General features: G+C 38.9%; 2 protein-coding genes, 1 non-coding gene and 1 pseudogene across 12 annotated transcripts; 2 read left to right on the top strand and 2 right to left on the bottom strand.

Annotated features, from left to right (window-relative positions):
• The first annotated feature begins 23,743 nt into the window (after positions 1-23,743).
• LOC148864729 (zinc finger CCCH domain-containing protein 40-like) lies at positions 23,744-30,700 on the top strand. The gene is made up of 4 exons (XM_088979293.1): positions 23,744-24,737; positions 25,503-25,772; positions 27,124-27,347; positions 29,765-30,700. The coding sequence occupies exons 1-4, from the start codon at positions 24,633-24,635 to the stop codon at positions 30,582-30,584; spliced, it is 1,419 nt and encodes a 472-aa protein (XP_088835419.1). The 5' UTR covers positions 23,744-24,632; the 3' UTR covers positions 30,585-30,700.
• Positions 30,701-37,435: 6,735 nt separating this feature from the next.
• LOC148864730 (uncharacterized) lies at positions 37,436-60,614 on the bottom strand. 10 transcript variants are annotated; one of them, XM_088979889.1, is made up of 20 exons: positions 60,302-60,341; positions 59,080-59,156; positions 52,377-52,532; positions 46,128-46,256; positions 45,533-45,661; positions 44,930-45,064; positions 44,341-44,469; positions 43,758-43,886; positions 42,882-43,010; positions 41,897-42,127; positions 39,841-39,941; positions 39,668-39,752; positions 39,491-39,577; positions 39,311-39,406; positions 39,106-39,237; positions 38,920-39,020; positions 38,761-38,833; positions 38,573-38,635; positions 38,242-38,328; positions 37,436-38,138 (listed from the first exon to the last, which is right to left on the bottom strand). In XM_088979889.1, exons 2-19 carry the CDS (start codon positions 59,095-59,097, stop codon positions 38,311-38,313), a joined length of 1,941 nt encoding a protein of 646 aa, XP_088836015.1. In that variant the 5' UTR covers positions 59,098-59,156; positions 60,302-60,341; the 3' UTR covers positions 37,436-38,138; positions 38,242-38,310. The 10 variants fall into 10 exon arrangements, with proteins under 10 accessions (XP_088836015.1, XP_088836023.1, XP_088836016.1 ...); XM_088979897.1 differs by lacking the exon at positions 59,080-59,156 and having other exon boundaries at positions 52,324-52,532; positions 60,302-60,614; XM_088979890.1 differs by lacking the exon at positions 59,080-59,156 and having other exon boundaries at positions 60,302-60,436.
• Positions 60,615-61,502: 888 nt separating this feature from the next.
• On the bottom strand, positions 61,503-75,513 carry LOC148864731 (BTB/POZ domain-containing protein At1g55760-like; annotated as a pseudogene).
• A 7,881-nt stretch (positions 75,514-83,394) lies between these two features.
• Positions 83,395-83,466, top strand: TRNAD-GUC (transfer RNA aspartic acid (anticodon GUC)). The gene has a single exon. It is a non-coding gene; the product is annotated as a tRNA-Asp (tRNA).
• The last annotated feature ends 25,722 nt before the right edge of the window (positions 83,467-109,188 follow it).

Here is a 109,188-nt window from a genome sequence, read left to right on the forward strand (position 1 = left end):
ACATTGTCTGCCGCTTTGGACTACCCAAGGTGCTGATATCGGACAACGAGAAGTAGTTTGAGGATATCAAGTTCCAAAATTGGTGTGCCGATATGGGGATCTAGCAGAATTTCACTTCGGTGGCACACCCTCAGGTGAACGGAGAAGCCGAAGTGATGAACAAGGCCATCCTTCGCGGATTGAAAGCTTGCTTGGCATGAGCTAAAGGTTTGTGGGTGGACGAGCTGGCTAGTGTCCTTTAGGCCTCCAGAACGACTATTAAGACCGCAACAAGAGAGACGCCATTCAATTTGACGTATGGAACAGAGGCTATAATTCTAGTTGATATTGAAGTATCGACCATGTGGCTTGAGGCATACAACAAAGAAGCTAACAATGATTAACTGCAAACCAACCTTGACCTGATCGAGGAGGTACATGACTTGGCCTATATCTGGGTTGTGGCCTACCAACAATGTTTAGCTCGATACTACAATGCCCGGGTCAAGAAACTCTAGTTTCCAGTTAGTGACCTAGTACTCCGGAAGGTAATGGTGCCTGAGCCCAGCGTAGGCAAGCTCGATACAAACTGGAAAGGTCCGTATAGAGTGAGACGAGTTTTCGACGGAAGTACATACTAGCTCTAGACAATGGAAGGGAAGTGAGTACCCCGTGCTTGGAACATTGACAACTTGAGGAGGTACTACATATGAGCCTATGCCAAACAAAAGTTTTTTCAAGTCTGGAAGACCACTGAGCAGGTCAGGGCGTGCATAGGAGAGTGGAGTATGAGTCGCTCCCAGAGCCTAAGGGCTAAGGTGCTGAGCTGGTAAAATATCTCAACATTATATGAGACCGAGCCGCCTCCTCGACATGGACAACTTAAGGCATAGTCGCCTCTTTAGCATAGGAAAAAGGTCGGGCACACACCCTATAGTGTTTGGGCACATCAGCTTGTACCAACTTTGGATTATTCCTACCAATGCCTTGCTCACCAGCTCGACACCTTGCGATAATTTACACTTAGAAGAAAATTTGACACAAATGATTACAGAATGGAGAACAAAGATGATTCCAGTACATTCAAAAGAAAAAGAGAGAAAAGAGAGGGAATTTATTAAATCGAGCTCAAAGGCTCGGTACATGATGCGTATGCAAAGGGGATCCAAGAAAAGAGGGAGTGAATCAGTCATTTCGAGGCTCCTCACCCCCACCTTCGACATCTCTGGATGGATTGGTCTCCATGGCATCCTCAGCAATCACATCCTCATCGGCCTCCTTCGCCACTTCCTTACCAAGGTCATCATTGCCCTCCTCTTCGAAGTGCGAGACCTCTTCAGCCTCAACAATCATGTCATTGGTGACCCCAATCGTGGTGATGGCTCTAAGGTCAAGTTCGGGGAATTCACGTCAAGTCAACCACCTACAGAGCTTAAAGCCCTTCTGGTAGGCAGTCGGGCCTATCTTTATCCTCAGCTTACGAGATGCCTCCAAACTCTTATAAGTCTTGATAGCAACATTCCCAGCTTCCTTGATCGCATTGTCGAAGATGGCCTCGTGCTCCTTCATGAGGGCCTTCTATTCCTCAACCTCCTTCATCAAGTGCTCGATTTGATCCTGAGCTCATGCAACATTCTCCAGCTTGTGGATTTGACCGAGGGCCTTCTTTAGTTCACTTCGAGCGTTCACGAAGGATTCCTCAGCTGCTAGGGCCCTCTTCGGGTGCTGATTAGAATGGAGCAAGAGAGAATGAATAAGGGAATTCACCTGCCAAATAGGAGAAAAAACTCTAAGTATCGAATGGGACAAACAAAAGCAATGTTCCAAGGTCGGGCACATACCACCATACAATGACAAGTTGCCTTCTGCCTGAGTTGAGCAATTGGTAGCTCGGAAAAGTGAATGATTTCCTCGGGAAAGACCACTTCCTTACTCTCGAGGAGGCTAGACTTGGAGTTCATGATGCTTGGGACCACCTCAGAGCCCTCTCCTGAAGAGCTGGCTCCACGTGTGCTTGGAGCTCTAACATTGGAGTCTCCTTGGGTTGGTGAGGGGGGGAACCCTTACCTCAGTCTTCTTCAACCAAGTCGATGACTAGAGGGTTCTTAGTGGCGACGGTATTGGCACCGGGTTTGGCAGCGGTCTCCTGAGATTGGGCTCTTCAGGTGGCTTTCCTTTTCTTCCCCTTCTTCATACTCCCAAAGAGCTCGGTTGAAGAAATATCTTCCATGATTCTTATAGAAAGTGACATCAGAATAACCGAGGTAATGAAAGACGAATTCAAAAAGAAGGCAAGTGTGTGTGCACCGAGGTAGTGACCTACTAGAAGCACTCAGCCCAACTCTTACAAGTTTTTCTTCGGATAAGAAATCTTCTAGATGTAGATCGAGTTGCACCCAAGAGCGGAGTTCTGTCTTCGTCTCCCTATCTAACTTGATACCGGGACCGCTAATGGCCGTCCTCTAGTGCGTCAGCAACGACCACCCCCCGGCGATGGAAACTACGAAGTAACGCCACTTCTAGGCTGGGACCTTGTTGGGAAACCCTATAAAACTTTGTACCCAGGTCGGGGGGAGATGTAATAGCTACGTTTTTCTTTCATGGGGACACAGGCGGAATTCTTTTTTATGGAACATATTGAGCTAAAGATATCAAGGTTCAAGGGTCTACCGTAATCGTGGAAGAGGGAAATGATACCTACAATGGAGCGAATGGAGTTGGGGTGGAGTTGATATATGGCGACGTTGAAGAACTTGATGACCTCGATGATGAAATGATGAAGTGGAAAGTGCAGTCTGGCTACGAGCTACTCCTTGTGAACCATGATCCCATTGTGATTATGGTCCTAAGGATACCTTCCTAGGGGGATGTTGTACACATGGTCATCGGGGAATTTGTAGAGAGTAGCCAGTGCCCGAAGCCTTTCAGCAGTCATGACAGAGGGACCTAAGCGGTCTGGACCCTAAGAACGGCATGATCTTGCCTTGAAGCGTCCATCTTGGACGGGTTAGAATCAGAGCCATGTGCCGAAGCACTTTCCCTAGCAAGACCTAAGTCTTCGGCTTGGGCTAAGGTGCCCACCTCGGTTCCGACAGACTCCTCACTCATGTAAAAAAGACTACTAGTGCTAACTCTAGACATATCGAGCTAAAGGGAAAGAAAAGGTGAACAAAAAGCAAAGACTAAAACAAGGCAACTCACCTAAAGATCGAAGAAAGAAAGGAGCGACCTCAGATACAAGGGAAAATAGAACTGACTTGGAGATAGATGCGCGACCTTAGGAGTTCGAACACATGATATATGGCGAAGAAAATGGGCCTCAAGGCCCCTATTTATAGCTATTGTACCCGACCTTCGATGGTCCAGATCTACACGATCCAACGGTTCTTGTCAAAACCAACTACATGCCACCCGAGGTCGAAATCGATTGAACCTGGTGAGTTGTCATGGTATGACCATTGGGTCGGACTTCAAACTGGGGGGCAATGGGGCCAAATTCTACCTCAGCATGTTATGAACACCCCACATCGGGTCCAAACCCCTGGCATTGGGAGTGGGGGAAATTGATGAGGGGTAATTTGGCCAGACCTAGTAAACAGACGACACGTGGACATAACTTGGCGATCAGACGCATCGCTCAGCATCCCCGACCACCTCGAGCGGTCGGGTCAAATCCATGGCCACCTTGGGAGGATGGGTCAAATCCCCAACCACTTTAGTAGGTCGGGTCACCTCGGCACCTCAGGTACCTTGGATTGTACCAAATTCTGAGAATCTCAGGACGAATAAACCTACTGAAGTGACACGTAGCAGATCTCTAAGAGATTGCCAACCGTCTCCAAGCCTTTTGGGATCATGTTGCGTAACCGTAGTTATTATCCTCATACCGCCCGAATCGAAAGGAAATGGTAAGCCTTGTTAAATACTGCGACTAAAGCCTTCTAGTGCATAATGGACCTCTACTGATCGATCCAAAGATTCCAGGAGTGTTTCAATAGACCCGCGGGACTCCAACTATATAAAGGCATCAGCCCCTTATACCCAAGTACGCGCGATTTAGTGCATTCTAACTCTCCAACTCTCAAGCTTTTAGCTTGCTACTCACCTACGGTACTGACTTAAGCATCAGAGCGACCCCGCAGGGGTAGCCACCCCAGGTTCTCTGATCCACCCATTTTGTAGTTTGACCAACAAGATAAGTAAACAATGTTCATATTGTCCTCCAGCTAGGAGCATCTAGATCGCGCACAATCAGGTTTTAACCGAATAATGCTCAACCCTACCCGTATTTTAGATTGAAAGGCGTACTTGTCGTCATCTTAATGGTTGTCTAGTAGGCTCGTAACACACTAGGCAGCTCATCCATGTACCAACCTTTAGCTCAGGAAATCCAAGCTTTGAGGCCACCGAGGATTGCCCCGTAACTTACCTCGGCCTAATCGTTAGCCTGGGGATGGGCGACCGAGGTGAAGTTTTGTTTTATACCTATTTATGTGCACCAATTCTGAAACTTAATGCTTGGAATTGTTTGTCGTTGTCTGAGATTAGGACCTTAGGTAGCCTCAATCTATACACAATGCTCTTCCAAAAGAAATTTTGTATGTTCCGAGTTGTAATCGTCACTAGTGGCTCGACCTCTACCCATTTCGTCAAGTAGTCGACTACTACCACTAAAAATATCCATTGTTTGGTTGCCGATGGAAAGGGGTCCAATATGTCGATCCCCCATTATGCGAACGGCCACAGGATGGTAAGGTACTTTAGGTTGGCTGCTGTTTGTTGTAGGATGCTGGCATGTTGCTGACACTTTTCACATTTTTGTACCAGCTCAATCACGTCTGCTTTCATTGTAGGCCAGTAGTACCCTTGTCGTAAAGCTTTTGGGCAAGGGCCCTGCCCTACAAGTGTCCTTCATAGAGTCCTCCATGAATCTCATGCAGTACCTTGTTAGGTTCAGTCGGCGTAGACAATGCAGGTAGGATAGTGTGAAATACCTTCTGTATAGCTACTCGCCTACTTCCACGTAATGAGCCGCTTGTCGTTCAATCTTCCGAGATGCGTTACATTCCTTTGGCAATGTTCTTCAATGTAGGTAAACATTGAGTGGGTTTATCCAGCTCGACTCTATTGTCATTACTTGGATGACACCTTCTGCCACCATTTCTATGAATGGGTGAGGCAAATCTTCTATGTAGACCATTCTTTTTGTGGAGTCGATTGCACTGGCCAACTTAGAGAGGGCATCGGCCTCGTTGTTTTCCGATATCAGAATTTGCTGGAGGTGCCAAGAGTGGAACTCGGGCAGGAGTTACCTTACCTTGGCCAAGTAGACCGACATGCTGGGCTCCTAAGCCTCGTATTGTCCACTCACCTAGTTAACCATGAGTTGAGAGTCACTACAAACTACCAGATGCTTGGCCCTAACTTCCTTTTCTAGTGACAACGTAGCTATTAATGCCTTGTACTCGACTTCATTGTTAGAATCTTGGAATAGGAATCGGGACACGTATTCCAGTTTTACTCTGCTAGGTCCATAGAGGATTAACCCAGCTCCGCTTCCACTTTGGTTGGACAAGCCATCCACATGGAGTATCCAAGGTCCTTGTTCCAGGTCGGGATCTCCCGAGTTGGGGTAGGTGTCGCACTAGTTGAAGTCTCCGAAGTGGTTACTATTTTGGCAACTTCAGGGGTCGGTGAGCTGAAGGTACACTTGGTGGTAAAGTCATTTGGGCTTGTAAAGGATGTCGTATTTGCTGAGCTTGACTACCCACTTTGTGAGTCTCTCCGAGACCTCGGGCTTTTGAAGAATTTGCCTCAGAGGTTGATCAATCAAAACAACAATAGTGTGAGCTTGGAAGTAGGGACTTAGCTTGCGGGCTGCTACACTAAAGAAAATGTCAGTTTCTCTATGTCTAGGTACCTCATCTTGGCAATATGCAATACTTTGCATGTATAATACATGGGTCATTGTACTTTTCCTACTTCCCTGACTAGGACCAAGCTAACTACCTCATCACTCGCAGAGAGGTAGAGCTTAAGCTCGTCCCCGGTCTTAGGTTTGGTCAACAAAGGTAGAGAACTTAGGTATCTTTTCAGCTCGTCAAAGGTGAGCTGATACTCTTCGGTCCACTCAAAGTCTTGGTTCATGTTTATTGCTTTAGAAAACGTTAAACACTTCTTAACCGACTTAGGCATAAATTGGTTTAGGGCGGCTATTCAGTCAGTCAACTTTTTGACTCCTTTTACCGAGCTAGGAGGTCGAGTGTCTAATATTGCCTAGATTTTTCCTGTGTTTGCTTCGATGCCCCATCGGCTAACTATATATCCTAGGATCTTACCTAACGTCACATTGAAGATACACTTGTTCGGGTTGAGTTTCATGTTGTATTTTCTTAAAATATTAAAAACACAGACAATCAACTCATTTGAAAATTGAGTCTTAACAACCATGGCATTTACATAGCACTCAACTTTATTTATGATTAAATCCAAAAGGCATTGTTTACAAGTTGTTAGAAGGTTGTTCCAACATTTTTTAAATTGAAGGGCATGACTTTATAACAGTACAAGCCCATCTTGGTTATAAAGGTAGTTTTTCTTCATCAGTCGGGTCCTTTGAAATCTGCTTGTAGCTGCAGTAAGCATCCATGAAACTTAACAGATCAAACCTTGAAGTCGCATCTACCAGGAGATCAATCCGGGGGTGAGGAAAGATGTCTTTCAGGCAGGCTCGTTTCAAGTCGATATAGTCGATGGACATGTACCCCTTGCCATTGACCTTCTTTACGATGCGAGGTTCCTTCCGGGGCGAGCAACTTCTCTACTTCTTCATCCACTATTTTCCATCTTTCTAGGGCGAGGTTCCTTTTCCTCTACCGAACTGGTCTGACTGTGGGGTCAACATTTAATTTGTGAGGTATTACATTATGGTCTATGCCAATCATTTCTATAACCGACTAGGCAAAAAATTATAAGTTATTAAGTAAAAAACTTTCCAAGTTGGGGCACACCAGCTCTGTGAGGTGAGCTCCTATCTTGAACATTTTCTCTGCCTCAGCCTTTAAGACCGACACTAGGATGATTTCTTCTGTTGGCTGAGCTCGCTTGTCTATGTGTTCTCGTGGAGGCTCTAGGTCAATGTCGATGAAATCTTGCCTTTTGCCTTTAGGGCAGTTACGTAGAATTTGCGAACTGTTTCTTGCTCCCTGTTTGTTTGAGGTGCCTCCTTGTGTTGTTTGGTAGGTTGGCCTTTTTCTTTCATGAGTTTCTTTAGGTATCCCTGGTGGATTAGATCTTTAATATCCTTTTTTAAGTTCCAGCAGTTCTCAGTGTTGTGACTAACATCACGGTAGAAATGGCAGTACTTATTGGGGTTTCTGTTAGCTAGGTTGCCCTTCATCCTGGGCGGCCACTTTACATTTTCTGTTGATTTTATTTGCATTAATATCTCTCCCCTTTTTGCATTCAGGGGGTAAATGTCTTATTGTACAAGGGTGGGGTTTTAAATCTCTGGCCTGAACTTGACCCCCACTTGGGAGACTTACTCTTCATTCTGGGCGAGCTTCTTCGCTGACTTCTTGGTGACCGACTTCTTTTTGGAGACTTGCTTCTCCTCTTCAACTTGCTGTTGCCTTCTTCTTTTTCTTCAGCTCACTTTCTTTTTCCAAACAACTTGGACCATGATCCCAGTGCTTCTTCTGCTTTTATAAACTTATCTGCCACGTCAAGGAATTCCTCCATAGTGGCTGGAGGGTTTAGTTCTATCTCCCAGCATAGGTCAGGGTGATGTATGCCATTTTTGGCCACGGTGAGTTGTACGATTGGGTTCAAATATGGGATTTGCAGACGTTCCATGTTAAATCTTCTTATGTACTCCTAGAGTGTTTCATTAGGTTTTTGTATTACATTTAGTAGGCAGGTTGTTGATTTAGAGTGTCTCTTACTTGTCACAAAATGTGTGATAAACAGGTTGGTGAGCTGGTTCCAGATTTTTATGGAGCCACGGGCCAACCCTGAGTACCAAAGCCAAGCTTCATCTTGGAGAGTAGTGGGGAAGGCGATGCACATGCTTGCATCGTTGGCTCCATCGAGCAACAATAGGGCCTGAAAATTGTCGTTGTGATCCACTATGTCTGTCACACCCTTGTAGGTCTCAAAGTTCGGTGCTCTGACGTTCTTCAGCCTCGGGGCCTTGAGGACTTCTGGTGTGAGTGGTGACTCTTGAGTCATAAGAGGTTCAGATGAAGTGCCTACTTGGTTGGCCACTTTGCTTTCTTCTTTTTTGTCCATCACGCTCCCGGCCTGGTAGCGTATCTTCAAGAAAAGTTAGCGAGCTCACCCACAGGTCACCGTAAGTTCCTACAGCTTGGTCGGTCTCTGAGGTAGGTCGCTATAGGCCGGGCAGCCTATTAGCTCGGCCTGGTCGAGGTGGGGGTCGGGCAGGGCAAGATGTGTTATGCTAACTTTCCTAGTTGGCTCACTTACTCTGCACTGAGGTGTCACTTGTAGTCTACGTGTCATGATGTGATTTAGAGGACCAAATTACCCCTCATCAATTTTCTTGTAGGGGTAAAAGTATATAGTTTTTATGGAGTTATTCATGGAAAATCAGGGGTAAAAGTGGAAGTATAAGGACAATGATGAGGGCCAAAGGTCCTATTGTTAGTAGTTTTTCTTCTAATGAAAGTAGAACAAATAACAATTCAAAAGAGAAAAAAAACTCTAAGAATTATGACTAGAACGTCAACAACAAAAACAAAGAAGTTTTTCGCTTAATCATAAGAAGAAAAGGAAGCTTATGTCTTAGGATGCATTAGGCAATAGGCTGCTTGTACTTTGTAGAGGCTAGATGAGCTTTTATACTTCCGCTCTTCGACTATGAGCTACAATTTTCTACCGCTGGAACTTGTTTGTACTCCCTACTGCCACCGTGATCTGCAACACCACCTTCTCCATTTTCTCCCTCCTCCACCATTATCACTGGTTTCCCTAGTGGCAATCCCGCTTCCTAGAATTCTACATGTTTGGATTCCAAACTTCATGTGGATGAAAAATTGGTGGGTGCGGATTGGTCCACACCATGCTCCACTGCAGGGACCAATCTACACCACACTATTGCTTATAGTTGTTTTGAACTAGGGACAAAATTATGTAGATAGAAATTGCCTATACCCACAAGGGTGTTCTGTAGGTGTAATGTGGATTGGTCCATACCACACCTATTGATTCTATATATCTCATGTACACCGTATGGGATAATTTATACAATTGATCATGTCAGATCAGATAGGGGTGATTTGATCGAACCCAAAAATATGACGGATTGTTACTTGAATGTGACAAAAAATGGGATTAGATCGAACCATGACCCAACCCATTTGCACCCTTGAGATCATAAATGAAAAAGAACCATAATTTATGACAAAAATAATTTGAAATAATAATATAAAATAATAACGGATAAAATAAAACCACCAATACATAATTACTAACAAATATAAAATAATTATATTTGTCATTATAATATTATCTTCAATAATAAATAATTTAAAAAATAATTTCCATATAAATAAAAAATATATTAAAAGATTAAATAAAACGAGAATAGTTGGACCAATGTAACATAGGTGTGCTACACCAAGTCCTTTCCACAAACTGTACACACCATAGTGTGGCCCATCCAAGGTTCAAAGTTTCGAAAATGCATGGTGTATCTAAAAGACAATTTTAAGAGATGTATCGGGATTAGGGGTGTAAACGGAGTGATTTCGAGTCGAATCATGCTTGGTTCGAATTTGAAACCGAGTAAATAGATGAATATTCGAATTCGGTTTGATATCCGGCGGTTTCTTAAAGCAATACATTGAATTCGAATTCGTCTAAATAATCAAATATTCGAATTTGATTCAAATTCGAATATACATTTTTAACACCAACCTCTTCACTAGGGGAAGAAGAAGAAACCTGGTTTGAAGTTGCTTTTTTCATTCCCTATCAATCTATTATTCCAAAAGCAAAGAAAAGAAACAATTTTTTTTTTAATCATAGCCATCTATTTGATGTCACTGCAAAATCGCTGCCATTGGTGTGGTCTGCAGTGGAGAGATTGTCCACCATGTTCACGTGCTTTGCAACATCAAGAGGGAAAGAGAGCAAGAGACTGGGAGAGAGGAATAGAGAGAAAGCGACTAAGGAACAAAGAATAAAAAACACTTGTATGTAAAAAAAAAAAAAAAGGAATGAAGAACACTTGTATGTAAAAAAAAACAAAAAAAAAAAAGAATGAAGAAAGTGAGAATAATGTTAAAACTTACATGTTGTAGACCAAAACAAGAGAAGTCGCGAGCAAGAAATGTCGTAGATAAGAACCGAGGAAAAAGAAAGATGAATAATAAGTGAAAAGTACAAAATAATTAATGAAATACATGCCTTTTGATAAAAATGTTAAAATATTATTTTGTTTGTTCAAAAAATCATCATGACATTTATATCGGTTCAATTTTTTATTATTAAAATATAACAGATATTAAAATATTATTTTATTTAACCGAAAATAATCATAGTATCTCTTTCTTCATTCAATTCTTTATTATTAAAATAATATTATAAAAGAAATTTTCAAAAGTCATCATTCATTGTACTCCAACAAAATAATATATTAATATATTTATTTAATATAAATATCATTGCATCACTAATATCGATATATACGTATAATATATATTATCAAATCAAATATTTATCGAATCGGATCCACTCCCGTTGGAATTCGATTCGATTCGATTAATTAATCGGTAAAAACACTTCATTTGAATTCGACTGCCAATGAAATTTGAATAATTCGAATTTGATTCGATTATATCGAATCTCAAATGTGAATTTTTGAATACTGTTTACACCCCTAATCGGGATATGCTTTGGATACGTATAGATATGGACGAAAAATCAAGATATGCATAAATATGGTAAACAATTCAAATAGATCTTAAAAAATATATTACTAACTATATTTACAAATTTTATATGATTGTAAATAAGTCATTTAAAGGTAAAAAATCATAATTTAATGGTTTATATAAAGTGTGATATATTGGGACACAATTAGTAACTGTTGAAAAAATGATGGAATAACTAAAATGTAAAAAAAATTAAAATGTGAATGTCAATTTTCAAAAAATCAATATAATTAACCTGGATATTTATTAGTATATAAATTTTAATAATTAATTCTATCATTTATTAATAAAAACTTGTCACTCATTCAAAATTTTACTTAAAATTAAAAATACATATAATCATAGTAAACAAATAGGTGTGGCTCATTGGCAAACTTGTGGTTGTTAAAATTTACAATCAGGTGACCAAGGTTCAAGTCTTGCTTTACCTAAAACTTGAAGTTTTTACACTAGAGTAATTGACTAATTAATGAAAGAGAAATTAAACTTAAATAAACGACTTTAATGGGAGATTCGGTATTAAATATAAATTAGCGAAGATGCAAATCTGGACTGTATCGGGACCATATCAGCCCATACAAATCCGAAATAGCCCGATACCGGCTCGGATTGGCCAATATGTAGGGAAAGAAACTGAACGACTAATTTATATACATTTCGTGTATCAGATTCTTGTCAGAATGATACGTATCGGCTGATATGTTGCGATATTTTGAACCTTGAGCCCATCCACGAGAAAATATTATGGATGATAAATTGGGGTGTGCCTAGGGGTGTCCATGAAAAACTGAGAAACCGAACCGACCTGAGAAAACCGAACCTCAAATCGGTTTGGAATTTTTGAAAAACTGAAGGATCGATTCGGTTTTTGGTTAACCTATAAAAAAACCGATGGTTAACTGAACCGACCGGTATATATATTTATATGTATATTTTATATATAATTTTAATATACGTCACATATTTTCTATGTATTTTATATAAATACATATTCATTATATGCAAATATATACATATTATATTTATAATGATCTATTTACAAATATATTATATGTTTTTAAAATATTTATAATATATTATATATCATTTATTATTTATAATATAATATTATATATTTATATAATATATTATAAATATAAAAAACCGAAAAATCGACAAACTGAACCGGCAAAAACTGAACCGGCAGACCGGTTAACTAGTGGTATCGGTTTGATTTCGGTTTGGCAAAATGAAAAAAAACAGTACCACCGGTTCTATTTACAAGAAGGGGCCACCATGAACACCCCTAGGTGTGGCCCATCTCTGTTTACACTATTTTGTGGGTAAAGAGCCGAGGATCGTCCACACCAGAAAATCACATTCTATTGTGAACAGCCTAAAACGGTCTACCAAACGTCCTCTTCATTTTCATTTGTATTTCTCTCCTCCGCCATCTCCCCCTTTCCCCTCTCTCATCCAATCAAGCATGCTATCACTTTGATGTTCGGTTCCGCTATTAATTTAAAATAGAGTGGCATTTAAAAAACGAGATTCTTATAGAAGGAGCTTTGAACATGATCGTGGTAAAGTCTCTGCCAGATATAGTTTCGGGTATGACTTTGTTTAGTGGAGCTTTGAGCATGACGGTGCCAAAGAATCCAAAACACAGCACAACAATACTGGCTCTAGCACGTGGAGCTTTGAATGAAAACAACAAGGCAAATATCTAAATAAATATTAGCAAAAAAATCAATGAAAACAACAAGGCAAATAATACCCTCATCATTCATTACCCACACCGAAACCATTTTTTTTCTCATACTCTCACTCTCACTCACTCAGACCTTTGCTTTGTTCAGAGAAAAAAACAGAGCATCCTCTTTCTACTCTTATTATATTCCGAAATCCAAATAAGAGCCTAACCCAATTACCGATGCATCAATTATATTTTTTGTCTCATTCCGATCCATATCTACAAAATTCCAGCCCTGAATCACGCTCAAGGTCGGCCTGTCAACTGAGAATGTATGGGGATTAAGCCTTTATGAGGGCTTCTCTATGGTGCACTTGGAAATTACTTCATGCCAATTCTTGTCCAACACCACCATTCCATTGCAGATTAGTGTATATAGAATATCTGGCATCTCTAAGGTGAAGTTTGATCTGTGTACTTTAGATCCAAATTATCTGAGTTTGATTTACTGCATTCTTCTGGATTATTAGGAACATAAGAAAAAAATGAATCATCTAACGAGATCACCATTGGCATGTTCTTCTGGGTCCACCCTCTGAACATGTATACTATATTAAGGGAGAGACTAATTGACCCAAACAAACCAGATCACTAGAAGCGAAAGAAACCCAAATGTTGTTCGCGATTGCTACAATAGGGAAGAGAGAGGAGGGCCTCCGGTTACAGCAATAATGATCACCGATGAGATGAAAGAAATGGAGGAGGGGGCAGGTTGTAGAAAAGAGAAAGAGAAGAAGAAAGTGGAATGAGACAGGTGGGAGAGGGAGAAACGAAAGAGGTAAAGAGGGCTAGAGGGGAAGGGTGGGTTAGCAAAATTTAAATTTTTTTGGAGTCCAGATTGCCGTTAGGTCTCGACTCTGTCAACCTCAAATTTATTTGGGAGCGGGTGATGTGTTCGGTCCTAATTGGATGGGATAGAAAATTTTCTATTTTTCATAAAGAAGCCTGATGAGGGCAGATTTGGCCCTCCAGTGGAATTGTGACACATGGCACCTCATGCCAACTTAGTGTGGCCTCTTGACAGCTCGCCATAAGCAGCTCGCCACAGGCAGCTCGCCATAGGCAACTCACCATAGGCAACTTGCCACAGGCAGTTCGCCACAGGCAGCTCGCCATAGGCAGCTCGCCACAGGCAGCTCGCCATAGGCAATTCGCCATAAGCAGCTTGCCACAGGCAGCTCACCATAGGCAGCTTGCCACAGGCAGCTCGCCATAGGCGGCTCGCCATAAGAAGCTTGCCACAGGCAGCTCGCCACTTGTAGAGTAGCTCGGTGCAGGAGTAGTTTGACGTATCGCAGGATGATCTCCTACCTGACGACCTGGCCTAGACACCGACCCGCCGACTGACACGGGCACCGACCTGACGACCTGGCCCAAACACTGACCCGCCGACTAACACAGGCGCCAACCTGACAATCTGGCCCAGACACTGACCCGTCGACTGACGCAGGCGCCACCCTGATAACTTGGCCCAGGCACCGACCTCGCCGCCTGACACAAGCGCCAGCCTGACGACCTCGAGGAGTTCACCACTGTACTTCGGTTCTGACGGGATGTGACGAGTCTTACCGTTTGGAGGCTTTTCACCAACCTAACCCGCGAGGACTCCGGTATATAAAGACCTCACCTCCCAAAGGGGAAGGGGATGGAAAAAATGTGGAGGTAATCCCTGCTCTCTAGCTCTCTCGTTTCTCCAATATTATCTTCAAAGCTCTCTACAATCAGAGTGCTAACTTAAGCATCGGAGAGCCCCCGCTGGGAAAATACCCCCGGGTCCTCTGATTCAATTCTCGTAGGTCCCTCAGTTCTCGCCGCCTACAAAGAGGAGGAAAAGATGGACTTCCCGTAGGTCCCTCAGCTCCCACCGCCTACAAAGAGGAGGAAAAGATGGAGTTCTCGCAGGTCCCTCAGCTCCCACTGCCTACAAAGGAAAGAAGACCACCTCATGTAGAGGGCAGTCGGGTTGCACTGCACCAGGGAGCTCCGCCATTCTCTAAGTCACACGCCGCCGAGTAGGGAGTTCGCCACTTGGCAGTTTGCCACCAGGGAGTTCGCCACCAGGGAGTTCGCCACCAAGCAGTTCGCCACCAGACAGTTCGCCGCCAAGTAGCTCTCCACCAGGGAGCTCGGCATTGGACAGTTCTCCACTAGGGAGTTCGCCACCAAGCAGTTCGTCACCAAGTAGCTCTCCACCAAGGAGCTCGCCACCAGGCAGTTCTCCACCAGGGAGTTCGCCACCAAGTAGCTCATCACCAAGGCACGCCACCACCGGGTCAAATAACGAGGTACTTAGCCAAAAAAAATTTAAACATCACAAAAAATTGGTACGTGACCAAAAACGGTTACATCAAAGCCATCAAAGGCTTTCCACAAATTGAGATTTGGCCGTAGAAGAATCGAATTGTATCCGAGGAGCAGGGGGATACAAAAAAGTAATAAGAGAGGCACACAGACCAATCAATCGTATCTTTCTCGCTTTGCTCGCTGAGTCACTGCTTATCCCCACCGAAAAGAGCGAAATACCAACTTCTGGCGGTGTGTGTGGCCGTTGTATCTGCCAGCCCCCTTCTTCATTCATCCACGTAGGGGCGAATTACTTAGCTCCTTGGGGGCGATCCCGCACCAACTCTCTCGGAATCTGTGATTGAATATATAGGAATACCTGGATTCCCCGTCCCTCCCAGTCCCTCTTTTGTCTAGTCAAATGTCGAGGAAATACAGGATTCATTACTTAGGACCGCTCTCAATGCTAGTGTTGTGAGCAACTGTTTTGGTTCAATTTCAAGGTAGAAAACAATGAAGAGTGTCTTCTTCGAAGGATAGTTTTAACATTTTAAAAAGTTTTAAGTCGTACATGCCATTACGTGATATACATAACTCACAGATTGTTATCGATAGGGGACCTAGTAGACAATGTTTGGAAGTTCAGATTGCAAAGACACATTTTGAAGTTTAGGGACTGACTTGAGACAATCCCTAAAGTTGTACACTAAGGGCATTTTAGTAGCCATTTAAATTGTTATAAAATGACTTTAATATCCTTTTTTTCAAATAAAGAAAGAAAATAATTTTAGTCCAAAAAAATGTTCACTTTGCATAAGGACTTTTATATATAATATAGATATCACATGACATTAAGGGTCCGTTCGGAATGGCCCTTTCAATTTAACTATTTGTTTTATTGGAATGGGATTCCACTTCCCATTCTAGGGGAAATCCTATTCTCTCATATGGTGGAACTGGTGGGGACCCATACGATCCATGGGCTTTGTGAATAGAAATTGTAATTGAAAAAAATAATGATTTAAATCTTTTAATTAATTTTAATTTTAATAATTAATAAGGTCATTAGAAAATTGCATTATAAATATGAGAGGATTTTTTGTAGATTTCAAACTATAGGGGAGGTTTATGTAATTTAGAAGATCTTGACTAAGAAAATAATGATATAGTTTATACAATGAAAATAACATGCATTAAAATTAATATATATATATATATTAGTAATTTAAATTAATTTTGTTAATTTAAGGGAGGTGTTTGGATAGGTCAAATAAGTAGAGAGGTAGTTGGTTAAGCTACATCGGAGGTGCAAATGATAAACATATAATTTATTCAAGTGAATTAAGTTATATAGAAGTAATTAACTTAGTTTAGGAATGGCAACGGATTGGGTTCGGGGCGGGGGTCATACTCTCCATCATTGACTCTAATGTCTAAGTAACTCTCCATCCCTGACTTTAATCCTCGTTGAGTAGAAAAATGAACCCCCATCCCTAATTCTCAATATGAAACTTGATGGTGTGCGATCTAGATGCTCCTAGCTAGAGGGTAGATCGGACGTCGTTGCTTAGCTGGTTGGTTGAATTGCAAGGAAATAGAGCTTAGAGAGACTTGGGGTGGCTTACCCGGAGTGGTCACTTCGATAATTATGTTAGTGAATTGTTATTAGAGCTGAATGCTTGTAAGCTGGTAGGAAGAGGGCAAATAATCGCGCGTACCTTGCATCATTGGGGTAGGTGCCCTTATATAGGTAAGTTGTCGTAGGTCTAATGAAACACCTCTGAGATCCTTAGCTCGTGCTGTTAGGAGTCCGTTTCACACCAGGAGGTGGGCTTTGTGATAGCCGATAAGGCTTATCGAGTCTGTCTGATCTAGGCGGGATAAGGATAAGACCTACAGACGTGTGTCATGATCCCGAAGAGCTCGGAGATAGTTCGATAGATTCTACAAGTAGGCTACATGTCACCTTGGTAGGTCGGGCCATCACAAGCTTCACAGACCTCGGTCTTGGCTAAGGTACCCGAAATACCCGAAGTGGTTTGAGTTGATGAGGCGGTAGGAAGTGTTGAGTCAACGTCCAGTCAGCTGGTCACATCCACCTGTCTACTCTTTAGCAGGTCGGGCCAAATCACTTCTCATCAATTGCCCCCACTCCTCGTGCCAGGGGACCTATCACAGTGCGGGGAGGTCATGATGATATCAGGCAGATTTGACCCGGTCTTCTTCCTGGCCATGGTCCGACCTAGAGGACAAACCACGCTAATTCAACCAGTTCAACCATAAAACTAGTTCTCGTATTGGGAAAGCATGGACGTCATGTGGATCACAAACTCCGTAGATGTCAATATGTGTGCTCATCCGATTTTAGCCTTGGGAGCTATGCAATTGGATTTTACGAGAGTCGTCGAATCGCATAGATCTGAGCCATCCAAGATCGACTACAGTGGCTATAAATAGGGGCCTTGGGGTCTCATTCACCTCGTCTTTTCAAGTCTTCGCATTTTCGAGGTCACGAACTAGCTTCCAGGTCGGCTGTCTCTGTCTTGTTTCCGAGGTCACTCTCTATTCTCTTCGGTCTTAAGTAAGTCATCTTCTTTTGTGTTGGTTTCCTTGCTTCAAGTTGGCTTTCTTGCTTTAATTTGTCTAGTAGCGCAAGTAGCTTATTTGAAATGAGTATTGAGTCCGGTCAGGCCGAGGTGGGCACCTCGTTCCATGACTTAGAGTCTGGCCCGGTCGAGATGGTTACGTTAGCCCACAGCTTAGAGTGTAGCCCAACCGAGGTGGACACCTCAGTTCAGGAGTAGAAGGCTTTCGGTAAAAAGGTTTCAACCTCTCGCCACACCTGTCTTGCTTGGGGATTGGATTGCTTTGATCCTTCTACTTTGACGTTGAAGAGGATCAATGCGTTGACTACCCATTACAAGTTTCCCGACCACTATGGGTATAACCTTCCCTTAGAGAACTTTCCCTAGGAGCACGACAATGACGAGATCACTGTCTTTGGGGAGCAGTTGATTGTTGGGCTTCGGTTTCCTCTCCACCCTTTCATTGTTGAGGTCTTAAACTTCCTCGGTGTCACCATCGATCAGCTTCACCCGAACTTGGTTCACACCGTGGTCGGCACCATCTCCTCGTTCCACATTTACGACCTCCCCCTAGACACCGAGCCTCCAAGCTCGGTTCAGTAGAATCTCTCTCTCTCTCTTTTTGAATGTACAAAATATTGAGAAGTAATAAAATACTCTTTTTTTCACTCCACGTACAATGAATCAATAGCTTAAAAATTTTCTGAGTGTGGATTGCCCCGAGGTGCCAAGCTTATAACACCACTAGGCACAATAAGGAATAACCCAAGGTAAATGTGTGTTGAGGTGAATAGACATTGTAGGGTATATGACCTGAACTGCCTGCACATTGACATGGCATTAGTAAAGCTCACCTGAACTGCCCATATGCTTAGAAAGCATTTGGGTCTTGTTTGTTTTTAGCACTGAGGCCACTATTGGCTTGACACTATGGCCCTTAGTCTTTGGGAGCGACTCAAAGTCCACTCTCCATTTTGTGACTTAGCCGACGTTCGGCTCAACTAGGTTGCCTAAGCAGGTGGTCATCTAGACTTAGAAAACTTTGGTGGATGCTTGGTTCCCAGGCTCACAGGTAATACTTTTTCAAGTTATCAACATTCCAGGCATGGGGCACCTACTTCCCTTGCAATGTCTCGAGCTCATACGTGCCTTCACTGAATACCTGTCTCACTTTGTACAGTCCCTCCTAGTTCAGTATGAGATTACCCATGTCGGGCTTAGGTACCATCACTTTCTAGAGCACTAGGTCTTTAACTCGAAATTGGCGTTGCTTGACTAGAGCGTTGTAGTACTGAGCTACCCGTTGTTGGTAGGCCATGACCCGGATGTAGGCTAGGTCGCATACCTTTTTGATCAGGTTGAGGTTCATTCGCCGCTTGTCATCATTGGCCTCCTAGTTGTATGTCTCTAGCCGCAGGGTCGGTACTTTGATCTCGACTAGGATGACAACCTCCGTACCATATGTTAGGTTGAATGGTTCTCGCCTGTCGCATTCTTGCAGTGGTCTTGTAGGCCAATAAGACACTGGGCAACTCATCAACCCATAAACCCTTAACTTGCACCAGGTGAACTTTCAGTCCAGAGAGAATCACCATGTTTGTCACATCGGCTGCTCATTCACTTGGGGATGTGCCATCGACTTGAAGTTTTGCTAGATTTCAATCTCGGCACACAAGTTCTGGAACTTGATGTCCTTGAATTGCTTCCCATTGTTTGAGATCAGCACCTTAGGGAGTCCGAATTGACATATTATATTCCTCTAGAAGAAGTTCTGCACGTTCCAGGCTGTGATTGTTACCAAGGGTTCGGCCTCCACCCACTTCGTGAAGTAGTCAACTGCCATGACCAGGAATCTTTTTTGCCCGGTTGTAGGCGGGAATGGACCGAGGATGTCTATCCCCCACTGGGCAAAACGCCACGGGCTAGTCAAATACTTTAGATCGACGGCAGGCTGATGCAGGATGTTGGCATGCCTCTAGCAATTATCACACTTTTGGACGAGCTCGAGTGCATCTGCTTTCATTATAGGCCAGTAATATCCTTGCCTTATCAGTTTTTGGGCAAGTCCCCTGCCCCCAAGTGTCCTCCACAGAGACTTTCGTGGATCTCATATAGTACCCGAGCTAGGTAGCCAATCCTACGCTCATGAAGAAAGCTAATGGCAAGTGGCGCATGTGTGTCGACTGCACTGAGCCTACCCAAAGGATAGCTTCCCCCTTCCCAGCTCGTGAAGAAAGCTAATGACAAGGGGCGCATGTGCGGGCTCGGGTATTGGACTTCCTTAAAAAAGTCTATTGTGAGGAGCTTCCTGACCTCATTGTCTACTACCCTCCACCGCTTCGGGGCGAGGTTCCTTTTTCTTTGTCTAATTGGCCTGATTAAAGGGTCCACATTTGACTTGTGAGTTATAATACTAGGGTCTATTTTGGGCATTTTTGCTACTGACCAAGTGAAAACATCTAAATTGTTTAGTAAAAAGCTTACCAATTGCAACCAAAGTGGTTCGTCTAGGCAAACGCTGATCTGGAGAGTCTTTATGGGCTTTGCATTGAAGACCGAGACCTGGACTGTCTCCTCCATCGGTGCAGCTTGCTCCTCGGTGTGCTCGGGGGTGGTTTTAGCTCCACGTCATCCGCTAACTTGGCCTTGCCCTTTAGTGCGGCCATGTAGCACTTCTATGACTCTAGTTGGTCATCTTGTACTACCCCTACTACGTAGTTTATCGGGAACTTCATTAACATATATTAGGTCGACACCACCACACATAATGCATGTTGGATGGGCCAACCTAGAATGGCAGTGTAGGGGAATGGGGTGGCGACCACCAGGAATGAGTGCTAGAACCTGACTGTGTTGGGCCTGGTCCCTACTACAACTGGTACCATGATTCGATCGAGGGGCTTTACCACATCTCCACTAAACCCGACCAGGGGTGTATTTGCTGGTTGCAAATCCTTTTGCTCCAGCTTCAGCTTATCGAAGGCTTCGAGGAAGATAATGTTTGTAGAGCTGCTTGAGTCTACTAGAATCCGCTTCACCTCAAAGTCATTGATTATCATCTTGACCATGAGAGCGCCGTCGTGTGGATACTGGATCCCATAAGTGTCATCCTTGGTGAAGTAGATCACCTCCTCTACCTAAGAGCGCTTCAGTGGGTTTTCGTCTTCATGCTCGAGCTCCTAGATTGCCGTTTTACCTACTGAAGTGTTGCAACTTGCTACAATTGACCCGCTGGTGATCATGTTGATCGCCCAGTGGATCGGCCTGTCCTTCGGTGGTGGTGGTGGTTGCCGAGGTGGTTGTTGGTCACGGTCATTCTGTCTGCTTGATTCTAGCGTCTCTACGTTGGTCGGTAGGTCGATTCCTTGCTTCCTTGTCTTTGCACTTGATGAACTGCTTCAAATAACCTCGATAGCTTAACTCTTCAGTCTCGTCCTTTAGGTTGTGGTAGCTTTTAGTACTGTGTTTGATGTCACGGTGAAAATGACAGTACTGGTTGGGATCTCTGTTGGCTGGGTTTCCTCTCATCTTGGGTGGTCACTTGACATAGCCAGTGTCCTTGATTGCTGTAAGGATTGCGCCCCGCTTAGCATTTAGGGTGGTGTAGCTGGATCTCTGGATAGGAGGGGTTGTAGATCATCGACTTGACCTAGAACCCCATGGTGATGACTTCTTCGGCAACTTGCTCTTCCTTCACAAGTGCTTGCTTCTGTTGCTGCTCTCCTCTTTTTCTCTCTTCCTCTTCCTGGTCGGATGTAGCTCTAACCTTGACTTGAGAGCCTCCTCCGCCTTGATGAATTTGTTGGCCTCTTTGAGGAACATCTCCGTGGACTTAGGAGGGCTCAACTCAAGATGCCAATAGAAATTTGCGTGGTGAACTCCCTTTTGGGCTACAGGGATTTGTACGGCACGATCGAGGTTGGGTACCTGCAGTCTCTCTAAGTTGAACCTCTTGATGTAGCTTATGAAGGACTCATTCTCCCGCTGGACCACGTTCAGAAGGTTCGTGACAGACTTCAGACACTTCTTACTAGTGACAAAGTGGGTGGTGAACAGGTCCACAAACAATGCCTAGTTTTTTATCGATCCCAGAGGTAGGCTCCTGTACTATGACCTGGTTGTGTCTCTAGACCTCGTCGAGAAGGCCATACAGAGGCTAGCGTCACCTGCTCGGCAAGTAGCATTAAGAATTGAAAATTATCGATGTTGTCATTGGGGTCGAAGTTTCTGTCATAGGTCTCCAGGGTGGGTGTCTTGAAGTTCTTTGGCCTCGAGGCCGAGATGATCTTTGGTGTTAGGAGGGAAGGCCGACTCAACAGAATAGGAGTCAGCTATGCAGCTACAAAGCTCACTTCTTCCTTTCTACTGTTGCTGTTGGGGCATTGTTCTTTGCTGAGGTGCGGCATGCTTGGCGACGATGTCGCTTCTTTGCCGGTTCCTGGTTGGTGTTGTTTACCTCAATGCTGGCTGGTATCTCGACCCTAGTATTCTTCCAATATCGGACACTACCACGAGGAGGGAGCTAATCTCTGTTACTGGTGCTTTCGTGAACTCAAGCTAGATCCTAGCTGTGATGAGGAATAGAGGGGTCTTGAGCTGGGTCCTCGCCTCTTATTCTAGGTTGCTGACTGCTGATTTGTTGGTTGTCGTGGTGGCGATGTTGCTAGTCATTGTGCAGTCATTGTTGCGGCTGGTTTCTCTGGTCTACAACCTGTCGAGGTGGTGATGGATGCCGACCTAGTGAGGGGTCCCGAGGTGGAGTTGGGACCCGAGACAACACTAATCCCCAAGTAGGTGACTGATGTCTATGCTGTTGGTTTATATTCTAGTTCTGGTTCTGGTGGAGTGGCGGAAACTGCTACTAGTAATGATAGTAATGCTGGTACTACTGATATTGTTGGAACTGATGGATCTGTTGCATCCGGAGCTGCATGACCCAAACGTTCTGCATGAGCTCATGGGAACTACTGTGCTTCTATCCCAACAGGAACCACAGAGGGCTCTACGGTTGGGAGAGCGGCGCTAGCATGAGGCAGGGGTGCGCTGACTGACTGAGTTGCAAACGTTTGGTTTTGAATGACTGAAACCCCTGGTGAAGGTGATGGTGAAATGTCTGATGGTCATCAAGGGGATCTCTGGGTTAAGTGCAGGTAGGTCGTGCTCCCCAGTGACTGTCATTTCAATGCTCTTTCTGATGTTGCTTGATGATGCCCTTAATGAAATTTTGTAGAAAAGAAATATGTAACTAAGAGTGAGAACTTAGCTTTTTGTTGCGTTTCCCAGAGGTTGCGCCAATTGTTGGTGCACAGTCTAGATGCTCCTAGCTTGAGGGCAACTCGAGCGTCGGTTGCTTAGTTGGCTGGTTGAATTGCAAGGAAATAGATCTCAGAGAGACTCGGGGTGGTCGCTCCGATGCTTAAGTTAGTGAATTGTTGTGCGAGCTGAATGCTTGTAAGCTAGTAGGCTAGAGAGCAAATAATCAAGTGTACCTTGCGTCATTGGAGTAGGTGCCCTTATATAGGCTAGTTGCCATAGGTCTCATGAAACGCCTTTGAGATCCTCAGCCTGTACTGTTAGGAATCCGTTTCACACCAGGAGGTGGACTTCGCGATAACCAATAAGGCTTACGGAGTTCATCCGATTTGGGCGAGATACCCCTTGACCAAAATTGTCAAATACCCTTCATTTTGAATACCCTAAATTCCCAATTTCCAAAATGCCATGGGCCAAATTCCAAAAATACCCATGACCTAAATTATCGAACTACCCCTCTGACCTAGGTTCCAAAATACCCTCTAACTTAATATCCCTTCGACCAAAATTACCAAAATCCCCTTAGACTAAAATTACGAAAATACCCCTCCCAAATTCACCAAAATCCCCTTGACCATAGTTATCTGATTCCCAAAATACCCTTTGACTTAATACCCCCTCCTTCCAAATTACCAAAATACTCTTCCTACCAAAACTACTAAAATACCCCATTTTCTCAAAATCCCCAAAATACCCTTCTTATCAAAATTACCCAAATACCCCATTTCTTTAAAGCCCCAAAATAACCTTTAAACATAAAATTACCAAAATGCCCTTCACCCCAAATTACCATAAATTACCCTTTGGACCCTAAATATTGAACCCTCCTATCCTTTTAAACCCTGACTTAACTAAACCCCCCTTTCATTTTTTGGAAATTGACAGAACCATCCCCTGCCCTCCATTATAAATAAAGGCGCCGGAGTCTTTTTCGACAAGGGGACCGAAAGAGGGGAAGTATTTTCTGAGGTGAATAGGAGAGTCTCTCGGCTTTCCTCTTTAAGAGAGAGAAAGAGAACGAAGAGAAGAGAGGGGAAGTTTCGGGCAAGAAGAGAGAGCGCACAGGGTAGAAAGGGGTCAGGTGAGAACAGAGGAATTCGAGAGAGGGAGGAGAAGTTTTTTTCATTCTTTGAGAAGTCATCGAGAGTTTACTGTTCATCGTCCCCTTCCCTGAGACGAAGAACAGAACGGCGGCCTTCCTTTTCCGCCTTTGGTTCCTGGCCCATCATTCCCTCTGAAGAGGGCGGAAGAGCGGCTGTGGAGTGTGTTTCGTCCCTTTGATTCGGTGCATATTCAGATTCCCCACCTGAACCAGTTGCAGTAAACTCTACCGGAAATCATCTCAAAGTTCTATTCCAGTGAAATTATTCAAAACAGTTTGGGGTTTTGAATAGGAAGAATACATTTGAGAAGTTCTATTCCAGTGTGTTTCGTCCCTTTGAGAAGTCATTTATGAGGTGACATGATTCCACTTTCCACCATTAGCTGTTGAACCGTGGTCGAGCCGCTTTACGGATCAACGAACGGTCTGAGTCGTCAAATTGTCAAATTCTGGAAGGCGGCATATAAGAACTGATAGGAAGAATACAGACCCCTTTCGGGCCCGACGACGAAACGGGATGCTGTTCAATCCAACCCTCTTTCGGGATAAACCCCTTTAGGTCCCGATTCCAGACTCTCCACCACCTCCTGGCAGCCGCCTCGACACGCACGTCTCCGTCTTTCTTTTAAGTCCGGCCTTCATCTTTTGTATCAGAGATAAGGCGTTAGGAAGAGAATAAAAAAATGGCGCACAGATTGTTAAGAGATCCAGAGGCAGATGGTTGGGAGCGCTCTGATTTCCCCATTATTTGCGAGTCCTGCCTCGGAGACAATCCCTACGTTCGGATGGTAATCTTCCCCTTATTTTGTTCAACCCTAGTTTGCTTTCTAGGTTATTGATCTTTAGGGATGGTCGACAAAGAAGGAAAAGAAAAAGATTCGCAGTTCGTCTTACTTCATCTGTAAAATAAAGCACTTTACCCCGGCTGATTAGTTGTTGTTAACAAACTCTGCACCGATCGGGAAATGGGCCTCCTATTTACTAGGTTTGGGAAGACGAGTTAATGGAGAGCTCGATTTGCCCTTTTCACGTTGGCTCAATTGTTCTGTAGTTTAATCCAGATTTTGATCATTGCTGAGAACACAGTGGATCTGTTTTCTATGTTTTGTACTGGTAGACAGCTTTTGTACATATGATAGGGCGCTTTAATCAATTGTAGAAGCATATGTGCTTCAGTAATTTCATGGAACTGAAATGATAAAATTTAATCTTTCCATTCAGCAATATAATTCCATGTTATCTTCTTATTCTTCTACCTTTTTTTTTTTTTTCATTTGTCGTTTGTAATTATACAAATTAGAAGCCATTAGATTACCCAGTACCCACACTAATGAAAGAAAAACTACTAGAAGCCATTGCAGAAAGTCACGTTCATGTTGTAGTCTTTATCTGCAACATTATTGGTATTGGTATGTTCAGGTCAAATTAACTTTATTTTAGTGTTGGCCCATAAGAAGCCTATAACACTTTTTTTTTTTTTTTTTTTTTTTTTTTTTATGAATAACCTATAACACATTCACTTATGGCTATTGTATCTTTTTTCTCTTATGCAGACGAAAGCAGATTTTGATAAGGAATGCAAGATTTGTACACGGCCTTTCACGGTTTTCAGGTGGAGACCGGGTCGTGATGCAAGATTTAAGAAGACGGAGGTTTGCCAAACCTGCAGTAAGCTTAAGAATGTGTGTCAAGTGTGTCTCTTGGATCTTGAGTATGGGCTGCCAGTTCAGGTTCGTGATACTGCACTTGCTATCAACTCAAACGATGCCATTCCAAAGAGTGATGTGAACAGGGAGTACTTTGCAGAGGAGCATGACCGCAGGGTATGTTGATATTAGTGGCACAGTCCTTGTTTATCCATGTGACAACCCCCACCCATATTAGCATTGATACCGAGTAATCTAGAGGCACAATAAAAAATTAGTAGTCAAAGTGATTCATGCTGCTAGTAATATTCTCAAGAATGTTAAACTAATCATCATTTCATTTCTGCTAGTTTTCTAATGCATCTAAATGAGGGTATGCATGCTGTATCTTTTACAAAATTCCGAAACCTGTGAACCATACTATTCTTTTTTGATCAATAGGAAAGTTAACTTATTGATACTTTTTTGAGAAGTGCACAAGGAGGACATGGTATCCTCATTATACAAAGGTGAGATAAAACATATAAAAGCTGCATCAAGGCTTTACCCCCACATCGGTATCTACTGAAATTAATCCATCCTTCAAGATCTAGGACCAACTAAGTATTTTGGAGCATATCTGAGGAAAAAATCTGAAGGCCCATTGAATGGCGCTCCTATTTTCTTCTTTAGAAAGTCCTCAGCTGATCTCAAATGGGGCAATATTCATATCATTGAGTCCTGTTCTTCAAGGGGATAGAGGACTATTCTTGGATTTTTTAATTAGGCCTATTTGGTATTCTGAAATCCACCCTAAAGATGTAGAACAAAAGTTCCACATATCTAACTTGAATGCACAAAATCTAACAGGGCCACTAAAAGGAGAGAGAGAGGGAGGGAGGGAGGGATAATTTCTTCTCTCACTGAATTTCCTTCTTACTCTTCTGTAATGAGCAGCAGCTTCACCCTATAACATGGCTTCCAGATATATCAAACCTTTCCATTTGCTTTCTCAGATGATGAGCTTTCTGACAATCTTCCAAAGAATGGGTCTTTAGATTGGGGATGTTTTCAGGGACAAATCTTGTCTGGCTGTTTTTCTCAAACCTTTCTATCTACCTTCTCTATTTGCATCTTTATTTTGGGCCTGTTTTTCAGGGCCAGATTTCTTAAGACCCCGTTTCTGATAGAGTTTTAATGCCAATCAAGAAAATAAAAGATTAAATAAATGACAAGTTCATGCAGATCATGCTTGCGATTGCTTAAGGTTTACAGATACATTGGTTTGTTTCAGATATTCAAACCAAAATTGTGAGATGTGCTTTCTGTTCTGGAATGGTTTTATTGAATATGCAATAAAAAATAAAAGATTAAATAAACAAGTTCATGCGATTGCTTAGGGTTTATAAATGCATTCATTTTGTTTCAGATATTCAAACAGAAATACTGAGATGTGCTTTATGGAATGGTTTTATTTGAATATGTAATGTTATTTTCCCCCTGATGGTGGCATTATCTTATGCACATTGAGTGTGATTATACTTGACAGGCTAGAGCTGGCTTAGATTATGAATCTTCATATGGAAAGGTTCGTCCAAATGACACTATATTAAAGCTTCAAAGGACAACACCATATTACAAAAGAAACAGAGCGCATGTTTGCAGTTTCTATGTACGTGGTGAATGCACAAGAGGCGCTGAATGTCCATATCGGCATGAAATGCCCATTACTGGCGAGTTATCTCAACAAAATATAAAAGATCGTTACTATGGGTATGTGGAATAGTTTACTAACTTCCCATTTTCATGTATGATAAAGCATATCTTCCATTCCTTTGTGCTTATATATCTTTCTTGAATGCACTAAGTCATGGTACAACCACATTTTGTGATAAATGAAAAACTGCTTGGATGCATCTAATCCTTGAATTTACTGAAGTTGCATGCTAGACACATCATAGAAGGGATGATGTTTAAAATTTGATATGGCTTACCATTAACTATGGCATGAAGTTGGATTGCTCGATTTGAAGAATTCCAACTACATCGGGCTCAGGCCCATTGAAAACTTAACAAATCCCCAAATCAAATCAACCCAACCCAAACCAACCCGAGTTGCAACCCCACCATTGTCACTTTTCTATGACATTTGATATGAATTATAAATTCTTGGATTTCAAAGTTCTCTTTGCTTTGAAATTGTCTTCCTACTTGATGAAAAAAAATGCCCACCTACTTCAAAGTTGTGGTGCTAGACTGTGGATGACATGTATAAATACCAGCAAGTTACCATATGTAGAAGATTTTTGCTTGTGGATGAGTCCTGAAGCAAAAGTGTAAAACTAATAAATACCTTCTTCCCATTGTATAAAAAAAATACCAGTTTTCTTGGTATGTAGTTAAATACTTGAATACCATAATAGTTGTCAAGGCGACGCCTAGGTGACAATGCGCCCTTTGAGGCTTGTCTATCCTAATCGCCAAGCAGTTTTCTACTTCCTACCATAAAATATATTTTTATTCATTATTTTTTGAGATTATAATTATAAAATAGACATTATTAAACTAAAATAATCATTTTGTGTGTTTATATACTAATTTCTTTTTATTACTTTCTTATTTATTAGGGTTTAATCAACACAAACATTGCTAAATGCTGTATTGAACCCTCAAAGACTTAAAACCTGAACCAATAAGTAATGTGGATGAGTCCTGAAGCAAAAGTGTAAAACTAATAAATACCTTCTTCCCATTGTATAAAAAAAATACCAGTTTTCTTGGTATGTAGTTAAATACTTGAATACCATAATAGTTGTCAAGGCGACGCCTAGGTGACAATGCGCCCTTTGAGGCTTGTCTATCCTAATCGCCAAGCAGTTTTCTACTTCCTACCATAAAATATATTTTTATTCATTATTTTTTGAGATTATAATTATAAAATAGACATTATTAAACTAAAATAATCATTTTGTGTGTTTATATACTAATTTCTTTTTATTACTTTCTTATTTATTAAGGTTTAATCAACACAAACATTGCTAAATGCTGTATTGAACCCTCAAAGACTTAAAACCTGAACCAATAAGTAAGGAAGAACTAAAAATTTTATCTAATCAGCATATTTTCCTCTTCCATATATTCTTCTTCTAGTGCTACTACCAATACTTTTTATTTTCTTCTTTTCCTATAACAAAAATAAGGGTTCAGCCCCTATATTTATTGAGTTTTATTTTCCTTCTTCCTTTTCTTCTCATGAATATGTTGATGTTCTATACTTTAATATGGAATTTATACTTTTCTTATGAAAATCATGAATAATTATTAAAGAAATATGGTTATGTTTCCTAGGGAACTACCCTAGGATCTATGTTTTAACATAAAAAAAACCATTGCCTAGGCGACTAGGCGACAAGGCGCACCCCAGTCACCTAACCTTTGCCTTGGCGCCTTGAAAACTATGATACCCATATAAATGAGTTACTAATTTAGTTAGATTGTATTCTCTTATAGTTTTATTACCTTTTTGTAAATTGTATCTTTGGTAGATATCATGGAACTTGTAAAATTGATAATTAGCTCTTTTGAATCTAGGGGTTTTTTGCTCCAATCAATAATACATATGAACAGTTGTGTATGCATGGCTATTTTTACAGTTGTATACAATGTACATATGCATGTACATATATTTGATAATACGTGAACATAATTAGTGCTACTGAGGTTATGGTCAATCAATTATTTGCTAGTGAGTTTACTGCAACTTGACTCTTCAAGTTAACCTGTTTCAATCTCAAGATGTCAGATTGACCTTCATGTTCCCCTGGTAGAAAAGTTGAGCAAGATGGGGTTTACTTGTAATTTTAACTTCTTTTTGCATTATATATTCTCTTTTCCCAGTACAGTAGATCAAGAATTAGCTGCCCTAACCCTGCTTCGATGTGCTTAAGAACTTTGCCTATGGCATCAGGTCAAACTGCCATTGGGTGGTGAACCAAATCCTTAGTCCATCTTCAATATAATTCATTACCTTTATTCTCTTTCTGGCAAGGCATTGAGTGTGTGTAACAGTACCTATTGGTAGTAGCTTATGTGTCACTTTGCAAATCTTACCTGTTTGTGCCATGCTTATGATCTCCAACTTGGCATTAGCTCTTGAGTCAAATTTATGATTATTGTCTCCATTTCTTCAGAGTGAATGATCCAGTTGCACTGAAACTTCTGAACAAAGCGGGTGAAATGCCATCTTTGGTGCCCCCTGAAGATGAAAGTATTAAGACCCTTTATGTTGGTGGGCTCGATGGAAGGATCACTGAGCAGGATCTGACGGACCACTTCTATGCCCATGGTGAGATCGAGTCTATAAGAATGGTTCTTCAGCGTGCTTGTGCCTTTGTAACCTACACAACAAGAGAAGGTGCAGAGAAAGCTGCAGAAGAGCTCTCCAATAAGCTGGTCATAAAGGGTGTGAGACTAAAGCTAATGTGGGGAAGGCCCCAGGCCCCAAAACCAGAGTCGGAGAACCCAGATGATGAGGCCTCAAGACAGCAGGCAGTAGCACATGGTGGTATGCTACCAAGGGCTGTTATATCTCAACAGCAGAACCAGCAGCTACAACCACCAGGGACGCAGGACCAGCCACAACCGATACACTACTTTAATATTCCACCTCCACTCCCGCCAGAGCGGACCTATTATCCCTCAATGGATCCTCAAAGGATGGGTGCACTTATTCCATCTCAGGAAGGGTCCGGTAGTTCCCCAAGCGGATCAGGTGAGGCAAAAGCAGCAGGTTCAGAGAAGCAGCAACATGGAGGGCCACCATTTGGTTACCAAGGTATGCCTTCTCATCAAGGTCAGTATCCCTCTTATTATCCGCCATATGGATATATCCCGCCACCACCACCTTATCAGCAATATCCCCCACCATATCAGTCTGTGGTGCCGCCACCACCCCCAGCAACGCAGCAATATCAACAACCTCCTGTTCCACCAGGATCTTCTCAGTACTAGAACTTTCTGTTATTGTTTAATCCTTTCTTTTTTCCCGGATCTGGATTATCTATTAATCGATTTTGTATTTGGATGTTGATTTCCTTGTTTGTTCCATGTAGTTTTCCTTTATTCCATATATGATCCCAGGAAGTATTCCATTTTTGCCGATAAAAAAGAAAGAAAGAAAGAGGATGCTTGGGCTTCAATCCGTCTTGTATTTATTTGTTTGTGGTTACACTAGTTAGTGTCGGGTTAGCCAAAGCCAATACTTAAAAATAGAAAAATAATTCGTCATATATTTCTCATTTTTGTTCTTTTGAAGTCATCAAGTAAAATGGATTGATTGATTGTCAACGGGAGAGGACATGTCACGGGGATAGCTATTTGTTGATGAGTATGGATTGTGTGATGGGTACCCATACCCATTGGGGTGGTTTCATATGATATGAGGCTGGTCTTGTTTTATTAGTAAAGCATTAACCTGGTAAATGAAAAACAAAATAAAAAAAAAAAACACGATAAATTTGCCATATCAAAATATGACCCCTGCGTTCTTAATGCTTGTATTGTCAATACCGAGTTTTTTCCATTTTTCGTTCTTGTTCTTAGTTCTACTTTTTAGGAGTTACGATAGTGAAGCTCTCACGTTTACGGTCCGTTTGGTTGTTGAGAAGGGATGGGATGAGAAGAAAAAATTTATTTTCTCATTTCGGCATTCTAGCGGTTGATTGTTGAAAAAACTTTTTGCTTGATTTTTTATATTTTGATAAAACAACCCTGTAAGGATATCCAAAATTATAAAAATACCCTTATTTAGGAAAAATAAGTTTTTCATTTGATTTATTATATTGTTCATCGTCTTCCTTCGAACTCGAACCATCATCATCTTCCTCCCTTCGAACTCAAAACTAGTGGCATCGATGAGGTGAGTTCCAATCTCTCTTCGTCTCTCTCTCTCTCTCTCTTTCTTTTTTTCCCCTCTTCATTTTTTCTATAACGATAACCAGACCTCTGTCCCTCCCGTTTTCCTGATTTCAACCACCCCTGTTTACTTTTACCATACCCTGTTGCCGCCTCATCACTTGCGCCTCTACTGAACTATCATCACTTGCACCTCCACCGGACCTCTCTCCATCTTTGACAATGCCACTACTATGTCAGTGTGACCGTTTCAGTGCGCCTCCACCGGATCTCGATCAGATTGGCTTGTATTTTTTGCGTGTTCGCTGCCTCGTCACTTGTGCCTCTACCAGACTATCACTTGCGCCTCCACTTGCGCCTCCACTGGACCTCTCTCCATCTCTAACCATGGTTTTCAAAAAAAATGGTCAGCGCTAAAGTGGACAGTTAACCATTCAAACGGTTTTGATCATTTTTTTTCTTTTTTTGAATTTTTTTTTATTTTTCTGTCAGAATGGGCCGAGTGTTTGGTTCGAAAAGTCGGACCGTTCGACCCAGTAACTGAACCTCTGACTGGTTTGGTTTTAAAAACCATGTCTCTAACGATGCCACTACTATTTCAGTGTGCCTCCATCGGACCTCGACCAGCTTGACTTGTAATTTTCGCATGTGGTTTCGTTTCTCATTGGGGTCGCACTGTTTTAGTGCAATCCCTTGTTGCAAGTTTTGGAAAACCGCATCTTACTATTTCTCGGTCTGTCTCACAAAACAAACGAATGAAAATGGGAATATAAGGAGAATATTCCCATTTTCTCTTCAATCGTCGTACCAACCAAATAGACTGTTAAGAGACACTGAATATCAAAATCCAACAAATGTAAGGCTGTTATAAATAAAATAATTTAATACGTCAAATTTTAATGGGTAATTTAATACACCGTTTATATTGATAAATTGATAACAGAATTCATTACGATTAGCATAGGGGCCCTGCTTTGTAGGGGCCGGAATGGAACTATCGACTTGTTGACCTGTTGACCCGGTCTTTGGTTAAAAATCGTTGAATCGGTCAATGATTCATTGATCTGAGCAATCGAATTATTGACATGCTGACTTGTTTAATGGTTTTTGGTTGTTTTTTATTTTTTTAATTGGCTATTTAGGCAATCTGTTCCATTTTATCCTAATCTCGGCCCGTAGCCAAAAAGCATTGAATCGGTCAATGACCCATTGACTCGAGCGGTTGAACCATTGACCCATTCAATGTATTTTGATCATTTTTTTTAATTTTTATTATTAGAACGGGCCATCTGTTCGAACTGAACAATTGAACTATTGACCCAAAAACCAGTGGCTAGAACGGTTCCGTTTTCAGGTTGTATAAGTTACACGCTCAATTTTTTTGCATGTAATTTTTGTTTTCAGAATGTGGTCTATTTTTTTAATTGGAAATTGCCCAGGCAACTAGTTCTATTTTACCCCAATCCTAGTCTCTGGCAAAAAACCATTGAATCGGTCAACGACCCATTGACTTGAGTATCGTCAATCTATTGACCCGTTCAACGGTTTTTGGCTGTTTTTTTTTTTAATTTTTATTGTTAGAAAGGGTCGTCCGTTCAAACCAGATGTTCAAATTGTCGACCCAAAAATTGGTGGCCAGAATGGTTCCATTTTTAAGTCATATGAGTCACACGCTCGAATGACATAACATGTATGATATTACTCAATGGACCTCACACAATCAATTTTTTGTTGGTAATTTTTATTGTCAGAACAAATTGTTTGTTCAAACTAGACAATCGAACCGTTGATTTGAAAATTGGTGGCCAAAACGGTTCTGTAAATTTTTGCTTATAATTTTTTGTTGTTAGAACGAGCCATTCATTCAAACTGAACGACTGAACCGTCGATCCAAAAATCGGTGGCCAAAACGATTATGTTTTCAGGTCATATGAGTCACACACTCAAATGACATAACACGTACGGTACTACTTAATGGACCTCACAAATTCAAATTTTTGCCTATAATTTTGTTGTCAAAACGGATTGTCCGTTCAAACTGGATGATCGAAATGTCAACTTGAAAACCAGTGGCCAGAATGGTTCCGTAATTTATTGCTTGTAATTTTTGTTGTCAGAACGTGCCATCCGTTTGAGCTAAATGGTCGAAGAGTTGATTGTCAGAACGTTATTAACAACATTTATTAATAATGGTAAGTAATATACTATTTAATTAAATAATCATTAATGATAGTTTTAATTTTATATATATATATATTTATATATATGATGTTTATACTTAATAGTTTAACTAGTTGGCAATAATAATTTAATTATAATTATTATTTTTTAGTTAATATGAAATAAATTTATAGTAATTAAAATAACAACAATTATAATTTAAATAATTCGCTAAATATGGTAATTTACTATTAAATTACTTTTTCAAAAATTCAGTAATTAATTAACTATAATTACTTATCTATTATTAAGAGTATGTTTTTAACATTAATAATTAATCCTAATTAATTAGGTAATTAATTATCAACTCTACTTAATTAATTAACTATAATTAAGTATTTAATGAATAATAATTATTTGCGAGTAATGGAATCTAACTATATTGTTATTATTATTTTTTATTGTATTATCTATTTTCTCTTATTGTTAGTCTAGATTTTTTTACCATCTTATTTCAATATTTAAATTTTAACTGACACTGTTTTCAAAAGTGTTGTAGTTTAAACATTAACATTTTAATACATTAATTAAAAATTAAATGCATGTATTTGCAAGGATGGGGGAGACTTGATTGGATAAGGAGAGAAAGGGTAGGCCATCTCACGTAGCCATATATTAAAATAGTCAAATGTTGTTAAATCTCTTAAAGTACCTCTAAATTTTAGGAAATTGATCAACTCTGCCCCTATGTTTAGAAGTTGTCTTTAAAGTTTTCTGACAATTGACTAAATTCTCCATTGTTGTTGGCATTCCTTAGAATTCCATCCCAATCGGTTCACATGTGACACTACTTAATGTATAATCTTTTTTTTTTTTTTTTTTTAAACTCAACATTACCCTTGTGGTCAATTTTACAAAATTTCAAAATAGAACTCAACATCCGTCTTAATTTGTAGCGCAATGAGAGTAAAGTAGGAGAGAAAAACTCAACATCTCTCTCTAATGTGTTCATGTAAGTTTCGGTTGAGTAAAGTAGGAGAGAATCATCTGAACACAAGCAAACTGATTCAATCAAGTTTGAATCAAGAATGTCAATAGCTTTAAGGTCAATTACAAGTTATTGTTGTCTAAAGACGAATTCACATCTCCGCTCCACAACACATCCTTGCCGTGCATTAGGAACATCTCCCGATGATAGTATCAGTCCCGATGATATCGTCATTGAGAGATGTTTCTAATACACAGCAGGGATGTGCTGTGAGGTGTTGTGGGGCGGCTCCTTGTGTGGCGGAGATATGCTCTCTCTAAAGACAGTTCAGAGCTCCTCTCTCCTGTATTCTATCTACCTAATACCCACATAACAAAATCCATTATAACCTTAAACCCAAAATAACTATGACTCAGAATAAATTCCTTGTAGTGGACCGGATTTTGCCAAAATTGAACTTGACCGATGTTTCGACCAACGGAGAGATGCTCCTCTCGGGAAGAATACAACCCAAAACGAGCTCCCAAAACATGTTTCTAGTATAAATTGTTACGGTTTCCCCTCCTATCCATGCAAGGCATCGCCACCTATTGACTCGGCTCCCCCTCTTGTCTACGAAAGAAATCCTCTTATTCAAGATGTCTAATTTTGTGAATAGAGAATCTCTTAGAGCTCTGTTCGAATTGAAGGCTTTTGCATAGCTGTTGATAGGGCCCAAAGGAGGCAAAGCATCCTGATAATGGCTTGAGACAACTTTTTCCACCCACCTACTTCTATTCATCCATGTATGAGAGACAGAGCAGGTTTTTGGAAGTCCTAACTGTGCAGGTTTTATGATCATGTATAGAGTCCATGTTTAAGTTAAAGTGCCTTTTATTGCACCATGGAGTTGTTTGGGTCTCGGGTATCAAAAGTAATTAAATCACAGACATCACCAAAATTTCTCTCTCTCTCTTTCATCCCCATAGAGGTGCAACCACCAGCTCTCTCTCCCCCTCCTCTTTCCTCTTTCCTTCCTGTGTGTTGCATTGCAAACACCAACACCAAACACTCCTATTTTCTAAAGGTTTGCCCCTTGTAAAAAACTCATAAATCCCTATAAAATTTTTACCATTCTTAGGTGTGCCTCTAGTAAAGTTTAATCAAAATTGATTTCTCCTCTTAATTTTGATCTTATTTTGCTCGTTGAACAGGAACAAAACAGAGCATACTGATCTTTTTCGTTGTCTTAACAAAAACAAAAGAGAGCATACCTGGAAAACTCAATGATTTATGAAATAGTTGCCAATGGACAACACCCAACACTGAAAATTTTAGAGAGAGAGAGAGAGAGAGAGAGAGAGAGAGAGAGAGAGAGAGAGAGGTTTAATATTAATTGATATACATGATGTGGTATAATGAGAGGGCTGGGTAGGGAAAAGAATGAAGGAGAGAGGTTCATTCGGAGGGCTGGAAAGGGGGAAGGAAGGAAGGAGAGAGTTTAATGAAGAATCAAGAAAGAGGGAAGGGAGGATGGAGAGCAATGGTGATGTGGACAACCTTGCTTTATATATAGATGCCTAAATTGAAATTTTATGCCTAACTATGGTGAACTGTCTCGAACAGTTAACCAGCCACACGTTGCAAGGTTCCAAGGTTCCGGACGCAGCATTGGAATTTCAATGGATCTCTCAACTCTTAGGCCCCAACTAAATGGTTATTAATTTATTATTGCTAAAACACAGCATAAATAAATGATAATTTAACGATGAATTGCATTAAAAAAGGATGCTTATACTTTTTTTTCCCCTGAAACTTAGGACAAAATAAACAGAAAAAATTACCACAAACAAGAGACCGGATCTGCTTCTCACACTTGGCGCCTCACATGCACATCCTATCATGCATTGGGAAACATCTCCCATACTTATTAGTTATTATTCACGGGAGATATTTTCAATTCATGGTGGATGTGCATGTGTGGTGCTCATTTGTGAAGAGCAGATCCTATCACCATATACAAGCAATGATAAATTTAATTAAGAATAATTACATAATGCAATTACAAGGTGTCAACTAACTGGTTGACAAGGTCTCCTACTAGTTGTAGCGGAGACTTGAAATCAAATTCTGCCTGCACCTGGGTTGGAGATGGGCTATCCCTATTATGCAGCCCTTAGAGAGAGAGAGAGAGACTTAATAAACAGTAACTTGTTAATAAACAATTAACCAAGGGACCATTTGGTTTGATTCGTGGAGTAGTGGTCTGAAATCTGAAGGACAGAATCGGACTCCCACTCCCTAGGTGGAATGGCCATTCCCTCCCTCTCTATTGTGAATAAAATCCTATTTCAACTATTCTAAATAATTCAAGTTGAAAATGTCCTAATAAAGAGATCCATAGCAATTATAAAAGCAATAAAATGAAAAAATAGCCCTAAATGATCAATAATTAATAAATTCAATTAACTAACATTAACTTGAAATACAATATTGACTTCCATTATATAATTCCTAATTTCCTGATTAATTTTTTTTGCAGGGAAAATGATATTATATAACTTTTACATTTCCCTTTTTTTCAATTCCGCCATCATAATTTATGAAGAATTCTATCAAAAAAAAAGAACAGAACCAATAAGAAGAAAAACTATCAAAAAAGAAAAAGATTTTTATGAAGAGAATCATGAGAGGACTAAAGGCAACTAACGAGTCATGTGTAACGAGTCATGTGTAGGAAGCTAGAAAACAGCCTAAAGATGTTTTTTTTTTTCCAAGCAGCCAAAGTTTTTCCCTGTTATTTAAACACATGGTCCACATCTGACTCCCACAGTCAATTATGTATTATGATGAAGCCACGGCTCAATTTAGAAAGAGTAAAAATACAAATGTTTACAGTACAAATACGTACAAAATACAAGTTTTTGCACTCTACATACTTGTATTTGTACTACAGTTCAAATCCTTGTTTAGAAATACAAAATACATGACTGTACAGTACATATTTGTATTTACACTCTTTCCAAACTGAGCCTACAGAAAAATCAGCTCTGGAAACTAAAAACAACATTTTTTACAGTTCTTTGCCATTTGCTAAGTTAAAAAGAGAAACATCAGTAGGATGAAAATGTAATGAATAGACTATACACATCATTACGTATACATCCACACTCCCTCAACCTTAGCATTCGGCCACAGATCCTGCAATCTGCTATATATTTGCATAGCCAGTGGGATGGCAGAGCTATTCCCAGGAAGTAGGAACGGTCCAAGATATTGTGAACCACCTTCTAAACAAATGGCCGAGAGACTTAATTCCTTGGAAAATAGCAATTCATTGAAAAAAAAAGCCCAAAGCTTCAACCTCTCCTCGGGTTAGAACAACAGAAACTAATTGCTCTCCCCATGACAAAAATGAACGCCCTTCTGAATGAGAAGCTCCCATCGTCACCGAGGTTGATTTTTAAGATGACGTTGGCTGGTTTCCTCCAAATGGAATCATTGTGATGATCTGGAGTGACACTCTGGATGCCAATACCAAGCGAGTTAGTGATGCTGAAACAAAAGAGGAACGATAATAGATTCACGTGGCTTCTTTAGTCATGATTAGAGATAGCTCTTACTAACCTCTATGTCTATGACATTTGCCTTTGGAGTTTCCCAGATGAGACGTTTCAAAATTACATTGGAGAAGCATCATCTTATAAGTGTTACCTACAAAAAAATATTCTCTTATGAAATTGTAATACTATATACATACTAAGAGAGTACAATGGACAGCAGTATGATATGGGACAACCTAATCTGAAGTGACCTAACTTTTGGGCTTAAACTACAACAGTTTTTTGAGTTGGTTCCATTTAATATATCATGAATCAACCAATTTCATGATTGAGATGGTGTGATATATATGAAGAAAAAACTAGAGAAACCGATCCTTTTTAATTGCTTCAAATACCTTGTTTTCTGGGTGCAACAACAGATCAGCTATAATCTTCATCCGCAAGTATGGGATATCATCCTATATTTTGGAAATGTTAAACAACATATAAATCAAACAAAATGGTTTAAGAAACACAAAACGTTTCATGAAACAAGGCATAAAAAAAAAAGAAAGAAAGTTTTTGGAACTCAATTTTCAATTACCTGTGCAAAGGACTTCATTAGTCGTCCATCCCAATACTCCATATAACATATCATGAATATACCACAATCATAACTGTTACAATAACAACCATTTAAACATCTGCATCTGATCCGTTATAGTTACTAAAAATGTCAGTTAATACTAAAGGCATCAATTACTTGGCTTTTTGAATAGGAAGCTCGGGAATTAACACAGGCCATTCTGTAATCGCCATGGGTCTTTCACTCAAGCTACTCATTATTTCATTACAAGTTTCTTTCTGAAAATTAAGCACAATCTTTGATTAGCACATGACAACAGGTGATGATGAGAACAATTAAAACAATATTTACTGCAATACAAACCATTCTAGACAGATAACTAAGCTCTACAGTGAATCCAGACATTGGTAGGCTGTTAAGAACTTCCACCCTCTTGTCTCTTAGATTTATGACATATGTGAACCAGTGGGAATCAACACAAAGGGGGATGAATAACTGTTTGCAAAATATTATAGTTAGTTGTACTTCAAAATTAATTTATCTATTGCGTGTGTTATCCAAGACGTACCAATTCACATTGCAACAAGTCATATTTAAGTATACTTGGTTCATAAAAATCTTTCAACTCCTCAAGACTTGGAGGTTCATCTTTTAGAATCTTTTCCTGCATTTACAATTAGGAAATTGGCAGATAAGAAATGGTAGGTCATCTTAGTAAATTAAATGTAAAAATAAATTGAAATCTTACCGCAAAATATGTGGGAAAGTAATGGTGTTTTACCAAACCATTACCAAACTGTTCATGCACTAGTACGTCCACCACACAATTCATAACCTGCATGAGAAACAAATCTTTGTATTTTAACTCCTTGTTATAGAGGTTAATATGTAATGTGAAACACCATAGTCTGTCTTGAATACTTACAGCACTAGAAACACACTTGCCATCTCTCACACAAAGAAGCTCCGACCTTGTTAGGTGAGACTTCCATAGAATTACCAATTTTTCACTATATAAAAGGATATTGTTATATAGAGTAATTAATGTTATGTGGCAAATAATAATAATAATAATAATAGGTATATGCATCTGCTTACTCAAGCGGTCCAACAGGATTAAATAAAGCATATATAATTGCTTTTTTCTCCAACTCGGTGAAAGAAGGAAAATCTGAAGCATGTGGAAACACCACCTGTGTCTACAAACAAGAAAAGGCATGGTTACTATGAAGTTGAGAAAGCCTTTGAACACAAAGATTTATTTCAGTTTAAAAGAAAATAAAAAGCCCCAAAATATTATTGATATGAAATGCATAATAGTCCACCATAAGTGCAACACTAACATTGGTTTTGCAAATTTGCTAATAAAAAAACATTGGTCTTGCAAACACATGGGGTGCAACAGTTTAGAGATCAAGTTGCAAAATCTACATCTCAACGTGCATCTTGTGAAAATGGTACCAGAAAACATGTTTCTGTACCACAGTATTTTTTTTTTTTTTGATAAATTGTACCAAAGTATTTTTATTAATACATTATTAGGAACCCCATAAACAGATAAGGATGCTAATTTTAAAAAGAAAATAAATTGACTTATATGAAAAATTTGGTATTAGTCTTATCCATAAACTAGGATCCTGATATAGGGCTAGAAGACTTCAGGCACCCAAGCCTATCCAAAAACATGTTAACTGTACTTAAAGCCAAAATATCTTGAGGAAATAAAAAAGAAAATAAATAAATCCTGAAAACATGTCTACTATCTTGTAAAATATAGAATTAAGATTATTTTAAGATTTTAACCATTGATTGAAGATAATAAAATCAAGTAAACTTACCAAAGATAGAATAAATTACCCTATAATGCATTTTAACTTCCTGAGATGATCACATACTGAAAACTAATGAAAGAATTTTCTAATTATGAACTAGAGTACTACTATATACAGAAAACACCAAAATTCACAAGCACCATTAATATAAAAATACAACAAAATACAGTGGATGCCCTATCATACTTTGAATAGGGTGAACAGACTATTGCATGGACATTTTTAGAAAATGATTGGGTATCATCTCAAAGCTTCATTTTTGTTTTGATCAACTCAAAGCTTCATTACCTCTAAATCTTGAAATTCCCATATTTAGGAGTGTAAATCCACCATTGCTCAATGTAATGTTATTGATAGATTTTAAAGCATCAACTATAAAATTTATTACTAATTGAATTTATAGATTATTCAGTGGAATTTGATCATGCTAGATGGAATGATAAATTCTACTACTATTTTTTAGATTCTTATGTTGGGGTAGGGGTGCAACTTGAGTGGGCCCAGCCCGGAATTTTACACAGGCTGGCCTTGGGCCTAGCACTTAGGTAGCCAGAACCCGGCCCAACTATATACATTTATACATACATGTGTATATGTGAAAATGTTGCATACATATTTACATATGGATACATACATATTTGTATATATAACATTTGTATACATATTTACATATATACATAAATATATGTATATATTTGCATAAATACATTTATATATGTATAATTTTAAATTATACAAGTGCATCAAATTACAATCCAAGTGCATCAAATTACAATGCAGGCTGGGCTTCGGTTGGGAAAATCGGGTTTGAGCTCGGGCTAGGGCCTTAAGTCCAAGTTTTAGGGCCGGGCCTGGGTTGACCATAAACCCGGCCCAACCCGCCCAACTTGCACCCCTATTTTGTTAGGGATGAATTGAAGCTCAGGCTGTAAAAGATAAACCCAAACTGATCGGGTAAGATACCTTAACTCAAGCAACATAGATAGTTAGATACATGCCAATATGAATTGTGATAGCAGTTGGGTTATTGTCTTGCTATTGAGAGGTCTATAGTTGAAAACTCCTCAAGCTTAACAACTTGACATTTTGAGGCTTTCTAGCAGAAATTTGGAAAGCCAACTCATTAACCTAAACCTAACTCAACCTGGGCTGTGCTACCACCTACTAATGCATATATAGCTAATGTCAGTGGCTCAAATTCATTCCCAGGTTTCATATTCAATTCCTAGGGTTAGGCTTGGATTGGCCTTAAGCATGTCAATACCCATTCAAGTTGCACCGCTTTGTATGTGGGAGAATAACTGCCAAGATCAATTACATACCTGAAAATTGATTGCCTCTTTGGTGTGGTCCTGGTCCATGCTGGCTTCAGGCACTCCAAAAGACCTTTGAACTTGGAGTGACAGCAAAGCGAACCCCTGGAGCATTTCTGACTTCCATTCCATCAATTGTGTGCTTATTAATTGCTCCAGCTTCTGTATTTTAGGCTCAAGGGCTTGAAGATGTTGCAATTGTTGCAATTGAGCCTCAATATTTCTTACCCTTTCTAGAATCTAATGATACACTTTATTAGGACTTATATATGCTAACCATGTATATGAAAGTACTATTTAAAAAATGTAATATTGAATGTATAAAGTAGTCATAAAGTCATTATACACAGTTGTCCAACCTCCATATCAATGAGTACTATATTGCAGTAATACATTTGATTATAACGCCATTGATGGAGACACCAACAATAAAATAGCGATGTTTTTTTTTTTTTTTATTTCTTTTGAAGGACTATACAATGGAGGTAGCGCATCTCCCCCCCAACCCAAAACCCAGGTGCAGGTGGGATTTGATCCCAAGTCTCCGCTATGACCAGCAGGAGGCCTTACCAACCAGCTGGTTGGCACCTTGCACAATAAAATAGCGATATTTATCCAAGGCTATTGATTTTGTTTGATGAGTAGGTTATTAATTATTTTTTGGAAGATTTTGGATCCAATGTGGCTGAACTGAATGGCTTATTGCTTTATCTTTTACTGAATAAAATAGTATGTAATGAAATATTTAGGGGTATAGTAATCAACCTGAAATTCCATTGAGCCAGTAAGGAGCTTGCAACCTACTTAATGATTTATCAACTAAATTATAGAAATAAGCCATTCAGTTCTGCTGCTTCAGCTCTTATCAAACAGCTTTATTATGACATCATGTCATTGACATAATTCTGGTACTACTAAGGTAACCTAGATTGCACACTTTCTCAAAAAGAAAAACAAGAGTTGAAAATATAGAAATTCAGTGAAAAACTTGTACCACATGGACTGAGGCCCCTTCAAATTTAGATTCTACTTTATTCCCATGCACAGTAGGGGTAATTTGGCACTGAAGTAATTCTTTAATACTGTCTTGCATTTCAAATTCTTGCTCTTTCTTCTTATCATCCTGAAAGAAAATCATAATTAATTACAAGAATATTATAGTGTATAGGAAAAATTAAAGGACTTGATAAAACCAAGAACAATGGATAGGATGGACTTCAAAGTTGTTATCCATGGCTATTAATTATTTTTGGAAGAATTGTTTTGGGTTCAGCTGTGATTCCTGTATATTTTTTTCCTAGTTTACTTGTAAGCTTCTAGGAGGGGCTGCAGCCCGTGCACCTCTGTGGGATGTTGTATGAAATCACAACTCTAAACCAGTTTTTGAATTAATAAAATTTTACTATTACTCATCAAAAAGAATTATTTTTTGGAAGATTTTGGACCCAAAGTGGCTGAGCTGAATGGCTTATTGCTTTATCTTTTATTGAATAAAATAGCATGTAGTGAAATTTTACTATTACTCATCAAAAAGAATTATTTTTTGGAAGATTTTGGACCCAAAGTGGCTGAGCTGAATGGCTTATTGCTTTATCTTTTACTGAATAAAATAGCATGTAATGAAATATTTAGAGATATAGTAATCAAACTGAAATTAAATTGAGATACTAAAGAGATTACAACCCACTTAATGAATTACCCACTAAATTACAGAAATAATTCAGCTCTTATCAAACGGCCTTGTCATGACATCATGTCATCAACATAATTCTGGTACTACTAAATACTAATTTAACCTAGATTGCATACTTTCTTGAGAAGAAAATTAACAAGGAGTTAAAAATGTCAGAATTCAATGAAAAAGTTGTACCACATGTAATGAAGCCTCTTCAAATTTGGATTCATCTTTGTTCCCATGCACAGTACGGGTAGTTTGGCACAGAATTAATTCTTTAATACTGTCTTGCATTTCAAATTCTTGCTCTTTCTTCTTGCCATCCTGAAAAGAAATCCATAATTAATTACAAGAATATTATAATGCATTGGAAAAATCAAAGGACTTCATAAAACCAAGAGCAATGGATAGGATGAACTTCAAAGTAATTATCCATGTTATTAATTATTTTTTGGATGATTTTGGACCCAAAGTGGCTGAACTGAATGGCTTATTGCTTTATCTTTCCTTGAATAAAATAGTATGTAATGAAATATTTAGGGGTATAGTAATCAACCTGAAATTCCATTGAGCCAGTAAGGAGCTTAATGACTTATCCACTAAATTACAGAAATAAGCCATTCAGTTCAGTTGCTTCAGCTGTTGTCAAACGGCCTTATCAAGACATCATGTCATCGACATAATTCTGGTTCCACTAATGTAACCTAGATTGCATGCTTTCTCGATAAGAAAATTAACAAGGGGTTATAAATATAGGAATTCAATGAAAAGCTTGTACCACATGGAATGAGGCCCCTTCAAATTTAGATTCTTCATTGTTCCCATGCACAGTAGGGGTAGTTTGGCACTGAAGCAATTCTTCAATACTGTTTTGCATTTCAAATTCTTGCTCTATCTTCTTTCCGTCCTGAAAAGAAAATCATAATTAATTACAAGAATATTATAATGTATGGGAAAAATTAAAGAACTTGATAAAACCAAGAGCAATGGATAGGATGAACTTCAAAGTTATTATCCATGTTTATTAATTATTTTTTGGAAGATTTTGGACCAAAAGTGGCTGAGATGAATGGCTTATTGCTTTATCTTTTATTGAATAAAATAGTATGTAATGAAATATTTAGGGGTATGGTAATCAACCTGAAATTCCATTGAGCAATTAAGGAGCTTACAACCCACTTAATGACTTATCCACTAAATTACAGAAATAAGCCTTTCAGTTCAGCTGTTACCAAACGGCCTTATCATGACATCATGTCATCGACATAACTCTGGTACTACTAATGTAACTTAGATTGCATACTTTCTTGATAAGAAAATTAACAAGAAAGAGTTAAAAATATAGGAATTCAATGACAAACTTGTACCACATGGAATGAGGCCCCTCCAAATTTAGATTCTTCTTTGTTACCATGCACAGTAGTGGTAGTATGGCACTGAAGTAATTCTTTGATACTGATACTGTCTTGCATTTCAAATTCTTGCTCTTTCTTCTTACCATCCTGAAAAGAAAATCATAATTAATTGCAAGATATTATAATGTATGGGAAAAATTGAAGGACTTGATAAAACCAAGAGCAATGGATAGGATGAACTTCAAAGTTATTATCCATGTTTGTTATTATTTTTTGGAAGATTTTGAACCAAAAGTGGCTGAGATGAATGGCTTATTGCTTTATCTTTTTATTGAATAAAATAGTATGTAATGAAATATTTAGGGGTATAATAATCAACCTAAAATTCCATTGAGCCACTAAGGAGCTTACAACCTACTTAATGACTTATCCACTAAATTACAGAAATAAGCCATTCAGTTCAGCTGCTTCAGCTGTTGTCAAACGGCCTTATCATGACATCATGTCATTGAAATAATTCAGGTTCCACTAATGTAACCTAGATTGCATGCTTTCTCGATAAGAAAATTAACAAGAAAGAGTTGAAAATATAGGAATTCAATGAAAAACTTGTACCACATGGAATGATGGCCCTTCAAATTTAGATTCTTCATTGTTCCCATGCACAGTAGGGGTAGTTTGGCACTGAAGTAATTCTTTAATACTGTCTTGCATTTCAAATTCTTGTTCTTTCTTCTTACCATCCTGAAAAGAAAATCGTAATTAATTACAAGATATTATAATGGATGGGAAAATTTGATGGACTTGATAAAACCAAGAACAATGGATAGGATGAACTTCAAAGTTATTATCCATGTTATTAATTATTTTTTGGATGATTTTGGACCCAAAGTGGCTGAACTGAATGGCTTATTATGTTATCTTCTATTAAGTAAAACAGTATGTAATGAAATATTTAGGTGTATAGTAATCAACCTGAAATTCCACTGAGCCTCTAAGTAGTTTACAACCTACTTAATGACTTGTCCATAAATTACAAAAATAAGCCATTCAGGTCAGCCGCTTCAGCTGTTATCAAACACCCTTATCATGGCATCATGTCAGCAATATAATTCTGGTTCCACTAGTGTAACCTAGATTGCATACTTTCTCGATAAGAAAATTAACAAGAAAGAGTTAAAAATATAGGAATTCAATGAAAAACTTGTACCATATGGAATGGAGACCCTTCAAATTTAGAGTTTTCTTTGTTCCCCTGCACAGTAGGGGTAGTTTGGCACTGAAGTATTTCTTCAATACTGTCTTGCATTTCAAATTCTTGCTCTTTCTTCTTGCCATCCTGAAAAGAAAATCATAATTAATTACAAGAATATTATAATACATGGGAAAATTAAAGGACTTGATAAAACCAAGAGCGATGGACAGGATGAATTTCAAAGTTCATTTCTATTTTGTTCCTAGCTTGACACTAAAGCTGCTACAGTTTGCACATTGTCCAATTGCATATTGCAAATGCTTTGGACAAGCTATCAGTGATAACTCTGAACTAAACAGAAATTTCAGGCTTTATATGTACTTTTTTGCAAGTTATGGAAGAGTTATCACAACTACTTGTAATCTGTATATGTTCAGATGCAGTAGCTTTTTTTTTTTTTTCAGTTCAGAAGCAGTAGGTGGTTGTTATTGTTTCTTTAGAATATTTTCTCCAAGATCACACCTGATCAAGTTTTGAACATGAGGAGGAACATTTGGGCAGGCTTTTACATCCTTGCCAATATGTGTTAGATGTAACTTTATTCAAATACCCCACTAGTACGGTGGTATCTTGTTCCACTATAGTTACATTCGAGTAATACTCTTCCACTTTTTCTGCATTTGTGTACTTCTGATGCAGTAGGCCTGGAACAAACTATTACAAGAGAGAGAGAGAGAGATTAAGGAATCACTCCAAGGGTCCTAGAATCACTGTAGGGTTTGTACTAATCACTCCATACAGCAAAATTGCAAGAATACTCCAAAGAAATCATTAAGATTCAAAAGAAAGAGAATACATCTATTTATAGAGTGACTTGTGTGGCCTGGAATACTGTTCACCATAATTACAAAAAACCCACTCCATAACTTGTGCATCAAGAAATAACTTTCTACTTACTAATGCAAATCAACTAAAAATTGAAAGAGAATCACTACTAAGCTAGAGGAACAAAATGTTATAGCCCAAACCCACATGGGTCTGGTCAAAATGACGAAAATACCCCTGACCAGATTGGTCCAAGTCCCAAGAGCCTTCCCCATTCCAAATCAGAACCTTTTGTTTGCCCTTCTTCTTACGAGAATAGATCTTATAATGCCTGGGCCAATCCCCATCATCTCTCCCTGGCTTAAAATAACTCGACCCTAGCGAGTTAAAGGAAAAGGCATGATATTGCTCATAAAGTTCTGGATAAAGACAATACAAGTCTTCAGTTGTAATCCATGAACATTCTAAAAGAGGTAGATTCTTCCACTTTACAAGAAACGTTTGGTAACCCTCACTTGCTATAGAAATAAACTTCTCACCAAAGATATCTTCAGACACATCAGTAGATGGAACCAAAGGCAGCTTAGGCAATGGGACTATGGGACAATCACTATGGCCATGATATGCACTTAGGTCTTCAACATTGAACACTAGGCTAATTCCCATGTTACTTGGCAGCTCTAGGACATGGGCATTAGAACTGATTTTCTTAGTCATCTTATATGGGCTTGCAATCTTTGAGTGAAGCTTCTTACAAAAGCCCTTAGGAAAGCATTCAGGACGTACACGCACCATAACCATATCACCCTCCTGAAAATCAGTTAGGTGCCTATGTAAACCAACTTGGCCTTTGTATGAATCATTGCTAAGAGCAATCCTGCATCTAACTTCATCATGGGTTTCTCTCATGTGGAGATCAAAGCCTTCAGCCTCTACGCTAGTCCTGGCATCTTGTGGCAAAGACACCAAATCAATACTTCAATAGACCTCTTAGGCTGAATTCCAGTAACTATCTCTAAGGGACTTCTTTCAATTGAACTATTAACTAAACTGTTTTACGCAGATTCAGCCATAGGTAGGATGAGATCCCACTTGGAAGTATAATCACCAATTAAACAATGTAACAAATCACCAAGGCTCCTATTAACTACCACGATTTGGCCATTAGATGAGAACTTCAATTTTGTATTGAGAAGTTTCCAAAGTGTCTTGCAAAAGTAACTCGTAAACTTAGCATCACAATCAGAAACAATAGTAACAAGAACACCATGTAAACAAAAACTTCCCTAAAGAATAGGTTTGCCACATGTGAAGTATCTAATTTCTTACTACAAGGAATAAAGTGGACCATTTTTGAGAATCTGTCTACCACAACATAAATTGAATCATGACTCCTTACTATCTTGGGCAGACCTAAGACAAAATCCAGAGAGAGGTTTTGACAAGGCTCATGTGGGATTGGTAAAGGGGAGTACAACGCTGCATTTTTATTTCTCCCTTTTTCCAATTGACAAATTCTGAACTGTTTGATCACATGATCAGCATCAGCCTTAAGGCTAGGCCAATAAAAGCGACCTACCAAAGCAATGGTCTTATCTTGACCAAAATGCCCAGCAATTCCACCTGCATGTAACTCCCACATAACATAATCACATAGTGAAGCATTAGAAAGACATAAGCAAATTCCCTTGAATAAATGACCATCACGGATAGAAAAGCCAGGATATTCAGATTGTTGTCCAGCCTATAAAGAACCATAAATGATGTTGAAATCCTTGCAACCAGCATAATCTTGCTTCAGCCGATCAAACCCCACAAGTTGTATAGAATGAAGCATGTACACCACACGGCTCAATGCATCAGCTACTCGGTTCTCAGCACTAGCTATATGCTTAATCACAAAGTTACATTCTACTAAAAATTCAGCTCATTTCTGATGTCAACTACTAAGATGCTTTTGAGACTTGAGATACTTGAGTGTCTCATGATCTAAATACAAAACAAACTCTTGAAAAGTTAGATAATAACACCAATGTCAAAGACAATGCACAGTAGAATAGAATTCCTTGTCATATGTGGAGTACTTAAGTCTAGCTTCATTAAACTTTTCACTATGAAAAGCTATAAAGATGTCCTTCTTGCATAAGCACACCACCTATTCCAACTTGGGAAGCATCACAAAACACCTCATAGATTTTTGAAAAGTTGGCAGTTGTAACATTGGGGTCTCAATCATCCTTCGCTTGATAGCTTCAAAGGCTTTAGTTGCAGCCTTAAACCAAACAAATTCCCCCTTTTTCATAGCTTCTGTAATTGGTGCCATAATAGTACTGAAATTCCTTATGATTCCTATAAAAAATAGTTAATCCGTGAAAGTTTCTCGCTTAATGGATGTTAGTGGGGTTGGGTCAATCAAGTATAGCTATCACCTTGTCAGGATCAGCCTTGACACCTTCAAAAGCTATAACAAATCCTAAAAAGATAACAATAGGTGTCATAAAAGAACACTTCTTTAAGTTGATGATGTAGAGCTTTTCCTGGCGTAAGATTCTCATCACTTGCAAATGGTCGAGATGGTCATCAAGAGTATGGTTGTATCTAAGAATGCCATCAATATAAACAACCAAGAAATGATCAATAAAAGGACGAAGTACCTAAGTCATAACTTTCATGAGAGTGTTGGGAGCACTAGTTAAGCAAAAGGTATAACCAATCACTCATAGAGGCCTTCCTTTGTCTTAAAAGTGGTTTTCCATTCATCTCCAAGACAAATCGTAATTTGGTGACATCCGCTTCTAAGATCAATCTTAGAGAAAATCGTACCTTCGACCATCATATCCAACATGCCATTTAAGTAAGGACTGGAGAACCATTACTTAATTGTAATCTTGTTGATTGTTCTACTATCAACACACATCCTCCATGAGTCATCATTCTTGGGAGTGAGTAGAGCCAATAATAGCACATGGGCTGAAACTCTCTCTAATGAAGCCCTTGTTCAATAGATAATCCACTTGCCTCTAACTCAGCATGTTCTATGAGATTCATTTGGTATGTAGGCAAATTAGGTAGTTGGAACCTGAGAATCAAGTATATTGCATGTTGGACATCACGTAGAGGTGGTAATTCATCAGGCAACTTATCTAGGATCAAATCTGAAAAATCAGCCAGCAAGTCTTCAACCTCCTTAAGTACCTCTAAAATAGGGGTATGTGTTGCTTCTTGATCTCATTAGGTGACATAGGTTTCAAGTTTCATAACAATTCTCTTTCCATTAGTAATTATGTATTTTCTTTCCCACAATGGTATATATTCCTACGTAAAGCCATGGTCGGCCTAATGTGTAACATTCATAAGAACATCACACCAAATATCATCAGCATAAGACCCATAGAAAATAGAAACAAGAGCTCTTTGTCCTACCTGAAGAATCATCTTGTTTAATTAGGCAATCTGGTATGGTTGAGGGTAAGGTTGTGCAACTAGATTGAGCCTTTCAATAGTTGCTGTAGAAACCACATTCATGTTGCTACCATCACAAATTATTAGCTTGCAAAGTTGTCTCCACTCTTGACAAAGGTGAGGAAGATCGTTGTACAAAGCCAACCTTCTTTCTTTTCTTCTTTAGATGCTAAAATATGTCTAACTCCAACAAGATTGTTGTCGTCTTCTTTTTCATGTTTAGATCCAATGTACTCTTCTTCGCCAAGGCCTCCATCATCTTTCACTTGTCCTTCCTTCCCACACCCTATGTGTAGATTTTTATTGGGGTATCGAAATGCATAGTGGCCCTTTCCACTACACCTGAAACAAGTATTTTCTGTTGTTACCCTTTTATTAGCATCAATCATGATATTCTTTCCCTTACTAGAGCAGCATTATGAGATTTAGGTTTGGTGGCTCTACCCTCATCTAAACTCTTAAGGGTTGCTAGCTCCCTAGATTGAATGCCAAACCTCCTACTATTCTCTTGCTTCAAACTCTTCTCTATTTTAAGAGCCATTTGAAAAACATAACCTACATCATAAACTTGTACAGTCATCATTTCCCTTTGAATATCAACCCTTAAACCATTCCGAAATTGGACTAATTTTTTACTTCACTTTCTGTAGACTGACATCTAATAATAAGCACATCAAACTTTAGAATGTATTCGAACACAAATAAATTGCCTTGCCTCAATGTCATCATCTCATCATGAAGAGCATCTAGGAAGTCATTAGGCAAACATTTCTCCTCCAATTGATACTTTATATCTTCCAAATGAGTTTGGCTCAAGTGTTTACACATGAATTGACATGTGTCAACTAATTAATATTTATTTATATGTTAAAACTTAAAATTTGTATATATTATATAAAAACAATAAACATTTAGTATATAATAAAACTTTTTATAAATATAACATATTCATCAAGAAAAATATATTCCAAACGAGTGATAGGACGCTGACCCAAATTTTGTAATCTTTTCTCCACACTCCACTATACTTTTGCATGGTCTAGAGGTTTAAGTTTAGCAAATCTAACCCATCTCTCATTTGACATATCGAACCAATCAAAGTATTCCTCTAATTCTGCCATCCAATTGGAGAAAGCCTGTGGATTGATATCACCCTTAAAACTAGGAACTTCTATCACTTCACTTTACTAGTAATATCATCCTGATAGTCATCTATATTAGTCTTAGAATTCTCCAACTCGTCATATAAATCATTTAAAGTACCTAGAGTTTGTAGAGTTCAAGGCCTTAGGGGCTGGATGGCAGTACCTTGAGTTTTTAAAGTACCCTTAAAACTCGTCATATCCTCCATGTAGAACACCAATGCTGTTTTTTTTTTTTTTCTTTTTGGTCTTCCATCAATAGTTTGCCTTGAGCTTCTAGGGTGTCTACCGATTAATAAGTGCAAGCAGCACTTCTTTAGTTTGTTCACTTAATCTTCTTCTCATGTTTCTACCATTGTAATGAGCCATTTGAAACTTGATGCTCTGATACCAAAACTGATGCAATAGGGTTGGAACAAACTATTACAAGACAGAAAGAGAGAGGGGGATAGAAATCACAAGGAATCACTCCAAGGTTCCTAGAATCACTATAGGGGTTGTAGGAATCACTCCATACATCAAATTTGCAAGAGAACTCAAAATAAACCATTAGCTTCAAAAGGAAGAGAATACATCTATTTATAGAGTGACTTGTGTGACCCAGAATACTCTTACCGTAAGTACAAAAAAAGCCACTCCTTGTCTTGTGCATCAAGAAACATAAAAACTTTCTACCTACTAATGCAAATAAACTAAAAATTGAAAGAGAATCACTACTAAGCTACAGGAACAAGATGCTATAGCCCAAGCCCACATGTGACTGGTCAAAATGACGAAAATACCCCTGACCAGATCAGTCCAAGTCCCAAGAGTCTTCCCCATGCCAAATCAGAACCTGTTTGTTGGCCTTCTTCTTACGAGAATAGGTCTTATAATGCCTGGACCGATCCCCATCAACTTCGGTACAGTATTTCCAACTAATGTCTTCTCTCTCACGAGTCCTCTTTTTATACATAGACCTGGATGAAGCATGTGGACCAGTATTTTGCATCTATTGAGAAAAAATGAAAGTAACATCAGTGAGAATTTTAATATTAATGAATATGAAATTAATTAATAGATCAAATTAATTATTTTATCAAACTAGAAAGGTACAAAGATTAGATTGTATTTAATACAGGGAATACAAATGAGATCTTGCAATAATTGTGTCATAGACCCAGTAAACTGATAACATACTAAGATAACAAAATTTTGGGAGGTTTTACTAGGGGTGCAAGTCAAGCACCTGACTTGAATAATTTACATAGCATTGGGCCCAGGCCTTTGGGCTGGGCCTATTCAAATTTTAGCAAATGCTCAACCCAAGCCCACCCAAGTTGCAGCTCTAAGTTTTGTGTTGGGCAAAAAGTTTAAAAGATTGAGGATAAACAGAGTTGAAATGGAGGAGAGGTTCATTTGTGCTGAAGATAGAAGAAAAGAACTTTGTGCTCAAGAGTTACAGATCCAAAGGAAATACAGCTTTGAAGGTTAGGGAAACTAATATGGCGATGGTATTGTTCGTAGGTAAGGAGGTGATTGAATGATTTATGCTATTTATGGAAGGAGCTCTACAGTCTTGGCAGAAACTCTGTGTTTAAAGAATCAAAGGTAGTGGAGGAAATAAACTGCATTGCGGAAAGAAAGGAAAATGCAAGGAAATGAAAGAAGATAGTTTGAAATGAAGACTCCGATTTTGATGGTAGTGGTAGCGATTCAGATTCTTTTGAATACTCGAGCATGGGCAGTATTGATCAAAATTTGATGATAGATATGAATGAGGTAGAGAGCTTCAAAACAGGAGCTGTTTCTGGAAGAAAAAGAAGAGAATTTGATTCATGGAAATGAAGCAAAGGAAGATGAGCAGGCAGTGTACTTGGTCAAAATTGAGCAGGTTGCCTCCCCTCCTTTCATTGAAAATTTACCCCCAAACTCTCAACACAGGGTGCACAGGCAGTGAAACAAGAGGCTACTATGAAGGTTTGCAATGAGGTGTCAGAGAAGGGTGTACTAGAAAAGGATTTTGGTGCAAACAGAGCTATTACCTTTCCCACTCCCACTTTGCAGTAGCCCAGTTTAGAGGATAGGTCAGCTGTGATGACTTCCAACCAAGGGTCTCCCAGTCCCTTTGTACGCATTCCATTCTCATTGACTCCAGGTATGTTTGTCCCTTCAGTTATGGTTACTGATGTGAGTGTGATGCCTGATACAGGCACCAGCTACCCAGCTTGAAGGAGTGGGAAGGTGAAAGTGTGACAATAAGAATAGAAGAGAGGGAGGTAGAAGAAAGGAGGGGTGCAGAAGAAATTCTAGAAAGGGTATGGGCTTTAATTAGTGATTCTTTTAAAGATCCTCAAAATAAAGGAAGGAATAGTTGAAGAGGGTATTCAAGATCCTTGTATGGAAGGAAAGATGTAAGAAAGAGATGGAGGGAAATGGAGAAAGACAAGGTCAACCCAACTATACAGGATAACACACAAAGTCAAGGGGCTCACAAGGTGGAAGGGAATTAGAAGGGGAAAGTGTATTCTAGGAAGAGTGAAGAAAAAAAGGAAAAAGAGGAAGAAGAAAAAGACGGAAGTAGAGGTTAATTTCTGATGTGGAGGGTGATATTGAAATAATGGGAGGGAAGGTAGAAGGAAACACCCCAAGTAGGGAGAGTGATGAGAGGAAGAGGGTATTAGATAAAAGGATGAGTATTGAAAATAGTCAGTTGGAATGTAAGAGACATGGGGAATGCAAGGAAAAAGAGGGTAATAAAGACTTAAGGGGGGTGAGGTCCTACTCCCCTTAAGTCATTTTGGATTAGGCTTAGAATTTTTTTGTGTGGCCCTACTCCCTTTAGATTTGAAAATATGTGGTTGACACATCCAAAATGAAGACTTAAGGGGGGTGAGGTCAAAGGGAACCAAGTTCCATAAGAAATTGCAAAGATTGAGATCTAAGATAAAGGAGTGGAATAGATAACATTTTGGAAGAACAGAAGAAAGGAAGCTTACTCCAATATCCCATATTGAAGAATTGGATGAGGTGTGGAAAATCAGAGAAACCTTAATGTGGAAGAAAGGTAATTGAGATGGAAGTTGAAAAAGAAGTTGGAGGAAGTCCTTGATAGGGAGGAAATCTGTTGGAAACAAAAATCAAGGCATACATGGATCAAGGAGGGGATGGCAATACAAAATTCTTCCATGCTATGGCCAATGGTAAAAGGCATAAAAACTTTGTGACTAGGTGGGAGACAAATGGGGAAGTGATCTAAAGTATTGGGACCGGATGGCTTTACAATGGCAGCAAGATGACTAAAAAAGGGTTAGAGTGGCCACTACTAGAGGATGAGGCAGCAAGATGACTAAAAAGGGATTTTGAGGAAGAGGAAACAAAAAGGACAGCTTTTTCTATAGATTGATCTAAAGTATTGGGACTGGATGGCTTTACAATGGCTTTCTATTAGGATTTTTGGAAAGTGTTAAAAGATGAGTTAATGTGAAAGTCTTTAAGGAGTTTTAGAATACACATATCATTAGCCTTGGAGTCCATGCAACCTTTTTGGCTTTAATTCCAAAATAAACCATTGCTAGCCAACCTTAATTTAAGACTTCCAACTCATAAGTTTGGTGACTGGTATCTACAAAATAATTGATAAGGTCCTTTCTCTTTGTTTTTATCAGTAACACAGAAATTCATTCATTCATTAAAAAGAAGAGAAACATTACAACCAGAAGTTATGAGGAAATTGTCTAACCCAATACAAGACAAACCTACCCACTGTATCACAGACTTTATTACAACTGAGCATAGTACATATGCTGTGTATTTACTCCTTGTTTTGCTAAGCCATCTGCTAAACTATTGGCAGATCTCCTAACCCATTTGATTTGAATTGCTGTATCTATTGAAAGCCATTTAAAGCACATGTATTCAATTCTAAGCTTCCAAATCACCCCTTCACCTTTCTTTAACCACTCCACTATTAATTTCAAGTCGCCTTCAAGAACCAACCTTTCTGCTCCCATGTCTCTAGTCATTTTTACCCCAAATATTGCAGCATAAAGTTCTACAGTAACAACAAAAAATTGCTAAAGTCCTTTCCTTAAGGATTAAAGTAGTACTTCCCCCCATCATCAACCAATTTCAAGGGGCTTTCATTCAAGAGAGACAAACAATTGATTGAATTCTAATAGCCAATGAATGTATAAGAAATGAAGAGATCTAGAAAGGAAGGCTTTGTTTGCAAATTAGGGTTGGAAAAGGTATACGACTTGGTGGATTGGTCTTTTTGTTAGAGGTGATGCAATTGTGTGGGTTTGGGGAGAGATGGTGCAATTAGGTGTTTGGTTGTATACGATCTTGTCATTTTCCACCCTTGTTAATGGAGTGGTGAAAGATTTCTTTCCAACTTGTAAAGGGTTAAGGCAAGGTGATCCTCTCTCACCTTGATGTTTTTAGTAGACACCTCTCTAGGGATAATAGGGAAGATGAGTTTAGGGGTTGCAGAGTAAGCAGAAACAATGTTTCTTTTTCGATGATTGAAGCAGAAACAATGTTTCAATCACTCACCTCCAATTTGTAGATAATATCATAATTTTTTGAGATGGGGGAGATGCTAGGAGGGTGAGGAATCTAAAAGAGTTGCATAGCATGGATCAATATGGAGGAGATTGACTTAACTTTGGTAGTGGCTTGCTTAGTGTCCAACCACCCCCTTGGCCTCTGACCTATTTGGGTCTTCCTCTAGGTGCCGACCCCAAGGAAAGTAGACTCTGCAATCCAATTGTAGAAAGATGTGAGAGGAGATTGCCGGATTGGTCATGCGGAAAAGGAAATTATATCTCATTGAAAGGTAGGACTACCCTAATAAGATCAACCTTTGGCAAACCTACTAATTTACTTTCTCATTGTTTTTAGGATTCCACCAAGGGAAGCAAAGAAATTAGAAAAAGTAACGAGGGATTTCCTTTGGGAGCGGAGAGAGGATAGAAAAGATCACCTAATCAAATGGAAAATTGTTTGTAGAAGCAAGGACAAAGGTGGGTTGGGTATTGGGAATGTGAGCAAGAAGAATAAAGCTCTCTTAAGGAAGTGGTAATAGAGGTGGCCATTAGAAAGGAAAGGTTTATGGCATGAAGTGGCGGATAGCATTCATGGAAGGTCGGAGGGTGATTGGGATGCTGATGTATCACATCGGGCTACTATGGCAACACCTTGGAAAGCAATTCACGGTATCCTTCTTTCTTTCCTCAAGTATAGTAGGTAAGATGCATGTTCAGGGAATTTAATTTGTGTTCAGGAAGATGTTTGGATTGGTGACCTGCCTTTAAAGGATCTATTTCCTTCCTTGTACAAAAATGAGGCGCTCTCAAAATTTCTATTCCCTCCTATATTGCCTTTGGGTAATAATTAGGACTTTGGGTTTCGTAGAGGATTGAGGGATGAGGAACCCACTTCTATGACAGAGCTTTTGCTTCTTCTTGATAGAGTTTGTTTAGAGCCTTCTAAACCTGGTAGAAGAGTTTGGTGCCCAAGTTCTAAAGGTCGCTTTTGCTTCTTCTTGATAGAGTTTGTTTAGAGCCTTCTAAACCTGGTAGAAAAGTTTGGTGCCCAAGTTCTAAAGGTCTTTTTTCTTGTGCTCTTTTTTTAATACCCTTTGTCAGTTCCCTAACCCTCAACCTTTCCCCTTTAAGGAACTTTGATGTCAGCCTATTCCGCCTAAAATTAGTGCTCTATGTTGGGAAGTGTTCTATGTGAAAGTAAACACTTTGGATCACTTGCAAAAGAAGAGGCCTTTTTTGAGTATTTCCCCGAACTAGTGCACTCTTTATAAATTAGACTGAATCTTGTTACCACTTACCAATATCCTATTCCTTTTCTACAAATATTTGGAATTGGTTTTTCTCTTTGTTCGGGTGTAGCTGGAACTTGCCAATGGAGATTAAGATGTTGTTTGATTCATTTACAGATTTACTTTTGTATGGCCAAAGAGAAGGGGAAGAATAATGTGGAAGTGCACTAGAGCAGCGTCGATTTAGACTTGCCAACGGAAGTGCACTAGAGAAGCATCGATTTATACATTGGCATTCATTTATTAAAAAAAAAGGTCATGCGTTGGCTATTAGCTTTGGATTTATTTGACAATTCTCCTTTGATCATATTTGGCGGAACTGGTATTCAGTGGCCTCTAGTTCAGTGTAGAAGGATAAAATATACTTGAATTGGATACCTCCTCCTGAAGGTTTTTTAAAATAAAATTTTGATGGGAGTAGCCAAGGTAACCCAGGCCCTTTTGGAATTGGAGGGTGAAAGGAATGTAGTATCGCCCTATTCAGGACTAGTGGGAACTAGGAAGTGGGGACTCTCTAAGGGCTGAACTGTATGCAGTTTTACAAGGTGTTCAGATTGCAAAAGAGATGAGCTTGGAGAATTTTGTGGTTGAAGGGGATTCCGAGGTGGTAGTAGGCTGATTGAAAGATCTGGATTCAGTGATAAGGTGGTTGAAGGTTATACCTAGGATTGATTTGAAGATATGTTCATTCACCACAGGGAACAACTAGAAGATAAGAATTGCATGAAAGAGAAGAAGCCTCCAATTGCCTTGGCATTTCCAAAAGAGAAACCCTACTTATAAGTAGATTATTTTCGAGTAAGATGAGTGGAACATTTTGGCAGTGCTATTTAGATTTGGACTGGACTGGGCAATTGAATCAATGACACTATAAGCTTTTTAGGTCCCGGTTATTTTATGATTTTTGATGAGTTAAATGATCTAACCATTTAGTTAACTGATAAAATTGTGACACATTGAGCTTTCTGATTTTCTTTCTTCATATACATTTTACATAGACATGTACATAATCAAGATTTCATAATTTTAAGCAATAAAATATTCTTCTAATGATGCCTGACACAAGCATCCATTATCACATAAAAGCAACTTGAGACCTCAAATCAAGATGTTTAACACTTGACTTCCTTTTAAAGTGAAAAGGCTCAAATCTAATAGTAACCTATGTTTGACATTATTTATAATGTAGCAGTAATTTGTGCATAAAAAATGAGAAAATATAGTTGAACAATGACAAAAGAAACTAAGAATTACCAGTGACTTATGCGCAAGTGATTTATTGGTAGTTTACAACAACCTCAACAAAGAAAAGTAGCTATACATTTTTGCCTTTTGTTTAGTTATTATTATTATTATAATTTTTTTTTTTTTTTTGGGGGGGGGGGGGGGTTGGGTTGAGGATCCTCAACAAAGAAAAAAAAAACAAAATAGAAAGCTATGATTTAAAGTAGCCATAGGTTTTTGCCTTTTGTTTAGTTACATTTTTTGGGAGGTGGAAGATAAGGTAGGAGAGAAATTTGAAGATCAAATTGAACAAACAATCGATATCACAATAGTAGTGGTATTGGCATCAAAGGCATGTTTTAATATGAGTTTCTAAAATACAAATATTAATGTACACAAGCAGTCTTGAGAGGAGAAAAGAACAGATGCTATATGGTATATTTCAAAAATCAAAATTATTGTTTTCCTTTACACTGCATGATTATGAAGGCAATACCTGAAGTAGATGTCCCATAACTTACATCCTCTTCTAAAAATGTACTTTCTAGAGTTTTTCTTGCTTTTTTCGATTTACTGAAACAAGTATATCTTAAAAATTAATTTATGTGCTCTTAATCTTTGTCTTGAAGGCATACACTCTCTTTAATTTTAACGGATAGAACAAAAACTTAAAAATTTCTGCACTAAAAATTTGGAAGAAAGAAATTTCCATTCAAAACTACAAGACCAAAATGCACTTGATGAATCTAAAGCAAAGAAGAAAATCCACAGCTGAACAGCAAAAGACTAAAGCATATGATTTTCATGAAAATTAACACATAGCCCACAGCCCACACATGTGCAGGATAAGAAGAAGACTTTAAACCAATGTTTTAAAATGCAGGAGCATAATGGGAGGTATTCCACCACCCGGAGGTGTGACGCATAGTTCAGAGTGCAAAAGAGGTGTAAGCCTCCTGCGCCCAAGGAGGCATAAGCCTCAAGCATGTATTTTCTAATAATTATAATTGAACTTTTTAATAATAAAACATCATATTCAAATAAAACTATAAAAGCAGACATTGTAGGCATTAATCTTTCTTTTCAACCATTTGGTCTGAAGTAATGCTGTTTTCGTAAATAAAATAATCAGAGGTCTTTCATTAATTGTCCATGTTATTACATCTTGATTATGTGCCTACAAGAAAATTTAACCAAAGGTCCATTACTGCCTAGGGACACCAATAGTACCTTCATGAAGAAAAAAAAAAAAAACTCTGTTAAAAGTTTTTACGGTTCAGAAATACCCTATACCAATCTAATTCTGAAATTAGGAGTTGACTCTTCCACCCCTTTTTGTGGACCATCTTGTTTTGGGACTAACTGCCTTTTTATTAGCTGTTTTCATTTGTTAATTAAAAAAAAAAAAAACAGAGTTCAGCGAAATAAGCAATTAACATTTAGTAGCTAGATCACATACGTTTAGTCGCAGGTTTTGTGGTTGAATTTAAAATACATAACAGCAAGCTACGGTCTTCCAAACTGGAAGAGATTAATGAGAAGGAGAATTCAGTACGGAGTATCAGATGTGTCGTCTATCCAAGAACAATTCAGTACGGAGTCTACAAAGAAGACAAGATAGAAAAAAAAAAGAGGAAGAAGAAGAGAAGAAAAACCAGAACCGTAAATGAATAAGCTCGAGCCTTGAGTAATTGAAGAAGAAAGAAGAAGAAGAGCACCTTGGCAGCTTCTTGAAGTCGGTGGCTAGTAGTTGCAGCGTCGATAAACTTGAGCCCTAACTTCGTTTTGTGTTATTCTATTCGCAATTCGCAAATGAGTTCTTCACATCTATGCCCCACAGGGCACGAGACCGGATCTGCTCGTCACTCAGGGCGCCTCACAACGATTTCGTACATCCCACCATGCATTAGGAATATCTCCCGTATTTATACATTATTATTCACGGGAGATATTCACAATGTATGGTGGGATGTACAAAATGTGAGAGCAGATCCGGTCTCTCTCCCGTGGGTGAAAGGTGTGGTGGGACGCGCGTGGGGCGCAAAAGTTGATCTTATTTATCTCGCCACGGGGGGGAAGGTTTTGATTCGTGAAAGCCGGTATCATGCCTTTCCGGGTTCCGGAAAATCTAAGTTTTATAACATCCCTATATGGTTTAAAAGGAAAAATATATGATGTGGGAAAGACATGGTATCCAAGAATTTTTTACCAATCGCATAGAGAAAAAAAAAAGAGTTTTGATCAATCAAAACCCACACATAATTTTGATAAATAACCCCTTATTGGCTACCATGTTATGATACCTGTTGACTGGCCAAAAAATTTTCAGATATCGTGTCTTTCCTATATTATAGTTGAGTCCTGTTTAAATTTGTAACTTTGTAAGAGCACTAGCAGGGGACTGTGAGATGTATGAGTTTTGTTAAATGAAAGCTAAATAATAGAAACACAGATTATACAATTGTTTTATATTTTAACTTCTTTTCACTTTATGCCACACTTTTGTTTGATATTCAATTGTTGATATTAATAAATGGGAGCCTTACCTATATATAAAAGGTGGGACTTTTCTGACTTGCTATTATTGTTGCTAACACCACTACTTCTTGCTGTTGATTTTTTTTATGTTTACAAACATTTGTGTTTACTGCTTGTCTTGGATTCAACTACAGGATCTTCATCATATCAATATCTCCACATTGAGATTCACTAAAGTATAAACATATACTAAATGATTTTTTTCCCAAGAACAACTTCATTGGAATATATGCTTTTCTTCTTTTTATTCTCTAATGACCTAATCTTGATTTTCTTTGCTCTTTGTTAGCATGGCTTATGTTGGTTTTACTTCTGTATCTTATTTTGTTAATAGCCTAGACGGAAGGTCTATCAAACTTAATGTAGCATAGGAAAGTAGATTCACTTCAATGAGACCATATCTAGTAGGCCAAACCCTTGTGAGCACATTGAGCAACCAAATTTCAGAAGATGCCTCATGCAACTACCCTTTAACCTCAACAATTGATAAATATGTGCATTTTGTAATCTCTCAAGCACATTTTTAGTGTCAATGTCTTCTAGAAGGCTTTCATGGCATGCCTCTTTCAGGTCAAAGGTGCCATACTTGTCAGCTAGTTGGAGAAGTGCAAGCCTGTGAGTCAGAAACTCGCCCTGGTGGATGTTGCCATAAATGTAGTTAAGGAATGCCTGGCAAGCTTCAATTAACATGTCTGTGATGTTTATAGTTGATAGATCCTTCTCTTTGAGGCCACACGGTAACATACTCCAGAAGACAGGTGATTGTAATGCTTGTGTGGATACTTTCAGAAAACATTCTGCTAAGGCATGAAAGGGTTGTTGAGCTAGATTGTCTCCGAGTGTATCCTTCAGCCCATATCGAGCAAAGTTCACCACCTTGTATATTACATGACAAATTGCAACTGGATTTTAAAGAAAGCTGTGAAAGGAGTGCAGGGGCGAAGAGCATAGGCAACTGGATTAAAAATATCTCATGTTACACTACGATATAGTATTGAAATTGAATTCTCATGGCAATGTAAAAGATGCATAGAGTGCATGGTGCCATTAACTGGGTTGAGCCAAGACTTTATTAGGTTTCAGTTCATTAGTAATACTGCTATAATATTTTCAGGCTTTCTGGGAGACTATGATAGGATTGACTCTTGAATAGGGTTATGGAGCACTCTGAAACGAAAATCAATTGGAATAAATGGTACCATGGAAAATGATAGGATTGACAGAATCATACGTTTAGTGATGATATCTTCAAATCAAGGAACTCAACGTTGACAATGAACCTTCCGGTTAATGGAGTTTTAATCACCCAAACGAAACCATCTTTATTCTTTAAATCACATATCAACCATGTTCAGTCTTCAAAAATTGTTTTGCTTAGGCCAGACAGATAAAAATCATTGCCATTAGTAGTTAGCACCACCCAAATTTACTATGTGGTGAGCCACTATGCAGAATCAGATTGTGACAAAAATATCATCATAATTCATAAATACTCTTGTAGAGTATTATGTATCCTTTATACAGGTAGAAAAGTTGGATACTAAACTTACCTGGGTGAATCTATGCTTTTCGATCTCTAATAGCGCAGAGGACCTGAATGATGAGGGACACAATTAGGGGGTTTCTCTTGTTAGATTTGATATCTCTGGATATAGCTTAATGGACAACACCTGATTCTTCTCTATTGATAAATGCCTTCAAGTATAGAAAATTAAAATAAGTATTAGACTCTAATTCGATCTCATTCAACAAAAAGGATGTTTATCCTTCTTTACCTCAGGACATAAAATTCAATGAAATGATATCAAGAACAAAAGCAAAGGAGGAACAGAAAACTCAAAAATAATGCATGCAAGAGAATACTTCAAGTGGGGACCCAGTGTTTTACCATTTTCTTTAATTTCTACTTCAAGCAAGCCTATGATGGCGTTATCTCTGATGCAGGGAGTCTTCAATGTAGGAGTTGCCCCATACAATATAAGTCATGAATTTCAGAGAATACCATTCTAAGATAGCTTACCTACAAAATCAAACTAAATAAGTTTATATGTAGAGAAATAGAATGGTGCAAAGCCCTTATTTTGAAGTATAGAAGAAGAAGGGTGGAGCCCCTGTTTTAACATCCGGCAATGAAAATTATGTCTAAGAGTATAACCCACCTCAGTTAAACTTATTATAGAACCTGAACTGAATCTACAATTTTAATGGCAAAACTGAACTATTTTGACATCCAGAAAAAGAAGGGAAGAGACCCTGTTTTAACGTCCAAAAGACAATGAAAACATTGTCTATGACTCACATCAATCGACCTGTTACAAAACTAATCCCCTATGGAGCTTGATAGTTGAAAAACCCAAACAAAGATTTGAAAGAGAAAACGGAGGGGGGATTGATTGTTGGAATAGAATGATAGAATGGGATGATAGCTTGAGAGCAAACCGAACTTATTATGGAGCTTGATCATTGGAGCAGGACAATAGAAAATGGCAAACGATGATAGCTCAAGACCAAATCGAGTTTTCAATAGAACTTATCAATGAGGGATAAAGAAAAATTTTTAATAAAGGAAGAGAGATGTTTGGAATACCTTGCTGGGAGATGCTTTGAAAGTCCAAACGTCTCTTTCATCATTGTTATTAGGTAGATTTAAAATAAAAATCAAAATTCTAAAAAATTAGGAAAGCGGTGAGCGTGGAAGGAGAGGCATGCTGACATGTTGTGGGATGCTGAGATGTTGAGACTCTTAGTTAAATGAAAAGGCATGTTGTGGGAGATGTTTTTGAAAGTGTAATACAGATAGGAGGTTTTCAATGGTGGCCTTCCCTCTTTAATATTGCTGGAAGACACATTGTTAAAACAAAATAGCCGCCCTCTTTCATGCATTGTTTTGGAAGACAAAACATTAATTTGGATGACTCGTCAGACATGGGAAAATCAAATGACTCATAAAGGGTAATTGAAAAGTTAAAAAGAAAAAAGATAGAAAAATATAAAAGAAAAAGGAGAAAATAGATAAAATACCGGAGAGGCCTGCTGAGGCAGATTGTCCATGTTTAGAATCGTGGATGTTTATTGACTAAACTTTAAAAACCAGGAAAAGTAATGATCAACCTGTTTATTGACAGTTAGACGGGTAACTGTCAATGAATAAACACTTGCCCATTGGGGGAAATGTTAAAATGGAATTTCTCCATGGTAGGCACACATAAACTGAAATGACACCTATGTGGTAGTGTTTATTTATTAAGTGCCCATGGTTCCAAACACATGCTAAATCATCCCCTGCCATTAGCATTTGTTAACGTTCCATCACAATGTGCTCATTCTCATGTGACACCATGTGAAGTATCTATCTTATATTAAAATAAAATGTGCCAAATTGACATTTTTTTGCTTTTTCTTTTAATTTCAAAGGCACTTATATTTTGTATAGTTGTTATAAAAGGCATTTATTTCTAGTTTTTTTTTTTTGAATTTTTGAATTTTAAAATTAAACAAAATAATTCAAGTGATCAATCACCTTTAAAACTTTTTAACACTCTTCACCACTAACTTTCTCTCTCCCCCCACCCCCCTCTTTCTCGTTTCTTTTAGGGTATAATATAAAAATCTCCCCCAAATTTTTTAACAAACATAAAATCCTCCCCTATGTTTTCACTTTAACAAAATCCTCCTCCCCTATAGTTTTGAAAAATAATGCACTTACCTCCCTTTTCCCATCGTCCCCATACAGAGAAAGCTTTAATGTGTTTATTTTTTAAATACCTATTTTGCCCTTATGTCTATTAATTAAGATATTAAAATACTCCTAAAACACTATTCATCTTCTCCTCCAAGAACTAAGAACCAAAGGCAGCAAAGACAACCTAATCGTTCCATCCCTTCATCTTTTCAATTCTCTCTCTCTCTCTCTCTCTCTCTCTCTCTCTCTCTCTCTATATATATATATATATATATATATATATCTTTTTTCTTGTCTAACATCCTCCCTCCTATGTCAAATATCCCCACCTCTCTCTCTCTCTAAACTCTACCCTACTCTTTGTCATTTCCATCACAGACCCATGGCCTTTCTTAAACAGCCATGGGTATGGTATAATGATAATTTACTTGTTCCTTGTGATTAGCGTGATATAATGATACACACTTCTTCCCGTTTTTGGTATGCTATAAATTTTCGTCACTCCATGAAAATATATACATCGGTGCTATTTTTCTCTCTGAAACATTTCCCTCAAATCTTCTACAAAACCCCATTTTTCAACTTTTTCTCATCTTACAATGTTTGTGTCCTGGCTTAAATCCAAATTTTTTTGTTAGAAATCAGAACAGAGCACGTCATGAATTTTTCCAAATAAATAAATAAATAAATACTGAAATTTGCCTCCTTAAATCCTCTAGTTGTAGCTTGCTATTTATTTGTTGCAGAAATTGAAGTTCTTGCACATCTTTTTCTCTATTTGTTACAAGGTAACGACAATATGAGAGGTGAGAAAGAGATCACCTACTTGCTGTAATCTCTGCAATTCCAGATTTTATTGGATTTTTTTCCTTTTGCCTTTATCCTGCTCCTAAAGCAACACGTTTTCAAGGATAAGACCTCCAAAACTTAAAACTTAGAGGGTTTTCATGCTCTCCCTTTGGGGTAGAGTCCCAAGCTCCTCACTGCTTTTACATGAAGTTTCAGGTCTCGGGTTTTGGAAATGGTAACCGTAGAGAAGCCTCACTCCCATCTTGATTTAGAAGAAGAAGGTCATCGTTGTTTTGTTGTTGCAAGCAACGCAAGGAGTGGATTGTATGAAGAGCTTAGGTTCTCCAATGTGTTTGATCTCGAGATTGGGGGACTTTGGGTTACCACCAAAATTCTTCCGCGTTAGATTGTTTGGTAAAGGTAGATTTGTAAAGTGGTGTACCAGAAATTAGGTGCATTCGGTTAAAGTGGACAAGGATTGCAGGATTTGTCATTTGAGATCGAAGAATAGTAATGAGGAATCTGAAATTCCTATTTAATTGGGGTTGTTCTTGCAAGGATGATTTGGCCACTGCTCATAAGAAATGCATAGATGCTTGGTTCAAGAGAAGGGAAATAAGTAAAAACTTTAATTGGGGTTGTTCTTGCAAGGATGATTTGGCCACTGCTCATAAGAAATGCATAGATGCTTGGTTCAAGAGAAGGGAAATAAGTAAAAACTCAGGGGAGGGAGTTGAAATGGAGGGATGAACGGTTAGGTTGTCTTGGTACCTCTGCTTCTTAGTTTTTGGAGAAGAAGATGAATAGTAGTTTAATGAATCTATATCGGAATTAACAGATACAAGGGCATAATAGGTATTTAAAAAAACAAATGCATAAGGTCATCACTCTCCCTACTTGGCGCTCCAAGCTTGAGTTTCTGCTCACGGAGAACCGGTTCAGCGCCCTAGTAGTAGACCAACATTCCGGGCCCGTCGAGCTTGGCAAAACAGAGGCCAGCAGCACCAATACCAGGCCCGCTCAACGAAGGCGTCGACGAAGTTGTTGAACTGCCACCCGTGTCCTGCCTGAGCTCAGAGGAAAGGAAGAGACGAGCTCGGATGAGGTAAAAGCTGCCCCAATTCTCTCAGTTCCTTCCCCCCTCGCATCAGAACTCTTGGCAATCCCCATGCCCAGAGACTTCAAGCTCCCACCTTTGGACAAGTACGATAAGTCCTTTGACCCCAACGACCACGTCGATGCTTTCCAATCCCAAATGAACCTTGCTAGGGCCAATGAATCATGCATGTGCGTGGCCTTCACCACCACCTTCAGGGGGGTGGCCCGGACTTGGTACCGGAACCTAGCCCCCGGGTCAATAAGAAGTTGGGCCCAGTTTGTGCAAATCTTCACCGCACACTTCATTACTAGCAAGCGGTGCCCCAGAATGGAGGAAAGTATCTTCGAGGTAGTCCAGAGGGAAGGAGAATCCATCCGGGGCTATATCAAGCAGTTCAATGAAGCATGCTTGCAGATACCGCGATTAGACCCCACGGTACAGCTCGCGGCGGCCAAGAGAGGGGTAACGCACAAGGAGTTCAAATGGCACATGGTGGCTAGCCAGTCAGTGACTGTGGCCCATTTCCTCAAGCTCGCGGACAAGTTCATGAGAACAGAGGAAGAAATCAACCAAAGAACCGAAGGTGGGGTCGAGAAAAGAAAAAGGGAAGGTGAGCCCTCCAACCCAGGCGATAGAAGAAGCCAGGACTGAGAGGCGAAGCCAAGCCAGCCGTCTCGAGCTTCCTTAGCAGTTCGGACGGATTACACACCGTTAAACACAAGGCGGACCGAGATCTTGATGACGATCAAGGACGCCCCTACGTAAAGTGGCCACCTCGCCTAAAGAGTAATCCAAACGAGAGAAATAAAAACCTATATTGTAGTTTTCATAGAGATCACGGTCATAGTACCGAATAGTGTAATAATCTCCGGGACGAGATAAAGGGACACAACCATCGTGGATACTTGAGAAATTTTGTACAACATAATGATAATAATAATAATAAGGCAGGTTGACAAGGGGAGCACCGAAGGGATGCCCCCGAATCCATCAGCAGACCGGCCGAAGCCTTGAAGCGACCGGCTCCAGAAGAGAGGCCAGTTCGGGGAACCATCCATGTGATAGTGGGAGGTTCGGTAGTAGCAGGTTGCACTTCGGTAGCAGCACGGACGTCAGTTCGCGAGGCAGCCCGAGAAGAACAGAACCCTCCAAAGAGAACGAAGACAGAAGAACCAATCTTTTTCACGAAAGACGACGCGCGAGGTGTCCACTATCCCCACAATGACGCGCTCGTCATAAAACTAAGGATCAACGACTTTGAAGTCCGACGCGTACCTGTGGACTCAGGCAGTTCGACAGACATCCTTTTCAAGTCGGCGTTTGACCAACTACAGTTGCAGAGAAGCGAGTTGAAGCCCGCAAACACTCCTTTGGTGGGCTTTAGCGAAGAGGAAGTCAGGCCTCTGGGGAAGATAATAGTACCTGTGGAAGTCGGCACATGGCCTTGCATGGTCAGACTCAACCACGATAGCGACCCCCTCCCCATATAATGCCATAATAGGGCAGCCAATTACATATATTCTGCGGGCAGTGGTCTCCACCTACTATCTGGCAATGAAGTTCCCCACGGACTTCGGTGTGAGGGTAGCGCGAGGCGACCAGCTTGAGTCCAACAAGTGTTATGTTGCCGCCTTGAAGGGAAAAACCAAGGCAATCGATGACCTGAAACTAGAGTGGCCTACGGAGCAAGGCGAGGAACGAGCTTCGCCCATAGAAGAAATGGTCACGATCCCGATCTCGGCTACAGATCCGGCTCGAACGCTACAGATCGGTGCTTCCGTCAAAGAGCCTTTACGAATCAAACTGGTGAGTTTTTTACTTCAAAATTTAGATATTTTTGCATGGTCCATGGCCGATATGCTCGGTATTGACCGTGGCCTTATAACTCACAAACTTACTACTGACCCTATAGTCAGACCCATTAAACAGAAGAAACGCAACCTAGCCCCGGAGCGCTGGAGGGCGGTCGACGAGGAGGTCGAAAAGCTCATCGCATCAGACTTCATAAGGGAAGTTCATTACCCGAGCTGGATAGCCAACCTAGTGCTAGTGAAAAAGGCAAACGACAAGTGGTGCATGTGCGTCGACTACACTGACCTGAACCGAGCTTGCCCAAAAGACTGTTTCCCCCTCCCCGAAATTGACCACCTAGTGGACGCGACCTCGGGACATGAGTTGCTAAGCTTCTTGGACGGCTACTTAGGCTACAACCAAATCAGGATGGACCAGTCCGATGAGAAAAAAACCAGCGTCATAACAAAGTTCGGCCTGTACTGCTACAAGGTCATGCCCTTCGGACTAAAGAATGCTGGGGCGACCTTCCAAAGACTTGTAAATAAGATTTTTCGGCCCTTAATTGGCACGAAAATAGAATGTTAGTTATGTAGACGACATGGTTGTCAAAACGCAGTTCTCACAGGAATTAATACAAGACTTAGATTTTGTCTTCCAAATTCTACGACAATTTAGCATGAAACTGAACCCCAACAAATGTGTCTTCGGTGTCACCTCGGATAAGTTTCTAGGGTACATTGTCAACCGGCGCGGTATTGAGGCCAACCCGGACAAGATAAAGGTCATCCTAGATATAAAATCACCCTGAAAAGTAAAAGAGGTTTAGAGGCTAAACTGCCGCATAGCTGCTCTAAGCCACTTCATGTCCAAATCGGCAGACCGCTGTCTCCCTTTCTTTAAGGTGATCGAAGGCAAAGGGTTCGAATGGACCCGAGACTACTAGCTCACGTTCGATGAGCTAAAAAGATTCATCGCCACTGTGCCAACCTTAGCCAGGCCCGAGGAAGGCGACGTCTTAGAACTTTACCTCTCGGTGAGCGACGAGGTGGTCAGTTTGGTACTAATAAAAGAAGTAGATCGGGTCCAGTGACCCGTCTATTATGTTAGTAAAATTCTGCAGGGAGCGGAGGTGAGATACCCGCAGATAGAAAAGCTAGCATACGCACTGGTAATTGCAGCTCGGAAACTCCGCCCATATTTCCAGGCTCACACCGTCGTCGTCTTGACTGACAAACCTCTGAGGCAAGTTTTACTCAAGCCTGAGGTTTTCGGTTGGCTGACGAAGTGGGCCATCGAGCTCAGCGAGTACGACCTCCAGTACAAGCCACAGACTGCCATTAAGGACCAAGCCTTAGCAAATTTTATCGCCGTGTGCACATTTGGCCTCGAAGCCCCTGGGTCAGTTGAGTTCGAGATCCCCAGTTTGGGTGAACCTAGAGCTCCCAAGCCAATAGAGTCTGAACCCCATGAAGTAGCAGTCAGTGTGGCATCTCTCCTGGTTAGGCCAAGCGCGAACTGGGATGAGGAGCCCTGGATCCTTCACGTAGATGGCTCCTCGAACCAGCAGGGTAGCGGGGCTGGAATAGTCCTATACGGCCCGGGTGGCACGCTTTGAGTTCGCGACATCCAACAACGAGGTAGAGTATGATGCACCGATAGCCAGGCTGAACCTAGCGCAAAAGGTAAGAGCAAAGCACATAGTCATCTGCAGTGATTCTCGGCTCATGGTCAACCAAGTTACGGGCGAGTACGAAGCACGCGAGCTCTCTATGATCGCATACTTGGCGAAAGTAAAAGAGGCTCTGCTTAACTTCCAGTCACATTTCATCAGGAAAATCTTGAAGTTAGAGAACACTGAGGCCGACGCTCTGTCCCGGTTAGCCAGCACAAGTCATAACACCATGAGAACCGTGTACATAGAAGACTTACCTCGGCCTAGCATTCTTAGTGGGGCAGAGGAGGTCGCTCCCGTCCTTGAAGCAGAGCCGAACTGGATCGAGCCACTCGCGAGCTTCTTGCTAGATGGAACCCTCCCTGCGGACCGCGATGCAGCCAAGAGGGTGCAGCGCTATGCAGTCAAATACGTCATAATAGACGAATGGTTGTACCGACGGTCCTACACACTCCCCTACTTGCATTGCCTGCGACCTGCCGAAGCTGAGCTCATACTACTCGACACTCATGAAGGTCTGTGCAGCGGACACCTAGGGGCAGAGCCCTCGCCCAAAAGGCACTTCGACAAGGACACTACTGGCCAGCGATGAAGACAAAAGCTGTCGAGCTCGTCAGAAAATGCGACAAGTGTCAGAAGCATGCCAACATCCACCATCAGCCTGCTTCCGACCTCAAATACCTCACCAGCCCATGGCCCTTTGTGTGGGGCATCGACCTCCTGGGGCCATTCCCGCCAGCAACAGATGGGAGAAAGTTCCTAGTGGTGGCAGTAGATTACTTCACAAAATGGATAAAAGTTGAACCTCTAGCAACAGTTACAGCCCAAAACATACCGAACTTCTTTTGGAAGAGCATAGTATGTCGCTTCGGGCTACCTCGGGTACTGATCTCTGACAACGGCAAATAGTTCGAGGATATCATGTTCCAAGAATGGTGCCAAAATATGGGAATTCGTCAGAACTTCACATCGGTCGCACATCGGCAGACAAACGTCAGACAGAAGTAATGAACAGAGCCATCCTGCACGGACTGAAAGCATGACTAGACCGAGCTAAAGGTTTGTGAGCAGACGAACTACCAAGTGTTATATGAGCTTATCGGACTACAGAAAAAACTGCCACGGGAGAGACCCCCTTCAACCTCACCTACGGCACTGAAGCGGTAATCCCAACATAAATCAAAATACCTACACTGTGACTAGAAGCATATGACGACCAGACAAATGGAGACAAGTTACGTACCAACCTCGACCTACTGGATGAGGTAAGAGACCTCGCGCACATCCGAACAGCGGCCTACCAGCAGAAAGTAGATCGGTACTACAACGCCAGAGTAAAAAACAGAACTTCCGAGTTGGTGACCTGGTTCTCTGTAAGATTATGGTGCCCGAACCTGGTGTGGGCAAACTTGGACCAAATTGGAAAGGGCCCTATAGAGTAAAGAGAGCACTCGAGGGGGCATACGAGCTCGAAACCTTAGAGGGCAAACAAGTACCCCGAGCGTGGAACATCGTTAACTTAAGGCGATACTACCTATAGACCGCCAAGCGAAGTGGACGAAGTCGCTACAAGAGCCTAAGGGCCAGGATGCCGAGCTAACGGATGAACCTCATCATAGGCAAGCAAAGAAAAGTCAGCCAAAAGACTCAGGCGAAGCGAAGACTAAGTATTAAACACCGAAACAGGTCGCGCAAGTGCAATAACCTGGGCAAGAAATAGATCGGGCATATTATCAGTTTGACAAATATGTCAATTCGGGAGAAAGAACAACCAACACTTAACCAAATGAAAAGTCCATTCCATTGCAAGATAAGGAAGAGTACATTTGAAAAAAAAATTGCATTTTCACAAGCCCGGAGCTACTTCTTCGTTATTAAAAGGCACTTCAACGACACCCAAAGGTCCAGCCTCACCCTCGGAATCTGGCTCACCATCGACAGCGTTGGTCATCTCTTGAGTTATGCGCGAAGTGGATATGGCACTGATATCGAGCTGGGGGTATGTGTTCTTGATCATCCACCGACTCAGTTTAAATCCCTTTCTGTACGAGTCCACCATCAGGTTGTCAAAGCGTGGTTAGGCGATGTACTCATCAACGACCTTCTTCTTGGCATCTTTGATGCCTTGGGAAAAGATCTGTGTTTTCTCCCTTATGTCCTCCTGAAGGTATTAGACCTGGTGCTGCAAATCTAGCCTCAGGTTCGCCATATGCTTCTCAACCACCCCCATGGCCTCGGCATTCCTCTGAGACCTTGCCTGCCTGGCCATAGCAGCACGAGCAGCCTCCTCAGCAGCATGAGCAGTCGCCTCAGCAGCTCGGGTAGTCGCCTCAGTGGCACGGAAAGCCTTTTCGGCAGCTCGCGCCTGCCTCGAGCTCCTCTCCACCTGGGCCGCTAAGGTATGAATAGAAGAGTTCACCTACCAAAAGGAACAAGTGATTAAGAAAACGACAACAAGAGGGATAAAAACAAAGAGGCCTGACAAGAAATCCGACTCACCACCATAGCATGAGTAGCGGCACGACAGGCGATCTGGTTCAAGGGAAGATCGGTCCACGCTGTGATCTCCTCGAGGAAGGTGGCCTCCCTACTCTTTTGAAGAGCATAGTTCGGCGATAGCACGCTCCTAAATTCCCCTTGAGCTCCCGAGCCTGAGGGTCCAGCTTGCGTATGGGCAGACCCAGAGTAAGCGGGAGCACTAGAGTAGGCGGGGGCGCCCGTGTGAGTAGTCTCAATATAAGGGGCCCTTGCCGCTTCTTGCATTGAAGGAGCCACCTCGGGCTCCCTGGGCGGACCCTCTGACGTGTAGTCCGGTACATGAGGCTCCGCATCCTAGGGTAACTCGGCACGAGTTTGCTTGGTGACCCACTTCCTCCTCTTCATACCTTGGAACTTGTGCCCACCGCGAGTCCTCTTCGAGTCCATCACACCTGCAGAAAAGAGTTCAACATCATAATAAACGAAAGAACAAAGCAAAACAAAACCTCTGAGCAAGGAACCTACCCGAACTCAGTCCGACCGCAATGAGCTTGCCCTCTGCTAGGTACTGATGGCATTTTAGCCCTAGTTATGTCCATTGTCGGAGGCCCTTCACTGTCTCTTTATCAAGAGTGACACCGGAGTCAGGGGCGGTCATCCCCCACCTGGTCTGGAAAGGCCACCCTTGTGCACTTCGCACCCCGAAGTAGTCCCGCTTCCACGCCGTCACCTTGTTGGGAAGTTCTTGCAAGAGCTTAAAACCCAGGCGAAGAGATAGGTAATACACCCGCCTACTCACGGGAAGAGGACCTGCTTGTTTCTTGAGCATTAAAATAGAGGAGAATATCTCCAAGTCTAAAGGAAAGCCCTGTTCGCAAAAAAGGGAGATTGTCCCCACCAAGTTACGAAGAGAGTTCGGGTGAAGCTGGCCGACGGTAACGCCGAAGTGGTTTATGACCTCGACAAGAAGGGGTGGAAAGGCAGTTTCAGCCCCGCAGCGAGCTGCTCCCGAAATATCACGATCTCATCAGGATCGTGTTCCCAAGGAAAGCTACCCGAAGGAATGAAATAGGCGTACTCCCCAGGCAAATTGTAAGAGGTAATAAGGGATTGGAGCCCCTCGGGCATCATGGTCGAAGGACCAAACCTGTCTGGCATCCGACCTCAATGAGAGGTAGATGCCAAACTGCCCGAAGCGGCTCGGCCTATGGGTTCGAACTCGTCCTCAAGTTCTACCTTAGGTTCGCTAAGGCCATCGGGGGATGCAACTCGATTTGTAGAACCTGCATCAGACCCATTAGAAGAATCGTCTGAATTATCCAGGCTAGACATCAAGGAGAAAAGGTAGATTCTAGGAAATTACTCACAAAAAAAATTGTTTGAATAGACTCCGAAAACAGGAATAGGCAAAAAACTTTGAAGGCGAGCTAAAAAGCCTGGACGTGAGCTAAAAGACCTAGACGCGAGCTCAAGAAGCAAAGCGCAAAAGTGACAAAGCGACTGGGGTCCCCTACTATTTATACCCACAGTAACCAAGAACCAACAGTGCAGATCAGAGCCAATCTGACGGCCCGCATTCGCGCTGACCGCACGTCCCCTAAGACCGAGACGTGATTGGTGCACGTCTTTCTGAAACTGACAGAACAATAGCGCACGTCTCCTTGCCTTTCAAACGGTAGTGGTGCGTTTTTTCAAAATCGAAAAGACCCGTTGTCACGTCTCCCAGCGGCGCACTTTTTTGAAATTTGAAATATGCGCGCACCATTACGTCTGTCAACATTTGTAAGTAGGTAGGCGCGTCTCCACCCTTTTGGGTGCTCGAGAAAACCAAAGAACCCTGACAACACACCTCGCGCTATCAAGATTCGAAGTACGGGACAAATCCACCTACCACCTCACGAAACTCCCCGCGCCAGGGCAAGACCCTTAGCACGAGGAGTGGGGGGCAATTGATGATGGAAGATTTGGCCCAACCTCGTAATTATGCAACATGTGGCAAAGGCAACAGCTCGGCACAACAGCGCGACTAAGACGAGAGCACCAAAGGGAGGAACCAGCGGTCCGAACTCCCTATCAGCAGTCCGAACTCCCTACTAGGAGCCCAAACTCTCTCTTAGGCCCCGAGCCAAATTCAAAGGACAGTAACCCAAACTGGCCTGCCCTATGGCAGTTCGGGACATTCCTCTCCATACTGGCCTTCCTTATGGCAGTTTGGGGCACACCTCTCCGAACTGGCCTGCCTTATGGCTGTTGAGGACACCTCTGAACTCAAGACTTCACCTCGCTCACCACTCCAGCACTTTACCTCTAGGATGCCAAACTGAACAACCGTACCATTTTTGACACCGAGGAAATTCGTATCCAGGGGCGGCGCACCTGACTGACTTGGGATCTGACGCTTGACAGGCGCGTTCCAAATGGCCACCTGCCACTGCCATCTCCAGTTACAGAGATGGCTCCGACAAAGAGTAGTGGCGGTTCTGTCCCAGTAGAACGGATGACACCCGAACTGGCATAAATACAGAAGTAATCATACTCGACCTGACAGAAGCCTCGGAGTGAGTGCGCGAAGTGGTTATAAAAGGCCCCCTACCCCAACAACAAGGTATGCAAACTTTGCGCCATCTGATTTTTATCTTGCCTTTGAGAGAATAATAACTTGAGCTTCGGAGCAATCTCACCGGGTTTCCTCCAGAGTTCCCTCATCTTCTCCGTTTCATGCTCCCCGTTGCTCCAGTCAGAGGCAAGGTCGCTGACAACTAGGACCGGCTGGATTGCGCACCATCACCCACCTTTCAGGCTTGGCATCCTCGTGAATTGGCTTCACAATCGCATAGAATCCAACATTTGTGCTGTGGACGAGCACTGGTTTCTCCATAACAAGTTAACCCCCACTCACCAAAGCCTCTCCGGGAGTGGATGCAATTCTATGAGAGAATCGACATCAACCGAAATTAGCCATTCAGACACGGGTGAACATCTTTGTGAAGAAATTCTTTCTCCGGTTTCCTTCGTGACCTTTCTTGGTTGTTTCTGTGTGAACTGTGGAGACTGGAGAGAAAGAGACAGGGAGCAAAGGAACGGCTCGATTGTTCGAAGTTCGAAATCGAACCGATGCACTTCCTTGTAATTGTAGGCTTAGAAAAAGAGACAGGGAGCAAAGGAACGGTTCGATTGTTCGACGTTCGAAATCGACGCGGTCTAATGTAGAAAAGAAAAGCCCAAGCCCAAAGCCCATTGGCAAATAAAATAATTCATTCGATTCCCCTCTTATTTAAGGAAGTGGAACCCAATCAAGGCCTCCGTCGTCTCTTCCGACTTCTCACTGACCTTTCTAGCTGTTCCTCTCATTCCCTATGGCAGAACCTCTGGCTTGTTCTATAGGAAACACTTCACCACCTCTTCCGTCTATTTCTCTTTCCGGTGACGTTGAGATGCAGCCGCTGCCAGCTCCCGACGGCACACCCAGCAATTCCACCTCCGGCAATGCCACTGCTGCTGCTGCTGCTTCTTCCGACAACAACATGAACAGTCTGGACATGGCACAGAAGATTCTTGGGTTCTCGTTTGCTGCAGGAATATCCCTTTTGATTTTTCACAAGCAGACACAACCAAACGTTCCGACATCTCTCGACGTCATTTCCTTTGCATTGTGGCTCGCCTTCTCAGCTTCCTTTGCTGCTTTGTTTTTGTTCCATCCAAATTTTCCAACTGTATCCAAAGTAATGGAGCAAATGGGAGCTGTTTCTGCTGCAATTGCCTTCTTTGTGTCCATGGAGATCATATTTCCAACAAGGTTCAAATGGATTGCTTGGATCTTCTGCGTTCTCTCATTCTTCTGTGGCCTTTACAACAGCGTGAAAAATAGACTGTAATCTTCTTCTTCTAGGAATTTATTGGTTGATCATTGTGTGGAACATGAATATTTGTTGTGTTTTGTACTCCATTTTATGTGTGTATAAGATATTTGTGTTTAGTCAGTTCTCAGTGTTCTGTTAAAAGTTCTTGAACTGATAATGTTCCTGCTTGGTTAAGTGATATATTTGCATGTAATGTCACAAGGGACCCATTGTTCGGGGTTTCTTCTCTACTTTTATTAATGAATTTCATCTTTTTACCAAAAAGAAATGATTGAAAGTGATTTTTGAGAATTTGTTCTGTTTTTTACCACATGGAGCGCTGATAATCAGCAGATAGGGGACTCTACAATCTATACATTGTCATTTTTTTACTTCTCGATTACTCTTCTCGTTATTAGAGCTTTCGCCTGGTGACATTAACTCTTGGAAGTTGATTCAATGGACTCTGAATGAGTGAATTCGATCTAATCTGTTTTGACTTCATTTTGGCTACGACTCTATCGTAGCACAGGGCTAAACCAAAACTCATGGCCTTAGATGAATTGTAGTGGCCCTACCAAGAAGTGTCATCTAATTCAAGGTGGAGCCATGGAAATACATCAAGGATCAAATGTTTTGATTTAGTTGTTTCAGAGCATCTCTACGACCGTGTCGTAGTAAATGTGGTATGCTCTGTTTTTGGATTGGGAGTCTTGTTTGGGTGGAACATGGAAGAGACCAATTGACCCTATTCAGTCAGCGTGGTTTGGGAGCTTTGGGCGAAGAGCGGAAATGCGATTATCGTTTTGGTAATGGGTGGTGGAAACCATTTGATCCTTTGATTACGGTGGCCAACGCAAACCGTTTCATGATGGAGTTAAAGAGTTCTGTGTTTTGTTTTTCTTTTTTGTCAGATGGTCAGCAGCTCAAGGAAGTGGAAGGTGTTGATGAGGAAGCCTGTATGATACTGTGATGTAGCGGGAAGACTGTAGGAAGAAAAATACCGTCTTAAAAATAGTTAAAACTCTTAATCAGACTCAAATTGTCTAAAATATGGTATTATTTTATCAAAAGAAGACTTATTCATCTAATTCGGATTCAAACGAGTCCATTCTGATTCCAACGTTTGGAATGGCATTCCCTCCCCCTCCCTTGGGAATGAAATCTCATTCCAATTGATTCTAATTCCGGTTCTGATTTCAGTTTAAATCAAACAGGTTATGGGAACAAACATTATATGCTGGTGCCTGGCAAATGGATATTAGGATAGAAAACAGAGTAATCCATATAGCGTAGTTGGTTTTTCTTTTAAGATCGGGAGTGAGGTTGGGTGGGTGTATTGAGTCCTTGCTCCTCCTTGTATTGCTTTATTTAAACATGCAGTACGAGAAGCCAACATTAAAAAAAACAACAAAAAAAAAAGATTCCATCAATAAGAGGGGCGGCTATCAAAATCAAGTAGTTTCCGAATTGTAAGCCGTTTGGGTTCGCTATGACTTTTTTTTTCTTTTAAAATTTGGGCAAATTTTCTTATAAAATTCTCATTGTTTTATTAATATTTTGTAATGTTATTGATGTTATTTTATATACCAAAAATTTGGGCAAAATAAATAGTCTAAATCCTGAAAATTTGACAAAATCTTGAAATTCTAATTATAATAAATTTATACAATGATTTTTACAGTTTGTATTGGTAGCTCTTCAAGCTAAAATTTCAAGAAATTTCAAAGATATTTAAAATACTGTGATCGGAATCATGGTTTTGAAAACCGGATTAGACCGGATGGTTAGACCGGTTGACTTGGGAATCACTCATGGATCTGAGTCCGATTTTAGGCCCAAAACCATCTCACCTAGGTTTAGACCAATCGGTTGGATCATTTGATCTGAAAACTTGTGGCAAAAACAGTTGTTTTCAAAACCATGGTGAGAATGAGGCTTGCATCATCATTTCACGGATAAAGTGAAAAATTTCCCAACTCCCAGAAGTTGAAACCAATCAGTCAAGCATGGCGTTACAACTAAAGAGTTTATGTATTAAGAGACCGTTTGGTTCATGGGAATAGAGGGTCTATTTTGATTCCAACAGTTTCTTTGTACAGAATTATAATCCAATTTCCACCCTTGGTAACATGGTATTCCTTTATATGAGAGAATAGCCATTTCCACCCCTTCCTCTAAATGAGATCCCATTCTAGCTGATTCCAATTATAATTCCCATCTGAATCCAACAGATTAGAAAAATAGTTCATTCTGATTTTTAAAAAATTTGATTCCAATCTTAATTGCAAACCAAACTGATCTTTAATTTTATTATTTTTTGGAAAAATTCTCAATTTGTACCTCGTACGTTGGGCCTAGTGTCATTTTGGTCCCCAAATTTTAAAATGCAACAATTCAGTATTTGAACTTTGAAACTGTGAAAATCTAGTACCTACATTAACTAGTTGTTAACCAACCGTTAAGTGGTATTTGAAAAAGACACAAATGTCCTTTAAGTGTCATCTAATTTTCTTTATAAACCATCTAAATGTTGACAAAAAATTGATAGATCCAAATCCATGCCTCTTCTATTTGAGAAAGTTGGGGTCATGTCCCAATGGGCATTTTAGTCACCCCAACTTTTTTGAATAAATAGTTGGGATTTGGAACTGTTAATTTTTTTATAACATTTGAATAGTTTATAAAAAAAATTAGATGACACTCAAAGGGCATTTGTTTCTTTTTCAAATTGTTGCATTATAAAGTTTATGGACCAAAATGACACTAGGCCCAAAATACAAGATACTAAGTGAAAATTTTCCTTTATTTTCTTCCTTAGGTTGCATTTGTTTCTGGTGTAAATGCACTTTTACACCGATGGAGTTGAGACATGATGGTTCGGTGAGAGTGTAAAATATGGACCAGCCATTGTACCCATTTACACTCATCCTGTTTGGTTACATTAACATAAATGGAGGTTAGAGAGAGAGAGAGAGAGAGAGAGAGAGAGAGAGAAATGGTGTTTGTTTTCTAGTCTTGAACCAACTTTTAACTGGTTGCAACAATTTAGATCTGCGTCCTCTCTGGCTCTCCCTTCGGAGGACGAGGATGGGGTAGTGCTTGAGGATGACCTCTGTTCTGGGTCCTCTTTGGTTCTCCCTTCGGAGGTGGGTCAGATCTTCCATTGCAATTGGTTGCAACAATGGTGACTGGAAGAGAAAAAAAAGGGGGAAGAAGAAGAAGAGAGGAGGAGGAGGAGGAGGAGGAGGAGAGAGAGAGAGAGAGAGAGAGAGAGAGAGAGATGGTGTCTGTTTTTTAGTCTTGAACCAACTTTCAACTGGTTGCAGTGATTCAGATTTGGGTCCTCTCCAACTTTCCCTTCGGAGGATGAGGTTGGGGTATTGCTCGGGGACGATCTCTATTCTGGGTCCTCTTTGGCTCTCCCTTTGGAGGTGGGTTCAGATTTGCCGTTGCAACCAGTTACAACAATGATGAAAAAGAAGAGAGAAGGAGAAGAGAGCGAGCGAGAGAGATAAGGAGAAGAAGAAGAAGAGAGAGGAATAAAGAGCGATTACCTTTTACATCGATAATTTCAATGTATTCATTACATTGATTATTAATTTAAATAAAAATAGAAATAGAATTTTACACTAATTTTTTGTGTAAAATTACATGTTTATCAAATTCCACTAAAATTAAACCAAAATATAAAATTTACCCCGGTTAAATTTTCCACCCCAAACAAACTTAACCTAAAGTGTTGAACACTTGAAGCATGAATAATTAATTCTGATGGAGCGAGGGTGTCATACAATCCAGTTTTGCTACGACGCGTTTTAACTTTTAAACTTACCCTAAAACTGTGAAATTACGGCTTTCGCTGTATTGCCGTGGCCATCTTGAATGGGACGAATCGAGTTAGGGTGATGCCGCAACAAATCGAACTCGGTCAGATATAGCTAATCGGGTCATAGTTTTTTCATAAAAAAATATATTAAAAAAAAAGGTGAGATGGTAGAGGAGCTGGAGGCATACAGGTGGATCGGTTCAATTCGGTTCAATTCCATGCGCGCAGCGGTTCCATCACATAAAGTGTAGGTCTTATTGAGGCCAATCTATTCCAAGTTACTTACAATATTGTCCACGTCAAGTTATTCTCTCTCCTCGTATTTCTCCCAGAAAAGAAAGAACGTCGACGGTTCAATTCGGACGTATTCCATTGCAAACCGGTTTCTTCGCAACAAAAGTATGACAGCGGTTCAGAAATCACATTCCCTAAAAAGAACTGTTTTTAATAAATGATTTTTAACTGAATTCCCAAAATATAAGAATAATTAATCAACCACAAAAAATCACTGGTTATTCAAATTCTGATGTAAATTACATAACTTAGATTTCTAGGAAATCATAATGGATGCCAAAATCACCTTACATATCTTTTAGTTCCTAAATGTCGTCTTTTTTAAATGCACATCTCTCATTCTATTAAGCCCATGCTACCAATACATTCAAAGTAACACAAAATGTTTATGAACTTGGATCCAAAGGGTCCCACATTGACAAAAAAGAGTCAAGAAACGAAGAAAATGCTTGAATTTTTGTTTGGAAGGGAGAGAATTGAGATGAAGATACCGGTTTTATTATCTTCAGAATATCGGTTTCATTCTCATCAAACCGGGATGTGTAAAATAAATAAATGGGGAGCAAGCAATCCTAATATTGTAAAATCATATCAATACCATACAATACATGAAGAACAAAAAGCCATAGTGCACCCTAAAGTATATCATGTTGCAGTTATCAAGGAGGTTCGAATCTAAATACCTGCATCCATCGTAGTAGTTGAAACATTTTCAGATTGAGTGATAAATCAATGCTTTTGTCGACTGGTGTGGTTTTTTTCAATTAAATCTTCATTCTTCCTTAGGTTTTTTCAGCTCTTTGACTCTAATGGGGTAGAGCAAGGAGGGCGGGTAAATGATTTAACATATTGGAAACCATAACCCAGGAGCCTTTATATTTTGACCTAATAGGATCCCATTAAGCCTATATGGGTCAAAATGTGGTATCCGCTTAATACTCTTTTATTGAAGTTTACGGGCTTTGCATAAGTGAATCACTTGATTTAGCCCACTTACAAGATAGCCCATCAATGCAATTGTTTCACTAAATATGTAACCCCACTTAACAAAGATTAAAACCTAACATGATGTTCTTACCTCCTCTCACTCAGTAAACTTCTCGGCAGTTTCTGCAAGTCCACATCCATGTGGTGCTATAAAATATTTCAACCAGTCTGCACACACATATAAATTAAATAAGTATGCCAATCCCATTTTCTTAAGACTTAAAATTGGCGAAGGGAAGTCTGCCGAAACCTCTCCAAGAGCCTCACTAACCGGATTATAATGGGTGTAGTAAGATCTTTGAAAGTCTCCTGATTTCTTCCTCTAGCTGTTACTAAGTTTCTCCTCCTCTTCTCCATTGTTAAACCACCTTGAACTCTCCGGTAAGACATCCATCTCTCAGCCTTTCTGACGATGTCGAGATGCAATCACCACCCATTTCCCAGAATATATGCAACAACTTGAATCCTGTATCTGCACTTGTTTCTTCTCAAACTAACAACAACGGTGTAGATGTAGCAAAGGTGGTTCTTGGTTTTTCATTTCCGGCTGCAATAGCTCTTTTGATTTTCTATTACCAAACTCATCAATCTCAAATTCCATGGTGTCTTTACAATATTTATGATGGTGCACGATTTAGCTGTTCCTAATTGGATGATAGTTCGGACATCAGTTTGCTTAGATGGCCAGTTGAACTTCAAGAAAGTACAATAAAAAAACCTGGGGTGACTTATTCAGTGTGGGCACTCTGATGCTTAAGTCAGTGAATTGAGTTTGTGAGCTGAAGAATTTTGTAAGCAAGAGAGCTAGTAAGCAATAGTTACACATACCTTGTAGCGTTGGGGTTGAAACACCTCTGAGATCCCCGGCCCACGTTATTAGGAATCCGTTTTGCACTCGGAAATGAACTTTGTGTGAGCCTATAAGACTTATCGAGTTCGTCCGATCTGGGCAAGATAAGGATAAGGCTTGTGGACGTGTGGCATGATTCTAGAGAGGTCGAAGACAACTGGCTAGTTTCTAGAAATTGGCATGTTACTTCAGCAGGTTGAGCCATCACAAACTGTTTGAACCTCGGTCTTGGATGAGGTACCCGAAATACCCGAGATAACATGGCCTGTTGAGATGGCAAAAAATGCTAAGTCATCGTCCTGTTTTTAAGTTAATCCACGTATCCGCATGCTAACAGGTCAGGCAGAATTACCCCTCATCAATTTCTGTAGGCATATGGGTTGCCTTATCTGCTTCTTTTTGTTGCAACTTTTGCATTCAGTCCTAGGTGTGATTGCTGCAACTAAAATGATGGAGCAAATAGGTGTGATTGCTTTTGCTGCTGCAATTGCATTCTCTCTGTCTATGGAGGTTGTGCTTCCGACGAGCTTCAAGTGGGTTGCATGGGTCTCTTGTGTCCTCCTACTGTTTTGGTTCTCCGATGGACTCTTAACACTTTGAAAAAGTTGATAATAAACTTATTAATGCTTTATTAGTTGTTGTTGTAACTTGTAAATTAATTTCTATTGTTTTTTGCCTCCTTGGGGAATTTGGAAATAGTGATAAGACTTTTTCGTTGATGAATTTTACTCTGTTGTTTATGCTGGGAAGCTTCCATATTCTTGTTTGTTTCTCATTCATTGCATCTGTATTTAAAGGTAAAAACAGTTTTACTCTTTATAAGCACAGAAACAGAAAGGAAATTGGAATTTAGTATTTTATTCGAGTCTGCAAATGTGGCCGGTAAGCAGTTATACTTCGATATTGAAACCGAGAGAAAAAACCAAATTATTATATTGAGGATCTGACTACCCATGTATTGTCGTTGTAGTATAGTGGTGAGTATTCCCGCCTGTCACGCGGGCGACCCGGGTTCGATCCCCGGCAACGGCGCTTTTGTTTTGTTTTTTTTTGTTTGTTCCTTCAAAGTTTTCTTTCATAGTTCGCATTTCTTGTTCCCAACATTCAACGATTTACGATGGTTTTAAATTCCAATTAGATTTGCTCTACAAACGAATGCAGTAATATGAACCCAAAATTTTGTTCATTTCTTGTATTGAAAAATGGAACAAAGAGCCACTCCACAGTTGCTCTCTCTGCTTCCGAGATTAAGCAGCTTGAAAGAACTGAAACAAATTCATGCCTACATGATCAAAACTGCCATAGATCAAAACCAGTATGAAGTCAGCGAACTTGTAGAATTCGCTGCTCTTTCTACTACACCTCAAATCTTTGCTTACGCGCGCGAGCTGTTTTATCAATTCCGAAGCCCGAACCTGTTCCTCTACAATACCATGATCAGGGGTTCCTTAATAAACAAAAGAGCGGAAGAAGCTACCTTCCTGTACATTCGAATGCGGGACGATAATCTCCTCCCCAATAACTTCACTTTTCGCTTTGTTCTTCGTGCCTTCGAGGAGAGATTGGACCTCAGAGGTGGGGAGGAGGTTCACGGATGCATTCTCAGAACTGGGTTTGGGTCGGATGTTTATGTTCTGACCACACTGTTGAACATGTACTGTGTGTGTGGAGATAACATGAAGGCCGCAACCAAGGTCTTCGAAGAAATGCCTGTGAAGGATGTGGTGTCCTGGAAGTGTATGGTTTCTGGGCATGTCAGACATGGAAATTTGGAGTCGGCGAAGACTTATTTGGAGCATGCCCCTGAGAGTAACCCTGACTCTTGGAATTCGATACTCTCGGGTTTCGCCAACTCTATGAGAATTGAAGAAGCAGAGAGATTGTTCAAGGAGATGCCAAAGAAGGACACAGCGTCGTGGAATTCACTGATCAGCGGGTACCTTAGTTTTGGATACTTTAACTCTGCTGAAAGGCTATTTGACCGACCGATGCCGAAGAGGGATGCCGTTTCTTGGGCAGCCATGACCGACCGGTATGTGAAAAAGAAAAATGGTGATGACAATAAGAAAGGTTCATTTTGGAGACCACCTGAACATGGCTGGTTAAAGGTGAACACAGATGGTGGCTACACAAAAGAGGGATTAGCATCTTTTGGCGTCATCGTTAGGGATTGGCGTGGAAGCTTCGTGGCAGCAAAATATGGCTCTTGTCATGCTTCATCATTCATATTTGCAGAAGCATTTGCGGTAAAACAAGGCATTCTTTTAGCACAGAGGTTAGGTGAGAAGAAGTTGGTGGTTGAAAGTGATTGTCGAGCTTTGGTAAGAAATCTCAAGGACCCTAGTCGTCAGATGATGCCCGACCTCGGGTTATTGATTAAAGACATCTTAGAGGTGATCAAAGACTGTGAAGTTAAATTCTGTTCTGTGGGAAGGAATTTGAACCAAGCTGCGCATTGTGCTGCTGTTAAAGGGCATTTGGCGAACAATGAATCCTTTGGCCACCCTCCGAATTGGCTGAAGGACGTTCTGAATTCTGATTTTTCTTTACGGCTGTTGAACGGTATTAGGCGAGACCTGTGTGGGACGGTTTAAGTTTGGTTTGGATGATATTAGTATTGCTCTTTATTATTAACAAAAAAAAAAGGGAAAATTCTATATTTGTATTTTGGGCCTAGTGCCCCTTTAGTCCCCAAACTTTAAAATGCCATAATACAGTATCTAAAATTTTAAAACGTATCAATTTAGTAATTATTATTAATAGTCTGCCAGTTGGTGATGACGTGAGATTTAAAATTTTTAAAATGTCAAAATTATCATTTTAAAAACATTGTTTATTGTTTTCTACCTTGAAACTAAAATAGTGTTAAGTGACCCAAATTAGATGATGAAGAGAGACTGTTGGAGAAAGACAAGACGGGAGAAAGGGAAAGAGGGTGGGAGAGAGAGAGAGATGAGAGGTGCTTGCAGAGCTTATCGATTCAGTTCATGATGTCGTGAGGAAGGAGATTGAGAACTGTGACTATCTTCAAGGATTTCAAGTTTGTCACTCTCTAGGTGTTGCTCATTTCAAAGATAAGGGAAGAGTACCCTGATCGGATGATGCTCACATTTTTTTTGTCTTATCCTCCCCAAAGGTTTCGGATACAGTGGTTGAGCCATACAATGCAACCCTTTCTATTATTCCTTAGCTTGTAGAAAACGCAAATGAGTGTATGATTGTTGATAATGTAGCTTTGTATGATATTTTCTTTAGGACTCTCAAGCTTGCTACTACTGGCTTTTGCAATTTGAACCATTTGATCATCTAAAACCATGAGTCGTGTCACCTGTTGTCTCAGGTTCCTTGGGCAGCTGAACTCTAATATGGGGAAGCTTATCGTGAACTTAATTCCATTCCCCCGTCTCCACTTCTTTATGGTTGGATTTGCCCCCACATGATGTGTGCTGCTGACCCTCGCCATGGCCGCTATCTTACTGCCTTAGCTATGTTCAGAGCACTAAGGAAGTGGACAAGTAATTGATCAATGTGCAAAACAAGAACTCGTCCTACTTTGTGGAATGGATTCCAAAAACTTATACATCTGATTCATCTTCTAGAGGGCGAAGATTATGAACAATGTTTTAGTTTTGAGGACATTTGGATGGTTGATAAAGAAAATTAGATGATACTCGGATGGTATTTGTGTATGTTTTGAAAGTATGGTATTTATGCCGCTTAACGGTTGATTAATGACAGGTACTGGATTGGTATGTGTTGAAAGTTTGGATATTGAATTGTTGCATTTTAAAGTTTGGGGGATAAAGTGGCATTAGGTCCAAAGTACAGGGTACTAATTGAGATTTTTTTTTTAAAGAGGAAATTGTCTAAAACTCACCATTACTTTAGCATTTCTCTTAAACTTACCATAACTTTTCAAAACATTTAGGAAATCTCATGTCAATAGGTTTTTGTTTTTCAAAACTCACCATCTGTTAGAGCATTGTTTCCAAGGAAGTTGAACAATGGGTTTTGGGTCGAATAATAATAAGGATATTTCTAAAATATTGAAAAATGGATCAAATATAACAAAAGGTAAAATGGTAATTTATTAACACCCATTAATTTGTTTAATGTCAAATTAATGACATGGGGTTCCTTGGACATTTTGGAAAGTTATGGTGAGCTTTAGACAATTTCCCCAAAAAAAGTAAATTATAGATAAAAACAACATCCTATTCTTGAATTTATGTTGACATACAAGAATAGAAAAGCTAACTCACTTTTCTATGTAGCCACATGTTTTAAATATGCTTGAAAACACTATAAATATTTTAATAAATCATAAAAATACATCAACAACACTAATTATAAGACCTAAATGATGTGTATATATATATATATTAAGTTAATATATTTTAATGGTTTTATGAAGAAATATATTGTAGTTAATTATAATTTCATTAAAAATCCCATGCTTAACTATAATTTATAAATTACAATTCTTAAGTTTTAATGTTTTATGGGATGGAAAGAACCCAACTCTCCTATCCAACCATAAATCATGCATTGGTACTACTTCTATGTGAAAATATAATTAATAATAATTAATTATTATTTATTTCCAAAAATTATAAAAAATAAATAAACATTATATAATATATTAAAAAAATAGTTATTAAAGAAAAAAATTTCAATTGCTTTGTCGATATGATAGATCATCCATAGAATTATAATATATTCAATAATTGTGATCAAATGATAAAATATAATTAATTATTTTTTAATTCTAAAAATAAAAAAATAATTATTAAAGAAGAAAATTCAATTGGTCTGTGGATATGATAGATCATCCATATAATTACAATATATTCAATTATTGTGATCGAATGATAAAATATAATTAATTATTATTTATTTTTAATTCTAAAAATATAAAAAATAAAATAAATTAAAGAAGAAATTTCAATTGCTTTATGGATATGATAGATAAATCCATAGATACAAAACGTATTTAGTCTTTATGGGCAGAAAAAAATTATATTTTCAATTTTTTTGTTAATTTATATTTTCCCTAAATATCTTTATGAAATTTCCATTAATCTATTGATAACACAAAAAAAATGTGATTTTGAATGTAAGAAATGTAGATCGAGATAAATTTAAACATTTAAGAAAAAGAAAAAGAAATCACAAGATACTATAAAAAATAGAAAAAAAAAGTACCTATTTTTGTCATATTTTTTCAAAATCTTAAAAAATTAATGATTCACACTTTTTTTTTGCAAACTTTTGCAAATCTAACACTCTAGGAATGAAGTTTTGAGTTTTAGAGTCATTTGGGTGAAAGAAGGCTTATTTCAGAGAAAAGAAGCTTGTTTTCCCTCTTTAATTATTTTTTTTAGTTTTTAGCTGTATCTTTTTTGTCAATGCGCTCCGATACACCCCCAATACAGGTCTGATACACATGAAAAAAGATGAAATGTCAGATTTTCATACATATATGTTGGCATCTGAATGTTGGGTTAACGACATGTCAACGCCACTAGCAACATATAAGGATGGCATATGGCATCTGAAGGTAAGTCAATGATACATGGATGCCACACGACACATATATGTTAATAATTAAATACACTAACGTGCTTATACTTCTATGTGACATTCATATATGTTTTCATGTTGTGAGATATATAAGTATTACACATGTGGTTGGGACATACATTTTAGAAAGTATAAAATATAACAAAGCGCCAAAAAGAATGAAGTATCAAAAGCTACTTTGTATTTCTTGTACTTTTATACTTTCAAAAGTATAAAAAATAGTTTTAAAAATACAACCAAACAGGGCCTTATTGTCAGGTAAAATATATTAGTGGATGGTGAAGTTGAAACTTTTTGGACAATAAAGATAACGTCTTAACAACACTAAAGGTATTTTGGTATCTTAAACATTTTTGTTATTGAAAATCTAATGAAAGGAGTTATTTGAACATTTTTTTTTTCAAAACTATAGGGGAGGCTTTTGTTATTATCAAAACACAGGGGTGGCTTATAGAATTGTTATAAGAGGAGATTTTTCATAGTTACCTAAAAGTAATATGAATACAATAACAAACCAATACAATTTAAAAATTAATAAAAATAGCATTAAGATATACAAAAATAATACAAATTTACCTAAAGCATAAAAGATTAGCCACTCACTAAAACGCAACTGGGATTGTAGTTGGATAAATTAGACATAACCTAAAAGATAATGCTTAAATTAGACTTAAATAGGCACTCCTTAATTGAAATCAAAACCCCACTCTAAAACCTTGAAATCTTGAAATCAAAACCTCACTCTGTTACCACATGTTTTTAACCCCACTCTAAAACCTTGAAATCAAAACCTTCAATACATTGAAGTTACCAAAAAAAAAAAAAAAAAAAGAGAATGCTTTGGATCTTAAAAAAATTGATCTAATTCAGGAAAAGTAATTAGAGAAAGATTGGTCTCATTCAGGATACGATCCACTCAAAAAAATTGATCTTAAAAAAATTGATCTCATTCAGGATACGATCCACTTTTGCTATGAGCCTATAACGTGATTTTAACCCAAGAAATAAGGACCTTTAATATATTGTTGTGAGCTCATCGTTGAATTGAATGAGATTTGCATCCTGCCCATAAATTTATTATCGATTCACGTTTTAGATTCATCTTGCCTGTACAGTACAAGTGACCTCGGCTGTTTCCAGAATAAGTCTTTGAAAAATGGTGTTGGGGGTAGTGTCAATTTCTCATGTAATTGACCAGCAATTTTTCATGTAATTGGCCAATCAAACCCATTGCAATTTCTCATGTCAATGGGTTGGTTTTTTAAATACTAGTATCCAAATGTAAAAATCCCATTTCTCATTTCCCAGAGATAGAAGATAGAACTACGATCAATCGAGGTAGAAAGGTTGGTCAGGAGAAGTCTGCTTAGATCTCTTCAAAATCCTTACTGATTTGATTATAATGGGTGCAATAACATCTTTCCAAGCCCTGATTTCTAGCTCTATTACTAAACTTCTCGTCCTCTGTTCCTTGGTCAAACCGCCTCTGAACTCTCCGGTAAGACATCCATCTCCCAGTTTTTCCGATGTCGAAATGCAAACACCACCCACTTCCCAAAATGCACCCAACAATTTCAATCTGGAGGTTGGAGCTGCAGTAATTTCTTCTCAATCTAACAACAGGGATGCAGACGTAGCAAAGGTGGTTCTTGGATTTTCATTTCCGGCTGCGATATCTCTTTTGATTTTCTATTACCAAGCTCAACCTCATGTTCCATCGTGTCTTTATAATATTTCCATAGCCATATGGGTTGCCTTCTCCGCTTCTTTTGTTGCAATTTTTGTATTCAGTGATAGCTTTCCGGCTGCAACAAAAGTGATGGGGCAAATAGGTGTGGTTGCTGCTGCGATTGCTTTCTTTCTGTCGATGGAAGTTGTGCTTCCAACGAGTTTCAAGTGGATTGCCTGGGTCTCCTCTGTTCTCCTGTTATTTTGGTTCACTCATGGGCTCTATCACACTCTGAAGTAGATAGCAATGTATAAATGTTTTCTTAGTTGTTGTTGAAAGTTAATTGATTTATACGTATTGGGGAGTTTGGAAATAGTTGTAAGACGTTCTCATTGATGAATTTTTCTCTGTTATAAGCGCAGAAAAGGAAAGAACTAGTTGACGATTTATACCGGTTAGTGTGGATGTTCAGAATATACAAATACAAGGAAGAAAAGAATTAAACATAACCTTTTATTCTCAAATGAAAGAAATTTACTCTCTGCGCAATAGAACCTGTCACAAAATTCTCTTCTTAGTTGTGAGTCAACAATTTTCTTTTTCATTGGAAATTTTATTGGTTGTTGGTTTCAGTTTATAGAAAGCATGATGTTTTCATTATTGTCTTCTTTTTAGTCTTGACAATATCTTGTTTGATGTTTGTTCTCTGCCTACATTAATATTTATTTTCGAGTCTTCAATTTGAAGTTTCTTTATAATTTTTTTTCTTCTTCTCAGTAAACCAAAATCTCTCTTTACTTCACATATAAAAGTGTTTTTTTTTTGTGTATTTTTAAATAATTGCACAAATTGTATGAACCAGGTTTTGCCCACCTAAAAGCGGAGACGTGCGATGAGGAAAATCATACAACATCGCAGATATGCGATGATGAAAAACAAATGCGATGAAATAAAACTTTTATTTTTCCTCGTTCATCCCTTTAAATAATGCAAATGGAGGCGTATTAAAAAATGTCCAATTTTGGTAACAAAGAAGTAAATCTATCTCGTCGAACAACTTTGGTGAAAATAACTATAGGCTGATGTGGAAAGATGAGCAGTAGTAATAGTTTTAGACTTCGTAAGAAGTCATAATATATTTCAATATGTTTGGTATACTCACGAAACATTGGATTAGATCTATATGAAGTGTTGCTTTGTTGTTACAATACAACTTTATGAATTGTGGATGAGAGAGACCAAGATCAGAGAAGAGTTGTCTTAACCACAACAGTTCACTAGTAGCAGCTGCGATCACGCGATACTTGGCTTTAGCAGAAGAGCGTGCCACTGTTTTATTAATACTTATTTTAATTTTCCTAATTTATCTTAACAGTATTTTATTTTGATTAATTTCATGCATTGCTATTATATACAATTAATAATAATTCTTTTTTTTACTATTACATATCTAGTTTTTTTTTTTTTTTTTTTTTTTTTTTTTATAAATGACAAAGCATAGGAATTAATGGCAACAAGGTGGTGTCCCCCATTTCATAGTAACTCCTCGTCCCTATTCCGAATGCTTGTTAGGGAGAAAAATGACCTCTATTTTTTATGGGACGATTTTTCCATTGAGATCTAAATCTCCAAATTCCTTTTAATTAAAAACATGCTTTGGCATTTTGCTTCAACACTTAATTATCATCATTGATCACCCAGTAGTTTTTTTGCAAATGTGGCATTTTGTGCTATTTCTGATGAGGCCTAATTTGAAGTATTACCTTGTTTGGAATGGATTATTTGCTGATTGGGCCTTTACTCAACGTTTTAAGCATAATTTTGTAAGGGAGTGGGTTTGGGGTGGGGTACCCTCTCTCCGCCCCCGCCCCTTGTTTAAAATCCCTTCATCTCCATTCATCTCCGGTGGCAGGGGTGGCATTCTTTTCTTGTTGGTGTTGGGAAATTTTTAAATTTTTCTCCGCACAAAAAAATTATTTAAAAATATATTAAAATTCAGGGGTATTTTTTATGTTATATGATCTGAGGTGTATCGAATCGAATATATAATATTTAATCTTACCCACTGGATGAAGTCAAGGCAAAAAGATGAAATCGTTTATTGAGGAGATCAAGGAATTAGAGACCCGCGGATGAAGCACTCCAACACTCAATCAGATGCAACCAAATGTTTTGAAATCTCTCGATGTCATTTCCTTTGCATTGTGACTCTCCTTCCCAACTTCCTTTACTGCTATGTGTTTTGTTCTATACAAAATTTCCAACCGTATCAAAAGTGATAGAGAGAATTGAAAACAGATAAAAGAGGGATGAAGGATAAAAAAATGGGTAAAGTATATCAAGGGATATTAGAGGAAAGACACAAATCAATTAACAGATTTAGATGACGAAATTTTAATTATAAGAATAATTGAGTATCCTTATGTAGGGGTGAGCAAAAAACTGAAAAATCAAACCGATTGAAAAAACTGACCGAAACTGAACCGAATAATCGGTTAATTGAAATGGTCGGTTTGGTGTTTTTAAAAAATTGAAAGTAACAGTTTGGTTTCGGTTAACCAATTTAAAAAATGGGCGATTGATCGAAATGACTGGTATACATGTTTTTCTATATATTTATGTATATTATATATATATATATTATAAATTAATAAATATGTATTATATATAAATATATATTTATAATAAATACTATAAAGTCATAAAAACCAAAAAACCAACAAACCAAACCATCGATTAATCGAACTGATTAACCAGTTAACCGACTGGTTTCGGTTCAGTTTTGGTTACCGGTTTTCCAAAAACCGGTACTACCAGTTCGATTAAAAAAAGGCCCACGATTTGGTTACCCAAACCATGATCACCTGACCTTATGTAGAAACTATGGGTTCAAATGCACAATTACACAGATCTTAATCACAATAAATGGAGATTATTCTATAAATCGTAGAAAATTCACAGTAATGTATAGCGAAGCAAATGGAATCAGATAGGCTGAAATAGGCTATGAAACAATAGACTAAATGCTAAATTAACAGTTATATGATTCACAGAAAACTGAGGGAAGAATCAAAAGGGATTAAAAATCCAGCCAGTAAGAGGTGTAGTCTCCACTGATCCTGATAATAGCACGCATCATGGAAATAGGCATGAAAAATGAACAATGAAAAAAAAATCGTGTTGATAAATTCAGTAATTATATACAGCAAGTAAATAAATCTGAATATGGATGTAAATCTTCTGCTTGAATCTTTACGCAAAGGGTTCAACTATGATATGAAAAAGATATGATATCCCCAAAATAACTGACCAATAAACTAGAATCATAAACGTGGTAGCAAATAATGTGTTATTTATCAAAATTCATGGGTGGGTTTTGATTGATTAAAACTCTTTTCATACCATATCTTTCTCGCATCATAGATTTTTCCTTTTTTATAAAAGGGTAAATTTGTAGGTTATTGTCTTCCACTTTGGGCTTTGTCTCGCTTTAGTACCTAAATTTCAATATGTGCTAATTCAGTACTTTGTCTCGCTTAGCAGTAACTCATTCCTATAAAACAGGAACAACTAAATATAGGAGTCATTGTAAACTTGTTTCCAAATCAATAAATTACTTCAAACATTGTAGTTAGCAAAAATACATTCTCTTTATACATAAAGAATTGTAAATGGAAAAGAAACAGAAGGGGGTATGACTACACAGTGATTTTCTTTTCTAGAAAAAAATGCATAAAAGGACAGGAAGAAATTAGAATAATGTTGTTCATTTTACCCCCTAAAACTCAACCTGAAATGATTATTAATGCACCCATGAGTAAAGAAAGTCAAATATTGAAAAAAATAATTTGTTTCCCTACATAATTTTGCAATGTGCTAGATGAGGTGGCGGATCCAAACCGGGAAGGTTTAAGTCTAAATAGAGAAACTTTGTATGAATGAATGGAAGAGTCAATTATTTGTTTCCCTACATAATTTTTCAATACTTACACTATTTTTCTTTTTCTTAAAATCTTTTATCATTATTTTTGAACATGATGTGTTAATATAATACATAGGCATCAGTTGTCAAGAATGGAAAACTAATCATTATTGATTTAAAATAACACCATTGAGTAAATCATGTCCGGTCATTGGAGCAACAAAGATTTTTAATGTCACTCCCCCATTTTCTCTGTTAACTCAAATGATCCCTCCAAGTAAATTATCTGTTATCATCAGGGCATGTTGGATTAAAATATCCCTATTGCCCTTTGCCTCATAGGATTAAGTGATTCCTCTAGGTAAATTGCATTCCATCTTGGAAGTATGATGGATTCAAATTATCAATCCATCAAAGCCCTATACTCCCTACTACTAAGATTCTCTTTTTGTAATTTGCTTGATCATGAGAAATTTCAAGTGCAGATAAGCATGGCATTACAATTAATCTCCCAAACAATAGAATGCATTAAGCCAAAATTCATTGAACTCCTTCCAAGCAGTCCAAAATACACTGCAATATAATGAAGGGTTGAGAGATCCATCACATGGACGCCCAAAGATTGCGGAATAAGGGGCGAATTTCAAAAATTTTTCTCTTCCTTCAACTGGGAATCACATTCCCTATTTAGAAAATCATATTTTCAAGGATAAATCTTGAACCTTAAACTAAACCAGATCTGAACCAAAAGGAATGGGAGAGAATGATACCTGATACGGAGAAGCAATATCACCCAACGAAGGATCCAAAGACTGCTCCCACTGAAGATGGCGCAGTGCAGGATGGAGCAGAATCAGCAGTGTTCTTCCCCAAGAACTCTGTCCTTCGCAAGAAACAGTAGGATGGAACGTGATCACAGCTTCCTTTTCAATCCTTTCTAGAGAAGGATGTAGAACATAGAGACCGTTCTCCAGTTCCCCGTATGCGATGAATCTGTTGTTTCTTTTAACAATAATCGTATTACTAAAGAAGATAGAATAACCATCTGCACACAGTTTTGAGATAGAAATTAAATTTCTCCTTAAATTTTGTACATAAAGACAGTCTTTCAGTACAATTATTCATTCTCTAAAAAATAATTACACGGTTCCTATGGCCGCGGCTGCAACAGTTGCAGTAGTCCCCAAGAAGAGTGTGACTTCTCCTTCACTCAGCCTTCTGCTTACCTTGAACCCCTGCAGTGAGTTACAAGCATGAGTCGAAGCCCCGGAGTCAATACACCAGGAAGCAGAAGCTACCAACAAATTGGTTTCTATAACACAAGTTTCGAAGTTACCTTTCTTGGATTCCAGGTAGGCAGGACAATTCCTTTTCGAGTGGCCAGTCTTCTTGTAGAAGTGACAGGCATCCGATGCTTTGTCTTTCTTCTGCTTCTTGCTCTTAGTGGCTTTCTTCTGAGGCTTCTTTGCCTTCCTCTTTCTCTTGCCTGTCTTGCCAGCTTCAACAAGCATGGCTACAGGCTCATCCTTTCTAATCAGTTCCTCAGCTCTTTGCAACATATTGCTGAGCTCTTGTAAGCTGACATTCAGCTTGTTCATGTTATAGTTCATGATGAACCGATTAAAGGAAGGAGGCAAAGAGTTAAGGATAACATTTATCTGGGTAGCAAGGTCCAGCCCGGATCCAAGAGCCTCCAGTTCGTTGATGTATCCCATCATCCGAAGACAATGGTCGTGAACTTGTTGACCATTGGACATTTTTGCGGTCATGAACTGTTTCAAGACCTTTTGTCGAGTAGAATGATTCTGCTCTTCATACATTGTCTTGAGACTATCCAATATGTCTTTAGCAAGTTCGATCTGATCGAACTGCCTCTGTATCGGGTTGTCTAAGGAGGCAATGATGTAACACCGGGCAAGGGAGTTTTTCTCCTCCCATTCTTGATAGTCTCTCCTTCGGGCCTCAGAAGCCCTATCACCCGGACGCTCCAGGGCAGGATTGTTTGCCACTTTGTCCAGCTTTTCAGAAGCTAGGACCATCATAAGGTTCCTGTATCAATCAGCATAGTTTGGGCCCTTCAACTTGTTGTCATCAAGCAGTTTTGCAAAAGATCCGTTTGCCATTTTCTGATAAAAGAGCAAACATCAGTCCACAACCTAATTTGATTCATGTTCATTTCATAGATATGGATTTTAATCTATGATCCATTTCCATTTATTCGTCTCTGAGATTTCCCTCCTCTCTCAGTGACGGAGACTACGGGTTGTCTCTGGAAATGTGGGAAATCACATAGGGTGCATGGAGCCAACTGTTTCAGCTGCATAACCCCACCACCTTTCTGTGAAGGATCACATCCACTCATCATATGAGTTTTCCCTTTGGCCTCTGTCAGACAAGGTTCTGAGCCGTTTTCAGGTAAACCTTTCTGTCCAGTGAGTGCTTACCCATCATATTCGTGAACGCCAAGGTACCGTGAGAGAGTTCCCATTTTCTAGTGAAGCCCCTCCCACATCGGTCTATGACGCCCCTATCATCTTATGAAACACTCAGACAAGCCCAACAGCAAATGGATAGCCCATTTTCTGGTGCGTTTCCTCATTACTGAAGGACCCATCCTCATGCTAATGATGGAAGGCCTTTAGAGTGTTCATCATATGAATCTCCCTATCACACGCACTCATATTAGCTGGAGGGAACAAAATTACGCCCTAGTTTGATTTAGGTCAAACCAAAGTGGCTCCCACTGGCTTTCATAAAGCCAGATTTCGGTGGGCCTTAAATCGGCTAGGGTTCCGCACGCAACCTCTTGATGAGGTCTGGGGCCCACCACTGAGGGAAATCATCCAATGACCAAAAGGGACACCATGGCAATGATGTGCATTCAGCCATGGTGTGCGTAAGAGCCACTGTCGAATGAGCATGGGCCAAGTACTTATGGCCCATGTACGCAGCACATCACACATCCATACATCATATGCAGGGATAAATTGATCCAATCAATTAATTATCTGTAAGGCCTGTTGGAAGCCCGTTAAAATTCCATAATATTAACCATTAATATTATTTAGGTATATGGGCTGAATTAGGGTTACCCAGTTCGGCCCATATAGCTTTATCCTTTAAAATGGGCTTTTGCAGTTTTAACTATTTAAAACTGGGCCTTTACAGGCTGGGCCGAATTAACCATTTAATTAAATATCAATCCTTAGGCCCATTAGTGGGAAATTAGGGTTGACTTTCAGCCTTGATTAAACCCTAGAATTGGTCCAAACAGTTTTGAACCAATCTTGGTTCGAATGGGTCTAGTGTTTGATTTTTAATTAAATCCTTAATTCAAGAAAATAATCTGAAATTAAATACTGATAAAAGGAAAAACAAGAATCAGTCAAACAGGGCTGTTCGCACAATCCTTCCTGCAAAACAGAGGTTAGATCACAGAATGCAGTTTCACAAACTGCAAATCGCAGATAGCATTTCTCTTATCTGCGAAATCTCCTTCTCTGCGCCGCCACCTTCAATCCAAAATAAAAAAATAAATAGAAATCCTATTTCTATTAATAATTACATAAGATCGAATACATATACATTGAGTCTAGGAAATAAAAAAAATTATTTACAGACCCAAAATAAATCAAGAACTGCAAAAACGTAGATTCCCTGCGCAAACCAAGAATTCGATCTCCTCTTGTACGGACAACCCATAAATCAAGAAAATTATAAAGAATAATTCTAAATAATAATTAGATTTATTTAAAATTAATTTCAGATTATTTGTCCAACTGTTTTGGGAACAAATTTCCCAAAACCAAATCTGCGCAAATTGGGTAGAACGCCTTCTCCCTAATTGCGCAGGTTCAGATCTAAAACAGAATGGTTCAAAATTTGAACCTGTGGCTTTGATACCACTGAAGGGTTGAGAGATCCATCACATGGACGCCCAAAGATTGCGGAATAAGGGGCGAATTTCAAAAATTTTTCTCTCCCTTCAACTGGGAATCACATTCCCTATTTAGAAAATCATATTTTCAAGGATAAATCTTGAACCTTAAACTGAACTAGATCTGAACCAAAAGGAATGGGAGAGAATGATACCTGATACAGAGAAGCAATATCTCCCAACGAAGGTGTTCACGCCCAAGGAAGGATCAAAAGACTGCTCCCACTGAAGATGGCGCAGTGCAGGATGGAGCAGAATCAGCAGTGTTCTTCCCCAAGAACTCTGTCCTTCACAAGAAACAGCAGAATGGAACGTGAGCACAACTTCATTTTCAATCCTTTCTGAAAGAATTGATGTCAAGATCCAATCTTGACTTCTCCCACAGTTGGAGATCGAACTGGCAAACAGGGCGGCAAGAGCAGGGAGGCGGCAAGTATTCGCAGGGTGCAGAATTCTCTCTTCTTGATTTCAGCACTAAAGAGGATCTGATGTGTTTCTTCGTCTCTCTCAAGGCTGCCGCCCCCTCCTTCCTTTTGTTAACTTGAAAAGATCAGCTCCTAATCCCATTAGGAGGTGCTTATCCAAATCATATTTGGATCAGCCTTCTCTTCTAATGATAAGGATAAACCCTTATCTTATCTGCAGATTAGATTAGCTTTATCCTAATCTTATTAGGAGGTTTCTAGATCTGAATCACATTTAGATATGGACTCTCTGAGTGGATAGGATTAAGACCCTATCCTAACTGCTAATCCATCTCAGAATTCGCCCCTTTAATTAACTAAATTAATAGCCCAGTTCGAAATGGGCTTTAGGCCCATTAAGCTTATGTGCTCACTTAACCTTCCTAACTGCTGCCCAGTTGGGCTTCCTTGTATGGCGTGGGACCCAAGCATTGTTCTACACATCAGCCACATGGGTTCGGCCCAGCCTTTGTTACAAGGTCTGGTCGAATACACTGTTAAAGACAGTGCACCCCCTGAAACCCATCAAATGGGGTCTATGGGCCCAACACTTACCCTAAGTGGTCCCTGGGCCAAGCCACCTTGTAACACCTAGGGACTGTGGGCAGATGCAAGATTAGCCCATCAGGTATTATCCTCAATCGTCTTACACTTAACCTCTCAGCCCATAATGATCATACACTGCCCGACAAGAGAGGACCTCTCCCTCGGCTGCAAGGAACAGTGCTGCACTCTCCACTTATATGGATCCCGAGAATTAAAACCCTTTTGCAAACATTTTAGAAACCATAATATATATACTTTTATATCTCATATAAAATATATTTTTCAAAACAAATTTCAACGGTTGAAATCGGCTGCCGGCAGTCTTGGTTTCCAACAGTGAGAGTGCATCCCCGATCATTACCTTTGTCCGACAAAGGGGCTGATCCTGTCACTATGATCACCCACTCAGATGAATTCTCGGATTGTCCCAACATACCCAGGTTTTGACCCCCGCTAAGGATCTCACTGATTGGTACATCAAAGACAGCCTGATCTGACACCTAGTGCAGTATCATAATCGAGTCTAGGGGTCGGGTGTAACTTTCCAGTTTTGCCCATCAATCTCCAAGGTCCAGGGCAATACTGGAAATCTGGTCCAGTTCAAAGATTCAATTAATCCCATACTGTATGTGCCTAGGGTCTCACCCCGGTAGCTGAGACAAGCCACCCCAACCGACTTGGTGGCACCACAGTGTCAGCCTTGTCAGGATAGGTCTCCCCAGACCGACCCACTAGCTGTGAACATTCAAAACTAACACGTGTCTCAATAAGTGTCCAGTTTAAGGGTAATACACAGAAACATACCAAGGGAATATGAATCAAATATGTACTTTTATTCATTTACAATAAACTCATAAAGTACATCAATTTTGATTGAAACTAAGGGCATACAAAACTGTCTAACATATAAAACTAAGAAAAGAATTGATTAACTGTGATATATATGTGTGTGTGTGTGTGTGTGTGTGTGTGTGTAATTGATTAATAAACTGTGACTTTATACTGTAATACACACACACACACACACACACACACACACATATATATATATATATATATATATATATACTGTGTGTGTGAATAATTATATTACATTTAAAAGACAAACTAAAATTCCAAAAAAAAAAAAGGAAACCCATTGTGGATCTACCACCAGTGCAAAGTTCAATATAACAGTGTTCTTCAAACTGCATTGTATTCCTTAAAGTCTAAAACAATAAATTTTGACACCAAGATCCAATCTTCATTATCGATATCAAGACATCTTTGAATGTAATATTTCTGAATCTTCACGTTGTAATATAACCTACTATCAAGTTAAACAATTACTAGCAGTAAATAATTATAAGTAAAATAAATAACACTTCAAACAGGGAAATTAGATAGTTGAATCAAAGAGATCAAAAGAGAAGTGCTCATCAATAAAGAAGAGTGGACATATGTCAAACTGTCATCATCTACCCAGGAAGTTTTAACAGTATACGATTGTTGATTATTACCTAATTGTATGGAGAAATCCTCTAAAGAGCATCGACATTCGCATACAGGACATGAAACTTAACCAGCTAAATTCTCCTTTAGATTCCAATATGGAGTTCCTACGATATAATTAACTATAAAAATACCTAGTAAAACCATTACCAACCTCAGAGAACCAGGTCTATAAGAAGAACCACAATTTGATTTATGAGCCATTCTTATAAGCAAAGAAATCTTAATGCACAACCCAATTAAGTATTATAAGAGATCAAAAAGACAATTTGGTGAAAATCCATCCGAAGTAGGTATGAGTTATACAACTAAGCAAGAAATATCCCCTCCAAATGGGATGCAATATGAATGTGGACTCTTCAAAAACCAAGAAGAAACAAATTGATACTTATACCAACATCAAAAACCAATAAATTGGTTATATTTGCTTCACACATACTATAATAGAGAAACAATGATCTTGACGACCTTTGTTCAGTGTTGATGTATTTGCCTACAACAGCACTGATGTTTCTATTTTGTATGACAATGCAACCACCAGCCAACAATGGATCAAGTTGGGCAATGCACAATCCAAACTCAACCAAGAAATGGAGATAGGGTTCGCTTGAGTTGATAAACGATGGGATTGAAGTATTTGGCATTGGCTATTAAACAAGACAAATGACAATGAGCAAAGAAGAAAAGAGAGATTTATATTTTTCCTAAGTTCTTTTACTTCAATAGAGAAAAAAAATGGTAAGTGATCCATATAGCTTCTATTGACTATTGTAATTGTATATCTTCTAAGCCTTATAGTGCAAAAACACTAGCCTCCATTCCAACCATTGTCTCCATTGTTTCTACAAAGGTTGAATCAGATTTTTATCTTTCCACAATCAAAACCTGAGAGGAAGAGCCGATTATCGTACTATGAGAAATCACTTATAAGGTTAAATAGGTTAATTTAGGTTAATTAGTTTTATTAAGTTCAATAAAATAGTTGAATTAATTTTGGTTTATTACAGTTAAGAATTTTACTATCAACATTAAATATTATATATATAATATAAGCTTGAATATAATATTATACAATATAACGTTGAAAAGCTTATTTGTTATTATATGTATTATATACTTAAAAATATTATATTTAAAATAAGCTTGATTAATCTCACGAGCCTAATGAGCCAAACTTCATCTGTGATATGCCTTATTCATATCCCCTTATTGTTACAACTATAAAAAACTTGAGATGAAATGACCCTATTAATTTTAAGAAAAAAGATTTCATATAAAAAAACAAAATTAAAATGGACCAATGAATCTAAAGTAAATAAGAAAATTTATAAGATATATAACCAACCTATTAAAGACTAAAAGTATGGTATAATCATTTCCTAATGTTGATTAATCATTTATCACTTATCATCAAATGTAAAATTTTTTACAAGTAAATCTTTAGATGAAATGAGCAAAGGATATAGAGTCTAAGCAAAGGAGAAAGATTTAATTGAAGCTTTAAAGAAAATGTATGGAATTAAAAACTTTTTAATTCAAATCACTAACAGTCTTCCATTCCCTAAATATGCACTCTTGAAAAAACCTAAACATTGATTCTTTAAGCTCCTAACAAAAATAATAATCATCCTTAAAACTTGTCATCAAATGTAAAATTTTTTACTTGTAAACCTTAAATGAAATAAACCAATGATATAAAGCCTTAAACAAGAAAGAAAGATTTAACTCAAGTTTTTCAACAAATCTATAGAAATAATTTTTTTCTTGCCATGTTCAATTGAGAAGACATAAAAATGCAAGTTAAATTTTGTCGATTACTTAGAACTATCATCTTTATAAAACTTAACTTTTAAATCTTTCCTTGTATTCTTGTTTTTTTGGAACAAATGGAAGACTTGTGCATTTAAATATAAATAAAAAAACTAACGAATTATAAATAAATTATGAATACTCATAAATAATATCAACCCATTTTAGAGGTCCGTTTCACCCACTTTCTTCCTTTTTGGATCAATATTTGTAGAATTGTCCATAAGTTTCTTGATCCAATCAATAACATCATTCCATTCCCCTAAAAATCCAATTTGAGAAAAAACTTAACTCTGGTTCTTCAAAATGTAAGGGGACCAATCTAAGTAACATCACAGATTGACAATTGAGACTAAACAAACCAAGTCTTCGTATCTATCAAAAAATAGAATAAACCCTTAAAGTAAATATGCAGATGCATTATAAAAGGAGGCAAAGAAATAGACAAAGTATAGATACACTAAAATATAAATCCGTGGACTATTTCCACTAAATACAAAGCATAGGGAATAAATAAACTGCAACAACCATTAAGTACGGCAGAACATATATGTAGTAAGTGCCTGTGAGCATGGAATAAAGTGAATATACTCTATAAATCATAATTCAACACGTGTCATCATCTCAATGGCTTAAAAATTTGAGTCCATAACTAACCAATGAACTTTCTGGAATTCTTCATTGTGTATTTGAATTTAACTCCCTTGTCCTGCCTATAAATAGAGGGGTCCCATAGCCCTAACCTCATTTCTCCATCCATCCTTAAAATTCCCTTTCCAATTTGTTTTAGATTTTTATCTATTGTACCTTACTTACGATCTATAGAGCTAAGACCATTATCACAATGTCAACCTTATAGTAGAATCTTTGGTTTCGGTTCTGCAAACGCACAACAAGATACAATGCTATCGAGAAAGAATATCACCACCATTGTTCGTGATGAACAACCCGCCCAACAATTTGTGCACAAGGATCGTGCATTAGATTCGCTAATGCTAACTCAACAAAAGGACTAGTTGGCAAGGGTTTTGACTTGAGAATGCTTGAACAAAATGGAGGATATGTAGTACTAGCATTTCTCAAAGCTAAAAGAGAAGTAGGACCAACTTTTTAGCTGGCTAAAAGACAAACTCACAACACCAGTTTCATCAGCACAAACCATAGTACTAGTTGCACTATGGCTCAGATCTACAACCCATGCATTGATTCATCACCATTTGAACCAAGATCCAACAACTGAGCCACGCCGACCAAACAACGAAAAAGGAAGATTTGAAAATAAAGAAAATGAGAATCAAAAGGAGTGGGTACACAAAATTTATGACATCTTTGGAGTCTAGATTGTTGTTAAGTTTGGACTATGTTAGTTTTGAATTCAAAATGTAAATGATGTTGTATCCGCTCTCTATTGGCAAGGACAAAACACTTTCAATACCATGGGAATAGAGGATGCCAACTCATTCTTTAGTGTGCACTTTGATTGCAATTGAAATGAAATCACATGCATGTAGCCTAATTCGCATCTATTATAATGTTTTATAAAATATTATAAAATGATATTAATGAAATAAACCACTCAACACTTGAAACAGAGGTGCTTAGACATTGATGTTCAGGTTGTCTTTAACCAAGACGACGAATTTGGTTGCCGATAAGGTACTGGTAGGGGTTCTTAGACAAGGTATGCTAAAGTTGGCGGCAAAAAGGTTGAAACAGAGGAGAGAGCCACCGTTTATGATTTTCATTGCTAGTCGCCGGTCACCGATCATCAGAAGCCCATCATCATTAGTTTAATAATCTACAATTTTGGTTGCTAGTTGTCGGTCACCGATCATCGGAAGCCCATTGTCTTCAATCTAATCTGCATTTTTGGTTGCCCGTTGTCGGTCCAGTCATTGGAAGCCCATCATCTTCAATCCAAGTTGTATTTTTGCTTGTCAATTACCAATTGCCAGTCACCAGAAGCTCATTGTTTTTAACTTGGTATGTGATTTTGGTTTCTAGTCACCGGTCGCCAGGAAAAAATGTAGTCGTTTGTTTTACTCTTCCAAAGTGTAGATATGCGAACAATAGGGGAGTTCAAGTTTTAAAGAAACAAAGAAAAATGATTCAATAAGAAGAATAACTTCACAAAATAGAAGAAAGTTGCAAAATGACAGGTCAATGGGCCATTTTTCCTCAATGCCAATCGTTGCCAATGGACCTATAACTGGGTGCACTGCTACCTGGTTCGATATGTTCGAATGAGAGGAGATGGATGTATAACCCTCACGTGGTGGTATTTTGGGTATTATAAGAAAATACTAGGGATTGATTCATCCCATTTTATTGGAGAAGTACTTCTTTAAGAAGTGCTGGAAAAAAAATGCCAACTTCAAGTCACTTTTTTAAGAAGTACTTCATTTAACAAAAAGTACTTCTTCCCCACTTTTTTATCAAAGTCTTTTGGTGTCGTCCTACCTTGTTGCCTTGGTGGAGGTAGGCTTTATTCACTACAAAAAAACTATTTTTAGTGGCAATTAAAGAAGTGGCTACAGGCCGACAATCACTAATAATATTTATATATAGCAGCAACCGTTTAAAACTACCACTAAAAACAATTTCAACTACTGCTATAAAATTGGCACCAAAAATGAGTTAGGGCTCCTTTTCTCCTCCCCCGCCTAAATAATTTTCTTCTCTCTCTGCGTTTCACTCACTCTCTCTCTCACTCTCTCTCTCTCTCTCTCGCTTGCTCGTTTTTACCTGTCACTTCGAGTCTCTGTTAGTACCTGAGTCAGTGAGTCGATCTTTTGGTGTTGAAGGCTTATTCAACCTGAAGAGAGTATTCAACTAGATAATCTGAAAACTATAAGTTTTTTTTTTCTTTTATTTGTGATTTTTTATTTTTTGTAGCTCTGATCAATTTTGGTAACAATCTATGTTAGAGTATGGTGTAAAAAAGTTATGTTTTAGTTCTTGGATTAAAGTTTCCTTCGTGCCTCCAACCTCGAAAAAAATTTAGGGCTTTTGGTTTTGATTGCTGCACTAGTCAAAGCAGAGACCCTGAACTAAGAAAGTTAGTTGAAGGTGGGATGTCCTCTTCGTGATGTCGGTGTTTGAAAGAAGACCTCCGTTAACGTTGATCAATTGACCAGTTGACCAGGTGACAAATTTGGCCTTGGTTTTGCTATCCTTACTAGTGGCACCGGATGTGGTACTCGAGTCAGACTATAAGTTTGGCAGTGTTGTGCTCTAAGGATTTGAGTGTTGATGCCTTGATTGTTGGAAAATGGGGTCATTGCAACTTTGGAGGAGAAGTTCTGAGGCGCATCTAAAGACACTGCCTTTAGAACGTTATAGGCAAATCGGTTCCCAGGATATAACAGAGCTTTGGGTGAGAATCTGCAACCAACAAATTTGAAGAATCTCCGAAGAAACCTTCTATGAGACTGTAGCAGACCGGACTAAGAGAGAGAGAAAGTGGATTTCGAAAATGTGTGTTTTTGAAGTCTGATTCATACTCCTTAAATAGTTTATGAAGAGGTATGAAGAAAAGGTAGGTGCTGGTTCAGAGAAGGCACTTGAACAGTCACAATTTTAAACATTGTGACTATTTAAAAAGTGGTTAACATTTAATGACTATTAACTTTGAATTATGCCTCTTGATCACACCCGATCAAATTGTGATAGATCAACGGTGATCAACGGTCAGCATCACACCAAAATCAAAGCCACCCTTTGTGAGTTACGCAGGTGTGAACAAAGTGCGTCGCACACACGCATGTGCGCATTGCACAGTATCAAACCCCCATACTCTATTCTACTATTTCTAAGGAGTGTAAATTAGCTCCTATTAAAATGCTGAAAACAAATCTTATAATTTTCCAATGTGGGACAAATTCAAAACTGAGTTTTGTAAGAAAAAAACTAATTTTTCAATCAAATGTGCAGGTGCAATTTCTCATGTAATTGACCAATGAAACCCATTGAATTTAATCTCGATTAAAATCCAACATTGATTTCTTTGGTGGGAAGCAGAGGCTCTAATCCAGATCTCCACAATTTGAAAAAGATTAAAAGAGGTTTCTGCAAGGGAGAAGGCGTGATTCAGATTGAATCAACATTTGGAAAGATTGTTGTGGACAAGAGTTGTTCTTTGGAAGTTGGTTGGAGAAAGCTTGTACGTGTTAAAGCTAAAAAAGAAATTGCTATAAGCTCTGATTAATTGGTGGGGAAGGGCAGTGTGTCTATGCTTGGCTGGAGGAAAGAAGCAGTGGAAGGACCAGTGGAGTTGGAAGCTTTGGAGGTCAATCCGGGGCAGACAGAGGATCGTAAAATCAGACATACTTCAGCACTTTTATTTAGACAAATGTCTATGGTTTTTTAGAACGTGACTCAAGTTTGTTAGGATAGGGTAAGGCTCTGTATTGGCTCAGAAAGATTTTTATGGACTTGGGTTTAGATTGCCTTGCCTTACTATTACACCATTTCTTCAATATGACCATTGTCTAGGTTTATTGTGCACCATTGTTTGAGAATTTTATTTGTTGTCATATTTTAATTGCATGAGAATTTTTGTATCTTGGGACACCAGAACTAAAACAGACAAATGTTGTCCAGTTCTAAAACATAAACATGCCAGAACTTTCCTAATATTATCTATTTCACACTTGTTAACAGTGTTTCTCTTGATCTCTCTGAAGTCAAGGTTCTTCTTTCTAATATCTCTCACTCTATTTATTTTTCACACTATATTTTCATCGTGTTTCAAGAAAATATTGAAGTGTCAATCCAATCTTGGAAGGTTACTGAGAGTTGCAACACGGAAACTGTGATCAAGAGAAGCCTCGGCTTCAGTCATGGCATTCAATGTTGTTTCAGGTTATAAAATTAGATTTTGGGTGGTTCTTTTCAGGTTCAATTTTTTTTTTTTAGTGATGAAATTCAAGTCTCTCTGATCATTCTAAGGATTTGTCTTTGGTTTTGTGAGGATTTGGTTCAGAACTAGCCGAAACTTGGTAAAAGTTACTCTTCATCGAAATCTAAATTTGAAAAAATTGCAGCTACATTATCACGTAGGTATTAGGAAACTCCATTCTCTCTTATCATTTCATACTATAGAAATCTATATTATTAAGAGAGAGAATGCGCTACTTGAGTGGGTGTGCTTTTGTAGGTAATCTACTATGAAACGATTGGAATGGTGGAAGAGCATCAACATGCTATTTTCATGGCAAGGCTTAGAGGAATCCAAGATTTCATGGTCTCTACCCCCAATTTGGCTTGAAGATCTTGCATTAGGTTTTGGTCTCATTTATTATTAATATTTTTGAAATGATATGGCAATGGCATAAGTTAGTTTCATATATTTCAAAATTTTAGAACAGGATTGAGATTTATGGAAGGGTTTATTAATAACAGAAGTGAATGAGTTAGTTTCACATCCATTAGACGTTTCTTTCTTTTTTGTTAATATTTGGTGCTAATCTATGTTTAGAGTACCCCATGTTGGAGTAAAGACATCCAGGTCTCTATGTCTTTTAAACCCAAAGTCAGTTAGAACTACTAAATTAGGTTCATGTGTCTAATTTTTCATTTGAAATTCCTAGGTGTTGCAAATAATGCACTTTCCTTGAGTTCGACTAATGCAGCAAAACCTGAAGTTGGTGGAGTTCTAAATCATTTTCTTATGAAATTCCTGGGTATGTACTTTGCATATATCTCTAAGGTCTACTGATTACATCCTTCATTTTCAAAGTCAAGTATTTGTTTACTTTTAAATCTTTACCAATTGAATTTAAATAGAATTGAGCTTGTAGATTAACAGTCACCTAGTTTGGTGATGTCTCAGATTTTTTTTTTATTGTAGGAAATGTCTGAAATATCAAATATCACTTTCCCATGAGATGAGATTGAGGGTCTGAAATATCAAAATGCAAAAGCTCTAATAGCTATAGGGTGTTGGTTGATATATGGAAGTCAAGAAATGAGAAAACTCATCAAGAAATAGGGGATTCCCCTAAGCAAATCATAGAAAAGACTGTAATTGTTTGTCAAGAATTTGAGGATGCTTAAACTCCAACTCAAACCGAGGATTTCTCTGATACAAGGTTGCAGATCTGGACTAAACCTCCACCAGGTTTCATTAAAATAAACACAGACGCAACTTATAGCAATTCTTCGTCAAGAATTTGTTTCTACACATTGAAAATGTTGAATTTAACTATTACACCCTGATTTAGTTGTTTTTGTGTATTTCTTTTCACACTTGAAAGTCACTTCATAGCAATTTAATATATTCTATATTTTGTCTCTGGTTTTCATACAATATGATAAAACTTAATTATTTAAAATACCTTAAACTATTTGACAATTATTTAAAATATCCACAAAGTTTAAAAATCTACTTAAAAACCCTTAAAATATGACATAATATGATATACACTACCCTTTTTATAATCAGCTCGAGTCAAGCTGCTCTCTCACAAGTATTGAGTTAAATAAGTATTGAGTTGAAATGAATTCGAGTTAGGTTGTGTTGAAATTTGAGCTCAAGAATTCTGATACACAATTGAAGGTTGTTTATAAACCTAATGGAGTTTTTAAAACATTATGTATTAATAAGTTTCATTGAATTCGAAGCTACTAGTAAAAGGAGAGTGCATATCGTAGGAGCTATGGTATGTGTAAATTGCTACGTGGGTAGTTCAAGTGGTAATTAGCCCTAATAATTCTAAAACTTAATTATGCTAATAAATAATTAATTGCTGACATTAATTATACTAATTATCCAAGTTTACTCGAAGAGGAGGGACTGTAACCTTAAACATTAATAGTATCAATTTCCATTAAATAATTAATTAACTGTTAAAATAGTAGAAAATAATAATAATAATAATAATAATAATAATAATTAACAAAAAATAGAAATTAACAGAAAATAATTGAAATTAATTACATTTTTGGACTTTATTGTAGGGCTAGGCATTGTCATTAATAAGTGGTAAAGCCCGATCCATACTCAGTTCGAGACCAGCCCATGAACAGGTTTGGATTTTAAAACTGAATTGGATAGGAAACTGTTATGGGTTCAGTTTCTGATTCAAATAGTCTGGTCATTCAAACTGAATAAATCAATGGATCAACGATTTGATCACTCGGATTAGCGGTTCATTGAACAATCAACGGTTTTTATTAAAAAACGATTCATTGCCTTAAACCCATGCATTTTTGCATGGTCCATGTTTCGTAGGGGAGTGATTACTAATCACTGAATTGGTTACGAGATCCATGCATGTTGCGTGTGATTAATTGTTTTTCTTTTTGGGTAGAAGTTATCACTACGAATCCG

Source organism: Nelumbo lutea, chromosome 3 (genome assembly GCF_056320005.1).
Source record: "Nelumbo lutea isolate HS-2025 chromosome 3, American lotus-T2T, whole genome shotgun sequence".
Taxonomy (NCBI): domain Eukaryota; kingdom Viridiplantae; phylum Streptophyta; class Magnoliopsida; order Proteales; family Nelumbonaceae; genus Nelumbo; species Nelumbo lutea.

Bases quoted from the DNA above. Each gene is read 5' to 3' on its own strand.
- LOC148864730 (XM_088979889.1), bottom strand. The intron at 45,662-46,127 runs GTACAAGTTTTT...TTTTCTTTTCAG, and splicing joins AAGGGTCTCCATTCCATATG to GATGGTAAGAAGAAAGAACA. The intron at 39,021-39,105 runs GTTTGTATTGCA...CTTAATTTTCAG, and splicing joins TTAGTTATCTGTCTAGAATG to AAAGAAACTTGTAATGAAAT.
- LOC148864729 (XM_088979293.1), top strand. From the start codon at position 24,633: ATGGCGCACAGATTGTTAAGAGATCCAGAGGCAGATGGTTGGGAGCGC. The intron at 24,738-25,502 runs GTAATCTTCCCC...TCTCTTATGCAG, and splicing joins ACAATCCCTACGTTCGGATG to ACGAAAGCAGATTTTGATAA. The intron at 27,348-29,764 runs GTATGTGGAATA...CCATTTCTTCAG, and splicing joins ATAAAAGATCGTTACTATGG to AGTGAATGATCCAGTTGCAC.